General features: G+C 44.2%; 12 protein-coding genes and 3 long non-coding RNA genes across 24 annotated transcripts in view; 8 read left to right on the top strand and 7 right to left on the bottom strand.

The window, feature by feature from the left end:
* Window positions 1-15,598: 15,598 nt before the first annotated feature.
* On the bottom strand, window positions 15,599-20,266 carry LOC109643749 (protein NLRC3-like). 2 transcript variants are annotated; one of them, XM_069519585.1, is made up of 7 exons: window positions 19,866-20,266; window positions 19,683-19,754; window positions 17,566-19,423; window positions 17,312-17,485; window positions 16,952-17,125; window positions 16,795-16,841; window positions 15,599-16,662 (listed from the first exon to the last, which is right to left on the bottom strand). In XM_069519585.1, exons 1-7 carry the CDS (start codon window positions 20,140-20,142, stop codon window positions 16,079-16,081), a joined length of 3,186 nt encoding a protein of 1,061 aa, XP_069375686.1. In that variant the 5' UTR covers window positions 20,143-20,266; the 3' UTR covers window positions 15,599-16,078. The 2 variants fall into 2 exon arrangements, with proteins under 2 accessions (XP_069375686.1, XP_069375685.1); XM_069519584.1 differs by having other exon boundaries at window positions 15,612-16,662; window positions 19,641-19,754; window positions 19,866-20,263.
* Window positions 20,267-25,687: 5,421 nt separating this feature from the next.
* Window positions 25,688-38,071, top strand: cpm (carboxypeptidase M). Its single transcript, XM_069519589.1, has 10 exons — window positions 25,688-25,901; window positions 27,273-27,449; window positions 29,242-29,339; window positions 33,186-33,358; window positions 34,460-34,559; window positions 34,839-34,944; window positions 35,144-35,311; window positions 35,678-35,830; window positions 36,370-36,518; window positions 36,633-38,071. The coding sequence occupies exons 2-10, from the start codon at window positions 27,287-27,289 to the stop codon at window positions 36,894-36,896; spliced, it is 1,374 nt and encodes a 457-aa protein (XP_069375690.1). The 5' UTR covers window positions 25,688-25,901; window positions 27,273-27,286; the 3' UTR covers window positions 36,897-38,071.
* A 1,196-nt stretch (window positions 38,072-39,267) lies between these two features.
* On the top strand, window positions 39,268-42,247 carry LOC138406751 (uncharacterized). The gene is made up of 6 exons (XR_011240114.1): window positions 39,268-39,400; window positions 40,200-40,224; window positions 40,405-40,437; window positions 40,540-40,616; window positions 41,303-41,369; window positions 42,088-42,247. It is a non-coding gene; the product is annotated as an uncharacterized lncRNA (long non-coding RNA).
* Window positions 41,715-47,426, bottom strand: dclre1c (DNA cross-link repair 1C, PSO2 homolog (S. cerevisiae)). The gene is made up of 15 exons (XM_069519587.1): window positions 47,203-47,426; window positions 46,775-46,826; window positions 46,571-46,655; window positions 46,426-46,485; window positions 46,227-46,282; window positions 46,038-46,139; window positions 45,662-45,734; window positions 45,380-45,520; window positions 45,161-45,262; window positions 44,921-45,057; window positions 44,740-44,794; window positions 44,527-44,615; window positions 44,268-44,365; window positions 43,916-44,002; window positions 41,715-43,683 (listed from the first exon to the last, which is right to left on the bottom strand). Exons 1-15 carry the CDS (start codon window positions 47,309-47,311, stop codon window positions 42,953-42,955), a joined length of 1,977 nt encoding a protein of 658 aa, XP_069375688.1. The 5' UTR covers window positions 47,312-47,426; the 3' UTR covers window positions 41,715-42,952.
* A 162-nt stretch (window positions 47,427-47,588) lies between these two features.
* Window positions 47,589-48,856, top strand: meig1 (meiosis/spermiogenesis associated 1). The gene is made up of 3 exons (XM_020110750.2): window positions 47,589-47,729; window positions 48,132-48,283; window positions 48,530-48,856. The coding sequence occupies exons 2-3, from the start codon at window positions 48,137-48,139 to the stop codon at window positions 48,656-48,658; spliced, it is 276 nt and encodes a 91-aa protein (XP_019966309.1). The 5' UTR covers window positions 47,589-47,729; window positions 48,132-48,136; the 3' UTR covers window positions 48,659-48,856.
* Window positions 48,857-50,537: 1,681 nt separating this feature from the next.
* tmem243b (transmembrane protein 243, mitochondrial b) lies at window positions 50,538-57,291 on the top strand. 6 transcript variants are annotated; one of them, XM_020110753.2, is made up of 6 exons: window positions 50,542-50,679; window positions 53,705-53,852; window positions 53,944-54,233; window positions 54,487-54,537; window positions 54,705-54,809; window positions 54,951-57,291. In XM_020110753.2, the coding sequence occupies exons 3-6, from the start codon at window positions 54,156-54,158 to the stop codon at window positions 55,068-55,070; spliced, it is 354 nt and encodes a 117-aa protein (XP_019966312.1). In that variant the 5' UTR covers window positions 50,542-50,679; window positions 53,705-53,852; window positions 53,944-54,155; the 3' UTR covers window positions 55,071-57,291. The 6 variants fall into 6 exon arrangements, with proteins under 6 accessions (XP_019966316.1, XP_019966312.1, XP_019966314.1 ...); XM_020110755.2 differs by having other exon boundaries at window positions 50,543-50,679; window positions 53,708-53,852; XM_020110756.2 differs by having other exon boundaries at window positions 50,659-51,071; window positions 53,708-53,852.
* Window positions 57,292-57,435: 144 nt separating this feature from the next.
* On the bottom strand, window positions 57,436-65,024 carry dmtf1 (cyclin D binding myb-like transcription factor 1). Its single transcript, XM_020111189.2, has 17 exons — window positions 64,296-65,024; window positions 62,514-62,623; window positions 62,265-62,360; window positions 62,069-62,154; window positions 60,820-60,931; window positions 60,591-60,667; window positions 60,359-60,516; window positions 60,247-60,279; window positions 60,031-60,140; window positions 59,608-59,836; window positions 59,377-59,528; window positions 59,045-59,239; window positions 58,794-58,876; window positions 58,415-58,603; window positions 58,103-58,312; window positions 57,913-58,018; window positions 57,436-57,833 (listed from the first exon to the last, which is right to left on the bottom strand). Exons 1-17 carry the CDS (start codon window positions 64,394-64,396, stop codon window positions 57,799-57,801), a joined length of 2,082 nt encoding a protein of 693 aa, XP_019966748.2. The 5' UTR covers window positions 64,397-65,024; the 3' UTR covers window positions 57,436-57,798.
* On the top strand, window positions 64,839-70,838 carry cwf19l1 (CWF19 like cell cycle control factor 1). Its single transcript, XM_069519588.1, has 14 exons — window positions 64,839-65,262; window positions 65,377-65,461; window positions 66,009-66,093; window positions 66,452-66,553; window positions 66,701-66,915; window positions 67,079-67,194; window positions 67,651-67,735; window positions 67,845-67,997; window positions 68,173-68,329; window positions 68,538-68,617; window positions 68,705-68,914; window positions 69,640-69,759; window positions 69,847-69,944; window positions 70,075-70,838. Exons 1-14 carry the CDS (start codon window positions 65,240-65,242, stop codon window positions 70,217-70,219), a joined length of 1,674 nt encoding a protein of 557 aa, XP_069375689.1. The 5' UTR covers window positions 64,839-65,239; the 3' UTR covers window positions 70,220-70,838.
* A 107-nt stretch (window positions 70,839-70,945) lies between these two features.
* LOC109644010 (CD9 antigen-like) lies at window positions 70,946-76,566 on the bottom strand. 2 transcript variants are annotated; one of them, XM_020109288.2, is made up of 8 exons: window positions 76,348-76,566; window positions 73,625-73,727; window positions 72,613-72,710; window positions 72,397-72,471; window positions 72,220-72,321; window positions 71,957-72,037; window positions 71,764-71,847; window positions 70,946-71,517 (listed from the first exon to the last, which is right to left on the bottom strand). In XM_020109288.2, exons 1-8 carry the CDS (start codon window positions 76,414-76,416, stop codon window positions 71,452-71,454), a joined length of 678 nt encoding a protein of 225 aa, XP_019964847.1. In that variant the 5' UTR covers window positions 76,417-76,566; the 3' UTR covers window positions 70,946-71,451. The 2 variants fall into 2 exon arrangements, with proteins under 2 accessions (XP_019964847.1, XP_069375699.1); XM_069519598.1 differs by lacking the exon at window positions 76,348-76,566 and adding an exon at window positions 75,023-75,181 and having other exon boundaries at window positions 71,314-71,517.
* Window positions 76,567-77,353: 787 nt separating this feature from the next.
* On the bottom strand, window positions 77,354-79,308 carry LOC138406752 (uncharacterized). The gene is made up of 3 exons (XR_011240116.1): window positions 79,167-79,308; window positions 78,863-78,990; window positions 77,354-77,470 (listed from the first exon to the last, which is right to left on the bottom strand). It is a non-coding gene; the product is annotated as an uncharacterized lncRNA (long non-coding RNA).
* On the top strand, window positions 79,024-87,029 carry c23h12orf56 (chromosome 23 C12orf56 homolog). The gene is made up of 14 exons (XM_020109284.2): window positions 79,024-79,502; window positions 80,729-80,924; window positions 81,135-81,153; window positions 82,438-82,618; window positions 82,896-83,051; window positions 83,228-83,304; window positions 83,437-83,581; window positions 83,812-83,906; window positions 83,983-84,072; window positions 84,164-84,245; window positions 84,338-84,448; window positions 84,532-84,609; window positions 84,685-84,866; window positions 85,873-87,029. Exons 1-14 carry the CDS (start codon window positions 79,251-79,253, stop codon window positions 85,976-85,978), a joined length of 1,770 nt encoding a protein of 589 aa, XP_019964843.2. The 5' UTR covers window positions 79,024-79,250; the 3' UTR covers window positions 85,979-87,029.
* LOC109644008 (bile acid-CoA:amino acid N-acyltransferase-like) lies at window positions 85,486-95,397 on the bottom strand. 2 transcript variants are annotated; one of them, XM_069519595.1, is made up of 12 exons: window positions 95,345-95,397; window positions 92,754-92,844; window positions 89,051-89,256; window positions 88,851-88,950; window positions 88,315-88,496; window positions 88,052-88,215; window positions 87,846-87,965; window positions 87,476-87,552; window positions 87,300-87,393; window positions 86,896-86,976; window positions 86,678-86,819; window positions 85,486-86,233 (listed from the first exon to the last, which is right to left on the bottom strand). In XM_069519595.1, the coding sequence occupies exons 3-12, from the start codon at window positions 89,241-89,243 to the stop codon at window positions 86,109-86,111; spliced, it is 1,278 nt and encodes a 425-aa protein (XP_069375696.1). In that variant the 5' UTR covers window positions 89,244-89,256; window positions 92,754-92,844; window positions 95,345-95,397; the 3' UTR covers window positions 85,486-86,108. The 2 variants fall into 2 exon arrangements, with proteins under 2 accessions (XP_069375696.1, XP_069375695.1); XM_069519594.1 differs by lacking the exon at window positions 95,345-95,397 and adding an exon at window positions 93,414-93,531.
* Window positions 89,160-90,789, top strand: LOC109644011 (uncharacterized). The gene is made up of 4 exons (XR_011240115.1): window positions 89,160-89,299; window positions 89,615-89,690; window positions 89,894-90,021; window positions 90,649-90,789. It is a non-coding gene; the product is annotated as an uncharacterized lncRNA (long non-coding RNA).
* A 5,085-nt stretch (window positions 95,398-100,482) lies between the features above and the next one.
* Window positions 100,483-104,250, bottom strand: LOC109643050 (arg8-vasotocin receptor-like). The gene is made up of 2 exons (XM_020108051.2): window positions 103,137-104,250; window positions 100,483-100,918 (listed from the first exon to the last, which is right to left on the bottom strand). The coding sequence occupies exons 1-2, from the start codon at window positions 104,104-104,106 to the stop codon at window positions 100,632-100,634; spliced, it is 1,257 nt and encodes a 418-aa protein (XP_019963610.1). The 5' UTR covers window positions 104,107-104,250; the 3' UTR covers window positions 100,483-100,631.
* Window positions 104,251-126,412: 22,162 nt separating this feature from the next.
* LOC109643607 (SLIT-ROBO Rho GTPase-activating protein 1-like) overlaps window positions 126,413-137,566 on the top strand; it is a 16,318-nt gene continuing 5,164 nt past the window's right edge. For both annotated transcript variants that reach the window (XM_069519582.1, XM_069519583.1), the window contains exons 1-14: window positions 126,413-126,612; window positions 133,002-133,197; window positions 133,294-133,348; window positions 133,427-133,534; window positions 134,468-134,530; window positions 134,746-134,943; window positions 135,031-135,159; window positions 135,256-135,477; window positions 135,740-135,841; window positions 136,738-136,935; window positions 137,018-137,102; window positions 137,205-137,232; window positions 137,355-137,388; window positions 137,477-137,537. In XM_069519582.1, coding sequence (XP_069375683.1) covers window positions 126,546-126,612; window positions 133,002-133,197; window positions 133,294-133,348; window positions 133,427-133,534; window positions 134,468-134,530; window positions 134,746-134,943; window positions 135,031-135,159; window positions 135,256-135,477; window positions 135,740-135,841; window positions 136,738-136,935; window positions 137,018-137,102; window positions 137,205-137,232; window positions 137,355-137,388; window positions 137,477-137,537 — 1,546 coding nt within the window. In that variant the 5' untranslated portion in view covers window positions 126,413-126,545. The remainder of the gene's footprint in view (window positions 126,613-133,001; window positions 133,198-133,293; window positions 133,349-133,426; window positions 133,535-134,467; window positions 134,531-134,745; window positions 134,944-135,030; window positions 135,160-135,255; window positions 135,478-135,739; window positions 135,842-136,737; window positions 136,936-137,017; window positions 137,103-137,204; window positions 137,233-137,354; window positions 137,389-137,476; window positions 137,538-137,566) is intronic.

The raw sequence follows: 137,566 nt of genomic DNA on the forward strand, positions 1-137,566 counted from the left end.
TAATTTGAATCTGGATCTTTGGGGCCGACACCAACATCAAGTACAGAAAACCTTCGCTCGTGTTCTCCGTTGGCTGTTTTCCGATATTTCAACAGGTGCGTGCAGAAGTTAAAGCGATGCATCCTTTTCTTTCATCAAGCTCTTCCTGTTCGTTATCTCCTGCGGCTCTCCCTCAGACCTGGAGGCCATTTATTTGATCTCCTCCGTGTGGCAGCTCATTTTTTATGTTTGGACGTTTTTACAGCAGCAAATCTGTGGAAACACTTTGGTTCAGGAGTTTGTTGTTTGTCCTCACACGTCCTGTTTTTATCCTGTAGATTTCATTTCTCCTCGGCCTCCTGGCAATCTGCTACTGGTGTTTTTTTATTCTGCAGTTTCTCAATAAGACAGAGAGAAATAAAGTGTTATCTCTCTGACGGTGCGGGAGCAGACTTCACCTCCGTTAACCTGAGCCCATCACACGCTCTGTTTTCATTTAACATTTCATTTCATCGCAGGCAAACTTCTGCTCAAACTGTTGCAGGAGTGAACTGTGTGTTTCTGCTCACAGTCTGTAAATAAAGATGGACGACAGCTCCGCAAAAAAAAAGAAGCCAAAACGCCTCTGCTGCCCCCTGGTGGCTGAATGTAGGTCATAAGATTCAGATCACTTTGGTTTCATCAGTGACGATGAAGAAACGGGCTGAGACCTGATGATTGACAGCTGAGACGGACTCCTGATTGTCCGATCGTTTGTTTTCATTTGTGATTGACGGCCCGGGGGTCGGACATTTTGAGGACGCCACAAACATTTGTCCCAGACTCTGCGGACTTTACGTTGGTGTTTCTGGGACACACATTGTTTTATGTGACACCTTTTTTTTCTCTTCTTCATTTTGGCAAATAAATATTTTTGTCGGCCGAAGATTCTGGAAACAAAAGTCGATGAAAACAAAGTTTTTTTGTCTGACGTGTTTTTCTTTCCCCATAAACACAAGATCAGCTGAGTTGGTATTTTGAAACTTCTTCCTGTGGTGAGACCGTCGATGGCGTCCCGTTCTAACCGTCGTACATTCTGTACGTAGCTCGACGCTTTGAAAGCAGCTGACGTTTCCTGGGAAACACCTCATCATTATTCTGTTGGTGGAAATGTTTCCAAAGCTGGTTTGACAACTCTCAGTGAACTCGGTGTCGTTTCCTCGGCAGCGGCGTCAGTGTGGAACTGGGACACGCAGTAAAACCTGCGCTCGCCACGCGTCGCAGCGACGTGTCGACGACCTCCCGCACGAGGAAGCGAATGAGAAACCGTGTGTTTTCTAATTCAGAGATTTGTGCTAATGTCAGATTTCAGCTCCGTCATGAAACTTTTCTTCTTCCTGCCTCGTCGGCTCCGCAGCGTTTATCTTCCCTCTCTGACGGAACACTTTGATCTCCTCTCTCGCTGTATAATATATACCGTGAAGCTCCCTGCTACACCCGCCCTGTTTAAATCCTGAAGAGAGCTGCAGGAGGAGGAGGAGGAGGAGGGTGGTGTGAAATAGACAGAGCGAGGAGGAGAGGCGATAAATATGTGGTGAGGAAGTTTAAATAATGAGAAGAAAGAGAAATGAAGAAGGTCAAGAGATGCTGATGATGGAGGGAGGAGAAGAGAAAGGAGGAGGAAGTTATCAGTGGTCACGTCATTGCTTTGATTCCACGGTCTGAGGAGAAGTTTGACCTCTGTGGTTGTTTGGTCGTGTCACGCAGCCGGAGCTCCGACCGACTGTCGGCCGCCTGTAGAGATCGGAGCGATCTCCTCAAAGACCCTCAGAGGAGTTTTAATGAAATGACCCGAGAACGACGACGGCGTCGCTCGAGCTTCTCGTCCTTTTCCTGACGCAGAAATTAACTCTGTGACCTGAGCGTCACAACTGACGGGAGCTAAACAGCCGAGAGAAGAAAAAGTCAAAAAGTGGAGAGAAGGAAAAAGTGTTTCAGGACAGTCAGAGGACGACGGGAGTTTACGTGTCCGTCAGAGTTCTTCTGTAACTCCTGAAGTGATGGATGAAGAAACACAAACACGGATTCTTGTTTTTGACCTTTGACGTGTGTGAAGGTTTTCTGTTTCGTCGATGTTTGAGCCGAGCACTTTGAGTTTGAAGGATCGAGCTGTTTCTCTCTCAGACGTTTTGTAGTTTCTCTGGTGATGCAGGTTTTTTTTTTTTTTCCATTTGTTTGACTTTATGTGTTTTTTAAATAAAAATCTTCTTCTATCGTCATAAATAAAATGTTTTATCTTTGTTGTGTTTGTTTCTATTAAAGCGTCCGACCGAGCAGAACCAATGAGACGGATTTCAAAATGTCACATCGTCGCTCACACACACACACACACACACACACAACTGTGTGTATATACAGTATATATATATATAAATATATACACAGACTAAAATTATAATCATATATTATGAAGACGTTTTCGACCTTTTCAAACTTACCTCTAGTTTTAAACTTTAATGATTTGCTTCTTAACTCACAGAGAAGCTTCAGTTAATAACTTTTGTCTTTTATCTAAAGGAGAAATCTGATTTTCTGTTTTCGAGCCGGAACTTTGTCCGTTAGCTTTTTCCCTCGGGGGGGGTGGAGTTGCAGAAACTTTAATGATGATTGTGTGGGGGGGCAGGTTCTGTACTCCGCGGCGTCGTGTCTGCTTCTTGTCGGGGACACGTTCAGGCTCACGGCCCGCAGCAATAACACCAGGAAATAAAGGTACTTTATTGAGCTGCTGCCGCAGAATAACCCCACTGAGCTTTACAGGTTTTCATAACTCGCAACATTTCATTAGATCTCATGGAAGCAGCCGAAGCAATAAACACCGTTATTTATTAGTATTGGTTTGTGTGGTAATGTGGTGTTTCGTCATGTCTCCGCACCAGCGACGCCCAGTGGACAGAGACATTATGTTTTCTGGTTGTCTGTCCTTTCGTCCCATTCTCGTTCACATGGACTCAAACCTGATTAGATAGTTGCTGGTCAAAGGTCAGATATGTGGAGATGCATGTTGTATGCATGTTGTTTGCGTGTGAACAGTTCATACATGGTCATGCTCAGAACTCCTGTTTGAGCTTCACTCGCAGCCTGAACGTGTCGTTTACCACAAGTTCGGATTCTTCACACTCTGATCATTTATTGACAAATTCCCTGTTTGCTCCTGAATGTGTTGAAGTGCAGCTCAAACTTCTTTAAACCTGATGTGTTTCGTGTTTCAGAAGCGGCGCCTGAACGCACCATTAGTTCAGTTTGCTCAGGTTATATTTGCACAAACACATAATGGCTCCTTCAGACCCATTCTCCCTTCAATCAGGAGGCTCAGATGAGGAGAGACGTTTCTTTCTATCGACGAGGAGGAGATTTTTTTATTTTAACTCCAGGAAGGAAACAATAGAAGTGAAGAAGAAGGAGAAAGTTTTCCCTTCGTCCGAGAGAAATCAATCCACGTGTCCGAGTTAGTCTGTAAACAAAGACGAAGGAAATTGAGTCAAATGCAATATATGAATGTAGGCGTTGCACACACACACACAGACACACACAAACACACACACACACACACACACACACACACACACACACACAGAGTGCATTTGTTGCTCAAAGCGTCTGTGTCTTTTTCTTCTCTTTTCATTTTATCCCCTCCATCCTTCCTCTCTAATCACAGCCTGGCAGACACCGCGCGTGTGTGTGTGTGTGTGTGTGTGTGTGTGTGTGTGTGTGTGTGTGTGTGTGTGTGTGTGTGTGTGTGTGTGTGTGTGTGTGTGGAGGCATGAAGCGTTGAAGGGGAAAAAAACCTGAGGAAATAAATTCGAACCACAAAGGGAGAAGAAGAAGTGAATTCAGGGAGAACGAGGAGTGTGACAGAAGAAAGGAGGGATGGAAACGAGGGAGGAGCAGAGGAAGACAGAGAGATTTTAGTGGCCTGAAGACATGAAAAAGACAGATGCTGCAGAAGGAAAACACACACACACACACACACGTGTGCAGATGTTCTTAATTTGCTTTAATGATATTTCTCCAGTCAGTTTATTCTCTCACACGAAGCCAGGACTCCTCACGCGGCCGCGATGGCCTCGAACGCGTCACGTCACCCACACATCAAAGTGACATTTAGAAACGCCACCTGCTTCACCAGCGTCTGAACGACCTCCGCTCGAGGCCTCCGCTTCTCAAACTCCTGGTTTTGTCTCTGTACTTTGATTTCAACGTGAAACACGACACAGAGCGAACAGAAGGGGGCGGTGTTGTGCATGAACACAAGAGTCGTTAAATAAATGTTTCTGTTGTATCGGACGGTTCTGATCACGCTCGTCTGCGTTCATGTTTTCATTATCGCTCTATGAAGACGAGCTGCTGAAGGTGAGGGACTCTGCAGACGGTGGAACTGGTTCAACGGATAACTTTGACTGAATGACGAGAAAAAAGGAAAAGAAAAAGATTCAGTGAAACAACGAGAATAAAGAGACGACAAAAGATCAGTCGATCGATACAACTGAGCAGATGAATGAAACGCAGGAGGTGAAGTGAGAGAACGAGGCACAGCTGCAGTCGGGAGAGAGACACCTCGACATCTTCACTGTTTGTATCAGGAGAAACAAAGTGATCACATCTGACTTCTCCTCCTCCTCCTCCTCCTCCTCCTCCTCCTCCTCCTGCTGCTTCACCTCTTTCATGAACGATTGATCGATTCTGCTTCTGCTTTCGTCCTCAGTCGTCAGGTTCTGAAAGTTGGTTCAACGGGAAACGAAGCAAAAGTGAGACGGACTCAGTGGAGTCGGGGGGGAACCTTCCTCAGGGACAAGGAACCTTTGGAGGAACCTTCCTCAGGGACAAGGAACCTTTGCTTTGCATTTATTTCGGCGTATGTGTACCTTACACCCTCCTGCCTCCAGGGGGCAGGTTCTGAGTCTTCCACTCTCGTTCACGTGGATTGTGGGTAAAACAATCCGATCATCATTGGACTTGTTTGTGAAGAAGGTTTCTCTCTCGCTCACTGGGATTATTTTAACATTCAGCGTCTCACTCCTTCTCCTCGTCTCCCTCCTTCTCCTCGTCTCCCTCGTCTCCCTCGTCTCGCTCCTCGTCTCGCTCCTCGCTCGTCTCGTGAATATTTAGCAGCTGTTTTCTGAGCGAGCTGCAGATAATTGGTGGACGAGTGAGAGAGAGAGAGGCAGCATTAAAATGTGTTTCACCATTAAGGGAACAATCTCATTCTCGCCCGACACTAACAAGTGTTTGAACAGCGGAATCTCTGAAAGCCCGACGCAGCATTCTGAAGTGTCAGAAGTAAAGTGTGTGTCTGACTCTTCAGCTGTGACGTCGTGTCGTTATCCACAAAGAGAAAGTTTGTGTTTTTAAAATCAAAGTTCTGTCGGGATTCTTTTTTAACAAACTCCACCGAGAACACGATCGAGTTCATTTGCATTTTCCCCCTTGTTTGAATTTCACCCTCAACTTGAACCGATCGCGTTCCCACTTCCCCCTCAGCCGATCGGTTCCGCTGTCCGAGCCTTAGTCGGGTGAATAACGAGCTGTCGGCCAATCACATGCAGCCCTGGAGGCAGCGGCGCTGGATTGGATACAGCAACCGACAGGTTTTCATTTCACAATACCTGCTCAGCCAATCAGATGCTTGCTCCGCTGCATTCAGGGATAATATAGAACTGATGAACCAACAATAAACGGGACCTCCTGCTCACAAACACACCAACGAAACATGGCGTCCTAATCGGAGCGCAAAGCTAACTGTCAAGTTGCCTGATGAGCTCCCCCTTGTGGCTGCTGGGGGAAAGACGCCCACCACCGCTGCTCGATGATTCTTCTCATGCCTCGTATTAGAAACGCCTCGGAGACAACTTCATCTCATCTGGAGCAAACGTCCACTCGGGCTCAAGGACGATCTGATGAGGATTTAAAAGTCGTCCGTCCACAAAGTTCTGTTGAAGTAGTTTTTGTGGAAAGTGGATTCCTCCAAGTTAAAACATAATCTAAGAATGAAACCGAACATCATATATAACACAGGTTCTTTAATGTGGACGAGTGACATTCTTGAATTAAAGCGATGCGTTGGTATGAATAAGTAAAGAACAGGGAGCTCTGCCCTGGTTTACAAACTGTAATCGTAGAAATCATCAGCGGAGCCGAGGGAATCTGATGTAACTCTGCTTACTTTCAAATATCCTCTTCCTCCCTCGTCTTCAGGAAATCATTCACTTGTGCGAGTAAATTAAATTCTGCCTGAAAACAGTCCGTCTGACTCGGGCCAGAAATGAAAAGTCAATAAAATGTCTTGCTCGGTTCCCCGGAGATGATTTCAGTTCCTCACATGCATACTGAGCATCTTCATATTCACACGTTTACAGTCCGCTTCATCTAAAGCTCCAGCTTCATGACACCAGAGGAACCTGGGAGGTCACCGAGAGGTCAGAGGTTATTCAGAAGGAAGTGACATCATCACTTTTAGACCCAAACCTTCATCTTCTCATTTCTATCACTTATAATAATCCCTTACTTCCTGTTTCCCTCTCTGTCTCACTGCCCTTCTCCTCCTGTCTCTCTCTTCTCCTTCAACGATGGACGGATGAAGGAGGTGGCGGACGGATGAAGGAGGTGGCGGACGGATGAGTTGACGTGAGCTGACGGACGACTACGACCGGATCTCCGTCGCTCTGGAAACAATCCGGTCAGATTCTGTTTGTTTGTTTGATTCACAAACTGAAACAGAAACTTAAAAATAGAAAGTGATGAAGAATCTTCCATTAGCACGGTTGCCCTGGCAACGACCAACTTTTATGCTAATATTACTGCACACACACACACACACACACACACACACACACACACACACACACACACACACACACACACACACACACACACTGTCTTCAGCTGATGGTTATGAATGACCCAGATATGAATCATAATTATAAGGAGTATTTCCCAAAATTATCTTCCTGTAACAAGGAGAAGTGTGTGTGTGTGTGTGTGTGTGTGTGTGTGTGTGTGTGTGTGTGTGTGTGTGTGTGTGTGTGTGTGTGTGTGTGTGTGTGTGTGTATGTGTGTGTGTGTGTGTTTATCCTTGAGTCCAGGCGGAAAAGATAAATGAGCTGTAATTATGCTGATCCAGAGATAGTGGTGAGGAAAGGAAGAAGAAGAGGAGAAAAATATGAGGAGGAGGAAGTTAAAGAGGAAAAGAAAGATGAGAAGGAAGAGGAAGAGGAGGGGGGTGGGGTGTTGGAGGAAGACGAGGGGAAGGAGGAAGACGAGGGGGAGAAATATTGAGCAGTTTATGAAAGATTGTGATGGTGATTTAAAACTTTCTCAGGATTTCAGATGAATCTGAACGTGAAGGTTTCACTTGTTAAATGATATTTTCCTTCGCTGAAGACGTCTGGTTTTTATCTGGAATAATTTATTTGATTAATCTGAGGGGATTTTTTAAACGAGGCAGAAGTTTCCTGACTTTACTTCTTTAGGTTTAGTTGGTGAGATTTGTTTTTGTATTTTAGCTTCTGAGACTCAAACTATGTTTTTCAGTTCAGTCAGTGGATTTATTTCCTCCAGTTTATTTCCAAACTTCAGCTCCTAACTTTAGTTCCTGTCGTTATTTTATCAAAAGGTTGTAGTGCATTTAAAATAGTAAGAAATAAGAATAAAAACATCTCGACTCTTTCAGCAGGACTCACAGTCACACAGTTTGTGATGTGGCGTCAGCTGAGTTTGCTCTGATTGGTCGGTTTCCCGTGGCGCCGGCTCTTTGTGGCCGATCCGTGTGCTCGTGTCCGTCCTCAGCAGGACGGTCTCAGGCCGAGTGATAAAACACACACAGAGAAGAGAAAGGATCGTCCAATCTGGCCGAGTCAGAGGAGGATCAAAAAGAAACTGCTGCTGCGGTTACCACCGAGCGAAGTGGGCGATGCACCTCCTGCGAGGAGGAGGAGAAGTGACCTGCAGGCGGCCATGACGGAGGGTCCATTGTAATTCAGCTCAGACGAGCAGAGACTGAACAGCAGCTCACTGTAACTCAAATATGATCAGACTCTGAGCAGCAGCAGGACTCACAGTCTGCATCTATATAATACAACTGGAGGCTCAGTCCTCAAACATATCACTTTTACACTGCAGTTTCATTTACAAAGTTATATTCTGTTGATATACACATACATATACATATATATATATATACATACATATACATATACATATAAATATATATTGTTTCCAGTTCTTCAGCAGGTGTGTGTTTTTCTTGCTTCTCAGAAATTCGATGTGAAGATCTAAACATGGAGGTGGGAGCTCAGCCTCGTGATGAAAGCCCAATTAACAGGAGGCCTGCGGAGCGGCGGCTGGTTCCCTGTGGACGAGCTTCACGCTCCTGGATGTGAAGGTGTGATGAAACAGACACACACTGACACACACTGACACACACTGACACGTCTTCACCTCACAAACAAGAACAGTGAACGTGATGTTAATGCGACGACTCGGGTGAGAACAACACACCGTCAATGAAGGCGTCCGCACCGCATCTTAACACGGCAAACACACGTGATGGAGAACGGGTTTATAGACAGAGATTCATTTTTTAAAAATGTCCGACAGATATAAAGTTTGTAATTTCTTCATCTTGTTTATTATTTAACTTTAAAATATGTTCAACAACAAAAAAACGTACCACCTTCAAACTGCACGAAACTACTTTACGAACACTACATTTTAAAAATGAATCCAAATATATTTATATGATCATGATTATTTTCATTTTATTTACGATTTTTATTTTTGTCCCATCTGCCGACATGGAGGAGGTGGGGTTTATGACCAGTACTGCAGCCAGCCACCAGGAGGCGATGGAGATGTTTAGATTGTAGTCTGTGATCACAGGTCTCTAAAGGCTCATCACACATTCAAATACTGCAGCAAGGTTTATGATGTGTGTGTGTGTGTGTGTGTGTGTGTGTGTGTGTGTGTGTGTGTGTGTGTGTGTGTGTGTGTGTGTGTGTGTGTCAGACTGACAGCTGGATTTTCTCCAGCAGCAGATGGTTTAACGAGAGAAGGTCGAAGCTTCACACCCACAGCACTGATTAACACACAGTGAGCTGTGTGTGTGTGTGTGTGTGTGTGTGTGTGTGTGTGTGTGTGTGAGCGATGCCCTCACCTTTTGAATTTCCCATCATCCTGTGCTTAAGAAAGCACACACACACACTCATAGTGCAGAAACACAGACCGTGTATTTACAACCAGTTGAACCTGTTGAAGTTGGCCAAAAGTTTGCGGACCCTCCCGTCTATTTAAAAATGCTTCACACACACACACACACACACACACACACACACACACACACACACACACACACACACACACACAAACACACACACACACACACAGATATTTTGATGATGACACATGTTGGATTTCTCTCAATGATTTGAATGAATATCAGTGGTGATTCATTTAAAGTCTTGAAGTCGTTGATTTGATTCGTTTTGTTTCTACACTCGACGTTCGCAGTAGATTTTGTTACGTGTTGGTGACGTGTCGCGTGTCATGTGCTGTGTTTTCCTGCGGTCTCGTGGCTCGGAGCTGAGTGTGAATCATCAGCACATCAAACCTGTTAATGATTCATTTGATCTGATTTGTTCTTCAGCTCTCTGTGATCACAGTCGAACCCCGGTCTCCTCCAGGAGCTGACTCCTCTACGACCACGCCCCCGGAACCAGAGAAGCCACAGACTCAAACACTTCAGGTGACTGTGTTCAGGATTTTTAGTTTATTAATGTTCCTCAAACACGCTGAGTTTAAATGTTGCAGCTGAAACATGACAACATGAGAAACGTGTGATTGTTTGTCTGTGGTTTGGTTCAGATGTAAAACTGAGAGCAGCAGACGTGTGACTGAACCCGATTCAAACCGGATTCAAACCCTGAAATTGAAAATTTGACTCTGACTCATTAGTTTCTTTTACAGCTGTGACATTACACTGAGGAATTCTGGGTAACTTCTTTGAGCAATGCAATTTCATCACCGCACGAGAAGTTGGTGAAGCAGCGACGAGTTCTCGCTTTAACTGAAATAACATCTGAAAGTGTTCGTCTGCGGACAGGAAGCACGTCCAGCTGAGAGTCTCCGTCCTCCTCCTCCTCCTCCTCCTCCTCCTCCTCCTCATTCTGTTTTATAGAGACTGATGGACGGACGATGGTTTATTGATTGAGGGACGGATGGATCGATAGAAGGAGGAGAGAGGCTGAAACTAGGCCACCCATCTCCTCAGAGTCATCCATTCATCTGTGGGAAATCTGATTTCTAATCTGGACTGAGAGAGAGGGAGGAGGAAGAGGAGGAGGAAGAGGAGGAGGAGGAAGAAGGTCTGAGAAATGACATTAATGTAAAAGAAACTCTGTGAGTAATGAGGAAGGGATGAGATGAAGGAGGAGAGGAGGAGAGAAGGAATCATGAAAGTATGGAGACTGTGAAACAAGAGGTTATGGAAGGAAAGAAGGAGAAGTGTAAAAAAATAAGAATAAAAAGGAAGAAGGTGTGAATCAAAGAATGAGAAAGGAAAGGAGAGAGGGTGGAAGAGGAAAGGAGAAGGAGAAGGAAGGATAAAAGGAGGCAGCTGCCAATCAAACAAGATGGACAGAAACAGTTTTATGTTGATGGACAGATTTACAGCTCCCCCTAGTGGCTGCTGAGAAATCTGCACACACACACACACACACACACACACATTTCATTATAAACTTTATATAAAAGCTCCACATCATTACACTGATGGAGTTAATACACAATCTCCTGTTTCCCTCTCGCTCTCCTGATGAGAATAAATGAGTCTCTCGCCCCAAATGAGAAGGTAATGGAATATTGAATAAATGATGGTGTGTGTGTGTGTGTGTGTGTGTGTGTGTGTGTGTGTGTGTGTGTGTGTGTGTGTGCGTGTGTGTGTGTGTGTTTGACGTATTTCTTTCGACAATCAAACAGATTTTTGTTTGTGAGGCAGAAAAAGTAAAAATCCTTTGACTGAACAATGAAACGTGAAGAATCAGAAACACGGACTTTATTGGTTTTTTGGTCCAAACTTCGTCCCGTTGATTAGTGAGAGCTGCTGTTTGACGTGATCGATGTCTCGGCCGTCAGACCGATGTCGCCTCAGTGTTTAAAAGATCATAAACATCATCAAACCAGATCTTTACTCACTGTTTGGATCGATGAGGTCGTGTAATTAAAGTTTTATTCACACTGATTGAATCCACGTGACGAATGTAAAAACAGTCGATTGACAAACTGTGCGTTTTCCCTTTGTTGTGTGAAAACACAGCAGAGACCTCGAGTAACGAGGATCTGACGAAATGACAAAATGAAAAGTTCAGTGAACTTGATAAAAACTGTTTAAAGTTTAAAGTCAACAACATATGTGACATTTAGACGTTTTAATGAAGTATAATCACATATCGGATCTTGTCCTGGTTGTTGTAAGTGTGACATATGAAGCTCCAGTGTTAAGATGAAATCGAGGCGACCTCACGCCCCCCCCCCCCCCCCCCCCCCTACGCTCGCCCGCGGTGCTCATTACGATGACGGATCTTCTCTGTGATTGGTGGCGACGTTCTAATGTGAGGAGAGACTCTGATTGGCCGAGAGAACAAGTCACAAGTCAGAAAACCAGACGTTGACGGATCGAACCGGTTTCTCTTCCCGTGTTATTCACGGCTCCTCGTTACCGTTTGACCTCCCTAATTGGACTGATGTTAACGCAGCTAACGAGCTCTCGTTAGACCGACCACGTGGCCCAGATAACAAGAGGGGGTGGGGCTACTTTATATGTATTTACAGGACAGCCCACTAATGACGAAGGAAACTTTAACCTCTGGTTCTTATTCAGTGTGTTACCCTATAATTAGAAGGAGAGTGTGTTTGTGTCACATGTTCGATTCCATAACGAGCTCAGCTGGTGTGAAATGTGCTGATTGGAGGAAAAGCTTCAGCTGCAGTGTGACTGGTCGGTTTCTGCTGCTGCTCCGAGCTTTCTGCAAAGTTGTGAAACTTGCAGATACACAACAATGTGACAAATTCCTACAGGATATAACACACACACACACACACACACACACACACACACACACACACACACACACACACACACACACACACTCCATGTATTCACAGGAGAGACAAGGTGACACAGTGTTGATTTACTTTAACAGCCTGTAACTAACTTGGTTTAAATATTATTCACACGTCACTTTTCCTTCTTCACAGAATGAATGTAAATAAAATGAAACATTTAATAACTAACATTTGTAATTAAAGGTACAAATTAAATATCAGGCTAGAAACAGATGTGAAAAAATGTTGTTGTCATCTAGTTTCATATATTTCACCGACAAAACTTCTGCACCGACACTTTCCCTCCACTCGGGCTCTGCAGTGGCTCCAGTCCAGTAGGTGGCAGTATTGCATCGGCATCACCAAGACACCCACAGGTGAACAGGAAGGAAATAGTGGAAGAAGAGTTTCCTCCTGTGAGTTTTCATCAGGCGTGTTTGACATGTGCTCAGTAACTCGACTTCTTTACTTCCACAGAGAACTAGAGAGAGAGAGAGCGAGCGAGAGCGCCACCTGTGAGTAACCACACAAGTTTTAACGTGTTCCTGAATATTGTGTTCAAGCTCCTGCTCAAACTGACAAATGTGTTTTCAAAACGAACCGCATTTTAAAATTCTACAATTTTATGTTTTACATTTTTACATTTTTACATTTTCATGTAATGATAAAATAAAACACAGTCAGTGAATTCTCTGGATAATAAAACATGAGCTCACACCTTCAGTCTTCATTATCATCTAAATTAAATCATTATGGTCTGTTCATGTAAATACAACGAATGAATGAGTTTTACTTTAACGCAACCATTTTACAAAATCTATAGTATAATATATATAATAATATATAATATAGTCACTCTGATATTTAATATTTTTACAACTAATCTGTTTTATTTGTATTATTTAACTCCTCTGAATGATTGTGTTTACAGATTTATACTTTCTATTTCTGTTACCTCTTTTATTCTGCTCTTTTTAATCCCTTTGATTGAACTTGAACTTTCATTTAAACCGTGTTTCTGATTCTAAATAGTTTTTTATTGTCCCTGTAGCTTGAATCTTCGTCTGTGTGATGAAGTGAAATGTGATTGAGTTAAACTGGCTGAGCTTTGCATTTAAATGACAAAATATTCAACAACAACTCATTTAGTGTGAGACGTGAACCCAGACAAGTCTTTACAGTTCAAATACTGAAGGCACAGGTACCAGCAATCACGTGATCGGCCCTCAGCCAATCACATCAGCTCTACTCCTTTCACCTGTATTTCAAAATAAGAGCGTACTGCCAAGGTAACCCCTTAAATAAACACTGAATTAGAAGAAGGTGGTATCATTAGGATTATTTGAGCCTGAATCAGTTGAACCCTTTCTGAAGAACGGGATTACTGAGCCTGTGTTTCGTTCGTTTTCTCGTTGGTGTTGCAGCTGCAGTGTCTCATTCAAACACAGGAACATTAGAGAAGCTGTTGAAATCACTTTGACAGCAGAATAATTCGGCTTCAGGAGAAAATAACCTGCGCTTCAGGTTTCCTCTGATGGTTTCCCAAAATGTTTTGTCAGCTGCAGCGTGAGCCCACACTCACATTCAGAAACGCATCTTCACGTCTCCGTTGTTTTTCTTCCTCATCCACAAATGGAGCTTTTTTATTATGTAAATTATTTCCACGGTGAAAATATAGAAACAGCAGCTCGGTGTTTTAAAGTGTCCAGAGAAACGTGAGTTCACAGGAGGATTCTCTCTCTGACCTCAAACCTTCTGTGTTTTCTCACATGAACATTTGATCCAGACTTTCTCTGGAGTTTCACACGTGAACAACATGTGGACGGAGACGGTCCGGAGCCTCTGACTTCAGGCCAAGAAAACATTTAGTTGTTTTCTCTGACGGAGATTCAGGGTCATATCGAAGGAGAGCAATCTTTAGACCAAAGGAACTTTGTAATATTAGGAGAATTAAGACAAATCTTTTGTTAAATTTCAACTTCCAGGACGTTTTATCGTCGACCAGCTCTTTAGTTTTAATGAACTTCATTTCAAAGTTGTTGTTTTCTAAAGGTAAAATGTGTGTGTGTGTGTGTGTGTGTGTGTGTGTGTGTGTGTGTGTGTGTGTTCCTCTGATAATTAGCTGTAATTAACATCTCAGCAGAAGAAGAAGTGGGTGGAAGCTTTCAGGACCATTGATATGTTAATATGTAACAGACACACACACACACACACACACACACACACACACACACACACACACACACTGAGGCGTCGTTTTCATTTTCTGTCTCAAACCTTTTATTACGACGTGAAAGTGAAACTGATCATTAGAGACAAACTGTCGAGCTTCTGAATCGTATCTGTTGTTGTTGATCTTCTCTCATTTCTTTTCTTTAAATAAAAACTCTTCTCTCTGTTCATTTGACGGTTTCTGATTAACTTTAGATTTTTCAGTTTGATTTTGTTCTGATGGAGTCAAACAACAGAGAAACTGAAAACAGGATGAAGTTAGATTAGAGTTTGATGGTCAAATGTCACGGTGACGTCACAAAACATGTTTTCACGTCTCTTTAACTCTTTGACTGGTTCTGTCTTTATTTTATTTTGTGTGTTTTCAAGTCTTTAATTTAATATTCAGGTTTTCAAGTTTGATATTTTTTGTCTCATTTTATTCTTTCCTCATTTCAATGTCTTTTCAAAAGACCCTTTTTTTTTCTTCTGTCCTTTCTCGAAGCTGCGTATGTTTTAATTTACCCCTCGAGACTTTGCTTTGCTCAAGGGCACCGAGGCAGACGGCTTCCAACCCGCAGCCATGGCAACAGAGGCAGGCCCGTTACCATGGTTACCCCCAGAGAAAGAGGGGGAGAGGGGCAGAGCGAGTCTGTCGTTCATTCCTCCCCTCTTGTTCACGTCAGTTCAGGTTTCTGAGGCTGACAGGATTATAACCTGACATGAAACACACACACACACACACACACACACACACACACACACACACACACACTGAGTCTGTGACATTGAGAGAAAATGGAACTGAAGGCTGCAGAGTCACAGTAGAAATCAGACGCTATTTACCCTGGAGCGCACACACACATTCAAACACACACTCTGACTGACTGAGATCCACTATAGGAACACACACACACACACACACACACACTGCAGCTCTCTGTCCTGTGGATTTCAGGCACAGGATGAAAGTGTGTCTGAATCTGGGGATTCAACAGCAGAGTAAACGTGGACGAGTCTTTCACACACTTAATAAAGGTCTTTTTAACCCTGGTTAAAAGTTCACTCGCCCGAATAATCAGGTTCTCCTGCTGAAATCCAGCTGTAATATCCTGCGCCGCCGTCATGGATACCCCCCCCCCCCCCCGGCTCGGACTCATCCCTCCAATAAATTTGCCCAAGTTTTAAATCACTCACAACTTGCTGGTGGATTCAGCGCTCGGGTGGGAGCGACCTGATGAGACATGAAATGAACTGAAATCACATCCCATCATAAAGTCAGTGAGTTACTTAGTAAGTTAAGCTTCATTTATTCATAAGGACCTGAGGGCAAATTACTTTTTTATGTCATTACAACACAATTCAGTCATACAAAGCAAAAAATTATCATTACTCTTAACTCAGTGCTGGCGGCAATTTACTGGATTTATTCCATTCATTAAAATTCTTGTTCACGATATGAAAGTCGAGTTCTTAACGTCACCAGCTGCAGTTTACATGAGTTTAACAGGACGGACTGTTGTTGTTGGGAGTCGCAGCACAAGTCTCCAGACTTTTCATTATTCCACACTTCGTCTTTGTGTGTTGTCGTCTGAGCTTCTCAGTTTTTCGTGGCTGAGTTGATGTCGGTGCACGTGAGTCGCTCCCTGTGAAACCGTTCGATGGCTGCAGCTCCGACTGGAAGTGACGTGAACACGACGTCCTCGGTGAGGGCAACGACACCGGAGACAGATCTGTCCTGAGTGAACCCGGCGTGTCAGCAGCGAGAGAAGTAGATGACTTCTTTCATTTCACACAAAGACACCGATGACCCAAAGTCCTGAAATCGATGCCTGAACCCAAACCCGAACGCGGGGTACAGAGGCTCAGTGAACGTGGATTTGAACGTGTGGAGGTGGATCAGTGCGACAGAGGACACTTTGTAGAAGGACAGAATGCCGGCCTGAAAGTCCAGGAAGACTGCCACTCTGTCCGAGGCTGGAGAGAACCGAGGCCGGACGTGTGAAACTTTGTTTCCGTGCCTGACGGAGAAGTTAACGTCACTGTGACACAGCAGCATCCAGGAGTGGTCGTTCGCACCGAGACAGCTGTCGGCACCCTCTCCTTTGCGGATGATTCTTTTGTACGTCACCGCAATATAAGCCAGGCCATTCCACTTGACCTCCCAGTAACAGCGGCCAGTCAGTCCAGTGCTCCCCAGCACCTGCAGCCAGCAGTCGAATCTGTCCGGGTGGTGACCGTACGGCTGCTTCTCTTCCACGGTGGTCACCGTCCGGCAGCCGTCGGACAGTTTGAGGTTTTTCTGTGCTGAGTTTTCATCCAGGACGAGTTCACAAACATCTGAAGGTTTAAACAAGACGAGAAACTGCAGCAGTTAATCAACACGTCTACTGCGGATAACTTAATGTAAGAGTTCACACAAAGAGGAAAACAGCCTGACTCTGGCCGAAAGTAAATAAAAGTTAAACTTACATTTCTTCAGACCAGGACTCAGTCTTTGCTCTCCACAATAGTCGAAGCTTGAGGAAGAAACATAAAGTCATAATCAACCATCAACTCCTTTTCAGTGAGGCGTCGTCCGTTTCTTCATTTACACGTCTGTTCAGTAACTGTGAGTGTGAGTTCATACTTGAGAGTTTCCAGTGGATGGTTTGGATCCTGCAGGAGAGCGGACAGCACTTTCACTCCAGAGTCTCCGGGATGATTGAAGCTCAGGTCCAACTCTTTCAGGTTGGAGTGTTCGGACCTCAGGGCCGAGGCCAGGGCAGCGCAGCCTTTCTCTGAGATCACGCAGCCTGACAGTCTACACACACATTTATATGAAGAATTCTTTTAAAATCGTTAAAGCAGTGAATTTCCCGCCGAAACAGTTTTCTCGGAGAATATCTGGAGGAACAGGTCCAGACATTGTCCGCGGTTGAACTTAACCTTCGGCGGATGTCAACCAGCTTGTAACGGTCACCAGATGATCAAACGAACGAGCTCTTACCTGAGAGTTTGCAGGACACAGTTTGGACTCTCCAGTCCAACACAAAGAAGCTTCACTCCTGAATCCTGCAGGTTGTTGTCACTCAGGTCCAGCTCTCTCAGCATAGAGGACTCAGAGCTGAGCACTGAAGCCAGAGCCTCACAGATGTTGTCCGATAGATTGCAGCTACTCAGCCTGAGAAGGTATTGGTCGGATAAAACTGTTTAAATAAAGTGATACAATCCCGTAAGGATTTAGGTTGTTTGTCTACTTACAGTGATTTGTTGGAGGCCTTGACCACTGGTATCAGTCTGAGGAGACCCTCCTCTGAAGGACAGTATTTCTTCAAGTCAAACACCTCCAGCGTGTCTTCCGATGACAGCAGGATGAAGACCAGTGCCGACCAGTGAGCCGGAGAGAGATCGCTTGTGGACAGACTTCCTGAACTCAAGTTCTGCTGGATCTCCTTCACTAAGAAATCATCTCTGAGCTCATTAAGACAGTGGAATAGATTGATGCTCCTCTCTGGGGATATGTTCTCCCTTATCCTTTTCTTGATGGACTGGATCGTGTGTTGATGGTTGGTCTGAGGGAACCCCTTTGACGTATTCAGCAGACACATAAGGAGATCCTGATTGGTCTGCAGAGAAAGGCCCAGAAGGAAGCGCAGGAACAAGTCCAGCTGCCCATTTGAACTCAGCGCTTTCTGAATTGCAATCTCGTGGACCTCTGTCATGGTTTTTCTCCTGCAGAGCGTACACAGATCCTCCAGTTTTAGCTTTTGCTCCAACAGTACGTTCTTGTTGTCGTTAATGAGTGACATCACAACATGAAGGGCAGCCAGATACTCCTGAAGGGTCAAATGGACGAAGCGGAACATCCGCCCCTTATCGGTGTCCTTCCACTTGCGCACCTCTTTAAAGACCTCTGTGAACACTCCAATGTTCTGCGACACTTTGCGGAAATTAACGCCACTGTCCCTCAGATCTTTCTCATAGAAGAGGTTGCCTTTCTCCAAATGGTCGAATGCTAGTTTTGCCAAGGACTTGATGTACCGGATGCTCTTTTTTTTGCCACATCGCTCTCCTGTCAGCGTGATTTGATACATCAGGAATTCTGTGTACATCTCCGTCAACGTTGTGGGCAGATCTATGTTCGTTTTGGTTTTCAAAACATCCTGCAAGACTGTAGAGGTGATCCAGCAGAAAACTGGGATGTGACACATGATGAATAGGCTTCGTGATGCCTTGATGTGGGCGATGATTCTGCCGCATTGTTCCTTATCGGGGAACTTCTTCTTGAAGTACTCCTCCTTCTGTGGATCAGTGAATCCTCTCACCACTGTCACTCTTTTGATAAAATCTCGATGGATCTGACCGGCTGCTGCAGGTCGTGTGGTTATCCAGACCCGAGCGGAGGGAAGCAGATTCCCACTGATGAGCGCAGTCAGCAGGACCTCCAACGAGGACGACTGTGTCACATCAAAATCAACCGGCTGAGGCTCAGCTCGCATCAAATCCATCTGAATGCGGCTTTCATCCAATCCGTCCAACACAAACAGGAGTTTATATTGACTATTGTTAAAGTCGCGGCTTCCGGATGCCTGTAGTTTTGCAAAGATAACGTTAAGATCTTCCTCGGTGATGGCTTTGGTTTCCCAGATACTTCGATGAATCAGCTCGGCCAGACTCAACCTTTTTCCCTTCAGTAAATTCAGTTCGCTGAAGCTAAAGGGAAATATCAGATGCACGTCTTGATTCTTTCTTCCCTCGGCCCAGTCCAACACAAACTTTTTCACAAGGAATGTTTTGCCAATTCCTGCAACTCCAGTCGTCAGCACTGTTCTTAAGGGTTTACCAATGGGGCTCTTGAAGATGTCACTGGGGTCGATGGGTTTCACTGCTGCCGTCCTTGAGTTCCTGATCAGCATGATCTCATGCTGTTCGTTGATGTGTATTTCCCCCCCGTCTGTAATGTACAGCTCTATGAAGATGTCTTCCAGGCACTGCTCCTCTGTACTCTCGGCCATGCCCTCTTGAACACACATAAACTTGCTCTGGAAATTAGTCTGTATCGTGCGTTGAAACTGTTGGATCTGTTCTTCTAGAGGCTGTAGCACGTGCATCTCCACATCTGCAAGAAACAAAACGAACAAATTCGACCGATGCTTGTGAGACAGTTTCATTTTTCAAATAAATAAGCTGCAAACATTGAAGGTAAGAACGGCCTTGTAACCCCAGTCGGTGAATTTTTACGAGCCAGACATTTGCTTTTATTAATACATAACATTAAATTCCTGGATGGTCGGGTCTGGCCCCCTGTGATCGTTACGAAGCTCTCACGAACTTACTTCCTCTTCTCATCATGTTGGCCTCACAAAGAACATCTTTACCTTCAGCTCTGCTGTCGGCTGGAGGGTGAGGAAGAGGAGCAGCCTGCGGTGCAATGGACGAAGCTCCTGTGTCTTATTCCAAAAAAGAAGATGAAGATTTTTTTACATTCGCAGAAACATTATTCCACTTTTTTTCTTCAGAATGTGTTTTGAAGAATTTCTCTTTGTGTTTCCACAGCTTACCTTTTAGTTCTGACCTTCTGTCTGACAGATACTGCACCAGCTCAATCATGCTCATCTTCCCCAAAACCGTCTCAGCCATCTCCACAACGTGATGGTTGTATTTCTGCACCATCACTGTCACAGTTTCCAGCCTGTCTGCCGTCTCCAGTTTGTACTTCGGGATCGGGGCGAAGCTGCTGTAGATCTCCGGCAGCTGCAGGTACCACTTGAAAGTCTTAAAATCGTCATGTCCCAACTGTTCCAGGGTTTCCAGAAGCAGCTCCTCCACGGTCACCATCGCTGCGTCACTTACTGAAGCTTCTGTTTCCAGCAGCTCGACCTGTTTCAAATGAAACTATTCTTTCCAGTCAAATGTTAGACTTTTCTTCTTCCTCCTCCTTTGTCAAACCTCTTCTAACAGTGTTATCAGCGTTCATAAAAACCGGTGCGTCACGCTGCCAGTAAAGAGTCAAAGTCCTCACTGAAGCTATATAACGCCCAGGTGGGAAATTCACACAGTCACAAGCCATGGAGCAGTCAAAGGTTACATCTATCACAGATTTTCTCTACAGGACTTAAACTAGGCTGTAGATTTCCTCCCTCAAATGTCTTCGTTCATTCCCCTCTGGTGGTGTCTCTGCGTAACGCTGCAGGAAACTTCATCCTGCTACTTTTTACCGGCTTTTTTATTACTTCAAATTTTTCATCACGGTGGAAATTAGCTTCTGAGGCCCACCGCCCACAGAGATCGTGCATCCACTGCACCTCTGTCCATCCCGGGCGAGGGATCCTTCACATGTGGCTCTCTCTGAGGTTACAGAGGATGTTACACCTTGCTGAGGCAAATTTTGATTTGTGAATAAAGCGTTACACAAATAACATTTTATTGATCGACCTCAGATGAGCAGAAGATGAAGCAGATAGACTTTCTGCCTGATTCTGAAAATCTCAGCCGTTTCCCGAACATGGCCTCTGAATCTCTGCAGAGTCGACGTTTGGATTGTTGTGTCTTGTTGCTCGTGTGTGTGGTGTTTATCTCCCTCCGCTCCATGTATCTGCTGATTGCTGCTGACACACACACACACACAGTCTTGACACTACAATAATTATTACACACAGGCACACTCACAGAGAGCAGGGGTGTCAGATTAATAGGTGCCTCAGGCTGCAGATAAAACTGTAATCATCCATCAGCTCTGACTGCTGATATTCTCCATTAATAATCACACACACTTCGTCTGTCGTCTGTGTTTCTTCTTCTCTGAGGAAGAACCAATTTGCTCTGAACATTTCCATTGAACGCTGTCGTCAGCTGATTGGCTGAGAAAAGGCTGAACGACGAACCATCAAAGTGCCGCAGAGCGTTTTAAAACTCCAGTTTGTTTGCTACAAAACATTTTTAATTTAATGATGTGATTAAATACAAAGTGGATCTTTGAAGGAAAAGTTTAAAGATACAGTTATTAGTGTTGGATAAAATGCCACTGTGACCTGGACAGCAGCCGCTTAGCTTAGCTTAGCACAAAGACTGGAAACAAAGGGAAACATGAGCCCAACCTCGTCTGAATCATCAATAGTTTAATAAATAACTGATAATGATAATAACTTTATCTGAAGTTTTTTAAAACAGCAGTTGTTCCTGACGGTCAGTTCAGCCCTGAGGTCAATATAATTCTGACGTATTTATACTTTACTGTTTTTATCTGACTTTAAATCATCAGTGCACAATATCAAACTTTATGACAGAGTGGTTTTAGTAAGTAGCACAGTAACATATGTAATGAATAATCATCACGACGAGAGAATGAATTCTGTCTTAAAGTTATATTATTTTATAACACAACACATTGTGCGTTGTTCACAGTTGAGTAGACGAGAGAACAGGAAAGTCTGAAGTCATGCTAGCACCCTCTAAAGGCCACTTTACTCATTACACCCTAGAGCAGCAGTATTTAGATCCTTCACTGAGGTCAAAGTAATGATACCACATTTCACAATACTCCATTACAAGTAAAAGTATTTCAAGATTATAATCAAGTAAATGCATTTGAACAAATACTGAATACAAGACTGTTTGACTGTTATACTTCTATATACTGTTAAAGTATTACCTTTCTGAACGATTTAATTATTTCAAATATCTTACATTGTGCGATACTTCATGATGAGAACAAACATATATCAGGACTCATGAGAGCAGACATTCTCAGAAGAAGATGCGAGCGGTGGAAAGTGAACCTGCGGCTGCAGAACGCCCCTCACCATCAGAGGATAGAGAAAGTGTAAATCTGCTTAACAGACTTTGGCTTCGTGCAACTTTAATGTGAGGAGCTGCAGTGGAAACTCTGCTGACATTACAGAGAGCTGCAGAGCCGTGTGACTGACAGGCTGTGTGACTGGTGCTGGATTTACTTGAAGTTTGTAGTTAACCTGCCGCAGGGTTCGTTCTACATTTCTAGTATCAGTGCAGGTACAAGACCAACGAGTCTGACAGCGTTTTACTGGAACTGCATTTATTTCATATTAAGAGTGTGCAGACATGCTGGTGGATCTATTACGTCAACACGTTGTCATACTCACAAACAACGTCACGATTTACTCAAAAACATAAAAAGAAAAAAAACCTTTGGATTAGAACAAGTAGGAGGAATCGACATGAGCAAAATGTGAAGTAAAAAAACTTTAACAACCTTAAAATGGCCAAATGAAATGTTTCATGAGACATATCGATTAAAATGACTGAAACCAAACCTGCAAAATAAAGATCATATATGTTGAATAAAACAGCAACAAGTGGACGATGGCAGATTTAAGATCGTGTTTGGAAATGTAGAAGTGAACTGTTGCAGCCAACAGCACATTAATGAGACGTGGACAGATTCTCTGGTTGACTTGTTCCCAGTGAAATAACTGAGAGAGCTGAGTTCCTCTGTGTTCTGCTCGTGGAGATGATTCCATCATAATGTAATGAAAGCTGTAATTAATCAACCTCTGGTTCGTTGAAGTGAGATGAATGTACTTTTAAATGTCTGTACTCTCTGCATCCTCCCAAAACTACATCTCAAAGTCTGTACAGGCTTGATGGATTATGGTAATGAGGCCAGGTGCATGATGGGAGAGGAGATGAGTGTGTTAGGGGGCTGGTTGTTAGGATATGAGGCAGATTATGGAAATGTGATGGTCTGGAATTCAGATTTCTTCTGCCGCTCAAAGACTTAGAGTCTTATCTCAAACAGATTAACTCTGATCTGTCTCTCTTCTACCTGTCTGTCCTCTTTCTGTCTGTCTGTCTTCCACGGTGTCTCTCCCTCCGTCTCTCTCTCTCTGTCTCTGCTCAACAGTTTCCTTCTCGACAAGGGAATCAGAGAAACGTACTTTTTCACTTTGGTCCCGTGATCTCAATAAAAACCTCTTCAATGCTTCTTTTGAAAATCCTCTCACCTCTTGACCATCGAAATCCAGCTGAGGCCGATTCTTTTTATAAACTCCGCTAATTTCTGTCTCAAAGTTTAAACAGACTCTTTGTTTTCAGGTAAATGGAAGATTTTTTTTTGGGCTCCAGAGAAAACGGGTGAATCAGCGTTGCCATGTTTTACAAAATGAGATTTCAATTACAGGGAGACAGATGAGTGTATCAGTGATGTTGTACCTGTCCATCTTCCCTGCAGCTTCATTAACTTCCTGTTTCTGAACCTCGCCTCTCATCTCCTTGACCGTGTCTTCTTAAATGAGCTGTCAATCAGCCAGCCGCCCCCCCGAGGCACAATTACTCCGACGTTATTACCTCAACGTACAAGACGGAGGATTAAAAACACTTTCTGTGCTGAAACCGCAGAAGACTGCACCTGACGCAGAGCGAGGGAAACCACAGAATACTGATTCAACTTTGATACAACTGAGAGAGGAGAAGACAGACGCCTCTGAAGACAGTCATTGTTCATGTGTTTTCACAGTTTAGATATGAAAAGGGGATGATCTGTGGTTTAATACCAACAAAATATGATCATAGATTTACACCAACAAAAGCCAAACTGAGACTTTGCTCTTCAGACTTCTTAAACTCCTTCCAGGACTCAGACGACCTCCTCAAGGTCAGTTCTAGTCTCCTCGATCCAGTTAAAGAACCCTGACAATCCCCTGCACCTTCTTCAAACACTTCCTCAAGGACCCTGAAATCTCTACAGACACAAACAAGTTCTCTGACAAACCAGTCAAAGACTCGATGCTGCTTACAACCTCTGGAGATCCTTCCAAAACCACTCCCTACTCAAGGCCTCCTGCAGCCTCCCTTTAGAACCCAACCCTTTGTGCTGACATCCTTCAAGGACCCTTAACCTGTTTAAAGACCCCGCGTCCTTGTCAGAGGCACCTCCGGCCTCCTCAAGATCTTCCACAATCACTTCTAGAGCTTCTTCACTGAGCCCACAACCTCTTCACTGACGCAACGTTTCAACCTCCAAGGACTCAAATGTCCTCATGGACTCCTACAACGTATTCAAGGACTCAAAGACCCCAGAGCCTCTATTTATATACTCATGTATTTACTACCAGTACTTAAGTGCAGCCTCTAAATACAGTGCCACTAAGTAGAAGTGAATATTTAAGATTGTGCCTTAAAAATATCATTTTATTTTGGGTTGTGATGAAATTTGATGTGTTGTAGTTTAGAGCTGCAGCCAGGAGATGGCGCCGAAATGCTACGTGGAGTCAGAGTCTGAAGTTTCACAAACACTTTCTGTCACAATCTGTCTTTCTGTTTTTATTCTTACAAAATACATGAACCCCCGTATCTGTCAATGGACATTTAAAGTTGAACACAGGATGAGAATCAAGCAGCTTTGTTTAGATTCAATAACAATTCTTTAATTTACTATTTTATTTAAAAATCATCCAAAATACGGTTTGTATGAAAACCTCAAAGTAAAATTCAATCAATATATTAAGAATATGATGTGACTGTCAGACTCTGATGTGATGAATAAGTGTCATTCTATCTGTCACTGTCTTTTTATACTGAGCAACAAAGTTCAGTATTTAAAAGTCCATAAAAAACTTGATTGAAATCTGCTGATTTTAGCTGTAAATGCCACAAAACTCTATTATAAGTATATTAACAAGTTTTAAACATTTTAAATTAGGATTAAAAAACAGTACATTTACATAAAACCTCCTGAAGGACAGTTTCTCAAGACCCAAGCACCTCCTCTGCGTCTCTAACTCCCTGAAGGACAGAGACCCTCACTGTTCAACCTCCTCCAGGACGCTCTCATTCTCCTCAAGGACCCTGAACCTCAGTGTGTACTTCTACAACCTCCTCAGAGATTCCTACTACATCTTCAGTGAACACAGCCATGCAACTTTTCTCAATTAGTCCCACATTCTCTTTAAGGATCCTTAAAACCTTCCTACAACCTCCTGAAGGACCAAACATCCGACACCCTACAAGGTCTGCAACCTTTGCAAAGAGCCCACCCTCCTCCTCCTCCTCCTCCTCCTCCTCCTCCTCCTCCACCTCTGGAGGGGTTGAAGTTATATTTGTGCTCTTGAAAGTTCAACGTTGAAGGAAAAGGTTAGCGTCCATTTTGGTTTTTTACTACGAATCAAAACTTCTCCTGCAGAAATTCTACATCTTTAATGATCATGTTTATTTTTAATTAAATCGTTTCTGTTGATCAGAAGTTAGAAGTTTAATGTGAAGGAGGTAAAACACACACACACACACACACACACTCACACACACACACACAGACACACACTCACACACAGACACACACACATGCACGCACATGCACGCACGCACGCGCACACACACAGTAAGCTCCGCCCCTCACAGACCGGCAGAGCCGCTGATGTAAAACTAACATTCATTGAAAGAAGCGACGCGGACTCGTCTCGTGCTTCGGTTTGTTCCGCTCGGTTCGGTTCGGTTTTGTTCGGTTCCGCTCGATGATCCACCGACAGGTTCGACGTGTGACGGTTGCTGTCGATCAGAAATCGACCGAATCGATCGAACAGCTTCTTCAGGAACGTTCGTCTGTAAGAAGTCACGTGCTGGAGGTGAGAGACACTGATAACTTTACGAGTTATTTTATTCTAATCAATAATCTTCTATATTATACACTCACCTGTGATATTAATAGTATTTCACTGAATGACCTGTTGTTCTCTGCAGCATCTGTAACATTAACATTCCTGCGCTGGGTTGATCTGCTTTATTATCCTTATATCATAAGATGAACAAAGTCAAACTAAAAGTGTGTAGATGATTAAAAACTGTTCTCTAGGAGAAGAAGGAACATCCACGTTAAACATTAAACTAGAAGAAACTAAAAATACTTTTTTCAGTGCTTTGTAAAACTTTAAATAATGTAACTTAAACAACTCTAGTTAAACATTTACCTGTAAAAGCAAAATAAAGCAAAGTTCAGTCACGGTCACATATTTGATGTGGATCATTTTATACTGACTCATTTTCAGACGTTCAGACAATAACTGAACAACGAACTCAAGTTCCAATGAGAAGTTGATATAACCGAAGTCGATGAGCTCAGAAATAAAAGTGAATTAATCAGGTGAAGTAAATAAATCAACTTGAACACACTCAAACTAAAGCAGCAGCTGAAGCTCTCACAGCGTTTCAGCGAGTCGTCCGCAGCTCCTCTGACAGTGACGCTGACGAGTTAGTGAAGTGAACAAACTCTGAGAAAGTTGGTCGAGGGACCTTCAGACGCCACAAACTGCTGCTCACACCTTCAATTACTGTCTCACATCACAACAGTTGAATTCCTCAGAGGCTGAACAGGAGGCCGCAGCACGAAGAGGTTCAGCCGCTGTGATGGATTATGTTCATGTTCCATTCCTTCAATACCTCGTTCACTATCATCATCGTGTAAAACAGGAAAAACTTCTTTATATCTGATCTGAGGCTGGAAACTGGTTCAACAATCAACCATCAAAATACTGCAGATCGCTGATGAACAGATTCATGTGGAGGAATTACGAGAAAAAAACATTTTCTCTGTAAATTAGAAAATGTTTGAAACTTTGGAAACAAAAAAAAAACATATTTTGCCTGATTTACTGTTTGATAATTAATAAAAACAAAGATCTAACAAACTGATTAAACCATCCTACAAATAAATAAATCATAAATGTGTTTATTCTTAGAGAAACTGCTCAGGCAGTGTTTTTATTTAAAAAACTCATGAAATCCTCAGAAAAGAGAAAAACGTTTGTTCACACATTTGGTTTCGCATTAAAAAAGTAATTGTGACTAAATGAGCAACAATCAGATTCGAGATCCGACAATAAATCTAATATTTAATATACATTCGTCTTTATAAGAACGAGTTTCCCACGTTAACCTGACGAACATTCAGTTGTTATTCTTGTCGTTTTTTTCACACTCTTTGTTTTCTCCTCCTACAGGCCACGCTGCAGTGATGTCATCGCTCCTCTTCCTCCTCCCCTTCCTCATCCTCTCCCCCGCCTCGTCGCTGGAGTTCCGTTACCACAACAACAACGAGGTCGAGCAGTACCTCCTCCAGATCGTTGCCTCCAACCCCGACATCACACACTTGTACAGCATCGGCCAGTCCGTCAGAGGTGCTGCTACTCAACATCACTTTACTCGTTAATGATTATTAGTATTATTATTAATCAGTTCATTTAATGCTAGAAAGAAATGGAAATATTCTCTGCTCGCTTACGTAAAATATAAAAATCTCTCTCCAGGTATGAGGGAACAATCAAAGTTTCTTGGAATCACCGGTCGGTGAACTTTCCTCCGGTCCGCAGCATGAACATGAATTATTTTAATTCAGACCCCGACCTCTTGCTGAACCCGACCTGGTCGTTTTGTCCTCACACGTAACCGAACCACGTCCGTCCCGTACGCTTTACTGCATATTTAATATTGTAACCATGACAACCACGCTTCTGTACGCCTGCCACCATCAGCTCAGGACGTTTTCAGAAAGTGTCCAGAGAAGTACGAGCTCTGCTGCGGAAAGATCATTGTGTCGTTGGCGTCGGCCCTCATCACCAAAAGATCTGGAGCCTCCTCGTCTTTCCAAGTGGACGTCTTCGTCTTCTACGTGCTCGGCTCCTCTTCTTCGTCCTGAGAGATTTGCGTTCTTCCAGTTTCACGTCCGACACGTGTTAGAAACCTCAGAGACACGTCCGCTCGCTCACTGAGAAGGTTCCAGATGTTCTCAGTAATAATGTGACTCACACTGACGACAACATGTGATTTGCAACACAAATGGTTTTTGTCCTGCAAATTTAAAGGAAACATATAGAGAGAGGAAGTTTAATTTACACACACACACACACACACACACACACACACACACACACACACACACACACACACACACACACACACACAAGATGACTGACTGATAAAGTATCAGGTGTCAGTGACAATAGCAACCATGACTGTGCCCGAGTGTGTGGCTGTTGGTGTTGGGATCATATAACAGGACCACAAATTGAGGTTAATTTAATCTGGGACGACTTAATCTGGCTAATCACACACACACACACACACTGAGCTAATCTGAGCTAATCTAGGACACCAGCTGGCCTGCGTCCAGACCTGTGTGTGTGTGTGTGTGTGTGTTTGTGAGTGTGTGTGAGTGTGTGTGAGTGTGTGTGTGTGTGTGTGTGTGTGTCTCAGACGTGCTGAGGCCTGCACTCCTTCATTCATTCATCTGCTGCTCTGACACATGTGTTCATGCATGGAAACTTTTGCTTCTCTGAAAAACCAACACCAAACATGGTGTGTGTGTGTGTGTGTGTGTGTGTGTGTGTGTGTGTGTGTGATGATCCTGTTGCTAAGTGACTGACAATAACGCACCATCATCAGCAGAGTTTTAATTGTTTTTGTGCTTTGAGGTTAAAAACCTGCAGAACTAATGACACTAAAACTAAAACACGTCATGAAATTCCAAACGTAGCCAAACCTCGACTGTAGCAACAGAACGTTTGTCATCAGTATTACGCAAAATCAGATTTCCACAAAATGTGTTGGATGAAGACCTAACACAGTCAGCGTCTGCCGAGCGAACGCCGGTTAGCCTCCGATCTCGAGGTTTCGTTGGCGACTTCCAAAATGTGTTGACGAGCGTAAAATCAATGTAAAGATCCTGTGTCGTGAACGAAGCTTCAGCTCTAAGGCTTGAGGGACACTGTGGGACACTGTAGTCCAACAGGTTGAGGACATTAAACCTGGAGCTCTGTGTGATCAACAACGTTACTGCAGTTAATTTAGTGTCACACAGAGTCACAGCTTGAGAGAATATTATTCTCAGGAGAAACAAACCAGATGTACACAGTGTCACATGTCACATGTCACATGTATGAACGTTGACACTGAGTTCCTCTCGTCTCTCAGGTCAGAAGCTGTGGGTGTTGGTTCTGGGTCTAAGTCCTCGGAGTCACACCCTCGGAATCCCAGAGTTCAAATATGTGGCCAACATGCATGGAAACGAGGTGAGACACACACACACACACACACACACACAGACACAGACACACACACACACACACACAGACACACAACAGGGCCCCTCCCTGTCGACAGGAAGCTGGAATAAAAAGAGACTAAAGAGATCAACAAAAGCCATTGAAAGTCAGACTCTCTCACTTTTGTATTCAGACGACAGACTGCGTGTGTGTGTGCGTGTGTGTGTGCGTGTGTGTGTGCGTGTGTGTGTGTGTGTGCGTGTGTGTGTTATCCTGATGCAAACGGACAGTGCGCTGAGTCAACATTAGAAAACAAATGTATTGATTCATGTATTCAGCAGGAAAGTAAACGACAGGAAAGATTCTCAGCTGCTGCAGAAACTCAGGTAAACGTCTGTTCCTGTTCACTTTACTTCAGATTCAGTGAAACCAAGTGAACAACATTATTATATCGAACAATCGTCCACGTGTACGACTCCTCTTCTTCGACCGCACATATTTAAATTCTTCCAGTTTCTCGTCCGTCACGTGTTAGAAACTTCAACACTGTGAGTGTTCCGTCTGTTTCTACCAGGAGAGTTCAGGAGTTCCTCTCCGACGTTCTCACATCCAGACTCTCCAGATCGTTTCAGGAAGAGTTGAGCAGCTTGTGAGTTTGTGCAGCTGATGTTTGGTGTCATCACTTCCTGTATCTCTGACGAAGACGGACCGTGATTGTTTGAGCTGCTCCAGATTCACAACCTGACACCAGCTCCGTTAACGTGGTGACTTTGAGGAAACAGGGAGGAAACTTATCACGGTGGGAAAAATCAGAGACGAAACTTTAGAACCGCCGCCTTCGATAATTCAATGACATCACAACCATCGGTTCTTAGTTCAGCAAATTTATAATCTAATCTTTTTTCTTTTTTTTTTTTCTGATGAAACTAAACTAATGTGAAGTAAAAAATAGAATGAATGTGATCAAATCTCTGTTAAGAGCAGTGTCAGGGAAACTCTGAGACCACCGACCAGCATCTGGTTACCGTGGTAACAGGCAACGGCTGATCGCACTGCGTGTGAGAGTGTGAGTGTGTGTGTGTGAGTGTGTGAGTGTGAAAGTCAGTGGAAATGTCCTTAAATAGACGAAGTAACGCCTGGACACACAGACACACACAGTCAGCGGAGTGTGTCGGTTCAGAGGAAAACTTCCAGAAAGAGGCCTTTTCACTGCGTCCACACACACACACACACACACACACACACACACACACACACACACACACACACACTTAACAGCAGGAATGTAGCCTCGGTGGAAAAGCTGAAAAAGGTGTCGTGCAGAGATCGTTGTCTGTTGTGTGTGTTTACGTGAGCAGTTCCCACAAAAATGACTTTGAGTTTATTTCCTGCGACGCTGGCGACCAAACTTAATGACCTCGTTTACACCGAGACGTGTCATCGGGCCTGAGACGTGTCGACAGTGACGGAGATAGATTACGTTATATTTTAATCTTTTTATTTCGGGCCGAAGCCGTCGTTACCAACAAGGCTCGTTTGTACTCGGAGAGGTTTCCTGCAGTTTGTGAGGACGGAGTGCGTGTGGACAGATTTTGAAGTAGCTCGTCTCATATTCAAGAGGAAAAAAAGAGAAGTTATGAAATGTTAGCTTGAAGTGCGACGTCTCGTTAAAGGAAAACGAGAATTCCTCCAGACGTGTCCTTCCAGCTCCAACGTATCCCATGATTCATTGCACTTCAGTGACAAACAGGTTTTTCAGAGGTTTCTGAATGTTGCTGCTCAGCCGAACACGAAAATCATGTTTTCAACATCTTTAATCCACCCAAGAATATTTTCGTTCGTAGTTTTGTTGCTAGGCGACGACTGCAACAGCGAACAAGCTAATTTCAGTCGGTCCAACACGGTGAACAACGTCGGCTGCCAGGACCCGGTCACATCTTCTCTGTAGTTGTTTATATATATATGTGTGTGTGTTGGTTTGGTTGTAGTTGCTTAGTTACAGAAGATTCTATGATGGTGAAAAGTACGATTTAGCGAGTTGTCCTCCACCTGTCGACACTGTGTGTGTGTGTGTGTGTGTGTGTGTGTGTGTGTGTGTGTGTGTGTGTGTGTGTCCGACAGGAAATGAGGGCGAGCCAGGTTTCCTGTATTTTCCCAAAGACCTCACTCTGTTAGTGTCTCTGCGGCGCTTCTATCGTCCCCCCCCCCCCCCCCCCCGCCCCCACCAGCCCTGCACTCACTCTAATGCACGGAGACGTAAACAACGCTGTTCCGTCCTGTCGTCTAAACTCCTCCCACCACTGATGTCACTGTTGATTCATTGATTCTGATACCAAGTTAAAAACGAACTCACTCTGTATTGAGTTCTGTCAGCTGGCATCGGTTTGTTCTAAAGTTTTATAGAAGTGAAGTCCATTAACTTTCATTTATTAACACTACGACAAGTTTGAACTAAACTGGAGAGGCGACTGTTTTATTTCTACCATTGTCGCCTAGCAACAAAGCTGCAGTCTTTTGTCTTGTGCATCATCATCCGCTGTTTCACTGAGCTGAAGCTGATTCTTGTGTTTTAAAGTGCAAACATCGGATATTCTGGTTTCGTCAGTTGCCGCCACCGTCATCTCGTTCTCTTCCGTTTGTCTCGAAGCACAATGAATCCTGGGATACGTCGACACATCACGTGTGGAACAAACACACACGACCTGTTCGTCACAGGAACAAGTTGGTTTGAATGATTTATTGAAGATAATAAATTCCTCTGAAGGTCCCGAGCGAAGGAAAACAAACGGGCGTGTTGTTTGAGTGACGGCAGCAGAGAGAGAAAAGGGAGAGACCGTTCAGACGAGTGATGGAGGAAAACAAAATGATGGCCGGAGGCAGAGCGAGTCCAAACGTGTGTGTGTGTGTGTGTGTGTGTGTGTGTGTACATTTCCCACCCTTCTCTCTTTCTCCCTCCTGAGGTTTTCATTCATTCACAGAGTTTTTCTTCTTCCTTGAGGAAAACAGTGTCTGATTCATCTCTCGATTCCTCGCTGACTCACCACATCACCTCCTCCCCCGCTCGCTCTCTCTCTCTCTCTCTCTCTCTCTCTCTCTCTCTCTCTCTCTGTGTGTAAATACAGACGAGAGACATCCTGTCACGTCTGTGTTAGTTTGTGTAGATTTTAAAAGACTCAAGTTTTAATCAAATTAACCAGAGAAAACTTCACTGCACTTTTAAGTAGATTTATCTTTGTACAAATATAAACAGAGTTAATTCTATTTACAATAAACTCTCAGTTTGATGTTCAGATATTTTAACCGCTTGCACTTGAAACTCACTCAGTCCCTGCTTGTGTTTAGACTCACTCAGCTTGTCAAACTGTGCACTTGAGCTCAGATGTTTTGTCTCTTGCGCTCAGATTTCCTGTGCCTGTAATGTCCGCTCTTACTCTCTAATCACATGTATATAGTGAGTTTGCCACAACGAGGGCGAGGCAGTGTCAGTCGTGATCGCCGCACCTCAAAACATCTTGGTCGAGCAATTTGGACAGACGTGTTCAAGTCCAAGACCGGAATCTGACAGCAGAGGTTTCACACGAACACAGAAGCAGTGTTAGCAAGAGGAGAAGAGCTGAAGCAACAAAACATCTGCAGAGTTTGAGCACAAGCAGAGCAAATCTAAACACAAGCAGGATTGTGATTAATAGCAGTGTTTCGAGTGAGAGCATAAAAAAAGTTTGAGTCCGGCTCAAACTGAGAGACTCTCGAAATGGTCTTGAATAAAAAGAAGGAAAAACTAATTACAGGGTGAAGACTTGGTTGAGTTCAGGCTGAGTCTCCAGGAAATAAACCCGAGTGTGTGTGTGTGTGTGTGTGTGTGTGTTTGTGCAGGTTCTCGGCCGAGTGCTGCTGCTCCAGCTCATCGACGACCTGGTGCGTGGTTACCGCAGCAATGAATCATGGTCGCTGCAGCTGCTGAACAGCACTCGCATCCACATCCTCCCAACGATGAACCCTGACGGCTTCAACGAGGCTGGCACTCACTGCCAGTACAACCAGGGCAGGTACACACACACACACACACACACACACACACACACACACACACACACACACACACACACACACACGCACACACGCACACACACACACACACACACACACACACACAGAGTCCAGTGGAACAGCAGGTAAAAGCTGTTCCTGAAATGTAAAGAATGTCTGAGAACCTCAGAGACTTTGAGCTTCCTCATGACGTCACCGTGGTTTTACTGAACTCTTATCAACCTGCAGTCGAAGTCGTCCTGTGTGTTTACGTTGGTTGTTTGTTTGTGTTTAACTCCGAGCGATGACATCACTCTGCCTCCCGTTTAAATGTTTCCGGCTCCAAGTGTCGCACGAGTCGTCGAGTTTTTAAAGGAGGACAGGAGACAGATGTTTAAAATGAAGATGATGGAAAATTATTTTTACTTCATAAACCAACAGATGGGAACTCGGAAAATTCATGTGTCATATGTGTACTTGTATATATGTATATACTTGTACTTCTATCTGTGGGACAGTTGCAGCGTCAGGTTTGTTTCCTGAGAAACTTCCAGAGAGCTGCTTCAAGGTTTTAACACAATACATCATGTCAGTCTGTGTGTGTGTGTGTCCACATGTCAACATAAGACTTTAAATACTTAAAGACGAGACATCCGACGCTCCAACGCCCACAACGCATTGATGAGCAGGAAACACACACACACACACGCACACACACACACGCACTGTAGATCAGTATCTCACACAGATTGAAGTCTTAAGTAAAAACATCTTAAGTGTCTCATTAAAAGTGTTTTGACTTTTTCTAATGTACTGTAAACTCTGTGTATTTGTATTTGCTCACTTCCCATGAAAAAAAAAAACAGGTCCCTGACTCACATGCTGTAAATATTGTGTGTGTGTGTGTGTGTGTGTGTGTGTGTGTGTGTGTGTGTGTGTGTGTGTGTGGTCTGAGACTCAGTATATTGTGATTTATTAATATTGAAATAAAACCGATTTGAATTCTCGGCTCCGCTACAGATTTACTTCGGGATATAAAGTGTAAAACTCCTCCAGCAGGAGGCGATGAAGAGTCCCTGTGTGTGTGAACAGTAAACGTTCACGTGTCTCGTCTGTTTCAGGTTCAACCATAACGGCGTCGATCTGAACAGGAACTTCCCCGACGCCTTTGCTGGTCTCCAACGGCAACAGCAGCCTGATGACGAGAAGAGCGAGGCCGAGGTCGGTGATGAGTCACAAAAACTAATTCTATATTATTAGAATGAACTTGTTAAAACAGAAGCGTCAGACAAATCCGATCAAAGAGGAAAACTACATGTTGTGACTAACTTGGATTCATCTCTGTATTAATTGTTATTTGTACTTTGCCCAAACATTCCATGAAATAAGATTATAAAAGATTCAGCAACACGTGTTGGGATCAGCTCATGTCAGCTGAGGTTGTTTTTAATTGAACGTCACGTCTGGAGTAAAATGTTCCGTGGCTGTGATGCGTCACAGGTCCGGGCTGTGATTGGCTGGTTGGAGACTGAGACTTTCGTTCTCTCTGCAAATCTTCATGGAGGAGCTCTGGTGGCCAGTTACCCCTACGACAGCAGTGACGGGGGTAAACACACACTCACTCACACACACACACACACACACTCACACACACACACACACACACACACATTTTTCTAAGATGAGTTTTTGGCTTTTTCTTTAAACCAAGATGGCGCTGAAGGAAAAGTCAAACTGAGGCTTCAGAGCAGCAGCTCACAAACCAACGGGCGACGTCACGTTTGATAAACGTCTGTGTTTTTCAGGCAGCGAGCAGGTGGGCGGGGCCAGCATCGCCCCTGACGACGACGTGTTTGTCTACCTGGCCAAGGTGTACTCCCACAACCACGGCTCCATGCACCGGGGGGACAGCTGCGACGGAGCATCATTCGTGGACGGCATCACCAACGGATACCAGTGGTATCCTCTGAAAGGTCATTCTCTGCCCCCGAGGGTTTTTCGATCAAAACAGAAACAAAAGATGGAATTTGATGACGTTGTCTTCCGTTGAGGAGCCGGAGCGACGGATTCAATCCGTAAAAACGACAGAATAAAGCAGCTGAATGATAAATATGGTCCTGGAGGGGCCGCGAGCCCAGCTGCTGCTCACGTTTGTTACTCTTAACACTTGAGATCCAGATGTTCAGGAGGTTTTTACCAGGAGCTGAATTATCTTCAGAGGTTCTTCAAAACAAAGTGACCTGCAGATGAAATCCAGGAGAAACTAAGAGAACAGCAACGTGTGGTTAAAGTTGTGTTTCTCTGTCTGGTGTTGACGTTGTGACTGTGTGTGTTGTCAGGTGGGATGCAGGACTACAACTATGTGTGGGCTCAGTGTCTGGAGTTGACTCTGGAAGTTTCCTGCTGTAAGTTTCCTCCAGTCGGAGAACTTCCTGCTCTGTGGGCGGAGAACAGGAAGTCGCTGCTGGCCTTCATCCAGCAGGTCCACCTGGGTCAGTACCTGTCTGTCTCCACACCTGTCCGTCTGTCTCTGTCTGTCTGTCTCTGTCTGTCTGTCTCCACACCTGTCCGACTGTCTCTGTCTGTCTGTCTCTGTCCGTCTGTCTCTGTCTGTCTGTCTCTGTCTGTCTCTGTCTGTCTGTCTCTGTCTGTCTGTCTCTGTCCGTCTGTCTCTGTCTGTCTCTGTCTGACTGTCTCTGTCTGTCTGTCTCTGTCCGTCTGTCTCTGTCTGTCTCTGTCTGTCTGTCTCTGTCCGTCTGTCTCTGTCTGTCTCTGTCTGACTGTCTCTGTCTGTCTGTCTCTGTCCGTCTGTCTCTGTCTGTCTGTCTCTGTCCGTCTGTCTCTGTCTGTCTCTGTCTGTCTGTCTCTGTCCGTCTCTGTCCGTCTGTCTCTGTCTGTCTCTGTCTGTCTGTCTCTGTCTGTCTGTCTCTGTCCGTCTGTCTCTGTCTGTCTCTGTCTGTCTGTCTCTGTCCGACTGTCTCTGTCCGTCTTTCTCTGTCTGACTGCACACCTGTCATCTGTTTGTGTTCAGGGGTCAAAGGTCGCGTGTTCGACGGCTCTGGGGTGCCGGTCCAGAATGCACTTGTGGAGGTCAAAGGTCGTAAGAACAAGTGTCCGTTCAGAACCAACCGACACGGAGAATACTTCAGGCTGCTGCTGCCTGGAAACTACAGCTTCACAGTAAAACACACACACACACACACACACACACACACACACAGTGACCTCTAGTGGTAGAACTCTGCTCATTACAGTTACACACTCATGTGACACTCTGGTCTCTTTGATTGACAGGTGACGTACCCGGGTCACAAGGTTCTGACGGAGACTCTTAACGTCCCGTACGGTCCCGACCTCTACTCCGCCATGAAACACGACTTCCTGCTACAACGCGCCCAGGCTAATTCCACCCAGGCTAACCTCACCACAGTCACCCCCACCCCCACCTGCAACTACACGTTAAACCTGGAGGGAAGCGGCGCCATCACCAGGCCCACATGGACGGGGCTGAGTGCGGGGCTCGTGTTTGTGGCGGCGCTCAGATCCGTGACTGACTGAAGAGAATCGAACAACAAGAACACGTTGGTCAGGTTTTCCTCTCACCCCCTCAGCTTTGTCACCAGGGTGAGCGAGGCTGGATCAAAAAGCAAAGGTCACGACAGGAAGTGGCGAAGGTCGCGTCCCCCGCGTCCTCACGAAGCGGTCGCCGCTGGACGCTGAGGAACAAATTGGGGAAAAAGCACACGTGTACATTTGAAAGAGAACATTGGCCAGAAAAGGTTTAAACCCAGAGATGAGGACGTGAAGTCGTCAGAAAGGATCCTGGTGACCGACACGCGTCTGAACTCCTCTGAGGTGCGTTAGATTTTTACGACGGCCGAGCTCCTGGTGTCTGAGTCATCAGACGAGTTCACACAAGAGTCTCCTGCTTGTTTCATCACAGTCACTCCTCCGGTGGTTTTTACGTCTGACGGATGCTGAGATGCAGATTCATCCAAACTTTACAACTTGTGTTTCTCTGAGTTTAAAAAGTTTCTCACTTTAAAGCACAACGACAGATTCTGTTGCTCACATTGATTCTAACGTGCTTTTTTTATATTGATAAAATCACACTGAAACTAAATTCACTTTAAATTCACAAGGAAACACAATTATGTCCATTGAATAAATCATATAACCAAAAAGATATAATAATGATAATGAATATTTAACTGATATGAACATGAATAAAAAGAATTTATTTGAAAATATGAGAAGTAAGATTAAAAGTAACTCAAAGGCTCCACCTGGTGGCAGAAGCTTTGCAGCACATCAGGAAAATACACAGTTATGAACATTTAAAACAAACGTTACTTGAGTAAATGATGAAAAACAAATGTTTCCTGAATATCAAGGAATTAGCTTGATCACGAATAAACTGTCAACTTATAGAAACATAACTTTAAATATAATTATCCGACAAAACAAAGTACTTGTACACATTGAAAAATGAGAGTAAAAGTAGTTTGAATAAGTCTGAAGCTTCTTTTTGAAGCAGACTCACAGATGTGAACTGAGACGACTGTACACAGTACGTGCAGTATTTATACACAGAATATATATTTCAGACAGCAGCTGTCATTCCTGTTTATAACGGGGGGTCAGAGGTCAGCGTGCGTCCTCGGCTCAGAAACTCAGCGGCCTTCAGGTTTTTATACTTTTCTACTGTTTGATATTAAATTGTGTTCGATGTTGTGGCGTCTGAAAGTCCATGTGTTGATTTTATCTCTGACGGGAGTTGATTATGTGTCGAGGTCCACAGGCCGTGATAACCTGGAGGTCCATGTGCCTTTAGGTTCCTAAGTGTGAGCATCAGGTCTATAGGTCAAGATCTAATTTGAGCTGACGCCAAGTATCTGTTTCGAATTCAGAGGAAATGGGAGATCGGGTGAACCAGATGTGTTTTTTCAAGATTACGACGACAACTCTCCCGACATAAACGAGGAGTCGGAGCTGTGAGCGGCTCTGGATCTCTCTCCAGGCAGACTGCAGTGTTTGTGTTGATGCTGAACTTCTTGTAATAAACTTTTTATTCAAGCGAGACGGCGTCAGCGGAGATTCCTTCATCGTCTTCACATCATCGCCGCTCAACATACAGCAATGTTTAGAGATGAAATAAAGATCCTTGGTGTTGAACGTGGAGCGACTGCAGGTCACGGAGAAAACCTCAGACCTTCTTGAGTCTGATGTTTGGTGCATGAAGCTCATCACTCTGACAACATGTCATTTTATTTTGAAGAACTCATTTCAGCCCATTTTAGGAAAGTGTGTTCGTATTTAGGACAAAAAACGTCCTGTGTCCTTTGGTCTCGTTTGAGTTAAAGAACTTTGTGTTTTAATCTGGACGAACGGAAACGGAGACTTTTGTAAACGACGACTCCCACGTTCTCTCACTTCCTGTCAGTGACAGCTCCACCTCGTTGTTTCCGAGAAAATAAATCCCTGCTCTGACTTTTCACCATCGCTCGTTCGTTGTGTTTTCTGTAATTGACAGTGTCAGTGAAGCGGAAACACCTCTATCGCCCCCTGGTGGCTGGCTGCAGTACACCCACGATAACGTTTGTTCTTGTTTCTGATCTCTTTGATTTCAATGATGCAAAAATGCACCAATCAAATCGATTCTCTCCGACTTTGATGTTCGTCCTTCAAACTGAGATTTGAAACCACGAGACTCTGAGAAAACCACAGAGGAGAGACTCCCTCAGCAGCAGGAGTGAACTCCCTGCTTCTCTCTCTCCTCCAGTTTCCTCCGTCTCCCCCCCCCCCTCTCTCTCCTCCTCCCCCCCTCTCTTGACGTCTTTTTAATCCTCCCTCCACGCTGAGAGCTCCAGGAGACAGAAACTGAGTGAAGGAAGGAAAAACCCTCTCCTGTCTCCTCGTCCTCTTTCTGTCTCTTTTGTTTCTTTCTTTTCTTCACCTCCGAGGTTTTTTCAGAGTCGGAGGAGAGATGGGTTGTGGGAACTCCTCCCCGACGACCACCAGCACCAGCACCAACGACGACAGCAGCAGGTTCAGCACAGCAGGTGAGAGACACGAGTTTCTTCAAAACAAAGTTCCTGAAGACGAGAGAAGAGACTTTTAATCTGTTGATGTTCCTCCGGTTTTTTAAATCATTTTACGGAAGTGCTTTTATTTTCATACACGTACCTTCAGGTTAGTACAGAGTCATGCTCCCAGGAAGATGAACCCTTCTCAGTTTCTGCATTTTGTGATCTTCTCTCTACTGCCCCCTTCAGGCAAAACCTTCAAAATGTCAAGAAGACTCTAGAAAGAACTCGTAAACGTTTGGTGTGGATCCACAGTTTTTATCTCTTTCTTTAACATTGTGAGATGAGATGTTTTTTTATATTCTCATAGAATAATATATATATAATATAATTATAATAATAATAATTAATGGATCTAGATGAATATAATGAGTCAAGTTTAGGGACCTGAGGTTTAAACTCATCAATCTTTTACAGAATCATCTCAGAGGATTAAACCAAACCATGAAGAACAATTAAAGTAATTCAAATCTTAAATCAAAGCTAAATCTTTAATTGTTGTTCATGGTTTTTTTTGCTGTGTATCTTGTGAAGCACTTTATAACCTTGTTTAGATAAATGCTTACAAATGAAGTTATGAAACCCATTTCTAAGGCTCAGTGTTCCCATGGTAACAACATCAACATCAAGTGACTGTTTTGATTCTTTCATTTCTTTATTGTGTTTTTTTGTTTCTTGGTTTGAGGCTGTTTCATAAGAAACTGACTTTGAATCAAAGTCAATTCAAGGATTTAACTCACGATTGATTCTCGTTCATCTGTTTGTTTGTGATCAGGTCGAGCTGAGTCTCCAACCAAAGCGTGAGTGCATCACACACACACACAAACACACACACACACACACACACACACATTTTCAAACACATTTAATGTTAAATCATGTCACTGTCATTTGACCTTTCTCTGATGTTTGCTGTACTTAGATGTTCTGACTTCAGAGTGTGTGTGTGTGTGTGTGTGTTTGTGTGTGTGTGTGGACAGATCAAATGAGTTGCCTGAAGACGACAAACGAAAGTGAGTCTTTCATTCTTTTAAATTTCAGGCTACATTTGTGTTTTATACTTAATTATTGTGAAAAATAACGTGTGTGTGTGTGTGTGTGTGTGTGTGTGTCAGAAACTATGGAGGTGTGTATGTGGGTTTACCGACAGACCTGAGCAACATTCCTCAAGTACAGATTGGAGCGCTAAGAGGTAACTCACACACACACACACATTTATATGCATTTATTATTTATGGGATGTGGCCTAAATGTTCGGAAAACTGAAGACGTGTTAGATTTATTTTTTATTTCAGTTCTGGTCATCGAGTATATTTGTAAAGTTTAAAATACAACGTGACCTTTTTTTCTTGTATTAGATGTAAATAATCATTTTAGCATTCATTGTCCACCACCTCACTACTGCCCCCTAGGTGAATTCTAGTAGAGATGGGAGGTGGACAGGGCCCCTGCGGACGTGTTCTGGTTCCTGGTCTTTGTTCGACTCTTTTGACAAAACTGTTTATTTAAGTTTGTTTGTGGTTTTGTTGCTTTAGTTACCGTCTCTGCATGAGGCAGCGTGTGCACACGAGAGAACAGTACTGGATATCCAACATCCTGCACACACACACAAACACACACACAGAGACACACACACAAACACACACAGAGACACACAGAGACACACACACAAACACACACAGAGACACACACAGAGACACACACACAGCCTCAGCTTCCTGTTGAATCTCCAGGGTCATAAGAGCATGGGAACTGTACAAGTGTTTGTGTGTGTTGGTGTTTTCTATCTAACACGTGTATCAATACTGTGTGTATGTATTATTATATTTTATTATTCTAATTCATCACATGTATGTTAATGAGATTATCGTCCCCCAGAGACGGAGGGAGATCTGTCGTCCCTCAGGAAACCGCTGTGGGGGAACGGTTTCTAATGAACAGCCAGGTCTGTGCATGCTGTGTGCATGCTGTGTGTGTGTGTGTGTGTGTGTGTGTGTGTTTCATTAATTAGACCTGTGATGTCTTGTCAGCAGTTAAAGACTCATGCCCAATATTTTTTACAAACAAGGTATATTTACTCAACTACTGCAAAAGAACAATATTGTGGTGTGAGTACTTTTGAGAATTTCCCTTTTGTACATAATTCATTGGTAAACATTATTAGTTGCAGATTATTTATACGTTAAGTTTAATTGACACAAATTGTTGTTATCTATATTATAAATTATATTATGGAGTAAATGTACAAGCTTTTGGGGGGGGGGGGGCAGTAGAGAGAAAGGTCACAGGATGAAGAATATGAGGTTTATTTTAGGATCCGTGAATCATTCAGAGAAATCAAGAACAGTTTTCAAGAAAGAGAAAAACAAAACTCCTGCATCTCTGCACCAACATGAGAATCACTCTTCATCTCTCCGTCACTAAATTTCATGGAAATCGATTCAGTAGTTTTATCGTAATCCTGCAAACTAAAAACCAGACGAGTGAAAACGTAACGAGGTGATTACATCACGTGTTTTTAAAGCAGCTCCGACAAACACCATAACATTGTCTTTGAGTAAAGTGCATCGTTTTCTTCGTCACAACAAATGAAATCAGTTTTAAAGAATGACTTTGTCTTGGAAATGAACTTGTCGTCTTCTCTCTCTTCACGTGAACTGCAGCGTGCGACACATCGGCGATGGAGGGATGACGTCTGTCGATGGAGAGGAAGGAGCAGATGAATCCCTGCAGGCGTCTTTCACACCCTCGGTCTCATCAGGAGTTTCAAATGTGACCCGGCAGCAGTGGAGGACGTCGTCTCCCTGCGTCCTCTGTAAGAGACTGTCATGGCCGCCCTGACGACCCGCTCACAGACTTGTGTGTTTTCAAGGACGTGGAAACAAACCCGAGACGGTTTGTTGTGAAGCTCCAGGAGGCGGCACGGTGCTGACGCCTCCTCTGGGAGGTTTCTGCTGGCGTGCTCTGCTGCATGCTGTGCAGCCGTTCCACTGAATCTCACTCGGATGATTATCACCAACATGGCGGAGGCTGCGGTCGCTCATTAGTGGAGCTGTTGGTCCTTCGACAGGAAACTAATCAGCATTTACCTCCAACGAGGAGGTTTTGTTTTCATCCCTGTTGGTTTGCAAGATTACGTCAGAACTACAGGACGGATCAACATGAAACTCGGTGGAAGGACGTCGGGGAACATTTATTTCATTTTGGGGCGAATCTGGATCAGGGGGTGGAACCAGGAGTTTAGTTTTTCAACAGTTTCTTTAGGAACAACCTCCCTGAGGAGATCCGCACCAGACTGTAATGAATTCTTTCCGGAGCAGTACCACATCCTGCCACCGAGTTTCGTGGTGAAATGTCCAGTACTTTGTGAGTCATCTCGTGTACAAACAGACAAACAGGGACGAAAACCTGATTAACAAAAAAAAAGAAATTTAACGAAAGCTTTAGTCCCTGAGAAAAGTTTTTTGTTCTTTTTTTTTTGGTTTGGTTCATGTCCCATCCACATACATGGAGGAATCTTCATCTCAGTCAAGCAAAGCCCTTACTTCCGTATCTGATGACGTCTTCGTCTCCTGAAGCCAGCGTCTGGTACAGCTGTGACAGCTCGTCTGGTCGTGGCGGCTTCGACTCTGGCGTGCAGGGAATGTCAAAGTCTGACGACGCCTGAGACTGTGACAGCTCCTCCGGCTCTGATTGGAGGATCAGACCGTCCTCCTCTTGCTTCTGAGATCCTGCGTTGGTCCCGGCGTCTCCTCGTTCTCGCTGGAGGATCAAGGTGTCGGAGAAACACGAGTCCATGTTCTGGGAGGAATGATTGGATAAGGAGGCGGACAGGGTCAGGCTGAAGGCTTCGTGGTTTTCAGGAGTTTCTTCTTCTTCATCGTCACTGAACAGTTCGGGCGTCTGTGAGCTGGTCACCTTGGCGGGGGAGGCGGTGGCGTTGGAGCAGCAGGATTGTGAGTGGCTGTTCTGGCTGTCGGTCGGCATCTCAGCAGTGAAGAAGTCTTCCCATTTCGGCGTCTCTTTGTTTTCTCCCTCCATCTTGTTCTCTTCTTCCACTGGGGGTTGTGTCACCTCCTCCTTCATCAGTTTAATGTCCCCCTGGTCCTCGTGCTCCTCCTCATCATCTTCCTCTTCACCATTGGACTCGGTGCAGTCGATGTAGTTGCGTGCTATAGGCTGTGTGTCGGCGACCGACAGAGGTAACGACTCATCCACAGATACAGGGGGCGCTGCTCCCTGCTGACTCTTAATCGTCTCTAAAATCAAATGAAGAAAATTACAGTTTAGTAAAAACAAATCAAATCTATGATTATTCAGGTTTTTCATGTGAACAACTGGAAACACTGTGGAGCTTCAACCCCGTCTTTAAATATTATCTCTCGTCCTCTGGTCAGACAGCATGTGGAGTTACAGAGGACGTCAGCTGGAGGGTAACGTGGCCCTGTGGGGGTGGGGGGGGGGGGGCTGAGTAAATGAGTTTATTTGCACCATTTTTTACTTGTGGGTCCGGCCCCGTCTTCTTCCTCACTGGTGCCAGGTCCAGTCCGTCAAACAGGTCGTCATCGCTGCCAGAATCTGAACAGACAAAATTCTTTAGTCCCTAAATTACAACGTGAAACCAAAACGAACAGATCACATGAAGCTGGATTCAGACTGAGCTCGTGATCAACACAATTCAAACTGTGCACGGAACAAGTAACATCTGGTGACCTGGAAAGTATCACCTGGGGGGTGTGTGTGGGTTGTGTGGTGTGTGTGGTGTGGTGTGTGTGTGTGTGTGTGTGTGTGTGTGTGTGTGTGTGTGTGTGTGTGTGTGTGTGTGTGTGTGTGTGTGTCACACCGTAGGTAGGTCGCTCCATCCGGCTGCGTTTCAGGACTCCCAGAGGTTTGTAAACAAACGCTGGCTGATCAGATTGGTTCCTGCACATCAGCTTCAACCTGATCAAACACAGAATCAACGGTAAACTATTGATTCTTCAGTTTATTATCTTACACATCTGAGTGTGTATCTGAATTTAGATTTTTTTTTTTTTTAAACTTACAGAGGAAAGATTTTTATTTTTTTTTTAAACTATGGTGTGGCTGTAAAACTCACTCACATCTGTGTGACCTCAGCCAGTGTCCGATTAACAGGGATCACGCTGGGATAGATGTTGACGGGCTGAAGATACGTCAGAAAGTCTTTCAGCTGGAAATGAAGAAGAGCGTCACTGGAAATGTGAACATGTGGACAAAGGAAAAAAAGGGAGCGGGTATACGATGTTTATTTGTAAAGTGAAATTCTGTTTGTCACAGTGACTTTTCAAATGTACCTCACAGTAGGAGGAGTGGAAACTGAAACAGGCTCTGTAGGAAAAGGCTCCTGTTCTGAAAAAATAAATAAAAGATATAATCAATTCTTTAAATCATTGTTAATCTGTCACATTATAAAACTCAGGAAGACAAAATTCAGATATATGTCCACAAACTGAGACGTGTGAAAACTGCTCTTACTTTATTACAACGTTGGTTTTCTTGGTTCTCTCCCCGAACCACATGGTCGACGGTTTGATGCTGATGATTTGAAGACGAGTCCCGTCGCCGGCTGTGCAACCACACGGCAGCCTGTTGCCTTGTAAGTACTCCTCATCCTACACACACACACATTAAAGATCCTTGATAAGACGACAGGAGGCAGGAGAGGACAACGTGTTGACTTTATGGATGTTTTGACGTGCGTGTTTAAAATGGGACCTTTGGGTGTCGACAGGCGTGAATCTGAGTCCTGCGGTCAGTCGTCACGTAGCTCAGGATCTCTGGCATCTTCTTGAACATCCCCAGGTTGTTGACATGGATCTGAATGAAACAATAACACAACAAATCACGTAACACATCGAGTGATGAACGGATGATTATAACGTGAACGTTTCAAACCCCCGCTCCGCTGCGATGTCTGATGTTTGAACACGTCACCTGTGTGTTGAACGTTTCTCCCAGGTTGGTGAACAAGTATTCGTATCCATACGCAGCTTTACAGTTGAGCCACACGACATGATATGAACTCTGACTGATCCAGTTACCGATGAGCTCTGAGATGCCCTTCAGACACACCTCCTACACACACACACACACAATCCATTTAATGTGATTCGTATTAATGATCTATTAACACTTCTGAACGTCCTCCCCGTCGTGAAGGAAGGTTAAATTAAGTGTACCTAATAAACTGATCCCACAGTAGATTTAGAAACTTACTCGAGTGGGTATTTGATAGAAGCGCGGGTCGTAGAAAGTTGAGTCCAGATAAACACTCTGAATATCTTTAACCCTGTGAAGCATCGAACAATGATGTGAACATTAAGAATCATCAGGTCGTTCCTTCCTGCTGACGTCAGACTGTAAAAACAAAAATCATTTCATCAACTGCCGCCATGATTTCATTTGGCAAACAGTCGCCTGCTTCTCCTGTTTCCACTTCTGTTCAACATCACTGGTGATTTTCTCTGAGCTGTTGGTTTCTAGTTTGCTTCATCATCTTTGTTTTTTAATGTTTAACATCTGAAGTAAACATTTCTCCTTTTTACCCACGATTACGTCTAATCTGAGGAACAGAAGTTCACGAGCGACCGACCTGCTGCCGGAGTGCAGATGTTCCATTCTGGACGCGTCTCCAGCAGCGAACCTGAAGTCTCCTGTGTACAACACGTTTCCCTGAGAACCCTCGAACAGGAACCTGCACACAGACACACACAGACACAAACCTGGTCATGCTTTGGCCTTTAAAAGATTTGAGAGTGAGATTGAGAATGATTTCACTCACATCACGGAGCCGGGACAATGACCTGCAGGAAGCAGCGTCACCACGATCTCTTCTTTCTGTCACACAAACAACAGACAAGACGGTTAAAGCAAAAATGAACATGCAGCAACATCTGGAGGACATTCTACATCTGTCTGACCGAAGGCTTTAAACAAGACAGAATAAAAGACAGAGACAGATATGATGCAACAAGTCTTACCTCTCCTGAGGCCTCGTCCACTAAAGAAATCTGAGTCGGACTCTCCAGCTCCAATGGAGCCTGAACGCATCATTGATTCAAACAGTTAATGACAGAAATCCACAGCAACAGAAAAATATATTCTTGAATCAAAGAGGACCCTCACAATGTAGTCAGTCCAGAAATGGTACTTTGGATTACTCAGCAGAAGCTCTTTGGTCACAAAGGAGCAGTAGAGTCTGACTGTCCGACTGTAAAGAGAAACATGAGGCCACATTCAGACTGAAGATAATTATAAGAAACACAGAATAAAGAGTTCGAACATGATCCGATCATTTGAATCTGGGGCAGAACCAGAAACAGTGTTTACCTGAAGTGAAGCTTCCTCTTCAGCAGAGGTCCCTTCAGTCCCTTCATGTGATCTGAGCCAGAGGAGACAGTGCAGGACAGACTGAGAACCACAGACTGGACCACTGACAGAACCACAGACTGGACCACTGACAGAACAATAGACTGAAGAACAGACTGAAGAACAGACTGGACCTCTGACAGAACCACAGACTGGACCACTGACAGAACAATAGACTGAAGAACAGACAGAACCACAGACTGGACCACTGACAGAACAATAGACTGAAGAACAGACAGAACCACAGACTGGACCACTGACAGAACCACAGGCAGAACAATAGACTGGACCACAGACAGAGCCACAGACAGAGCCACAGACAGATTCACAGACAGAATGAACCTGGTGCTAAGTGATGCTAGCAGCCTTGCTAGCCGGCAGCAGCTAACCTTTGTGGCAGTGGGACAGGAAGTAGGCCCTGGAGAAGAGGTTTTCCTGGTCGAACCGGTCCAGAGACAGCGCGGGATATTCCTTCATCCGTCCTGCGAACGAGCTCATGGTTACAACGAACTGTTACGTCATTTCCGCTCAGATTAGAGACAGAAACGTTGTTTTGATAACATCTCAACTGAAGGTCCCGCCCTCTGAGTTGAGCTTCTTCTTCGTCACCTTCTCCTCCCTGCAGCTCAGACAACCGGCGCCCTCTAGCGTCGGCTCATGCTGCGCGGCTCCTCGCTCCGTGTTAATCACAGACTCTTTACAAAAACACGTTTCTCATTTATTTTACATTTGACGAGATAAAAAACAAACCAAACTTTTTTAATTTCACCACAAACACCACATCTGCAGGAATCTCGTCCTCCAGCGTCGAAGAAGAAAGTCCACGGTAACCAGGCAACCGGCAGAAGCGACAGGACGTAACCGCCAACAACAGGAAATCATTTTATTGTCTTAAAAAACCACGGAAGAAGAAACTGTGAGTGAAGCTTAATGCTGAGTTTTGTGTCAAATACTTTTGTGTAACTGTAAATGTTTCGTGTTTACTTCTTAATTTTAGACAAAGTATTATTTTGTGAAATATATAGTTACTAAACTGCATACAGATAAATACACAAACAGAAAAACATTTTGGTTTTCAAATCATTTCAATTGAATGTGTCTTTATTTCAGTTTGGCTCATTTAACAAAGTTAACAGTGGGAAAATGTCACCAAACTACACTGTGACTCTTAATACTATTAATACTCCCTCGTGAAAACCTTATTTGTCAGAACATCTTCATGTGTTTGAACCTGTTGCATCGCTCCAGTAAACGTCTGCTGTCTTTTGACTCTGGAAGGTTTGAAATTAAAGCACCTGTAACAAACATGTCTTCCCAGACGACATGTCCTGTGCTGCTGAAGACGCCTCCGAGCCCAAGTCCATGAGCAGAGCCAGAGAATGGACAGCGGAGGTGGAGAACCTGTTCAGATTCCAGCTGGCAGGATACAGAGATGAAGTGGAGTATTCACACGTCAAACAAGGGGCTGCGGTAAATGTGGTTCTCTGAATGTGTCAGACTGGTGTAGTTATTGTTTTACAACACAGGAATATTGTGGGACAGGAAATATTTAGTGCTGTTGGTCAATATATGAATGCACAAATCAAAATGAATTGGCAATTATTTGCGTCTGTGCTTTTTTCTTTAAGATTTAAGATCTGTAGCAAAAAGAAAAACTATTGTCTATTAAAGTTGTTTCAATATGTAGTATTAACAAACCTCTCGTCTGTGTTTCAGGTCGACAAATGGCCGCAGTCCGGCTTCGTGAAGAAGCTCCAGCGCCGAGACGACACGTTTTATTACTACAGCAGGAAACGTGAATGTCAGGACCGAGAAGTCCGTAAAGTCAAAGTCTTCACATATTAATTCCATCCTCTGAGGATCTATCATCTGCATACGTAAAGATGGACGTCATAGCGGCTCCCAAAAGTGAAGCCAAAACATCTTGGTCGCCCCCTGGTGGCAGCCTGCAGAACCGGTCTGTTAAATGAACTTTTCTCAGAGATGGTGTCGGTCATTTCATCGCACTGATCGCAGAATAAAAAGGTTTCACATGCACCAACATTTAATGAGTTGTTTCCTGACCAATTCCACATCCTTCCACAAAGTTCCGTGGTAATCTGTCCAGTGGTGTCGGTGTTTCTCAAAACTTAAACAACAACGTAGAGTCGGGTGAAACCACAACTTCCTTGGCAGAGGAATGAACGACTTGTGTTTGTGACTTTTAAGAACTGTGGAGGGAAACAAGTAAAGATATTCTATTCAGGATATTTACCGAAAGAGGTCAATATTAACCAAACAAACTTGGGGAACCTGTTCAGGCGGCCAGGGTCCATAGATCATTGTAGCCCCAGGGTCCGGAATGAATGTATTTGTATTTTTTGTTTTTTCAGTCTTTAAATTTTCAACAAGTATTTTTCACTTTAGTTTCAGTCGCTGGAGAAGGTTTCATTAGTTTGGACTTCACCAGGTTTAAGGGTAGTTTTCATTTTTCAGTGTGAAACTTTACCTCAGTAAACACATTTGTATTTATCCAGCTAAACAAACTGTGTTTATGTTCTTTGGACAAATGTCCCAGACTTACTTTCCATCACGGCTGCGACTAGAATGTGTTGTTTGGAGTCATGACGTGTGTTGTGTTGGATTAATCTGAGCCTGTCACACTCTCCTCATGTGACGATAACATGAGCATGAACACTTTCCCTCCGTCTTCAACTGCCTCAGACAGACCGGGCTCATGAACGTGTCATTACAATCACTTATATAGAATAATATCTAGATTTAGCTGAGACATCCATAATCTGAATCCTCTACATGAACAAGTCAGGTGAGTCCTTCAACATCTGTTCTTCATTCTGGTGATCATCGCTCCACTTTTTCTGTTTGTCTCATTTTCATTATGACAAAACATTTGTTAAGTCTCGATTTAAATATTCAATGTAGTCGGACATTAGAAATATGGATTTAAATTCTTATTCTGGGGGTTCACTAGATTCAGCTTCTTCAGACCAGACGGTGAAGAGGCAGTGAAGTGTGATGTAGTTAAGTGGTGATGTAGTAAAGTGGTGAAGTGGTGATGTAGTAAAGTGGTGATGTAGTAAAGTGGTGGTGTAGTAAAGTGGTAAAGTGGTGATGTAGTAAAGTGGTGAAGTGGTGATGTAGTAAAGTGGTGGTGTAGTAAAGTGGTAAAGTGGTGATGTAGTAAAGTGGTGATGTAGTAAAGTGGTGAAGTGGTGATGTAGTAAAGTGGTGAAGTGGTGATGTAGTAAAGTGGTGAAGTGGTGATGTAGTAAAGTGGTGATGTAGTAAAGTGGTGAAGTGGTGATGTAGTAAAGTGGTGAAGTGGTGATGTAGTAAAGTGGTGATGTAGTAAAGCGGTGAAGTGGTGATGTAGTAAAGTGGTGAAGTGGTGATGTAGTAAAGTGGTGAAGTGGTGATGTAGTAAAGTGGTGATGTAGTAAAGCGGTGACGTAGTAAAGCGGTGATGTAGTGAAGTGGTGAAGTGGTGATGTAGTAAAGTGGTGATGTAGTAAAGTGGTGGTGTAGTAAAGTGGTGAAGTGGTGATGTAGTAAAGTGGTGATGTAGTAAAGTGGTGATGTAGTAAAGCGGTGACGTAGTAAAGTGGTGGTGTAGTAAAGTGGTGATGTAGTAAAGTGGTGGTGTAGTAAAGTGGTGGTGTTGCCCACTGTAGTGATGTGGTGCGGTAATGACGCAGTTGACACGGGTGACGCGGGGCGGGGCAGTGACGCGGGGCGGTGACGCGGTGACGCGGTCGTCCCTCTGTCGGCTCAGTGTCTGTGAACTCTCCTTTAACAGCCTGAACTGAAGCTGTTCCCTTTAACGGTCAGTCTCCTGCTGCTGCTCCGGACTCTGGTTCCTCTGTGAGGTCAGTGACTGTGTGTGTGTGTGTGTGTGGGGGGGGGGGGGGGTTGGTTAAGTTAACCAACCAGCTTTAGTTGATTCCTCTGCAGCGGCGGAGGAGCTAGCTTAGCTCCGTTAGCTCCTCAGTTGGCCTGGTAACGGTGCAGCTCCGGTTAGCTAACGTTGAGCCTGGTGATGGGACTTTATCCGGACGTGTGTTGTTGTCGTGTTGGAACAACAACATGGCGGGTGAGGCAGCGACCTGAGGGTGGAGAGGTGGAGGTAACCCGCAGGTGACGAGCTGTGTGGCTCAGGTGCTACCTGTTAGCATGATAATCTACTGACTAAGCTAACTGTTGATGTGGTGACTGTGAAGCTTCAGGAGCCAAAAGCTCACGCTCTCTCTTTCAAACTGAGGTAACGTGTACTTTTTACTTTTTACTTTGTTCACGTGTATTTGTGTTGACAGTAAAACTCAACACAGTCAGTGACGTCATGTTCGAAGTGTTGTGAGCTGAGGAACCAGTTTGACAGATCCTGAGTCAGCTGAGGATGAGATGAATACTCTTTATTCAAACAGTTCAAAGTTCATTTCTATTGTGGTTTCTCCAGTTCTCTGCAAATAAATCTTATTATTATGATTAGTTCATTAGTACTATAATTAAACTATAACAGTAAAATAATTAAACAGACAACACGTGCACGAGGATTAATGAAGTGCTGTTTTAATTAGTGATTTAAAAGATGTCACTGATAGATGATGTATAATAATATTAAGGTTTGGGTTATTATATATATATATATTTAAACTGCAAAGGTATATACAATAGAAAAACTAAGAATCTTAATGGTTTAGAAGCTGAAATCAATGGACTCATCAATAATAAAATGGTTTTGGTTCAGCCTTTAGTTTTCTACACCATTTGTTAGAAATTGATTTTTCCTGCTTTCTGCAAATGAATCATGATTTCAGTGAAGTACCACGGTAATCACGTTTACATGGATATTCAGATGTCAGCCAGATTAAGAGTCAGTAACAACAGACTGACACTCTACATATACATTGGTTTATCTGCTGATTCAGTTGTTTGTTGGCGTGACAATGGACGTATTTAAAGGCTACGAGGTTCACTCACGCTGCTCGTGCACGGGGTTCAGATATTTGCGGTTCACCACTGGTGCTCGGTACCGACCGTCACTGCACCTCGTGGGTGTGGGGGAGGAAAAGTGAACTTTGCGTGCTGATATCTGTAGATACAAGAAGGTGAATCTCATGTTAAATACACATTAACTGGATTTATCTGTGGTGCAGCTGTATTTTAATAATCAAAGACAAAAATGGTAAATATGTGAATTTCTTGGTCAGACAAACTGAGGAAGTTTCAAATAAATTCAATGAAAATGTTAAGCTCTAGAAGTTATTAAATCAGCTTCATTTTAATCTGTTTGAAACAGAGAAAGTCCTGTTGCTCTTTTTGGCAGAATTTGAGTTGAAACTTAATTTGTGACTCTCAAACCAAAGATAAATCTTCCACGGTTTAAATAAGCTTCATTTAATAGAAATATCCATTTAATTAAAACAGTGATCAGCTCAACAAAGAGCCAAACATTCTCTGTTTCTAGGCTCTGAAATGTGAATGTTGGTTTTGTTTCTCAGTCATCGGGGATTTTTCTCTTACTCACACAAAACAAGACGTTTCTCAGATCTTGTGATGATCATTTTTTATTTCTTTGAACTAAAATTTTAATCGATTAATCTACAAATTAATTGCTCTGTTCATTTGATGATGGGAATCATCATGCGTTGCAGCCTGAGGTCAAATGATTTCTTTTCCTGAGCAGCAGATCATATAACACATCAAATATTCTTTTACCAGCTACGTTTACCTGCTGGTTAAGAACTGACTTTAACCAGATTAGTTTAGTTTATAAACGAGTCCGTTCAGCTCACATGTGAACCAAATGTTTTCCATCTCAGCGCGGTTAAATCGCGGGGTCTCTTCTTAAGAGGCCTAGTGAATCACAAGGCTGTGGAGGAATGTCGCTTTAGGCCAGGTTCACTCTCGTTCATAATGAACCTCTTGTTTTCCACCCTGTGTGTTTTCTGCTGAGAAAGCTCAGTGACGGTTTTATTTCCTCTGCCGCTGCCTCCTCACCCAGAAAGGAAGGAACGGCTGCAGCTGGCGTCTTTGTGAAAACGGTTGTTTTCACTCTGCGTGAAGATGTCGGCTGAATCTGGTGTGAGAGAAGCTTTTTTTTTTTAAATCTTTTGTAGAGATGTTGTGAACCTGATCTCCTGTAAGCATCATCCTCTCTGAAAAGATTAAGATGAAGCGACTTAAGTTTTGTTGTTAACCTTGCTCTGAATACTCCTGAGTCCAAACGGAAAATGGAAGTGAGCAGGTTTCATTAAAAAAAACTCAACTCAACAAACTTCAACCCTCCCCTCTGTGCTCTGCTGTGAGCTGATGATGCTTCTCTTCTTCTGTCTTAAGATAAGAAGTCCTTCATCAGTCCCACAATGGGGACATTTGTGTTCGTCCCTGAAATATTGGAAATTTAAAATTGAGTTTGAGACTTTGTGAAATTCAAAAACTGTGACAGGATGGTACTTTTGTATTTAACAGGCACTGTAACGTCTGTGCTGCGGTGGAAATATTGGTTTACTGCTTTCATCTCAGTTAAATTCAGAAATAATAATATTCATTTTTTTATGGCTTTGTTTGAGATCGTCACATTAAAAAAAAAATTCTGGATCTGGATGTTTAACTCACAAGAAACCCTTTGGACTGTTTAACTTTCAATAAAATAATAACAGGATTAATAACGGCTGCAAACAAATCCTCTTTCAACGCTCGAGTGGTCACATGACGTGAAAAATAGTGAACTTAACCTTTTTAAAAGATTTTAGCTCGAGCTGTTTCTTAAATCACAGGTTCCTCATCTTTCTGAGGCGTTAAAAGAAACTCTCTCATGCGGCTGAGTCAGAGTGAAGAAAGCTCAGTTTGTTCTGATTGTTCCTCTTTTTGTTATTTATCTGTCGTCATCAGCAGCATCTGCTCAGAGACGGAAGTGACCGCGGTTTGTTATCGCACCTGAAAAAAGAGGAAGTGAAGCAGGAAGAACGCCAATAAAATCAGTTTTCTGTTGATTCTGGGTTTTCGTTTCTGCGGGGGAAGGAAAGCGGCTCCCTCCTCGGTCAGAAAAACCTTTATGTTTCTAAATTGTTGGCAAGTTTTATCGCTGTAGTTACAAGCTGATGATAGTTTCTGTCCGTCCCGTCACACAGGTGAAGTTAGAAGTGTACCGGTCCAGCAGAGTCCACCAGAACCCACAATGTCTCCATCAGGCTGTTGACACTGACATCTTCCCCCGACGCTGAGCAGAGGGAGGCAGCTGGAGGGAGACCAGCGAGCATGCGGCGCCGGCCCGGTGTGTCCAGGAGGTGGCGCTGCTGAGAGGCAAACGGTCGGTGCTGAGTGTGTGCCTGCCGAACCGGGCATGGACGACTTCAACAGCAGGACGTACGGAACCAGCGGCCCCGACAACAGACCTCTGTTCGGGGAGACGTCCGCTCGGGTAGGAACCTGCTGGAAGAGAGCGTTTCTCTCTCTCTCTCTCTGTGTGTGTGTGTGTGTGTGTGTGTGTGTGTGTGCGTGTGCGTGTGTGTGTGAGTGTGAGTGTCTGAAACTAGAGGCTGTTTCACCTCTAACATCTTTACAGTCAACCTTCATTGGTTGAATTCGGTTCTGCTGTGTGTGTTTTGTTCACTTGTGTGTTAAAGATGTTTGAATATGAACTGATGAATTAAACTCTTCGTCTTTTCTCACAGGATCGAATAATCAACCTGGCAGTGGGAGGATTCACTTCTCTGGTTGTTCTAGTAAGTTTATGTGGAAAAATGTTCTGGAGCAACTGACTCAGAACCTCCAGAACATTTCAGGACCAAATCGAGACTGAAGCAGCGTCGGGAGGTTTTAGAAACACATAAGAATTCTGGAAAGGTGTTTTTGTTGTTTCATAACGAACGTGTCTCTGTTTGTTTTCCAGGTGACTGTGGTCGGGTCCTTCGTGTTCCCCTCGTTGCCTCCGCGACCGTTAAATGTCTTCTTTGCCGTGTGCATCCTGTTAACCTGTGGATCCACCATAGTGCTGGTAACAAACACAGACACGGCAAAATGCAAAAATACAAAATGGCGTATTAGTTTAAATGCAGCAACCCGTCACCTTTCTCTCTCTCTTTAAATTCTTTTAAATGCACGTTGGGTTGAATCCGTGTCTCTCTCCCTCCCTCAGATATTCTGGTACCGACAGGGAGATCTGGAGCCTAAATTCAGGAACCTGATCTATTACATGCTGGCGTCCATCGTGCTGCTGTGTCTATGTGCCAACCTCTACTTCCACGACGTCAGGTAAAGACCGAGACGAGGGGGAAGAAGAAGAAGGGACGACATGGCTCGGACAGACGGACACACACGTGGAAGGGCCAACCTTGAAAGAACCATGCGACCAAAAAAAGAACTCACTCACTTACTTGAATGAATTACCCGCAAAGACTCTCGGACCAAAACGAGAGACTGGATGATTCCAGTGGGACTGAAACTGTCTCGTTGGTGCCGACAGACGCAGACACACGAGTTCACGGTGTGGAAATCATGACGTTCGTGTCAGAGGCTATAAATCTGCCTGGAGGACAAAGTTTAAGATGAAAAGGTGTTTACATCCTCAGAGTCATCATCCTTCACATCTACAGTCAGATCCTGAAGCACGGGGGTGGAAATACCACAGGTTTGATATGATGGACAAACAATTATGCAACTGTTAAAGGAAAAATCCACCCTTTCTTATGTTTTCTTCTGAATTCAGTGTCTTTTACATGTTCAAGTGGCCGGTGAACTGTATTTATAACTGAAAAAACAACCCAGGGACGTAAGAAGACGTTGTGTTCTCAAGGTGCTCATTTAAAGTTTGGATGATGTCATTCCAGACGCTGCCAGAAACTCAACAAAGCATCTAAAGCCACATTCAGATGGGATCAAGGTCAAAGAATTCAAATATCTACTGTGCTCTTTGCTAAATTTACTTTGCCCAGAGGAGGAGGCAAAGAAACAACAGGACTCTGAGTCAAACGTTCCATGTCCTGAGGAAGTCATTATCTCCGTCAAGGTTATCTTTCTGTCCGCTTGTCCATTTGTCCATGAGACAGACGGTGAGAGTTTCCATGAAACTTGGTGGAAGGTTGTGATGTGACTCAGGGAAGAATCTGGATCAGGAGGCAGATCCAGGATTTATTTGTTTCAAATTCTTTGACATTGTGAGATGTTTCCTTGATTCCTCAAAGAATAATTCCTGGATCTATTTAAAAGCAGTTTCATAAGGAGACTTTTGGGCCTCGGCTCAGTTCTACTGAGTGAATTCTAAATATGTCATTATTCCAGTTCCCAAATCGATGAGACGCAAAACCCACAAAGGCAAAAGGCCAAATTTATGACTGTTCAGATTTGATCAGGGTGGATTTTTCCTTTAAACCAGGATGAACGTCACTGAGCCTGTAAACACAGAAGGAGGATCCTGCTCTTCCTGTCCTACAAACATCAGTCAGTATGTTTTTCTTTTTTCTTTCTGTCTCTGCTTCTTTTCTGCTTTTCTCTTTATCTGATTTTCACGGTTGGATTTAATTAATTTTCCAAATCACGTCTCGCTAAGAGGATTTTTGTTTTTTAAATTAGATTTAAATGCCGAATTACTCCGACTGCCAATTCTTGCACTAAGTCCGGCTGAATTATACTTTTGTCTAAGCCACAAGCACATGAACACACATGAACACACATGAACACACACACACACACACACACTCTCTCTCTCAGGCCAGCTGTAGCACCAATGAAGATGAATGGAGGCTTTCTATGCAGCACTGAAGCTGCACACAGATCTGTAATAGATTCTATATCATATTGATGTGTCTGCCATCTAACGTTTGCACTGTTAATCCTGCGTTTTACATATCTGAGCTCGGCCTCTGGGCGTCTCTCGCACTTCAGTAGCTTTAAGTCACAATTTTGACATCAGCAATAATAATAATAATGATCATGAAAACATTTTGTATTTTAGCTCGACACGTTCAACATGTTAGAAAATCACTTTAGCGAAGGAAACTGAACACAACACGCCGGTAGTTGTCGTGACCTCGTTATTGTTTCTCCATGATGTGGTCACAGTCGCTCGTTGTCAAACACTTTGTACTGAAGCACTTAAAGTTTCTTTTGGAGTTAGTCAGTTAAAGAAAAGAACAAACTATCTAAACAAGGATGTGTCGATATGTTCAGTCTTTGTAAAATGTGGACGTTTCTGTTTCTCGTCGCTCGTCTGATCAGTTCATGGTTTCTGAGTTTTCATGAGATTTGTTGACAATAAGAAAAAGTCTAAAAATAACCCGGAGCTTGTTTCTTCTCTTTAAACTGTAAACAGCTTTTTTTTCTCCGCTGATCTGCAACAAAGCTTCAAACTCTGTCTGAACTGACGTCACAGAGACATGAAGCCGACCTCGCCACGACTTTAGGATTGTTACAGCCACGTGTTTCTCTTTTCTTCTTTTTTATTTAATTATTTTATGGAATAAATAATTATGTAACCTGAAGGACTCTTTCACATTTTCTCTCAACTTCACAAGATTCTACAGAGAAACATTTTTAACTCTACTTCGTTTATCTATCAGATAAAGTTCATTAAATTTCACAGAGTTCACTAAAATGAGTAGAAGCAGAAAAACCCGGAGATCCTCTTTAAAAAACAAGCAAATTGCTCTGGACAGGATTTATTTTTCATTCGATTCAGAATATTTCCTCTTCCTTCTTTTAAAAAAGGTTGTCCTGATGAAAACGCCCATATTTCCATCACAGCCTTTAGAGTCTCTTTGGCACTGTAGAAGCTGAGAGGACGTCGCTGACGGCCGAGGGCGAGAGGAGCGTTCACATTTCTTCCAGGGGGTTTCAAACCAAAGCTTCAAACACATGAAGCTTCAGACAGATTCAGAAGTCTGTTTCTTTTAATGTTCACATCCTGGATTAAACCAGGGACGAGCGTCAGACTTCAACTCACAGTTCAACTCAGAGCGCTGCTGTCGTCGTGGAGATGAAGGTTCAGCTCAGTCTGAACCTTCCTGGTTCTCTAAGATTGGATCTGAGGAAAACAATGTCTGGTTGTTAGCTGTTAAGATGCAATGGCTTTGTGTGTGTGTGCATGTGTGTGTGTGCGTTACCTGTCAGTGTGCTGCTGATGTTGGGGGGTGACACAATCAGCACAGAGCTGCCAGATGTTATCCCAGAATGCACCACTTGATCCTCAACAGAGGGGGAGCTCATCTCCTGACACACGAACACAGTGAAACAGTGACTTCATGTTCTGAGCTTTTTCTAGAAACACGTAAATAATGGATCTAGAGTTTAAACCTTGTCGGTGAAGCCGTCTGTCATTGGCTCCTGTGTTTCCGTGACAACGCTCTCTGAACTCTCCAGGAGACTTGTGGCGTCGAGGTGGTTTTCCTGGCCCTGCCCCTCCGTCTCCACCACCAGCTGTGATTGGCTAAGAGGGTCGGAGGAGGCGGGGTCAGAGGTGACCGTCTGGATGATGACACCGTCGCTGGAGCAGAGGCCGTCCGTCTGAGGAGGGAAAATCCAAATCAAATAAACTGGACCCATGAACAGACCCGGGGGCCCGAGGAGTCAGGGGCCCGGGTGGGAACAGAACTTTTTCAAACTGACCGACAGGCTGTGAAGGATGATGTGTTCGTGTGGCGACGGGGACGAGCCTGTCGTCAAGGTAACAGTGCTGTTACCAGACAAACTGAGAGGGAGGCCCTGACCGGTGGAGAGGCTGAGCGGCAGGCCCTGATTGGACGTCGTCTGGAGGTAGTAGGTCCCTGGGGTGCCGGTGGGCTGCAGGTGGAACGACTAAAGGGAAAGATGAAGAGAACGAAGGAGTGAAGACGAAGAAACGTTAGAAAGTTCTAGATGCTGTTACCGAAATATAACAACACAAGATTTATAACAACTATTCGATAGAATCAGGTCTCAGTTAAGAATCAAACCCAGCTGATGTGTAAAGTCCAGAGTCTACAGGGACAAAGAAAAAAGAACGTACAGGCAGAATCTCGAAGGTCTGCAGAGCTCCTGTGTTCAGAGTGATGGTTTCACTGTCGCTGGCGGCTGCTGAGGAATCTGCAGCTGAGAGATTAACAAACAGGAAACAGAGCTGAACAACGCAGATCTGCAGATTGGACTGTTATTATTGTTAATATTATTATTATACAAGAGCAGCGGACATCGTCACGATGTCTCTGAAACCAGTTTACTGTTAAATCAAAACAAGACAGATGTTGCGGTGAGTCTCACCCAGATGTGTGATCTGCAGCGGGATCTGGACGGGAATCTGCAGCGCCGCCACAGAGCTGGGGGCGGGGCTGCTGCCGCTCTCCTCCAGTCGGGCGAGACGGATCTGGAGCGAGGAGGAAGAGGAGGAGGGACTCCCCGGGCCGGATCCAGTCTGTTGTGATGACTCCATCACCTCCTGTAGGCCCTTCAGTAGGACTGACACATTCACACACGTCGACTGTTGTTCATAATAACGTGTGTGTGTGTGTGTGTGTGTGTGTGTGTGTGTGTGTGTGTGTGTGTGTGTGTGTGTGTGTGTGTGTGTGTGTGTGTGTGTGTGTGTGTGTGTGTACCTATGAAGGGGATGTCCTTGTGATTGGCTACTTGTCTCTTGATGCTCCACCACTTCGATCGCAGCCACTGAGGCGACCGCACGCTGCTCCACCCGCCTGCGAGATCCTCCCACTTGATTTCGTTCTCGTCCTCCACCTCCACCTCCAATATCCTGCCACACGTCATTTCACGTTAACAGACGTGTCGTTTACACTCAGGTGAGTTCACGCTTCAACTCGACCACGACGTACCTGCGCACAAGGTTCAGGTCGTCCTCCTTCGTCCACTCCGTTCCTCCACTGTGTTTCCAGTTCAGGTAGTTCAGCCATTTCGACCTGCACTGCTTCTCGGAGCGTGTGCGGACTTGATCGGCGACTGACGCCCAGGAGACGCCCCCTGTGACCGCCGACCCCGGCGTCATGCCCGCCATCTCGTACACAACCTCGGCTAGACGTCGTTCCTCCTCCTCACTCCACTTACCTGTTTGAAAAAGATATAAATATATAAAGTGTTTCTGCAGATTCACACAATGAATGAATCATAGACTGTAATTAAACGGACCAACAGGGACTTTTTGTTTAAAACCACACACACACACACACACACACACACACACACACACACACACACACACACACACACACACACACACACACACACACACACACACACACCTGTGTTGCATGTGTCCTTCATCAGTCGGCAGCGGTCTTTAACAGAAGATGCGCTGCGACCCAGAGCTGCTCCGATTGTCGCCCAGTCGTTCCCGTGTTTCTGCCTCAACCTGAACACGTCAAACACACATCAAATAAACACACACACAAAACTTAACATGCGATTATTTTATTACTTTATTTAAATGTTAAAATAAACACAAAGAGTTCACTCACGATTTCAGCTTCTCTATCTCATCAGGATTATACCTTTAAAAAAAACATGAAAATTAAAAGTCAGAAAATCTTAAAAGTTAGCATGTTTTGGTTTTTTTCCTGGAACACTCACTTGCCGACGTGGTTGCGGTTGTCGTACATCCGCAGAACTCGCCTGTAGACGGCGAACAGCGGCCTGTTTAACCCCAACGCCACCGAGCGGTAGAAATCCTTCCTCTCCTCTTTGGACATCTCGAAAATGATCTCTGCCGGGTCTTCGATGCCTCGGTCCTGAAACACACAAACACACGCTCACACAAACACGTACAGAACAAAACATAACACAAAGACAGGAAGTAGCGTACCTTCACATATCGGTCGATGTTGCTCATCAGGAGGTCGATCTCCTCTTTGGACCACATGCCCTGCTTCCACTTATGACCTGAGGAGGAGAGGAAGTTAAGAACTAGAACCCAGGATCTCACATTTTCATAAAGACATAATGAAAGAAACGTTTCCTACATGTTCTCGTCTGTGGAGAAGAATCTGTAGAACTGATATTTTAGTTCGTCTCTGATCATTGGTGGAATGTACCTTTGTTGGCCAACGTGTCTTTGTCTTCTTTTGTTGTGAACCAGGCTTGACTGACAGGGGACACCTCTGCCTTCTGACTGGACGACAGAGCGTCATCGTCCTCCTGCAAAATCTGAGCAAACGGAGAAATGTTTCAAAACCAGACTTTGAATGAAGCGTCTGCCTCCTCCATGTCAGCAGACGGGACATGGTCCAAATAGAAAAGTCAGAGTTAGACTTTCTCAACCCCCCCCCCCCCCCCCCCCGTCCATTTTAGGCCGTGAGCGCCCTCTAGTGGGCCGTGAAATGTTTTCAATTTGATTCAAACTGATGACGTAGTTGGCCGCGACGGCCGCGTACGTCATCAGCTTGAGACGCCCAGTTGACAGGTGAGCTAATGCTAACCGCTACACTGTGTGGAGCGATGGGAAAGTTCGTCCAGCGGAAAAACAACGACAGTAACTCTGCTAACCCACCGGAGTACGGTAAAACCCCGATTTCATTTCATGTGGTTTTGTTGACGGAGGAGACGATGGAGAGCAGAGGCCCGGGGCAGAGAGCCGAGAGCCCGGAGCAGAGAGCCCGGAGCAGGGAGCCCGGAGCAGGGAGCCCGGAGCCCGGGGTCCAGGGTGTGGAGTGCGGCTTGACGCCTCCAAACTGAAGACGACTCCCACAGAAAGGAAAACGGACTGAAAACACAGGACAGGTCTGTGCTTTGATTTGAAACTCTAAATGTGCACTGAGAGCCAGCTGCTGCTGCTGCTGCTGGTTTAACTACTTCCTTGTTTGTATTCTACTGAATTATTAGTTCTTGTGTTGATGAACCAGACTCCAGCTTTTTACTGCTGCAGCAGTTTGAACATGAAGAAGTCTGTTGGGTTGAACTTCATATGAATGGAGGATGTTGCATGTGCAGCTCCACAGAATCTTTCATATTATAAATCCCTCTGGACAGAGACTTCGTTTTTTCTTGTCACTCTCATATCATTTTTAAAGAACCTCATAGTTTTTTATGTAAACTTTGTATTTGATGGATGTAAAACAGGGAGGGGCTTTGTTGTAGATATTTAATACAATTAAGATATGACAAAGACTAGAATCAATTAGCCAAATGTAATTAGGGATATATGTGTTAATGGGCCCTGGACCACTACATGTGTTAATAGGGCCTCGAAGTAAAAACAGTGCGAGGTTTCTATTCTGCTGATTAAACGTCCTCTCATGCCTGAAAGACGTAGAAGCAAAGGAAGGGAAAAAGTTTGAACTCTACCTGGATCTGAGCGACGCCCTCCTCTGTGAGGTCACTGTCTGCTGTGGCCGTCATCGTCACCTCGAAGCCTTCGTCGTTCTCTGACACTGTGGAGACGACAGAAAAAAATAAACGATAAATCGATCAGGATCTGCTGGTTTAGTTCAGACGTTACATCAGTGATAATGTAAAAATAACAAAACAGTGTTGGTCTCACTCGGTAACGTGACGACAGAAAACTGAGGTGCTCCTGTGTTGTCCTGTTCTTCTGTCGAGAGGCGCAGCTTCTTCTCAAGGGGCTCCGACTCTTCATCTACACACACACACACACAAACAGCAAACACAAAAGTAAATTTACTTTTTCTTCACTATCAGAAGTTCCCAGTGAATAAAATAGTAACAATAAACTTCTATCATGATTAAACACCAATCGTATTGTCGTGTGTGTGTGTGTGTGTGGACCCACCATTGGGAGGACAGTGCAGTATGATGCTTCCATCACTGTCCTGAGTGAGCGTGACGGACTTGACGGTTTCTAACGTTGCACCGTCGTCGGCAGCCGAACTCATCCTGCAGCTGCTCACAAATAAAACACACACTGATTAAACTCACACACACACACACTGCTCTGTCCCAGTCTCAGGTTTGTGTTGTTACTGTCTCACCACTTCATAATATTCAAAGTGTTATTACGGAAGACTGAATTGATTATAAAAATTAGTTTTAGAACAGACCAAAGTGTGAAATACAAATGCTGTAATTTTTAATAAATAATGATCAAGATTGTGTTAACTGTGATTACGGCTGCAAATAACTAATTGTTTATTAATGATAAAACAATCATATATTTGGTTGTTCTTGTGTTTTCTTTTTATTTGTAGTTATTTATAATCAAGTTTGTGATTAAACTGTAAAATGTCAAGACTCAATTACATTTGTTTGTCACAAAGGTTTGATAACATCTTCATTATGGACATTTTATACACATCAGAATGCGTCCGGCTCTGGAAGTGATTAAATCAGACAAGTCTTTGAATGAATAATTCAAACTGATATGAGTCAGCAGGCGACACACTAACCTGGAGACATAAGAAATAAATCATCACTCTGAAATATCAAGATGACTGTGAAGATGTTTATTTTTCCACTTTTACAAAATACACATGATTATATTTCAGTGAGCATCAGTGGCCAAAGAGAAGAAACTATTTTAACGCATGTTGTGCTTGTTGGACAGTTGGAGCCAAAGATTCTGTGATGACGTATCAGTGGATTTGATTAATTTAAAACTGATTTGATCAAAACAATTGTAATATTGAAATCACGTTTCATCACAAGTGAGTTCAGCTTTATTTCAGACTCATTGGTCCTTATCATTATAAGAGATTAGAATAAAGATGAATGGACAGACTTTGGTTCCAGTGTTTTCAAGATAAGGATTTATTGTCACTAACTGTTTTAAATCAAATCAGCTTAAAACTATTAAAATCACTTGATAACTCATTCAGTTCACATTCATTCACTAATGTCCACTTGAATTAAACTTGAGCTGGAAGTGGTTCAGACTAAAGGTTGTCTCACAAATCACACTTTTAATTATGTGCAAACAGAATCTCAATATTCAGGATGAACGTTTATGAGAATTAAAATGAGCCTCTGTCATTTCTTTATGTGACGAATGAAAACAGATAAAATGAATAAACTAGAATCCACTGTCGCCACATCCACACATGAATGTTGAACCTGCTCCACATCACAAACACTCAGAGACCTCAGCCCTCCTCCATGTTTGCTTCTTCTCTCATCCTTAAATTCACCATTTTTTGAACGGGGTTTGGTTTGAGCTCCCATGTTTGTGTGTGTGAACCGGACACAAACCGCGAGGATGCGGCTCAGACTCCTCGGCGGAGTTTGTGTTTCTGATTCACAGTTTTTTAATGTTTCCTTCTGATCGTCGCTGGAAATAAAACCGCGCGTTTTCGTGTTAAAATCAGTCCGAAGGAAACAAACAGACGCTGAGCGGCGGTGCTAGCTGTTAGCACGCAGCTAGCCGCGCCGCTAAATGAAGAAAACTCTCCGGCGCCATGTTTAACTCGACCCGCTGGAGCTTGTCGCGTCCGTTGCGGGGTTTTCACGCACTTCTGCCGCTTTTTCGCTGCGTTTTTGCGGCGGTTTCTCTGCGGCCGGAGCTCCGGCGGCTCCCTCCGCCGAACACGAGCGGAATTTAACTTTAGATTCTCGTACTTACTTCCTGCTTTGGGTCCGGGGACTTGAGTGATGAACAAAGTACCAGGATGGAGGCTGAGCGGCCCAGGGCCCGGAGCGAGGCGGCCAGGTCCGGCCGAACATCCGTAAATCTGCTTCCACATTTAATCTTTATCTCCTGCCCTTTATATTGACTCTGGGAATCTAAAGTGTTTATTATTTCATTATTATTACAAACTGCTTCTTCTAATTCTTCTGATGTAACCTTTCTAACATCAGACCATGTTCATATGAAGCAAAGACAAGCATCACGCTGTCAAACGTAAGAAGCTGGAACTTTTCAACAGAACGAACAATGAATGAACATTAAATCAATAATTATTCACGTTAACAATTTGATTGATTGTTTTATTTCAGTCAATCGTGTTGGTTGAATATTTTTTATCGATATTTTAACCCTAAAACTTTCCCCATCTTTATTTGTAACGTCAATTTCACAGAAGATGAGAATGTGGTTGAAAGTCCCGTAAAGTATCAGTAGGAGACCTTGAGTTATGAATTATATATTTGTTTTCCTTCTAGAACTTTTTTTTAACTTTCATTATTTCTATTATTCATTTTTATTTGATGCTTTTGTGAAGAAAACTACATTTTATAAAGCTGCTTATTCGGTTTGCGTGAAAGAGTCAAACCTGGCAACCGCTTTGTGCGCTCTAAAACTCCGTCCGGGCAACAATTTAAATAATTTAAGCATTTATTCATTTCATGGAATTTAAAAACGTAAAGTTTGACTTTTTAAAGTAAATTTTAAATTTGATCAATGAAACAAAGTTTGAACAAAACTTTGGCGCAACAACGCCTCCCGCTTTCTAATGGCAACATTAGTTCCGCCGTGGTTTTCCGCCGGACCCTTCTTGCTGACGTACGGAGCAGTGGAGCTGCTAAAATCCAAACATCTGAAACGTTCGTGTGAAGCTTCTGTGAAACATGGAGGAGCCGCCGACCAGAGTGTGAGTCCGACTCATTCACACATGAAACCCTCGGTGCTCATGAGCAGAGGGACCGTGTCGTTGTTTGTGTCTCGTTGTGTTGATGTGAAATGTGCGTTAAACGTGTGTTTGCAGTTTGGCCTGTGGAGACGTGGAGGGGAGACTCAGCGCAGTTTTCAGTCGAGTGCAGAACATCCAGAAGAAAACGGGACAGTTCGACGTGAGGCTCCGCTTTTATTCTGAAACGTCTCGATATTCACACAGTGGAGAGGAAGATTCATTGTTTTAATGTTTTATTGTGAAGGTGTGAAGGCTGCTGCTTGGATTTTACTTTTAAAACTAACTTCATGAAACATATGAACATTTTGTCTTTTTAGCTGGGATGTAAATTTACTCCAGTATTTATTTATCTTCAATCCACATTCAACTTTATTCATTTGACTCCTTTAGTGACTTTAAAGGGTTAAAAGTTTTTTGAACATCACAGTTTCACATCCTTTTATCACATATATTTGGATTTGCTGTTTTTCATTTTAACATTTTTAAAGCAGGATGAAAATGTGACTTTTCTCTATTTCCTGTACTTAACAAAACTAAATCATCAACCAATGAATCAAGAAAACAAATCTACGGGTGAATAAAATAGTTCTTAGTTGCAGCTCTACAGAAAAACAGAAAATAAAAAAACAGGCTCCACCTGAAGCCACAACAGTAAAATGAGTAAAACAGATTATTATTTAAATTCTGAATTTCGTTTGTTTGTTTAGTTGTTGTTGTGCGTCGGAGAGTTTTTCGGGACGACACCAGAGGCCGAGGCCGAGTGGCAGCTTTACAAAACTGGAGCCAAGAAAGGTACGAACATCTGGATCAAACAGCTGTTTCACCACTGGCAGGTTTGGTCCCACGAGCTGTGGCCACATGGGGGCGCTGTTGTATGGATTTTAGATTATAGGTGACACACAAACTGTGGAGAAAGACTATAACACATAATAAAAGAGTATTTCATGTAATCTCTGTGTATTAAAGGTATTGTTGAGGTACCATGGAGGCCTGAGACACGTGAGCACAGGGTTAAATACACACATGAATAAATAAACACAAAGAAAACTCAGTAAAACGTGATAAACAGGCTGAAGTTTAGATTCCACTCTTGATTTGTCTGATGTTCAGTTTTCAGTTTCTTTATTGTCTGCGTCTCGTTCGTCCTCAGCTCCCATCCACACCTACGTCCTGGGAGCAGCGAGTCAGGAGACGGCGAAGAAGTTCCCCGGAGCTGACGGCTGTGAGCTGGCTGAAAACATCACGTATCTGGGTGAGACTCTGTGACGACCAATCACCAAACAATCAAACTCCTGATTTATTAAAACATGAGAGAAGTTTTAATCCGACAAAAAGTTACTTAAAGTTTTCTTATATAAAGTTTCCGTGTTCAAACATCGTTCATGGCCGTGTGTCTCAGGTCGGCGTGGCGTGTTCACGGGCGTGTCCGGACTACAGATCGCCTACGTCAGCGGTCGGGAGGCCCCCCAGGAACCGGCCCCGGCTCACTGCTTCACCGCCAAAGATCTGTCGGCTCTCGTGGCTCCGCTGACCAGCAGCTCCAAGTTCAGAGGCGTCGACATCCTGCTGACGTCACAGTGGCCGCGGGGGGTGTGGCACTTTGCAAACAACCCGGTAACGAGGATTTTTTTTTTACGAAACTTTAGTTTTTTTACTGAACTTCAAACGTCTACACTGTGTGATGTGCACGAAAGCTCCAGAGCAGCTGTTCCAACGTCAAACGTCTTGTTTCCTTCAGAGATTGAACTCTTCGTTGTCTTCGTTGTCTCTGTTGCAGGAAGTGAACACAAAGTTCTGTGGAAGCAACTCCGTCGCCAACCTCGCAGACAAGCTGAAGCCGCGATACCACTTCGCTGCACTAGAGGGCGCTCACTATGAGAGACTCCCGTACAGGTGAACTAGAAGAACGTCACAGAATATTTATTTTGCTCCTCAGGTTTTTTTTTTAACTCAAAGTTCGACATTTAATCGAATAATGACGATGATGGTCGGTGACAAACATCTGTGGTTGACACATCCTGACTGATCGTCCCTGTGTGTCTCCTGTGTGTCTCCTGTGTGTCTCTTGTGTGTCTCTTGTGTGTCTCTTGTGTATCTCCTGTGTGTCTCCTGTGTGTCTCTTGTGTGTCTCCTGTGTGTCTCTTGTGTGTCTCCTGTGTGTCTCTTGTGTATCTCCTGTGTGTCTCCTGTGTGTCTCTTGTGTGTCTCCTGTGTGTCTCCTGTGTGTCTCTTGTGTGTCTCCTGTGTGTCTCTTGTGTATCTCCTGTGTGTCTCCTGTGTGTCTCTTGTGTGTCTCCTGTGTGTCTGTTGTGTGTCTCCTGTGTGTCTCTTGTGTGTCTGTTTCCTCAGAAATCACGTCGTTCTCCAGGAAAACGCTCAACACGTCAGCCGCTTCATCGCCCTGGCAACTGTCAACAACCCTGCCAAAAAGAAGGTGTGTGTTAAACACAGTGATACGAGCTCTTAATCTTGTTGCACCGTTAATATGTTTGTGTGTCAGACTTTAAAAGTGTGTGTGTGTGTCTGTGTGTGTGTCTCCGCAGTATCTTTACGCCTTCAACATTGTCCCCATGAAGACCATGGATCCATCAGAGCTTGTGAAGCAGCCGCAGGACGTGACAGAAAACCCGTACAGACGCTCCACGAAAGACAAGACGGACACGTTGAAGACGGGCTTCAGCGCCGCCGAGGAGGAGGTAGAGTTGCTAAAAAGCACTGGAGCTTCTTTTTTCAACACGTTTCAACCAGATTGTTGTAAAGTTTAAAGAATTCCTCGTTTCAAAGATCTTAAAACTGCACGGCAGCTCTTTGATGTGGTCATTTTATTCTGAAAACTCAACCCTGTTCCTGTACTTCCTGTCGTGTGTCCAGGAGCCGGCCCACCAGTTCTTCTTTGACCTGAGCAAGAACCAGGGGGGGCCTCACCGGGGCCGCGGCAGGAAACGACATCCAGACGGAGACGGACGAGGACGAGACCAGCAGCACGATGGAGACGGGCATCATGGACACAAACAGCCGCGCCGACACCGTGAGTCCGACCAGCCGACGCCGCCAGCGTCTGTTCTTCTCTGAAAACAAGTTTTAAATGATTTCTCTTCCACTTGCATCAAAATCATCGACATTATTCAGTTTGACGTCATCATCAAACACGTTTATTATCTTGGACTTGTCGATACATTATTCGTCTTATCGACCAGTGAATCATGAAAATGTCTCCTTGGTGTTGTCGTGTGCAGCTCAGCCCACTGGTCCGTGCTGGTTCTGTTTGGCGAGTCCTCAGGTGGAGAAACATCTGGTCATCAGCATCGGATCACATGTGAGTTTCTATGCGAGGTGGAGACCAGTTGCTGTGAAGCTTCTAGTTGAATAAGTTCTACACTTTGTATTTTGTGTGTGTTTGCAGTGTTACTTGGCTCTGGCCAAAGGCGGCCTGACCCCCCACCACGTCCTGATCCTGCCCATCGGCCACTACCAGTCTGTGGTGGAGCTGAGCTCTGAGGTGGTGGAGGAGATGGAGAAGTACAAGTCGGCCCTGAGGAGTTTCTACAAGAGCAAAGGCGAGCGCTGCGTCGTGTTCGAGAGGAATTACAGGAGCCAGCACCTGCAGCTGCAGGTAGAGACGAAAACACACAACGATTCACGTTCAGTCAAACAACGCAAACAGTGTTTCAGTCAGAGGTGACGTCATCTTTTACATCTGAAGAGGCCGTTCGTGTTCATTTGTCTTAAAGTCACAGAACAATGATGTTAGACACAATTCAACACAGCGGAATGACCACAAAGAGACACAATGAGACACACAAAGAGACACACAAAGACCAGAGAGATAGAAAACAACAGTTGAGAGACACAAGGGACTCAAAGCAACACAAATCGACTAAAGAGAGTAAGATGAGGACAAATTAGAAATGATGCAAAACGATGATTAAGAGACAGACCCACAAAGTGAAATGATGATAAACAGAAACACAACGACCACGAAAAGATGTCAAACAACAATAAAGACACACAAAATGACTGAAGAGAGAAAAGTAGAATGACCACAGATGGACTCAGGAGGGAGAACAGTGACAGTGAGAGAAGCTAAATAACTGGACACACAACGACAAGTAAGACACACAACAACCACAAAGAGATTCAAGAGGTAAAGAGACAAAACAATCAAAGAGAGAAGTGAAATCACCACAAATGGACGAAGGGAACAGACACACAAAGCTGAATAACTACACACAGCACGACCACAGAGATGCAGAATGAAAACAGAAGCACACAACAAAGATTAAGACACACAAAACACACGACGTGACCATGACGTGTTTGTGCTTTGTTGCCGTTGAGGTGGTCCCGGTGCCGCTGGACCGCTGCACCACCGATGACATCAAGGAGGCGTTCACGGTCCAGGCTCAGGAGCAGCAGATGGAGCTGATGGAGATTCCTCAACATACGGAGCTCAAACAGGTACACGTGAGAACACACACAACTACACACAGTACACATACTGCAGCGTGTGTGTGACTCTGTGTGTGTGTGTGTGTGTGTGTGCAGATTGCTCCCCCAGGGACGCCGTACTTCTACGTGGAGTTGGACTCGGGGGAGAAACTCTTCTATCGCATCAAGACAAAATTCCCTCTGCAGTTTGGAAGGTGAACCATCAAACTCTTCTTCTCTCAAGCTTCATATTTTCAAACCAGTGGATCACGAGCACCAGAGTTCATACAAACAACTACACAACTCGTTCTCTCTCTCTCTCTCTCTCTCTCTCTCCGAACACAGGGAGGTTCTGGCGAGCGAGGCGCTGCTGAACATCCCGACCCGAGCCGACTGGAAGGAATGTAAACAGAGTCGAGAGGAGGAGGAGGAGAGCTGCCAACGGCTGAGAGACGACTTCCAACCGTACGACTTTGCCTGGGAGGACTAACACACACACACACACACACACACACACGTTGAGCTTCAGATGGAAACCACTGGACAACCTTCAACCCGACACTGAGACGTTGGTCAGATTGAGTTTCAGCCGTTTCAAGTCTTGATGCTAAGCTAAGAGCGGCTAAGTCCATTCACACATGAAAGTCTGTTTGAACTTCTCGTCTTATTTTTCGAACACTGTCTTTGAATTTTGTTCTGTTTCAAACCAGTGGTTCATTTTTTAATAATCCTCCTGGACGAGGAGTTTTGAGTTTTATGAGTAAATCTCAGTTCAAAGTTTCTTACATTGGTTTTTTCAGACGCAACAAATGATTTAAACGAAGAATTAGTTTTTTTTCAGTCTTTTGTTTATGGACGTGAAGATGAAATGGAAAAGTTACGATAAACACAGAAACTCAAACAGAATTTTTTTTACGTCTTGTTCAAAAAGTGAATCCGGAGAGTTTCAGAGTTTATGAAACTCGCTGGATTCACTGGAGTATAAACAATAAACGTTAAACTCAGTAAACTTTTCTATGACTTTAGAGTCTGGTTTTAATTCAGTCTGGTGAAACTGGTTTTTAAATGTTTTGTAAATGAGCCTCAATCATTAAACTCTTATTTTGGGATTCTGGTGTCGTGTCGGTCAGTTCTATCTTGAGGTCACGACCTTTTAAACGTTCAGGCTCAAATAATCGTCTGAACTTCACACAACAACAAAAAAACATTTACTCAGTTTAACACATTAATTCATTTATTTGTCATCTTATATATATTTAAAGTGTTTTCAGTAACATTTGGTTATAAAACTCCTCGGTTCGGCTTTTATTAAAAAAATAAATCAAAGCTTCAAACGTGTCAAAATAAAACACGTCACAGTAAAATTCCGTTAGCTGCAGACAAAGTCGGTTTCGATCAAAGCTCTTCACAAATTTCAGACTCCGACGAAACCAAAGTGATTAAAGAACAACAGGAGTGATCCTCGGCGTCCTCCAGGGGGCAGCAGAGTCTGATGTCTTCTCTGTCAGTTCGTCGATGTTAAATTTATCAAATAGAATAAAAACACGTTTTTACTTTGGGTACAAATATAAAGTAAAATTAAAGATCGGTGTCTCAGGCTCCGCACGGTCACAGCTGGTCATCCTGTACGGATCCAGGCAGGAAACTAACAGATGTGATTATTACATCAAACTGATATTAACTCTGAAGCAGCGGGCGAGTTAAAGACGGAGGGTTCGGTTTTCAGACAAAGTCTCTGGACCTCTTGATGGCGCAGCAGAGCATCATGCTGAAGATCATCCCGAAGATCTGCAGACAGACGGAGGAGCGTCGAGCTGGTTAGTTCGACTGACACGATAAACAGAAGAACAGAGTTTCTACATTTTAAATGAAAAGAAGATTATCACATGTTTAAAGAGCTGGAGACGAGAGTTCAGGTGAGTTTGATGCTTCACTCGTGACTCTGAGGTTATAAATAAATAAATGAAAGTAGAACGTCTCTCAGTGGAACTCAGATTCTAACTTCTGCTGATCTGTTCTCGTCCACAGACTCACCATGATGACTCCGATGCCGATGCCCACTCCACCGATGATGTGCAGTTTGTTGTTGAACATCTCGTCGATGGCGGTAGGGCAACTCTGACGGGAGAGCAGAGGAGCGACAGACGTGAGTTCAGCGACAGTCGAAGTTTCTCTGAATATCTGAAGGTTCTGTGACCAACAATAAACCGTGCTGATGTGGCGTTACCGTGACGATGAGGCCTTCCCGGTCAGGGCAGGTGTCTTTGGCCGCATCGATCACCGTCCCGGTCGGACCGCAGCAGTTCAACTGTGACGAGGACACGAGGAGAAATACTTCAGATCTCGTTACACACACGTGAACATGAAGAGTTCTGATGCAGAGCAAAGACACTCGAGGTTTTTGTTTTAAAACAACAACATGTCAGTGTGGACGAAGCACAACTGAGTCTTCAGCCGGTTAATAAGACGAGCTGAGGTTCGTGTTCTCACGCCGAAGTGGATGAGACGCAGCGTCTCCTTCAGGGCTTCTTGTTTGGTTTGTCTGTAGTTGGAATACGTCTGTTTATAAAACTCTGTCACGTCCTCCACCACCTGAAAACAGAGACGACCATGAATACAAACACATTCACCACCAACACTGAAGTGTGTGTGTGTGTGTGTGTGTACCCTGTCTTTGTTGGAGAGGCCCCAGGTCCCAGCAGCCACCTCCACGGCGAAGATGACGAGCAGGAAGAGGAAGAACTGAGGAAGAAAACGAGAGATTCTAACATGTTCAGATTATTTCTTTAACCGTTTCCATTTTCAACCAAAACATTTTTTCTTCTGACCCGAGGAGTCCCCCCCCCATCTAGTTCCCTCTACAGCAGAGACACCGTGACTCACCAGTCCCAGCATGCACGGCGACTCTTTGATGGCTCCGCAGCATCCGAGGAAGCCGACGACCATCATCAGAGCCCCGGCTGCGATCAGGATGTACACACCTGCGGCATCGACAAACTTTCATCAGTAACGACAATAATCTAACATTCAAATTCTAATAATTGAAATATGACAAAACTCGGACGCGAACACACGAAGACAAAGACTCGATGTGGATTTCTGGTGAGAAGAGATTTAAAGTCGTCAGTTTTTATTGAGGCCTCGTGAGCGTGAATCATAAACTAAACACGAACAACAACCACTGGAGTCACGAGGAAATCAGCCCGAAAAAAACTAAACAAAGAAAATCCTCCTCCGCTGGTCTCAGAGCTGTTATTAAGATGTTTGTCATTTCAGACCGCTCCTTTGTCGCCTCGCTGCCCACTTCACTTCTCAGTTTGATGGAAGAGCAGCACAAAGAGACAGAGGAGGGAGCCGCTCTGTCTTTCTGTGACAGCGCTGAGACAAAGACGTCCCTGTCCTGCAGAGAAGAAAGACGTCTGTGTGTGTGTGTGTGTGTGTGTGTGTGTGTGTGTGTGTGTGTGTGTGTGGACGAGCTCAGTGGCCTCAGATGACCTCTGTCCACCCTGCGGTCGGAGGCAGGTTGCTGCTGGAGCTCGGCCCCGCAACATGAGGTGACAACCACATCCTTTAATACTTTATCTTCAACACAGGACCCAAAGAGTATTTGTACACAGTATCCGAGTTCTTCCTCTAATGAAGCCACACGTTTCCGCCTCACACCAGTAACAGCATCATGAAGCATTGATGCTCTGACAGGCTCTTAACGCCACACTGCTCGCACAGGCCTGAAACTTTAATGATGTCAGAGTGAAGCAGCACTTCCTGTCGACTGCTCGGCCTTTAACCATCAAGTTCTTTTTAAAAGCTGCTCCACACACTTCCTGATCTCTGACATATTGAACATGAGGGCTGTCTCGTGTTGACTCTTCTGTGTTTGAACGTCAGAACTCACCAGTGAAGAAGACGGTGGGCGAGTCCTCTCCTTCAAACAGTCCTGCCGTCCTGGAGTCGAACCGCAGCCAGAGACCCACGGCCAGAACTCCAGAACCTGCCAACTACAGGAGAACACCGACGCAGGAGGTCACGTCCTGTTAATATCGTTCTGATCACACAGTTAATATCAGAAAGATTTAATACTTCCACTACATGAAAGGGTTTATCTCGGTGTTCATACTCAACATGAATCTAGGAAAGAATCTGAATTTTTCATATCGTCGTATAAACAAAGTTCACAGCAACCTTGACCTTTGACCTCTGATCAGATCCTGAGATATCGAGCTCAGCGGAAAAACTTTCATCTGCACTGAAGAAGGAAACTCAAAGTTTAGAGGTGAATGTTTTTGTGTGTGTGTAACAGGATTTGAAGTATTGTCCCTTGTGTCCTCATCACAGTTGAACTGCTGCTGCGGATTCCGACTGGGACGGTGATGGATGCGGCCAAAGACAGGGAAGAACTCATCGTCATGGTAACGCCACATAAAGATGCAGTAACACGGTTTTATTGTCGGTCACTTGTTAAAATAACTTCAGGTGCTGCCGTCAAACCGCTGCTCTAGAAAATGAAATGATTTAATGGATTTTTTCGGTTGACGTCTGGCCTTGTAGTTACAGCCACTTGCTGATGGGGGGCGCTGCAGCACCCTGAGTATGTCTACATTGTCTTTTCATCATCTGGTGTCCAACAAACAATACAGAGTAGGACTGAGTGGTGGACGGTGACGTGTTGCTGCAGTGAATCGCTCTCTGCAGGCTCGAGTGTTTGTGCAGACGCAGCACTGAGTCGCTCGCTCTCATTAACCTCAGACTCAAAAACAACCATTAGCTGCTCGACCACCACAAACATCAATCATCTGAGGTTCTGCAGCTTCTCACTCTGAAACACGAAGCTGAGCCTCTCGGACTCACATGGAGGAAAACATTCATTAGAGCAGAAGCAGCTGTAAACAGATGACGTCAGTAAACACAAAGGAGGCAGCGAGGACAACGACTCACTCACATCCTTAAATATTCTGTGTCCAACAAGTGTCTCTTGAAGGGACATTCTTTAACATGCAGTTTGTTTTTTTTGACTCCAGCCTGATGTGTCGCTCCACCAGTTTGGATCTGACGTCACTTCCTGATGAGACACCGCAGCAGCTCAACAGGTGATTTCACTTGAATCCTTCTCAGTGTATCAGAGAACTCTGTCCCGCAGCAACATCAAGCTGGACACGCTTTTCTTTTTTCATTAGTTAATTAAAGTCACGACAGAAGTTCAGACTCAACGTGAGAGATTAAAAACTCTTTTGTCAAACTTCAGACTCTTGTGTGGTGAAATCACCGAGAGCTCGTCAGTGAGGCGAGTACGTACCCAGAAGAGGAAGTTGAAGACAAACAGCAGGTATTTGATGCACTGAAGTCCCCCCATGACTCTGAGCTCAGGACTCAAACAAACGAACTCCTGAACAACACTCAACACAACCAGCTGCAGCTTCTCTTCTCTTTTTGAGTGTGAGCCACACCTCACCTGGCAATGTGAGCAGGTGAGGGGGGGAGGGGCGGAGAGAACAGCTGGAGGGAGGAGGAGGAGGAGGTGAGGAGTGATGAGACGCAGCTGAATGTGATTAAACACAACTGATCAACGTGTCGATCGGTTTATTTATCAAAGTGTAAAACTGTTCATCATGAATCAGACTGATGATGAAATGATCTACTGACACGTTTATTAATATTTAAATATCAAACGAAGGAAAGAAGAGAAATCACAGCATCGTTTGTTTCAGTTCTTCATTCACATCATGTTTGTCTCTGAGCTGCTGATGCCTCATCTTTCACTTCCTCCATCCCTCTCTCTTCGTCCCTCTCTTCGTCCTTCTCTCCATCCCATCCCTCCATCCCAGTCCACACCCAGACCCTTAGAAATCATTTAAAAACCCGGGACATGAGTGGAGCTGGAGACTGAAGAGAATATTTAAGGGAAAAGATAGAAAATTATTTTATTTTTTTAAAAAGAAGAGAGAAACAGGACGAAGATAGAACCACTTGAGCCGAATAACGCCACCTGCTGGTAGTTTTCTGAACCTCTGCTGACAGATTCAGTTCAACTTCAATTAAACAAAGTACAGAATCAGATATTTAACTCAGAGAGGTTTATATTACTACGTTATTTAAATATGATTACTATATCAATCTATTCTAACGTTTCCTTCCACAGCTTCATATTAGAGATAAGATCTGATTTCAACGGGTTTTTAAAAAGTATTTCATATTTGTGTCTCATTTTTATAGTTTTGTTTCGTGTTGTTTTATTCTTATGTATTTCACAAAGCGCTCTGGGAACTTTTTTTTTTAAAGTAAAATAAAATAAAGTTTTATCATCATTTATCAGTAGAATTCAAACTCAAACAGCTTCCGTTACCAAACTTCGTTAAAAAATCTCTGGATTTAACGTTTGTGTCGTTACAGCCCGAAACACTCTCAACAAAAAACACATCTTAAGTGTTCACGACACTAAAATCAAGCTGTTCTGTAACTCGGCAGAGAAGACAGGTCCATATTAAATAAATCACGCTCATTTAATGGAAATGTCAACTTCAAGTTCGTGCTCATTTGGTCCCGTTAGCGTGCTAAGCTAACCGCCGTGTAAATAAAGTGTAAATCAATATAAAGAGTTTTTTTTTAAATGTCGTCACTCACCCAGAAGACGAAGTTAAAGATGAACAGAGCGTATTTAACACACATTTCCCAGCTGGTCAGAGCCGCCATCTTCTTCTCTGCGTCTGTTCTTCAACTAACAAACTGTTTTCTGAAGAATTCACTTTAAATGGAAACGAGCGGATCCGGAGTCACTCTGGTGCCGCTGCCTCCGTCTGTTCTGCTCGGTCGGTTCCTTCACAGTCAGCTGCTGGGAGGAAACTGATGATGATGAGGATGATGAGGATGATGAGGATGAACACCCACAGACACAAAAGAGAAACTCATTCATCTCTTCTTCTCTTCTTCTCTTTCTTTTCTCTCTTTTCTTTCTTTTGTTTTTTAACCTTTGGACGATTTACAAAAAATCTTCTTCTTCTTCTTGTTATTATTATTAGCAGTATTTGTAGTTGTATTACTAGTGAACAGACAGATAGAGAAAAAGATAGACTCTATGTGCAATAAGAGTGAAGAAGCAATAAAACAAATATGAGGAATTAGAATAGCTTAAAAAAAAAACTGCACATTCTCCCTAAGTAAGTGATTCACGATAAAATACTAGAATTATTAAGTAAAGTACTAAATATAATAGAACTACGAATAAGAAGAGATGACAAACTGTGAATAAGAGACACGAGTGCTAAGCTGCAGTAGTTGTTTGCATGTAAAGACAAAGTGATGAGGGAATATAACTCAAACAACACATAAGACGTGTGTCTCTGCTGACTCGGATAATTCTTTACATTTTACAACCACAGAGTCAGAAGTGTTAAGATCAACTTAACACGTAAAAAACTTTGATTTTTCCTGAATTTAAAATGACTCATCAGTAAAAACAAGCTGATGAAGTAATAATAATAATAATAATAATAATAATTCAGTATTTTCCAATAATACACATTTTCAGTTTGGGTTAAATTTTGGATCAGTTGAAAGTTTTCGACTCAAAATGTTTGATTGTCTCTTTTTTTAGAGTCTGAACTTTGAACCTCATTAACATAGTGTTGTGTGTGTGTGTGTGTGTGTGTGTGTGTGTGTGTGTGTGTGTGTGTGTGTGTGTGTGTGTGTGTTTCTTCTGCAGAACAAAGACGGTCAGTGTCAGTCGACCCACAACTGCTGCTCACAGCTGCACAAAAACACACACAGTGATGATGATGATGATGATGATGAAGGAGCACAGTGCACGTAAGTAAAATATCCCAGTGACCACAGCGAGACGATAGAGACAACACACAACAGCTACAAACAGACGCACAATGACCACAAAGATGCACGAGCACCAGGAATAGACAGAAAGTGATGACACAGAGACAGAAGCTGCTACACAAACTGTCAGTGTGGGCTCGTGTTCCTGTGTAGGAGGTGTGAGGGGCCTTTTCTCATCATGAGTCCATCCGGTTATCGTGACTCTGTGTCGGAGCCGAGAGTGAAGTTATAAAATACACACAACAGTCGACAGAGCTGAACATCTGGAGTCCAGAGTTTTTACTGAGCTGCATTAGAGACGTTGGTGTGTCAGCAACACAAATCACACTGTGTTTGTGTTTGTGTGAGACGGCCTTCATCGCTTTTACAAAGCTCCCCTTCAAATCTGTGTGTGTGTCTGTGTGTGTCTGTGTGTGTGTGTGTGGGGGGGGGAGGATGAAGCATCAAATTTTCAACATTTTTCCAGGTTTACATCGACCACGACTAATTCAAACAGTGATTCATTTATTTGTTGATTCTGCAGAGATTCAAATAAAAGTGTGTAAATATTTTAGATTGTATTTGTTATTGCGACGCGAGGTTCGTTCAAATCTTCTTTTACATTTTAAAAAGGGGTCGTGGGATCATTTACACTCATACTGCTCTCTAGTGGTGAGACGTGGGTCGTGCAACAACACTGATCTTAATGTTATTCAACCGTGAATATATTTTTATGATAAAATAAAAACAAGGGTTCACACATGTTAATGAAGTTTATCTCTCAGAAAACAACTAATGTGTTGTGTAACTGACGGAATGAAATATAACATAATAATGTATTTACACTCCTGTGCGTTTACTTTTACCACATTTTGCCAAAAAGGTGAGATTTGCAGTAAACAGACCTGAGTGAAGTGTATTTTTTACTCTGTGGTGTTTTCACAGGTCATTTATTTTACTGAGATAAGTGAATAATGGAAATAATGAATCTGTGACACTGGAACCAGTTCATTTCTAATTATCTGTCATTCAGTCTGATTGATGAGAGGTGAGGTGACTGCTGACATTTCAAAACTACCACAGTGCTACACAAAGATACGACAATAACGCACAAAATGACCCTTAAAAAATCTAATCAAACACACGTGGACACACAAGATGAAGTTTTCCCTCAAGAAGTGTCTCTGGAAAGTGTCTTCAGTGAATCTGTGAGACATGGACACGAAGAGGACGTTTCTACGTGTCCTTGTTTTACAAACTGTCTGCGTCATAATGGAGATTTAAAGGTGGCCCATCGTCAGCCCCCGCCCCCCCCCCCCCCCCCCCCGGTCACCTGTCACCTGGACCCGGCCCTGCTCAGTGGAGAGGTTGGATCTTCTGGCCAATCACAGGCGTCCCTGCTCCTCATCAACCAATCAGAGAGCAGCGTGAGTTTATATATGTGGGACAGCAGCTGCTCACCTGCTCAGAGAGGAGAGGAGGAGGAGAAGAAGAAGAGGAGAAGAAAGAGGAGAAGAAGAAGAAGAAGAGGAGGAGGAGGAGAGGAGAAGAAGTTAGTCATTGAGAGAAGTTACACAAGTTATAAAACAAGGAGAACTTCTGGTGTCATGTCCGGTTGTTGATGAACTGTCACTGACCGGATGGAGGCGGACAGCGGCGGAGCCTGACCTCCCTCCGTCGGTGCCGGTGTCGGTTCCTCGGTGGCTCCCCGGGGCCTCGTCATGTCTCTTTCCGGCTCCGGGAGCCTCCTCTCCCGCAGGAACATCAAGCTGGACTCGTTCCTGAAGCGGAGCATGGGGCGCGCCGTGCACGAGCGGGTGCGCGCCTCGGAGCCGTGCGTGGTGGTGTCGGACGCCTTCAACAAGGTGTACATGCACGCGGTGCTCAGCGACGAGCGCGTGTACCTCACCGAGCACGCGCCGCGCACTCTCACCGTGGCCGTCAGCTTCGGGCGCGTGCTCGGCATCGAACTGGTGAGTTTGACCTGAAATGATTTTAAATCAGCTGCTGATTCATAACATACATGATCTGAAGGATCTTTACTGAGGAGGTGAAGAGCTTAAAACCAGGAGCAGAGAACAAGGGGGGAGGAGAGGAGAGAGAGGGATAGTGTGGGGGGGGAGAGGAGAGAGAGGGGGATAGTGTGGGGGGGGGGAGATAGTGTGGGGGGGGGTGTATGGGAGAGAGAGGGAGGCAGAGACACCTGAGCATCATCAGATCTGACTGGTTAATGTGTAAACAGTGTAAAGACTTTTAATTATTATTGATCACAGGAACAATTCATGTCCTAATGAATTACTGAGATCTTTAATTAATAAAAGTGATCGTGGTGAAAGTTGTTGTCCTGAGGTTTCCGGGGTGAGAGACATCTGAAATGAGAGAGAGAGAGAGAGAGAGACTATGGGAGGACACAGGATTTTTAGGTCGACTTCAGTTTGACAGAGAAAGAGAAACAGAGACGCTCGACTTAATCATTCATCAAATAAACAGTTTTTACTCTTCTCTCATTTCATTCACTTTCCTCTGGATCTGCGAGGACGTGACTCAATGAAGCGTTCATTTCTCTTCGGTTCACTAAATAAAAAGAAAAGACTCCGAACCTGCTGCAGAGAACGTGACAGTTTATCTGTGGACGACAGAATCCACCGGCTGAAAACAGACGTCAGAGGCTTTGGAGCCATTTTGACATAACGCTACATAACCAGCGTCTGCTCGGGAGCATTAGCCTCTAATTCCCACTCCTCATCTTGTTATGTCAGAGGTCGAAGGTTTAACGTCGTCCTCAGAGTCAATCTTGTCTCCGGCCACTCGTCAGATTACAGAGTTGAACTGTGATGACCTCACTGTCGTTGTTTTTTTATAGGACTGAATATTCTCAAACTCTGAAGCTGAGCAGACGAGAGAATTCTTTGTGATATGTTTTTTTATTTAGAGCTGCAAGTGTAGACTGTCGATAGAAGATGTCGCTGATCTAACAAATGAAAACCAAACTAATCAGAAGAATAAGGCGGGTTTATGAGGTATACTGCAGCCAACCACCAGGGGGCGATTGACACACCTTTGGCTTCACCTTTGTGTCCTGTCGTCCATCTTTGTTCACAGTCTGTGGCTACAACCAATGATGATGTTGGTTTCCGTTTGGATGCTGTCTCCAGATCAGTTTATAATATGTTGTCTCTCTCCTTTTCCTCCCCCACAGGTCAATGACCTCCCAGAATTCCTCAGTGGGAGGGACCGGGAACACTGCCAGCACATTCGAATCCTCTACGTCAGCGACCAGCCGGCCACCAGGGCATTTGATTGGTTGAGGAGAGACAAGTGGGTGGGACTTCCTCTCGCAGCCTCGCCGTCTCGCAGATCCAGTCACTGCCCGTCGATAACACGCACCTCAGAAGGTACGACGTGTTTTTAAACGGTGGAGTAGTGTCCTGATAAAAATGTTTTGTTATGAATGACTGATTTGCTCATCGGTGGACAGACACAGAGACACTTTTAGAAAAGTCGACTAAATCCTCAAGTTTCAGTCGAACGATGAAACAAGTGAAGCTCACGTGTCGCTTTATTTTTGTAACTTTAACCATCCGGTGTCTTGTGTCTTCTCACAGGAGGACATCCTGCGGAGAGGTGAGCGTTACACACACACACACACACACGCACGCACACACACACACACACACACACACACACACACACACTCTGGTTTGTCACATGATCCTGGGATGGAACTTGAGGCGTCTGTGGTCGCTCTCACTTTTTACAGGAACATTCCACTTAAGCTCTTTTATCACCGATCTCTCAACATCTGCAGGTTTCGTTTGATCGTCTGAAGTTTTCACCTCTGGAGCGTCACAGTTTGTCTTTGGAGACACTCGTCCTCCTCACCTCCAGCTGCTCTTCACAGTGAGACTTTGTTGTGTAACTCTGCATCCACACTCTTCCCGGTGGGAGTCAGACAAACTGTGTGAGCAGTAAAAACTTTACGGCTGCGGGACGTGGACACTCAGACAGAAGGACGTTTACAAGTGAACATACCGGTGACATTAGAGAGGCCTCTTGTCTCCTGGAAACACTTCAGAGACACTTGACGTTCATTGTTCACGTACACGTCAAACTGCGGTTCAGTTCACCTCAGCGCCGACGAGAGGACGTCCGATCTGTCTGTGTCCAATCACTGTGTCGTGAGCCTCTTCAGTGTGTCAGGTAGCTCATGACTTATTCACTCCAGAGAGACGAGGTTCACCTCAGTTCACCGGCGGCTCATTAACGTCCATCGCTGAGCCGCGGAACACAAGACGGATGAGATTTCTCTTAACGTCCGAACAGAAACGTTTGAGTCTCTGCAGCTTCTTCTATTTGTTTATTCAAGTGTCGACGGGAACTAACTACATGTGAACGTCAAACTAACTGTAGAGTTGACGACTTCTCTCAGGTCGAACGGAGTCACAGTCAAGTCCTGTTCATCCGAGTCGCGTGTTTGAAAACGTCCCGTGTGCATCGGTGTGAGGAGACTGCTGTTGCCAGGCAACGGGTTCCGTTCACACCTCAGTGACAAAGTGCTGTAAAACTGATGTAAACGACGCCTCCTGCAGATGTGGCGCTGCTCCGAGTGTAGTTCACCCTGGGAGGTCATTACACACACACACACACACACACACACACAGAAGTAATGACTGATCCTGAGGGACAGATCTGTTTTGCAGTTTTGCAGCTTCACTCTCAGTAACAGTTCAAGTCTCCAGCTGCGACGCGTCATCATTATTCACACGTCCACAACAGAAAGTGATAATATGTCAGCGTCGTGCTTCTGGTCTCCACAGACAGAAAATATCTGACACGAAGCATCGATGTTTGTCGTTCAGTCGATATAATCACACACACATATATTCTACTTCCGTTTGTGTCTGTCAGGAACCACTGGAGGACAGAGGAGGTCCGGGTGTTGAAGCCCAGCCGCTCTGCTTCCTGTCCGAACCCCGAGACTCTGGGGCTCCTCAGGGTCCCGCATCCCCCCACCCAGCCCCCTCTGTACCCCCCCACCAGCTCCTCGTCTCCCTCAGAGCGAAGCCTGAAGCCCCTCCAGAGCGATCAGGTACTTACGAACTGCTGGAGGCTCATAGAACTGAAGACACGAACATCATCGGCTTTTGACCAGCGATGAGTTTGTAAATCAATTAGTTGATTGATAGAAAAATGTACAGCCCCCTGGTGGCTGGCTGCAGTATAGCTCATAAACAAGTATTGGCTTAATTCGTTCTGTCCATCTTTACATAAAGTGTTTATCAACAGAACGATGTACAAATAATAATTACGAGTTTAATTCAGATATGCACGTGTGAGCTTCTGACCGTGTTGCCGTGGTGACTCAGGTTCCGAGGAGGATCGGCTCGGTTCTGTCTCGTCTGCTGAGAAGAGACTTGGTGGAGGGCGGAGAGCGGAGGGAGGCGGAGCTGCACCTTTACGCCGTCTCTCAGACGTCCAGACTTTACCTGCACCTCCAGAGCGCGTGGAGCGGTTTCATCATCGTGAGTCAAACTTTCACTCTAATGGAATATCAGAGAGGATGATGACTGAAGGTCTGCACACGTGGTTTCTTTTGAAAGGGAACTTCCTGGGGACGATTTTCAGAAGCGGAATAATCCTGATTTGGTGTTTTAGTTTGTGTCCTTTTCAAAATGTGTGTGTGTGTGTGTGTGTTCAGAGGTCGACTCTATTGTTGGATCCGCTCTACAGAAGAAAGTGCAGCTCGTCATCTGACTCACAACGTCCTGTCATCAGGTGACAAACTGTGACGCTGAAGAGACTCACAACCATGTGGTGATTTGGTCCAAACATTAGGATGAACTGATTAGAGTGTGTGTGTGTGTGTGTGTGTGTGTGTGTGTGTGTGTGTGTGTGTGTGTGTTGCAGCTGGGAGCGGACGGCTCACCTGTTCGCTCAGCTGACGTCTGAGCTGCTGCAGGACGGGATCAACGAGGAGAGTTTGTATCTGCTGCTGCAGGAGCTGAACGTCGCCGCCCACCGCAACGTCGCTCTACGCCGACTCTTCTGGAGGGTGAGAGGTTTATTGTGTTATTGTGTCGTGAGAGCGTGGTCGCAGGAGACTGCCCCGGTCAGATGTTCTTCAAGTGTCACGTCCGTCACGTGTTAGAAACCTCATCGACACACCCACTCAGGGATTAAATACGTGTCGCCGTTCTGTGAATAAAATGAAATCTTGTAAACAGAAGAATTGTTTTTACTCAGGTCTCAATGTTCTCGTGTTTGTGTGTTTGTGTGTTTCAGTCCGGTGAGTTGTGTGTTTTCCTGGTTCAGACTCTGGAGGAGTGTCTTCACGGCCGTCAGAGCCTCAGTGGCGTCTACTCAGCAGATCAGCTCCTGTAAGCTTCACTGTTCCGTTAACGAGCTGCCGTGGTTCTGTGATCAGAGCCTCTGACGCTGTGTGTCTCTCCTCAGTCTGAGCATCGTGGTCGTGGAGACGCTCGCCGTCATGTTCAGGGAGACGCAGGCCGAAGCTTCCAGACTAAACCTGCTCTCTGCCAGAAAGTAAAGTCCTCGTCTGTCAGTGAATGAAACAACTCAAACAAAGTGACGTGAGCTCAGTGATCTGATCAAATCAAATGTCTTCTCGCTGCAGAGGCGCCCTGACCTCCAGGATCCTGCTCGCCCTGATCTGTGATCCGCTGACGCAGAGCAGAGACTTTCTGATGGACTCTGAGGTGAGCGGCTCTCAGCTGAAGTCCACCGGATTCTTTGAACTCTTATTTCAAATGATGGATTCATTTACCGTGGTCGTCTCTGTCTCGGTCAGACTCAGGTCTTGCTGTCGGAGTACCTGGACGCCGCCTGCTCGCTGCTCTTCGAGCTGCTGCTCCTCGGCCACGAGGCGACTTCAGGGCCTGTCTTCACCGAGTGTCTCAGGGTGAGACGCCACTGGATCAAACCTCTTCCAAGATGATTGAAACACTGAAGGACGTGTGACTGAACCTTGTGTTTGTGTTTCAGAGCAGCAGATGTTTCTCTGCAGACGACCTCCTCTCTGTCGATTGGCTCCTGCGAGTCGTGCAGCCTCATCCTCACCTGGTAAAGACGGAGACGCGGCTCCTGACCTCAGATCTCCGCGTGACCCTCTGACCTTCATCTGTTCTCCGTCTGCAGCTCTCCTTCATCACCCACCAGGCCCAGCAGGTGGTGCTGGTTCTGTCCGACCTGCAGGAGTCGGTCCTCTGTCCCGTCCAGGCCGTGCTGTTGTTCCAGCGCTGTCGCCTCCTGCTGGCCTGTCTGCAGCACAGCAGCCTGCTGGCTCAGCACCTCCGCTCCGACATGAGGGAAGAGTTCAGGTTCGTTCTGCTGCTCGAGGTTCGAGTCCGGTTCACGGCTTGATGGAAGTAGACCCACGTGAACATGTTCAACATATTCAAGCCTTTTTAAATCCAGAGACTTAAACAGAAACTCTGTATTAATGCATCATTTTCTTCATTTACTTAAAGCTCCAGTAAGATTCAGGTGAAAGGATCTATTGGCAGAAACTTAATGTAGAATAATCCTCATGATGTTTTCACTCGTTCATTTCATCTAAATTATATGAATTATAGTTTTCTTACCCCAGAAAAGGCTCTTTATATTGAAATACTTTATATTGAAATACTTTTTATTGAAATACTTTATATTTACATGGAGGGGGTCCTCTCTACGGAGGCCGCCATGTTTTAAAGGCTGCCACAGGTTCTTCTTCATGTTTGGAATGAGAGGGGGGGGGGGGTAAGGGTGTTCAGCTGCAACATGACACTTCACCACTAGATGTCACTAAAGCCTACACACTGGACCTTTAAATAAATTTCACCAGGACATCATAAATACATTTTACCACGTGAGGCAGATTTAACAGCTAATGCAGCGTCGTCTCCCTCCATCCTGACATCCTGTCAAAATGACGATAACATAAAGGTTCTGCAATGCTTCTTTTTAATTACGTATTTATTTAAGTTTCCAAACAGACATGAAGACGTTGAACAGAAAATAAATAAAACACACAGATGGTCCATTCAAAACCTATAAATCTTTATGTAAAATTGGAATCAGTAACATTTTAATACGCAACATGTTGATTGAAAATAATCAGCACTGATTATTGTGTCGGAGCTTTATTATAAATAATTACTCCGTCATTAAGATAAATATTAAACAATCACCATAATATTAAGGCCGTGACAGAAAATCAGATTATAATCACCAGGTTCAGTTAATCAGAAAATGCTGTTCACAGGTCAGCATCGTTTTCACATTATTGTCTTCATCGGGTTAATATTAGAATATTTCAGTCCAGTGACTGTTTCGTCCCTGCAGGTATTTGGTGAAGACGTCGTGTGCTGCGGAGAAGCTGCCGCCTCGTTACCCAATCAGTGGACAGACGGTGCGAGAGGTGGAGCTCCTGCTGACGCTGCTCAGATGATTTTCATGCAGAGAAGGCGGACGTACAGTTTGTGCCTTTAATTATATATTATTATTTATTATATAAAAGATCACGTCACTGCGGTCAATCACAACCTCGTCACACAGCCGTCTTTCCCAGCAGTCTTTGCTCACAGCTTGGCTTTGGGACTTGCGTCGCCGCAGAGATGCAGCCGCAGAAAAGTCAACATCTTCCTCCAGGAGTCCTCCTGAGCGTCAGAGTGGGGTTTGGTTTGCCCCCCCCACAACAAGATCTCTGCAACACAGCAGATTATTGCACCACGTGAACAATGATTCCCGCACTGAGCAGCTGTTAACTTGTGAACATCATAACATCTGTAGGATCTCATCGGACATTTGAAGCTGAAATAAGTCGCTGGATGAGACCGAACTCCTGAGTCCTGAAACACTGTCAGTCAGAATTAAACGATTGTCGTCTCGTACACAAGATGTGAACTAAAAAAAGAACGTGTGACGATTTACACAAATACTGTTTTCAGAGATAAAAACTAATGGGACAATAAACACACATTGTATTTAGGCTCCTGTATAAACTGTATTTGTTCTGCCAGAGCTCCAAAATGTTGATGCGAGAAAGTTGCACTCGAGACGTCAGTGGTCTAATTAGTTTGTTTGTTTTTTGGTGGAAAACAAAGTTCAACTAATTTCCATCTTTACATAATGCTGTCTGTGAACTCACTTTTTTCTCCTTTGCCGTGGACTATAAAGTTGGTGGCTCTGAAGTGGGGGGAGAACGGCGGCTCGATCAGATGACCGGCGTCCGGATAATCCAGTCTGGTCAGCAGGTGCTCGTTACCGGCCGCACGCATCATCTGAGAGATCTGAGGGACGAAAAACGTCCGATCACAGACTGAACTCACGTCCGCATGCGAACACAAGAGGCGTTTTAATACTCACATCCTCAGCCACCTCCACCGCCGGAGTGTTCTGATCATCCACTCCACTGACCAGCATCAAGGGACACTTTACTTTACCCATCTAGCTCAAGAGAACAAATGTGAAAATATAATAAAATATATATAGTTAAAGAACGGAACGGTTTCAAAGCGCTCATGTACTGCAGCCAGCCACCAGGGGGCGATGAGCTTACATTTGGGAGCTGTCATGTCGTGCATCTTTATCTATAGTCGACTCACACAAGGTCAACAGACTGAATTAGCTTCTTTGGTGTGTTTGCATCATAGACAGTAAATAAAGACGGACCACATGACTGCTCCAGGAAGTGAAGCCAAATCATCTTGATCGCCCCCTGGTGGCGGTTTCACTTTAATCTTTGTGTTGTTTGTGCAGCTTTTACTTACGTCGAGTTTTAAGGAGGAATCATTCAGTATTTGGAGAACAACGTCTCGCCATATCGAAGCGTTGTTCTCATCCACACGGGCCTTGTGTAAAGTCCTGTCAACACATGATCGTCTGCGTCAGTCCAACTGGAAATAAACATGTTGCCTGTTCATGATCCTGACAAAGTGATACCTACTTTTCCATCTGGATATAACCTTCCCTGACGGAAATCCCAAAACCGTGGTTGCCGTTGACACAAACACAACAACGAGGCTGGAACACAAAGAAACAGAGTGCGGACAGATTACTGATCCTCAGGTTCACATCGTAGAGAAATGAAAAAACTAAAATGAAAAACAACAAATCCTCCAACTCTGAGCCCGACGTCATTCACAGCCACTTATTCTACGCTGAGCTGCTTTCAGACCAAACAAGCATTCATCCCCTCGAGCAAAAAACTAATTCAAACAAACAGTAAAATACGTCTCCACCAATGGTGGAATAAGAGTAAATGCTGAGTTTCTAAAGAAGAAACTACTTGGAGCTAATTTGTGTCTGATACTTACTTCGACAACTTTGCTCTCAGCTGCTAAATACATGGTCACACTGGAGCCGAGGGAAAGACCGAACAGCCCGACTTTGTCCGGCATCACTTTCGGATGATCCTTGACGATGTTAAACCCCTTCTGTTCGGAGGTGGATGGAAATTTAGTTCAGCCAAGTTCTTTAAAACTCACGTTTATATCATCGGAAAAAATAAAACAACACAAACCTCAAAATACTTGAACTCCAGGTCCACTGACGACAGCTCGCCAGGTTTGAAATACTCCAGCGCCAGACAAGCGAAACCTCGGGACGCTAACAAGGCCGCGCGATACTCCAGCAGCCCGCCGCCGCCCCCCCACATGTCCATCAGCCCGGGGAAGGGTCCTGGACCTGAGGGGAGGAGATTCAGATGTTTCTTATAACAACCATTTACACATAAATCACTCACACAGGTACTTGACGAGCTGTACTGCTGACGGTGCGTCTCACCTGGAGGAATGAACAACGTCCCCCGCACGCCGTCCTCATTGATTTCAATCCTCTGGACGCCAGGAGCCATGTACCACCTCTCTGTGAGCACCGACGCCAGAGGAGTCTGGTCCCTGAAGTCGTGTCCCCTGTAGACGGAGATTTGCACCAGCATGGGGGTGGAGACGTTCATCTTTCTCAGCCTGACGAGAAAAGAACACGAGACTGTTTCACATTTTCAGATTTGACCGAGTTATGAAAGGAAGAGAGAGAACGCTCTTTGCTGAACCTTTTGTCTTTTATACATTTCCAGATGTTTAAGACTTTGTCTCCACTTCCCTTTGTGGTTTAATCCTGTAAGTTTAATGCTTACAGCTGTTTCTTTACATTTATAAAAGTTCAGTTTGCTGCTTCATGGAGCCTCAAACTAATTTAGAATAACTAGATCTTGCTTTAAATGACTAACAGTCGTCTGGCTGAGCGCTGATGCAGGTGAATTAAAGTCTAATCTACTCATCTCCGTCTTTTAGATTTTGTGAAGCTGCAGATTTTATTACCTGAGGCCTGTGCGGCTGCCGGGGACGGGACGCATGCTCCACAACAAACCCATGGCTTCTTTTCCTGTGTACGTGCCCCCGAAACTCATGTCGTCTGAAACTGCAGAAACAAGAAAGTGTCAACGACACGGAAACAGGCGACTGCTATTTTAACATTTGACCCGTTTAACGCGGCGAGTTTCAGGACGACCAGAACCCACCAGACACCCTTCCCCTGTGGTCGCTGATGTAGTGTCCATACGCCTCCCAGTAGTCCTGGTCCTCAGAGTGGTGCAGGGCGTGGACTGTCACCGGAGAACCAGGGGACAGATTGTCCACCAGCACCTTGAACGTCTCATCTACCAGAGCCCGAATGGGGGCGACGGAGAGGATCGGGGGGACAATCTGAGACATGGTGGACAATCGTCTGTGGAGAAACACAAAGGCACATATACATGACAAGAAGAAGAGTAGGTGGAATATTGTAAAGTGCGTATAAAGTAAAACACAGTAAAACCTAACTGAGCTTTATAAAAATCATAGAGACACTTTCAGTTTATTTTAGATTCTTGCAGTGTGTATTAAGTTGTATAGTTGTGTACTCTGTGTTTTGTTCTGTGTAGAGACACTTTTCAAATTAATTCAATTAATTAATTTGCAGCATGGAGGAAACATACACAACTCAGTTTACGACGCTGCTTTCTTCTTTACGGCAGCAAAACCCCTTCTGTAGTTTTGTCATGAGGTTTTTTTTTTTTTTTTTTCCCAAAATCTGATTTCTGCAGGAAACTCGTGTAAACGCTTCACATCGGTTCTTCTCGCTGTTTGGAAACGAAGCAGAAGCTGAAACATCGTGTGAAGGTGAGTTTATGTCAGTTCATCTACAAATGTACAAGTTTCTGTTTGTACGTGAACACACCACACCACCGAACTCACCAGCAGCCCCGCGGCCGCGCTGCGTTCACGGTCCCCAGTAAAATACTGAACTTTCACGTTTTCAAGAGGAAACGAAATAAAAGTTTTCGTAGAGGTTTGAACGTGTCCGCTAAATGTTTCGATCACAGGTCTAAGAAAAACTTCCGGACCAGCTGTGACGTCTTCTCCTTGTGTTCAGCGGTATGACCACCTTATAGGCGCATTACCGCCACCTACTGGACTGGAGTGTGCAGCAGTCGATTGGCAGCAAACTGAAGTAAAGTGAATTTACTTTTTTACTTTTAAGACTTTTACCACAAGTACTGATTAAAAGTAGTATAAGTAAATGTTAAAAGCAATATTAGAAATAGGAATCCTAAGTATTAAAAGTAGCATTGGTTTTAAAAGCAATGATGTAAAGTACTAAACAGTAGTTAGTATAAAAGATAATGATTAGAAATAATAATAAACAAGTAGTATCAGCAGGTATTAAACGTGATATTCAAATTAGTAACAGAAAGTTTTAAAGTAATATGTAATGTAGTATTACCAAGTATTAAAAGTAATGTTTACAAGTTGTGGAAGTGGTATTAGTAGGTTTAAAACATCACAGTCAAAAAGTAGTAAACGTAGTAGTAAAGGTACTGCTTCAAGTAGTAGTAGTATTGATGACTTTTTATGTTATCATGTTTTAAAAGACTTGGATGATGTCAGTTTAATGTCACACAGACAGAAACACACTTTAGTTTGGGTTTAGTTTATAATTTACACTTCTGGTTTTCATTCTCACGCTCTGCAGCAAAAACCTGTTTACATGCAAACAAATACAAACTCCAGCTGAGAGTAAACAGAAAGAGAGAAAGAAAATACTTTCCAGGACCCACACTCACGCTTGTCGTCACAGGTTCACGGCGGCTCAGAGCAGAAAACTGAACGTGAGCTCAGAGCTGGACTTTATTCTGAGGAAGGACTGTGAGGGAAAAAAAGCTGCTGGAGGCCGAGCTTCACAGAGATGAATTTAAATATCACACTGACTGAATCCTGGACTGAATCCTCACAGGATTGTTTTTAATGATTTATAATTCATCAGATGTGTGTTAGATGTAACCTTAATAACTTTATATGTAACCTTAATAAGTTTATTGTTCCCTAATGTTTATGTTTTATATTTTATTTAAAAAGAGTTTAAGATGTGACTGTATCCTGACATTTAAAATATCATATTTTTCTCTATACATTAAATGAATCTCTTCTACAGTCAGTGTTGTTTGCTCATATGTTCATATCAACTAAACGTGTGTGGACATTGGAAGTGGGTCAGAGGTGCAGGGGTAAAGTCCTCCTGCAAGAAAATCACCTTTTAGCAAACGTGTGACTGTTAAGTGCTGCAGTTGCACCATTTGACCATTGGAGGACGTCGTGAACCACATCATCATCGTGAGCATTAAGTTTCCTCCTGAGCTTTTCACAGGTTTTTTTAAATCAGACGTTCTGTCGAATGTTCCTTTAAATTAATTGTATTTATTTTGAAATTCTTCCACGAGGTGTGTTTTTACATTTAGCTGATTCTGAACAGTTTTAATTATTATTCTCTATTTTCATCTCAAAGAGAAGAGGAGAGAATAGAGTTGGTTTGGATCTGAACTCGACGGTCATCTATCTTTTTTCTTGCGGTTTAGTGTTTTGATATAATGAAACTTAACTCTGAGTAGTAAAGTAGTTGAGTACAGTTCCTCTACAGTATTTCCACTTTCATTTTACTGCATTTATTTTACAGCGTTAGTGCTATTAAGTTAAAGATCTTACAGATTGGATGTAATTACACTTAGACTTATGTTTCGTTGCTTCTTATACTTTTACTAATTTAAAGGATCTAAGTAATGAACATTCCATTCTTTCCCTCGTGTCACACATATTCTAATGTATCTGAAGTCCTTGATGGATTTTCTTCATTTGGTCTAATCTCAGTGTCAGAGAATCAGTGATCACGTCAGTTATCAGTAGTGAATTCCTCAAAAGAACATTCACTCACATGAACGTCAGCACATACACATTCATACTGTACTTCCTCTTTAGCTCATTCATCTCAGAGGCATCTGTAAAAATCATTGTTCATTTTATCATCGTTTGATTTTGGAACGTTTGTCCAGTAATTCATCAGCATTTAACAGGAACATTTTATCCCTGGTGTTTGTGGCACTTTTGTAAATCTGGGATCATTTGGCTTCATCTGCTGCTTTAACTTCCTCTGATTTGACTTTATCAGTCCGTGTTTAAGTTTCTGGGGAAAATGATCCATTGACCATCAGTCCACTCACACATGAGCACAGTAAAAGACACAACGCGCTGTAAATCTGTCTTTCTATCTGCCTTTGACTCCAGCTGACATCCTGCAGGAGAACTTTTCTTTAAACAAATTGTTCACAGATTAGTTTTAACCTCTAAAAAGAAGTTGCTGCAGCATCAGAGCTCCCACAGTTACACTTTGCTTCAGCAGAGGCAAACTGTTTCAAGGATTTTCAACCTATTAGTTGATGTGTTTGTTGGATGTAACGTCTCTAATCTCTGGACACAGCCTACACTGCAGATTACACCGAGGTCAGGGTGTAACCAGGGGGCAGATATGGCCTCTGCCGGGTGCAACCTGAAGTCGCCCCCGGAAACCATCCAACCACTGGTAAACACATTTAGTACAGACTTAGTACGCAGAGTAGAACTGAGCATTATGTCATCATAAATACACAAAATCCAATTGTCACTACAGCTCAGTTCACTTCTTCTATTTCTGCTCATTCAGTTTTGATTCAGATTGATCAATTTGGAATTGACCCTCGTTGGGAGACCTGGCGACTCCCCCCACACACACACACACACACACACACACACACACACACACACACACACACACACACCTTTGCTTGTTCAATGTTCCATGTTTTCTCCATGATCTCGTGAAGCTCTGACACCAGAAGAAGAAACCAAAGAATAACTTTTAAATGTACAACTTACCGTGTCTCTGCTGTGTTTGAGATCCTGTTTGCGACGCTGGCTTGTGATGGAGGTTTTCTGGAAGCTGGTGGAAGGAGACCTCAGGCAGCAACTGAAGAGCAGAAGAGTTGAATGTAGAATCAGTGCATCGAGGAGACCAGAATATAACAAACCAAGTCTGAAGATCCGTTTATATCTCCCTCGCCCTGCGTCACCCATTCCGACAGCACATCCATGAAAGGCCAGACCTGCTGTCACTCTCTATGTTACATGGAGGTGTTGACATCCTATTGGACGGTTCAACCTAAAGTATGGATTCCTTCATCACATCATGTTCTTACATCTTGTTGCTGATGTGATTCAGAAAAGAGTTGGCGCCTCTTCCTGAGCGTAGACACCACAATGTACAGCTGCTCGGTCCTTTATCTATAACCTGACCTTGGCTACTGCTTGGGGAGAAATAAGTACGTGTTGAGACAGGCTCAATTCACTCATACACTATATTAATATATATTTATATTATATACAGTATATATTTATACTAAACATGTGTTTAAAGTGTGTCACATGCAAAAGTAAAGCCAAATACACTTGTTTTTGTGTCCGAAGTTAAGCCGCGTTCTATATCTGAGGCCTCACCGCCCACGCAAGAAAAACATTTTAATGGAAACACTCGGGTACCTTTTAATATCCTGGAATGTTTTCAGATCAAACTTGTGGAAATGAAAGGAACTCGACAGAGGCACCGGAGTGTCCAGTGACAGCTTCTTATCAGCTCTCTCAGTCCAGAGCTAAACCTCCTGCAAACACACGCGGAGCAGAATTCATGTAAAATCTTTGTGATGTTGTTCAGCGTGATACGAGACGACTTCCTGCCCTCATGCCGCTGGTTCTGATTATCCTCCTGCCAGTCACGCTTCAGGGGAACATGTCAACTCACTGTGACACGCGAAACGCCTCAAAACACGTTAAATCTGGACGTCAATCAGAAAATAGTCTCTTACATACATGATTTATTTCTTCAACATAAAACTTACTGCAAACTTTTCAATGACCATCTCAAATATCTTCATGTAAATCAAATTATGAATTATTTTCCATCTAAAGACAGTGATTACTTTTCCTATTTGCTGGACGATCCATATTATTCAGGCATGTGGAAATGTAAATATTAGAGTATCTGCTAAATCAGACGAGAAAAAACATTGTGTTGAGTTTATAAACAGAACCTGGAACTTCCTGTTTCACGTTCTATCAGAGGAAGAAGAAATAACGTAGGTCATTTGTTTAAAAAAAAAGAGGAAGAGTGAGGAGGTCACTGGTGGTTTGCGGAGATGGTCTGGGCCCGACAGACTCAAATGCAAATAAAGGAAAGGTTGATGGAGTGATACATGGAAAGATAGAGGCCACTTAAATGCCTGGCACAGGATGGGACTCCACCCGAGGTAGTTTCTGATGAAAGTCGCTTGGTTGTTTGAGACGCCGGCCTCGCTTCTGCCACATTTATCTGCACTTCCTGTCGTTAACAATGCCCTTCCTCTTCCTGATTTCCTGCCTTCAGCTCTCTGATGAAAAGCTTCCCTGTGGACAATGAGATTGATTCTGCAGTAAAGTGAACGTCCTTCTGAGTGGACGTGGAAAACAAAGGTTTAACCCTGCGGATAAACCTTCATTCAATCACAATAGCTCGGATCTAAATTACCTAAAATTCCTCAAACGTGGTTTCTGTCGTTTTAGCTACTTCCGATCACACCAGTGTTCGTGTTTCTGATAAGTTTGGTTTCATATTCATTAGTTGATGGTTGAGTCCCGATTGGTCGAGAGGTTATTAATGAATGATGCGATAAGAAAATCTTTGTTTCGTGATCTCGGTGCAGTTTAATTAAAAATGGCTGCACGTGTTTTTAATTTAAATCTGTTCACTGAAAGCTGTGACGATGGTTCCGCTCAGTGGAACACGAGTCAAACAGAAAGACGTTCAAACCATGTAAATAGAAATATGTATATAAAGATTTAAAGCTTCAAACTCCAGCAGCTAAATTACTTCCGACATTTTCCACCTGTGCGCTTCAATCCGTGACGTTTCAAAATGGCCGCCGTTAAGTTACACATCGCCATCGAGCTCGTGTTTTAACCAATTGTTTCTCCGGAAGTTGGCGCCGTGGCACCGTGTGAACGACGCCGAATTACCCGTTAATATCCCGTTTACTGAGAACTCGCGAACACACAGACAACTGTCCCTGGATCTATTGTGACACCGAAGGAAAACCTTAAATTGACGTTTTTCTCAGGGAAGTTCTGAAGCGTCTTTTTTTCTTTCTGCTTGTATGTATGGAGGTTTTCTGCGACGCCCAGAGGATTGAGTTCAGTTCGTTTCACTAAATATTCAGATTTTAAACTGTGATATTTCGAAGAACACTCTTTAGCTCCACTCAGTCTCTGACAGCTCAGCCCGGCTCTGTCCAGGTGTCCACGCCGCGTTGACGCTTCTTTCCACGGACGCTTCTTTCGACTCAATCGTCAAACTACTTGAAACTACCAGGAATCTACTTCTGGACCAGCTCGATCCCTGAATTACAAACACAACATTTGCAGCCGGACTTTGAACTCACTGATCGGACCTCTGGACCTGGACCGTCCCCTGCTGCGGCGGCTCTGTCCGGAGCCCCGAGGCCCTGGAACTACCTGTGGGAGGAGATCCGACTCTCAGACTCAATAACGATCTTCACTTCTCAAAGCTCATGTTGACAGGAAAGCTTTTCCAACATGCCACCTGTGATTACTTCCACTACAACAATGAGACCTATAGAGTTCAGTGTGAGGTTCTTGAGGGCCCCTGACCCCACCACCCCATCTCTCCCTCTATTCTACTCCCTCATGGCCACCCACCTCCTCTCCATCATTTGCCTCCGCTCACCCCAGCCGGTGGAGGCAGCTCCTCTGACAGAGGTTTCTCCCAGTTAAAGAGTTTCTCCTCTCCGCGGTCCCCTCAGGGCTCGCTCTTTGTGCTGAGCTGTTGGGTTTAATATGACAGCCTCTGACTCTGCCACCTAGGAGAGAAGGCATTGAGTTAAATCTAGCTGAAATAAATAAATAGATTAAAAAAAGGCACAGAGGTAATGACGTCTGATCTACTGAGCAGGCCACATGGCTTTCATAGCACGACAGGCCAGTAGCCAGTCAGATTTACCTTTAGCCTCTCTCAACGTTATTGTGATTAATAAGTTGAAACACTCGATGACACCAACGTACAATTGAAGATATTATTTTCATTACAACAACCAGTCTTACAGAGCTCAGCGATGGTTAAACTTCCAAACCAAAACATTGAACTGAATTGAAAACCTTGTTATAATTTATTCTTCTTTATTATTTTTCTTGTGAAGCACTTTGTAACTTTGTATAGATACGTGCTATACAAATACAGTTATTATTATTTATTTCCTCTACAGGTGAGGGAGACAACCAGAGACTCCAGGTGATACACGGGTCCCGAGCCAAGAGGTAAGAACATGTTTTTATTACAACGTACTTATTGTTAAAGAGATTTATTTTGTCTTGAGTATTAAAACCTCACAATGCTGCTACTTTAAAATCTTATTTTATTACATGCAGTGATTATTTTCACTTGTTTCACTCTGAAATGTAGAAAATATTAAATTTTTAAGTTCAGAAATATTCAAAGATAAAAACTTAAAATATCAAGTTATGCAGAAAACAACGTGTGTTGTTATTACATGCGTCCGTGTGTGTGATATAAATGTTTTAAAATGATTCCAATTTTAAAGATTACAACATAATTTATTGTTTATGATTTTGAGCAGAAACTTTAGTTTATTATGTTTTAAATAGTGTCGATGATTCAATTCATCTTTAAACAGTGTGTTTTGTGTAAAATCCTAACATGTGACCACATCTCTCAGATAAAAGTATGGAAAGTACAATATGTCAAAGTATTGAATGGAAATCCTCAAGTAAAGTACTTCAGTGCAGTATCTGAGTAAAAGTACTTCGTTACTTCCCACCACTGAGAATGTGGTAACTGTAGAAGGCTCCGCTTTCTGAGCCGCTCCAACAACAACAGACTCTGGTTTGAGTTATGTTGTGGAAGATAAACGTTTTTCTGTTTCTCTGCCTCCTCAGCTGTTTCACATCAACTCCTGACTTACCTGGGTCAGCCTGGATTTCCCCCGAGGTCCACGTCCTGCGTGATCTGCGAAGTGTCAACGTGAGTCATGTGTTTTTCTGCTCACACCATGAAGATCAGACACGAGACATGTCCAGAGACCCGATGAGTCTGTTCTGACACGTTCCTCATAAAACAAGAGTTAAAGAAGCTTCACTAAACACTGGAAACACAAATCAGGCTCAACACACCAGTGAACATTTAAACAAACCTGCCTTAAAACACCAGAACCCACTGGAACAAACCAGAACTAAAACACCACATTAATTTAAAACAGGTAGAACGCCTCTAAACATTGGAATCAAATCAGGCTCAAAACACAATTCAATATTGTGCCAATGAGACTAAAACACCAGAACATATTAGACCAAACGCAGATTAGGGATCATTCCATTTTGGATCAAACCGGTTCAAACCCATCTAAACACAGGACACACTATGACTAAACACCAGTGAATATTAAACCAAACCCTGAGTGAAAACACGTCAGACACTGGAGTGAATCAGACCTTTAACCATCAGTGACTCTGTTGTGATGTGATCCTGCAGTGACGAGGTCAAACGAGGCCACGGGGAACTTGTTGAACCTCAGTTTTGTTCCCGGAGGCAGTTTGAAACTAATCAAGTTAACTCACAGAGGAAATTATAGCTGGTTTTATCACCAGCTCTCTGGCTCAGCACGGGGTCCCAATTTCTATTCAGCCTCCAGCGTCTCAGTTTTCCGGTAAAGAACTCAATCACCTGTCACAAGATGAAACGTGTTTGATAATGTCTCCCACCCACAACAACCTTCTCCTGTGCAGCATCAATACAATTAAAATTCCTGTCTCTGCTCAGTCCTGTGCATCATTTGCCCTTTTCATTTCAGACCAATCAAGGCCAGACGGTCCAGGTCGTCGGCTCCTCAGTCGGAGATGAGACAGAGGAATCATCGATCCACCTGCATCCTGTTCTGTCGCTCTGCATCCAGATGGAAAGCAACTCAGCCACTCCTGTTTTCCATGGTAAGTAAAGACAAGCATCATATGGGAGAGAAGAAGTTTCATTTAAAAAGTGCGACTGATACTGAAGTTTGATATGTGAAGGTTTAAAGAATGTGATCACGATGCATTGACCTTTTCAAGAATTCTACAAATTAAACATATATAACATATTATATATAATATGTTATATAATATAATATAATATGTTATAATATAATATAACAATCTTACATCATCACTGAAGTGTTCTGAGTGAGACTGAAACGGAACAATTATTCTAATAAACAATTAAAACAAAATTTGAATGACAGAAAAAGTATATTTATCTTGTGATATAAAGTTTTACTGTTATTATTGATAGTAATCAGTTCATAGAAAAAACTAAATACAGGTTCAGGGTTAAATCTTTTTGATAATTTTATTATATATATATATATACAGTTTTATCCATTTGACATTTTCACCTTCATGACAAAAACACAAGATGAAATCTGCTGATTCCCTTTCATATAAATGACGGGTAATTAAACATCTTTGTGTTACTATGTGACTTTGGTCATGCACTAAAAATATTTGACAGATTACATATTTGACCTGATGGTGGCGCTAGAGGTGGAGTCAGAACTTCAATTAATTGCAAAGGTTGAAAGTATCAGAAAAACCTGACGTGAAAAACAGGTCACATGTGTTTCTGTACATGCTGAGCAGAAAACATTCAGACACCGTATGAAGATACGAAGGAATAACTTTTATTTACATGTGCAATATATATATATATTTATATATACAGTATATATGTGTGTGTGTGTATAATAGAACATTTTACAGAGGGACAGAAAACGTTACTTTACTAAAAAACATCTTTACAACAACGACACGGAGAATGAAGCTGAGCTGTTATAAACTCTATCACACACCCCAATGTAAAGCAGAACGTGTGTGTGTGTGTGTGTGTGTGTGTGTGTGTGTGTGTGTGTGTGTGTGTGTGTGTGTGTGTGTGTGTGTGTGTGTGTGTGTGTGTGTGTGTGTGTGTGTGTGTGTAAATTATAAACAAATCAACTTACACGTGTATATTCACAAGTTAATATTGTTTATATTTAAAGAAAAGTGCAGTTTAAATTCTCATTAACAAACTGTATATTGATTAAAACATTTATCTTTTCTATCTAATGGCCAAAGTGACGGACAGGACATTGAAAACATATAGGATGGTTGTGATGGTGATTAATCGGCAAGAGGACGAACAGGAAATGAATCTGCAGTAAGAGATTTATAGTCTTTTATAGTGAACTAACTGGCTGTAAAATTAATGTATTGCAGTATAAAAAAAGCTCAAGTGAAGAACTCTGACGTACTTGAAGTACGTCTACTCGGTAAATGTACCTCATTACTTTCCACCACTGCTCCTTTGACAGACACTTTATATCTCGGAAAAAGATTTGAATATATTAACTTTGACTTTCTATTTCTCGGTGTCTTTACTTGATAGAGACAAAACAAAAAGTATTACAAAGATGACGGCAGCCTGTAGTACCTTTCAGAAGTGCAGTGTTGGGAACATTTAAAGACGTATTTATAGTTTGACAAATGCTGGTTTCTGACAGTCAGTGATGTTGACACAAGTGGAGAGTCCCGCCAGACCAGCATGAACCACGTACAGCAGTAAACTGGAGGCATCAGCCTGTAAAGCTGCAGGAATTGTTGCGGGTGAGGACGTGGGAACTGAAGTTTTGTGACTTTATAAGGTTGTTGAGCTGATTCTGAACTTGATTTGTTCGTGACGACTGATGGGACCAACATGGACTTCTCCAGTCTGGGTCAACTCGGTGTTTACAGTCGGCTGATAAAACGATTGAGCGTGTGACACATAAACACTCTAACCTCAGAGACCCTGTAGATAACGAGTGATGACAACTCATCTCACCATCCAGCAGGTGAACAAACTGGAGCATTTAGCAGCTCCACAGCCTGAAACCAACTCCACATGAGTTATTGTGTCGTCGCTGTTTTCTCACGAGTTCATCATACAAACACAGAAACTGATCGTATGTCAGATATGTGTCCATAACTCGTTTCTGCTGAAGACGAGACGCCAAAAAAATCAGTAATTTGCTCTTTTCAAGAAGACGTTTCCTGTAATGTAGAGATGCAGTTTTCATTTGAGTCATGTTGGGCATAGATCATCGTGATTTCAGGAGGATGCTGTGAAAGGGTGAACATTGTTGGTTTTGGTCTTTTGAAAATAATAATCAAAATGTGGAGAAACACCAGTGTGATCCTTTAAATCTCTTAAAAAATAAGCTTGTAAACATTAAAAACCAAACCAGATCTCCAAGTAAATACAACCAGGTGCAGTGATTTCCATTTTATACAGTGTCACATTTGATGCTTTTCCGAGTTTATTCTCGCTTCACGTTTATAGTCCGGTTTGAAGTCGACCTCTGGTCTAACAGCTGATCAGTCTGTCTCCACTTTAATCTCAAATTCAACAGGAAACGACTCCATTAAGACGCGTGTTGACGTATGAACGCCAGTAGTTTCCTCTCGCGTCTGAGTGTGGACAGATGGTCACATTCAGCCATATTTCATATATCGGACACAATCACAACAACGAGCACAGACTAGAACAGTGTAAGTAGCTTAAGTTAAAGTGACTGGAGTTGTTTAAATCTCCAAAAAGCCCCGATGTGGCAGAGTGAGAATGTGACCATGAGTGGCGTTTGTCGGTGGTCAGGATGTGGACGAGACCTGTGGACAGTGTTTTCCAGGGTTGGAATTTAAGTCTCTGAACGGCTCTGAAAGGCGCGGGCCCTGCAGGCGGGACAGCAGCGTGGTCCGGCGGCTGCTGCTGTCCGAATCCTGGTGGCTGAACTTGTTCCTCAGCCGACGACAGCATGGCAGGCTGCCGGCGAAGTCCGAGAGGAGGTGTCCGCTGAAGATCATGTAGATCCAGGGGTTGCAGCAGCTGTTGAGGCTGGCCAGCAGGGCGGACAGCGTCACGATGGTGTTCTCAGAGTCTGCAGGGAAACACAAAGACTCAGATTTATGATGCACACGTGGAGACGTCAGCAGCTCCTCTGAGGTGTTTACTCTGGAGAGAGTCACTGAAGCTCTGAGTCGCTGAACGGCCTTTTTAAACTTTTAGTCTCAGCTCCAGTTTGAGCCTCTCGTGTCATCAGTGGTTTCAGATTTTAAAGTTTAACTCCTGTGGTTGGAAACTACTATTACTATGAACACATCACTCTGCAGGGAGTTGATAACAGAGAGAAGAGGCTGTTAAACTGATTGCAGATCAGTAATCACTGCTCAGGCTCTTCAACACCTGAAAGCAGCTCAAGGAGCCTTTAACAACAGAGAGCAGTTGTCACATGCACCCGTCACAGTCCGGCAGCGATTCTGAGCCACTCACATGCATTTAAATATAGCGACGACAGGAAATGAGATTTGAATTAGAATTTTAATGAGGCGTTTATCGTTTATTGCAGCAGCTGATTTGGGGGAAGGCTCAGCCTCGACTCCGGCTCTTCAGTGGACGAGCCTAAACGATCTGTGAGCCCAGTGTCGAGCAGTCACTGGTGGTGGAGCGAGTGATGGGGCTGTGATTGGTTTTCCAGCTGTGGAAACAACTGTCATTGAGCACTACTTTATGTAGGTGGGAATTTAGACCCTTGAACTAATTCAACTTTATATTTAAACTTTTGTTTGGTTAAGTTTGTGCATTTAAAGTTGTGTGGGTCAACGATCAGGAATCCACTGTGAGAAACCGGTTTCATTTGGATTTCTCAGCACGCACAGTAAAAACCTTTGTGACCTGTGCTGTTCAGTTTCTGGATTGAAGCTCCTGGTGATCCAGTTTTTTCATTTTCACGTTAGGACGAGACTCTGTGTTCCTCTGAAATCACCTCGGTTCAGGAACACCTCTGAAAGCAGCACTGTTGAGACCGAGGCTTTGATCGCTATAATGAAATTCCTCTGGCTGACTGAGGCCGGTTTTTCAATTTCCACACGTTGAGGCCTCAAAGTCAAACCTGTATCCTCACCTCCATCTTATGAGACTCACACTCCACTGGCTGCACCTCTACCTGAGCCAGATGAGATGAATTCTGTGACTGATGAAGATGAAATATTTCCACTTCCGTTTCCAAAGAGGAATTTTAAGGAACTCGGATTGCGATGACACATTCTTAGTTGGCACGATGATTATTCTGCACCTGCTTTTTGACTAATTAACTTTGAAAAAGTAGAAATGCTATAGTCAGACGTCCCCATGAGCCACTTAACTCATGAATGATGCTAATTAATAAATGTTAGCTGCAGGGTTCAATTAAATTAAATACGGTTGGGGTGAAATTCAATACATTTTGATGACAAATACAGTGCAAATTTAATTTATCTGTTTCATGCAATAAGTGCAGAATTTATTACCATATTTATCTTTAGTTCCCGGAGGTTTATACCAATAAATCTGAATAATATTGTTAATTATTGATTTAACACAAGCAGCAGAGGATGCACAGAGAGAATGACCGATGAGCTCCACACCAATATTATAAAGAACTCTTCCCCGACTCATTTTTCCACCAAGTTTTGTGGAAATTTATCCAGTTGTTTTTACATAATCCTGCTAACTAACAAAGAGACTCAACCTCCTCTGCAGAGGGAATTAACTATTTAACACAAGCAAGGATGTAAAACAGATGGATGAGCTAATTAAAATGATGTGAGTGATTAAAGGTTCATGTGTAAACTTTACAAAAGGTTGTCAGTGAAATGCTGACTGCTCAAAAATACAATATAAGGCTTTTTAATACAGAAATACACATGGAATGGAATGTCTGTGGCTCTGTGGGGGAAAAGTCAGAGGATCGGATTCATCCTCTGGGGACCATGAAACATTTCAGTCTGGGCCAAAGTGTCATGATTATGTTTCCCTCCTGATTGGAGTGACATCGTCTTTTACTTTCTAAAGATTTTCACCTGCAGGTAAATTAAAAGACCAACATCTTCCCTCGGTTGCAATAGAAAAATAAATTTTCTCTAACTGGATAATTTCCTCCAGAATCAAATGAAACAACTGGAGGGTGAATTTAAATTTGACAGCTCAGAGGTTTCACATGTTTTTCAAAAAAAAAGTTTGATGCTTCATGTTTCAGTGTCTGTGCGTAACTGGCTGCAGCACAAAGAGTCTCATGGCCTCAGTGAATGATCCACACTGAGAGATGAACGGAAACTCACCGTCCCAGGAGAAGGTCTGATCCCACACTGACCACATCTGCACGGTGAAGAAAGGCGCCCAGCACACCACGTAGGCCACCACGATCACGAAAGTCATCTTCACCGTGCGTAATTTGGCACGGGAGATGGTGCTGACGCTGCTGACCGAGCTCCGGCCCAGGATCCCGTTCTTCGTGGCCTCCGCCACCGCACCCACGCTCTTCCTGCGGGTCTTGTACTTCAGGTTCTGCCAGATCGTGCGGCAGATGAATCCGTAGCAGAGCACGAGCACGACCACTGGCACGAGGAAGATCCCGGCTGTGATCCAGGTGATGTAGGCGCGCGCACCCCACGGCTGTATGAAGTGACCCCAGCAGTCGTAGACGGCCGAGCCGGGGTGCACCTCGCTCAGGGAGAAGACGAAGTACTGCGGGCTGCTGAGCACCAGGCTGCACGCCCAGGTGGAGCCGATCATGAGGTACGCGCGCTGCGTGGGCTTCTGGAGCGTCTGCAGCGGGTGGCAGATGGCGATGTAGCGGTCCAGGGTCATCATCACCATCATGTAGGTGGAGGCGAACATGCCCAGCACCTGCAGGTGCTTCACGATGCGGCACAGAAAGTCGGGGCCGTAGAAGCGGAAGGTGATCTCCCAGCAGAGCTGCGGCAGCACCTGGAAGAACGCCACCACCAGGTCCGCCAGGCTCAGGTGCTTCATGAACAGGTGCATGCGCGACGGTTTCCTCCGGGTCCTGTACATGGCCAGCAGGACGCTCAGGTTCCCCACCACCGCGGCGATGAACGACAGGATCAGGACGGTGATCTCGATCTTGGCCACCTCCTCGTTCCGTCCGAACGGGTCAGTGGCGTTCCTCTTCCCGCTGAGGTTCCCGGCAGCTGCGGTGGCACCGGTGTCCAGCTGCTGCGTTAGGTTGAAGCCTCGGGTGCAGTTTCCTCCCGTGATGTTGCAGGAGCTCTCCGCGGGGAAGAGCATGGTGACCGGGGGTTCCCTCCGGGCGCACGGAGATGGGCTGCCCTCCCGTGCGTAACCGTCACCACCGGAGACTGTGGCTGTTAAACTCCTCGGTTACTCCAACATGCGCAGGGTGAGCACCGGGGGGGGGGGACGCTCCAACAGTGAACCAGCAAAAGTGATGATGAAGAAAGATTCAAATCAATGAGTTCTCCACCTGTGGCGCGCAGAGTCTCCAGGTTTGGATCCTCTGCTGCTGCTCCTGCCGCTTTTAAGCTCCTGCTCCCCGCGACCAGAACAAGACCAGCCCCCTCCCCTACACACACACACACACACACACACTTCCCTCCCACCATCCAAACCATTAACAATAAAGTGGAGCCTGCTGGGAGGAGGCTCTGGATCCCCTGCATGTATGAAAATCAATAAATCCTTGATTTTATTTTTGATATTTTTCGTGGATGTAAAAGATTTTGGTAACAAACTCTCCCTCCAGGATGATCCGTGTAATTTAGTTCTTGACTTCCCCATCAGTCTCAGTGGGACTTTGTTTGTACTAATGAATGTCAGGCAGTAATGAGATTTAATTTTAATGATCTGTGACATGACTTTTGTCAGCCAAGTACCCACAGGGTTACATGTGGGGCCCCTCTGGAGCCCCCTGCATTCTTTTTAAGTGAATCTGCCCTTTGTGTTTTGTGCCTCTTCACAGATCACTGATTAATATTGTTCACAGTGGAACTGATGCACAGTAGTTAGAAGCCTTCAGCGATCCATTGCGGTTTGTTTACACAAATGAGTTCAACCGTCACTCTGATCTTCGGCCTCTGAAATCCAATCTGTTCATCTTTGAGCCCGACTGATCAAAAGTAAAATCCCCTTGAGACCGACTTGAGAGGTTATGTTCACGGCCACTTTGACCTCTGACCTTTAAACACTAGTCTAAGTGACCACTTGTACTTAATAGAAGAATAAAGGGTTCTCTCGAGGTTTTCTCTAGACAGTCCGTTCACAAGGTTGAAGCGTTTTGTGAGGTCACTGTGACCTTGACCTTTGACCAGGGGAAAGTTGGTGACAGATTTGAAGATATTCTTTCGAGGCCTTCTTGAGATATCGTGTTCACAAGAACGGGACAGACAACCTAGAAGCTGTCTACTGGGTGTCCCCAGTGTGGAGAGACAAAAGAAAGCATTCTCATTCCTGTGTCACATTACTACAACACTCACATTCAGAAAATCTCTCCACCTGCTCTAGAGACGTAAAGCGGAGTTTGAACGTGGACTGTGTCTTCCTGCAAATGTCATCGATGTCGGCGAAAAAACTAAAAAAGCCCTGTGCAGTGGAACTGTTCTTTCCATTCCTCGCAGGCGTCGTGACATTTACTAAAAGCTGAATTGTAATTACACAGCGTAGCTTCGTCCACCGTCAGGAGAGCTCCAGCTGTCGTCTCTTAACGTCCCATTTTCTACGACCAAGAGTCGAAAAAAAGACAAAGATCCTCATGTTTGACTGGAACCACAAAATACCTCATAGTTTAAATTGGGACAAATTCTTTATTGCCACCTGATGATTTATACCTAGAATACGAATTTAACCTTGTGCTGAGTCTGACCCTGACGTGTGTGTAAGCAAGTCTGTGCTGCATCAGTGTGTTTGCGTGGCGATAACCCAATGACCTCAGGGACAGCGTTTGTTTTCTCAGCCACGGACGAGAAAACAATCAGCTGCCTCGTCGAGACGCGAAGCTTCTCTCAGACAAATCCCCACAAAGGGTTAATCACTTTAAATGATCGAGCTGCTGTGTTCTTGTGAATGGAGTCTGAATTAACAATGAGGCACAGAAACCATTCACAGTTCTGACAGTAAAGCTCCATTCAGCCTGGATCCATGTCTCCAGAGGACGAGGAAGACATCCGTCCCTTTCTGGAGCATGTTTGTGGTTCATCCTCCTCCTTTACAGAGCAAGCAATTTAAAGTGGATCTCTGAATTGTCTGAAGACGTTTCTCCTAATGTGGTGAACAATGTACAGTGTGGACGCCTCTTTAGGAGCCAACACATTGAATTACTGTAATAACGACAAACTCTTCAAAACTCTTCTTTTTTTCTTCTATGATTTTAAAGCATATTTATAGTTTGAGTATTAGTGATGTCAGAGGACGTCATATCCCCGTGGAGTTCATGTCACAGAGATTTTTGTCGCTTATTCTACTCGCGTCGTCTCTTTGCCTCCGCTTTAACTCTCCAGCGCCCCCTGGGAAAACTTCCGTCTTCGCCTTTTGTTATTATTGGGCAGCACATGAATGATTAATTCCTTTCCTCGGCCTGTCCTGTTAACCACGTGTGAATTGCGTCTCCGAGCTAAGAAAACAGTCTTTGTTCCCCTCTGCAGTCCCCGGTTTCCTAAACTTGTAAAACTAAAGTTGCACATTCAGGTTCGGCTTTGTTTTCAGACTGTCCGGGGCTCAGAGGAGAGAGAGAGAGTGAGAGAGTGAGGTAGAGAGAGAGAGAGCAGGGGTTGTGAAAATAACAGGAAGGTAGTTTTTGTAGTTTCCCGTCTTATCAACACGATCAACAGTCGCAGCACCGGCAGAGATGCTCGGCTCATGGGGGCATTTAAAAGCAGAACCCAGAGCACCAGGTCGCTGCAATCTGTCTCGTAACTCTGTCAAATCCGAACACACAGACGTGATGCCCTTATTTTTAGATTCAGTGTGACCTTCCCTTTCTGAGAATATCATTATCTCCAGCATCCACTGCAAATAAACATCCATCAATCCAGTCAGGACGTTTTCTGATCGGAGAGTCTGAACCGAGCTTCACGTGTTTGTGTCGTCGTTTCATCTGATCCGTTACTTTTGGTTTCACATTGTAATTAAGGCACAAAAGAAGTTTGCATTGAGATAATGTATGTTATGATTTGGTGCTTTACAAATCGACTTCATTCTATTATATTCATCATATGGTCGGAGGTGAAGACTGCAGGAACCAAGAACTCTGCAAAAGAACCAAACCATGGTTCAGTTTGATCCAGACCCAGAACTCGTCTGTTGGTCTGATGGTCTGTTGGTCTGTTGGTCTGTTGGTCTGTGAAACATCACAACCCACTGAATCCATGGCCACATCTAAAAGTTTGCATTCATTCTCAATATCATTTAATGTACGCTTATTTCAAAGAGAAAATATAATTCTAATTCTGTGAATATATTGAACGTATTACCTACAAGATTGTTTTTAATGTTCTTTCAATAAAATATCGGACTTTTCCAGGGATTCATTTAAAATCCCCTGAACTTCAACTCCCTGATTTCAACAATTCTTCTTTAATTTTCTTCAATTGTTCATGACGTGTTTTAATATCTTGAATACTACTAATAAAAGTGGAACGCTATGACTGTCGGCACCACTTCCCAGTGAGTGTGAGAACTGGAATGTTTGTCGCATTTTCACGAGACCTCTCCTCCTCCTCCTCCTCCTCTGTGGCAGAATTTCATCCTCTGACACTGGAGTGAAGCACCATCATTGTAGCACTCGCTGCCTTACAAGGCTTCGACTTAGTATCTTAATGTTCAATCTATATGCAAGCAGCCCGAGCAGAGAGAGAGGGATTTGGAAGTCACAGAGGCCGACATGTTCTTCATGTCAAGCTGTTTGTGCAGCGGCAGAGCCGGCTGCTGATGCAGACCATTACATAATGCTGCGGTTAACAAATGGCGAGTAATAGTCAGAGGCTGTCAGGAGATCTAGATTTATTACAGTGTGATTATGAAACCTGTCAGACTCACGTAATAGTGATACATAACCCAGGCTGGTGCTCACAGTGTGTGATAAGACTCAGGTACTGGTCCCACTCGGGACAGACACATGTTAGATACGGCTGCTTAATCACAAACCACCGCTCGCTTTCTGTTTTCTTAAGTTCTCTGTCACTGACGCTCGAGAAAATATTTTATTCTGTCATAAAAAGAACGAAAACACGAGACACTCCATCAAATAATCACCAAATATTCTGTTGTGAACATTATTGTGTATTTCCAATGACTTCTTCTAATTATCACGAGGTCAGATCTTCACAAAACGATTATCACAATTGTCAATTTCATCTTAAACATTGTTAATTGTGTGTTTTATCCATAGACAGGATCCAGAGGATTTCACTTTTAGAAGCTGTCATATCGTCCCTCTTTATTTACTGTCTATGGTTTCATCTGATTATTGGTGTGTTGTTAACAAACAGCAGCTCAGACCTGCTGCTGATATTTAACATTCAGACCATTTCTGAATTATTACAACAGATCAACTTGTCCACCCTACGTCAACGTTTTGCTGAAGCTGAGTCATGTTCGTACGATCACAGATGTCTGCGGCTAATGCTGAACTTAATCTCCATTAGGTGCAGAGGTTTGGTTCTAAAATGGATTACGAGGGTTTCCCTCAGTCAGAAGTATCAGCATCTGCTCCAGGTGGATCATTGTTATTGATCTACAGCCTCATCAGGACCATTTTCCCTCCAGCGGGACTAAATAAATTCCCCTTATTGGCCCTCTGAGTTTAGATTCCACTATTAGCTGCATGATCCCAAACAGTGCTGGGCTTCTATATTATCTCCCTGGGTCCAGTTTGGGTGCTGCTGTAATTCTGAACTAAATCAGTAACGGTCCTTGGGGCAAAATAAGAAGCTAGAGGGCGCAGAGAACGAGGAAATAAACAGAAATGACCTGAGACGCCAGTGATGGACTCGAAAACTGAACATAAGTTAAAGCAGCGCCAGCAAAACAGAAAACAAACGTTTCTTCTCTCGTGACACTTTAATCACTTGTTGTTGGAGCTCGTCACATTCAGTCACTCCCGAGTCGGACAGAAGACTTGGAGCTTGTTAGCCTGTGAGAAAGATAATAGTTCTAATGGGCGATAAAGTGACGATATGAAAACAACGTGAACGCAGTCTCTAAATTCTTTTCCTATTGTTGTTGCTTTTTTAAAAATAAGGAATCTGGTTAAATAGCTTAAAATTAGTGTCACAGAGCTGAGCAAGAAATAACTGCTGTCAATTAAGTGTAGCACAAAACATTAGAATGTCAGAAACGTCAGAATGGTTTCCTACTCCGAACGTGCAGGACTTGTCTCCGGGTTCTTGTCTCTTGGTGGAGAAACAAATCCCTCGGTGAGAAAAGACGACTGTCAAAACAATTAGCGTCTCTGGGCTTGAGAGGGTTCAGCCACAGAAACTTCCAGGCCTATATTTGGTGTCAATCTGCTGCAGCAGATATTATTTCTGTATGTGTGGGAGCTGAGGCCGTAGAAAAGTCTATTTACAGACCTGACGTCCTTTTCTTAAAGTAGATTAAATGTCTTCAAAGCCGTCGCAATCACAGGGAAACTTTTAAAAGCTCATTTTGTGCTTTGGTGGTTGTTTTTTTAAATCTATGGATCTGTTTTAAACCTTTGATATTAGTTAATTATCAATAAAAGTACAGAACGATTAATTTTTTAAATTTCCGTTGAAAAAAGGGATAAAAATGTTTATTTTACAATAATAAGGAATATTTTCAGCACCTTATTTCGCACAAATACTTCCTGGGTAATCGGATTTTCCATTCTGTACTAATATTGTAATCATTCACAGATATGTATATGCTGAAGCAGTTTACAATCTGGATTATTTCCCCTGTATGTTTATTATTAGGCTGAAAAATGATCTTATATAAGTTTGGTCGAGACATTTATATTTATGTTCATGTATCAGAAGTATCAGGTTTTTCTTTTTCCTTTATTTCAACTGCACCACATTAAATCATTAAAGTTTCAGTTTCAATACAGAAGCTACAGAAGCTCCTGTTTCACTTTTTTCAAACATTACATTCGTGTTTGCAGTCACATTGATTTCTAAGGAAGTTTCCATGGTTACTTCCCCTGATAATACTGCTGGTGGTGGGGTTTTTTTCATCGCAGAGCAAATTGCAGGTAGAAAGCAGAGAACACATTTTTTATATGAGCACCAAGAGAAAAATGAAACCTCACTCAGCTGAGAATAAACCAAACCTGAATATCAATAGTCGATGGAGCCGTGGACGTTCACCTGAAACGTTTTATTGAACGTGAAATAATAACAAGAAAACTATAGAGGTACCGATACAGATATTAAAAAAGAAAAAAGAAAATGCTGCTCTAATAGAATCATAGATATTAAAATCAGCGACAGGGAGAAACAATGAAGACCTTTTACTCCTCATTATTTAGTCCGAGTTTATTTTTTACTTCTTCCACCTCTGAATGTGCAGATACAGAATAAAACATATTGAGATGGATTAAAGTTAAAGTTGGAACAAATAAGATAAAAGAAGGCTAGAAGGAGCACACACACACACACACACACACACACACACACACACGCACACACACCTGATAAACGATAACAAGCTGAGAGGCAGGTAACACAACGGGTTAGTCGGCACACGAGGGAACAAAATAGACGAACCGATGAGTAGCTGCTGACAGTATTGTTTAAATACTGGACTGGCTGATGAGATAACTGGGAACCGGTGGGTGGGGAAGCACAGGTGATGGAGGATAAGAAACAGATGCGAGTGGAGTCCAGAGACATCCGGCGGGTAGATGGTTAATGGCCGTAGCAGACGCTGGAGACCAGCCGCGCTCTCAATGTATGTGAGGGGTCAAGGGTGACAAATGAGTCGGCGGGGACGCTGAGTAAACAGAAAGGGATGCAAACACAAATCCTGAGCTCAGCTGCTGTGTCGGGTCACTGCCTGCACACGGTGTAAACTCCATGGACGCACAGTACATCTGCGAATGAATGATTGCGTAAAGTCTTTAGTTCACCTGCCTCGACACTTCCTGTGCCGTACGTACGACGCTCTGAGTCACGGAGCAGCTGGATCTCATGCTCGTCCTCTTTGCATTGACGATATTGAATTCATCACACGTCTTTGACTTTCTGGTCTCGTCTGTTGTTTCTTCTGTCGTCCATTAACTCTGAGCACAAACCTTTTTAATTAACACCTCAGATGCATCAGAGTGAAGCTGATTTAACGTTTCCTGCCGTTTTAAAAATGCTTGAAAGAGAGAGAGACTCCAGGTTTATGTTTTAGTCTGAGAACACAGCTGATCAAAATAGATATCGATGTTTTGTTCTGTTGCCTTTTTTATTTATTTTTTCATCACTCCCATCGGAGGTTTGGAATTTTTAAACCTGTGACAGAATTTATCTTTACGTTAAAATAAACTGTTCCTGACAGATTTCAGTTCAGCTCCGTGTGTTGCTGCAACACTGTAAAGATCTCAGACACCTCCTGTGTGTAGCTTCACTCCATGCCCTCGTGATGTTTTGGAAACAGCACACACACACACACACACACACACACACACACACACACACACACGATTTTGTGAGTCGAGCGTTGCTTTGTTTATAGATGACAGGAAGAAGTCCTGGACTGTGTGGGCCGGTGACGCAGGACTTGCACGTATGCGTTGCGTTAAAACTTGACTTCATAACAACAATCACAAATCATGCAGCTCTCCTGCTAACGTGTCGTGCTAGCTATCAATGCAATGCAGGCGACGTACACAAGAAATACAATTTAAAAAAAAACACGCTCTGAGCAACGTGACGCCACCGAACCACTTTGACACATTTTCTTAAATTCCTTTAGGAAATAATTTTACCCTCAATAATCAGACAGATATTTCTATTGCCCATCGGGTTTGTACACAAACCTGAGGGTAGTCGGCGGCTGACGAGAGAGAAATGAGGTTTGACAGTTTTATCTGAGTCTGACAGCTTTTTAATTAAAGTGGAGAAACAGTCAATGTGCTGCAAAACACTGAATGAGTCTCCACATCATTCAATTGAATTACCTGTTTGGTTTGGAATCTGCTCAGCCCCAAACATTTCAATCACTTTACCTTGAGATATTTCATCCTTTTAAGCAGCAAGTGATAAATGGAAAGAGTCTGAAAACACGTCCTCACTCTCAAGGTTTGACCCTGAACAAAGACAGAAACACGATGGTTCAGACTGAGCCCTCTGAAAAACATTCAGGATAAGGTTGGAGCATTTCTTTAGCTGAGGATTAGTTTAATGACCAATCTCAGAATAATATTTCTGTATAAGTAAAAACAGTTGATATTGTTTCAAGAACAATATCAACTGCAGATAAAGAACTTTTAAACACAATTGTTAGAAAAACTTTCCCAATACAATCTTACAATCACCAACAAAAGCTGCCAGCAAATCCATTTTATTTCTATAGTTCACGTCTTCTTACAGAGAAACTGGAGCAGTGGTAGAGTTCAGCTCATGTTATTTTCTAACCCCAACCCTTTTATTTAACATCTCTGAATTTATAAGAATCACAAAACTCAAGTGATGACCAATTTTCACAATATGACTCGTTTCATTTTATGAATAAACTCTCGCTCCAGATGTTCCTCTGGTTTTGAATCACGTGTATAATACAGCTGGTAGCACTGAGCACTTCTGTACTGTAGTATTATTAGTAGTAGTATGTGGTTCTCTGTATAATACTCCACATATTACATCTACATATCCAACTTCATCTGTATATTTTTGCCCGCTCTTTATTTTCACGAGCAGCAGACCGAGTTAATTCACTCACAGCTGGGATGTGTGTTATCTCTGGAAGACACGGAGGGATACATTTACACAACTTTAATTCACACCAGCAGCTGCGAGGTTGTAACGTGACTGTGTGTGTGTTCACATATACAGTCGGAGCTCCGGTTGTGTGTCTGGGCTCGGCCCTGTGCTGTGTTTGACTGTCGGACATGAACGTACATTATACTGTGTGTGCAGCTGGCCTACGCAGACGGGATGATAGGGAGTTAGCCCGATCAGCTGTTCCACTGTGAAAATCTGTCCAAACTCATCTGCTCCCGTCGCTGCCAAGCACTAATCCACTTAATGGCTTCACTTGATGGAGACGAAGACGGACAGAAAGTTTTTTTCAACAGTTCAGTCCAACGTCTGATGAAAGTGATCGGACCTATTAAGAAGCACGCACGCCAAGGAAACGTGTTCCGTGGTGTCGTCAGCCGGTTATTTTGGCTTCACTTTTGTGAACTGTATTTACAGTCTATGATTTAAACCACGACAGGCTGGTGAAAATGTCAGTTACAGTTTATTTATCGGACATTTGCCTTCACACATGGAAGCAGTGTGTGTGCGTGTGCGCGTGTGTCCTCGTCTCAGTCTGTCCCTGTCTCATTTAGACACGGAAAATGCTATTTAAATCAAATGAATGCAGGTGTGGAGGACAAGCCGTGGAGTTAATTAACACAGGGACAGTTATATTTGAAGGGGCAGGAGATGAGGAGAGAGGGCACCGAGCGAGGGAGACGTGTTTTGTCTGCGTGAAGCGAGAAGAGAGCTTCTGAACGTCCTCGTGAAGGAGACGTGAGAGTCAAACGCTTCCGTAACGGCAGGTTAAAGAGGAGCAGCTGAAGTGATGTTGTTATTTTGGACATACTTGTGTTATCTGCATTATGAATCATATGCTTCCTGCCAGCTTGTCTTCCACCTGATGTTTAACATAACCTGCTCAGTGATTTTAATCCTGTCTGGGCCGGCCTGACAGATTACTCACATCAGCTCCTCAGACATAATTAATTTTTTCATTTGAACTCACTGACCCTCCTGTAAATTAAATCCCTACAGCCTCCACAGCTTCACCCTCATATTTCAAAGTTGATTTTTCCTCCCACAGAAAGTGTGAGGTTGGACTCTTGTATAAAAAAACGGAGGGAGCCAAGAACATGTAGAAGAGTTTGGTTCGGGGCCCGTTAAGTTTATAGTTGTTTATAGTTGTAGGTTGGACTGAATGATATCATGTGTTTGTGTTCGAGGAGGGTTTCTGGCTCGTCCACCTCTGTTTCAGAAGATATCCTGTAATTCTCCACTGAGTTTAAAAGGTCAGGTGTCAGGTCGCGTATTGAAACGTTCCACCTGATGGTGGCGCTGGAGGAAACAGTCAGAGGTTTAACCAAGAGTCACCGCGGTTAATCCCGAGGGGAGCTCGAACGTCTGCACCAAATTTCATGGTTATCGTTGTTAAGATATTCTGCTGAAGAACCACAAGCTGCCGCTGCACATGCACAGCAGGAATTTTAATCAGTCTGTCAGATGTGTATTATCACAGAGAGAATGTTTATTTTGTTCCTGAAGTGACCTGACTTCTCTAAACCTGACCTGGAAACCTGTGAGAGCGGCCGGGGCTGTGGTTCGGTCTCTCGGAGATTTCACACTCACATGCCCGAGCTGCCCTCCGTGTAATCCCTGCAGAGGGAATACTGGAATGTGGGAGACGGGCTGTTTATTGAATTTTCAACAAGTGCGGCAGCGAGAGGAGGAGGCACGGTCACACATCCTATAGTTTATCACAGTGATGGAGGAAACTTTTGAAAAAAAAAATCCATGCCAGGCTCCAGACTGCAGGTAAACAGATGGATGGATAAAAACAATGTGCTGCACGTTAACCGCCAGAACTTTAACCGCTCCAGCTTGTAATTTCAGTTCCCCTCAACAAACCTAATCACATTATTTCTCCTAAAGCAGAGAGGAGCCTGTGTTTTCAGAGATAATTGACTTCTTTAAAACTGTTTTATAGCAGCGACGCCTGAACACAACATATCGAGGAGCACTACTGAAAAAACACACAGTTAATAAACAGAGACACAGACTGTTCCCCACATCAAGCCAAGGTTTTAATTATTGGTGGAACAGCATTCAGGAACAAATGAAAACCTCTTTACGGTCATTTTAAATCACTTATCACTTGATGGTGGGTTTTTTTTCTTTTGTGGACTTTTTCTGTCTCTGCTCTTTTTCTGCATCTTCGTTGTTGCAGCTCTATTTTCTCCTTTTTCATCTGTTTTCATGATGTTTGTTTTCTCTACAGTTGTTTTGCAGTCTCATGTGGTAGTTTTGTGTCTCAACGTTGTTATTTTTAGTCTCTTTGTCGTCCTCGTGTGTCTCTTATTAGTCGTTTTATCTCTTTATGGTAATTCTGCGTCTCTCCGTGGTCGTTTAGAATCTTATCTTTGTAGTTTTGCATCTCTCCGGTCATTTCTGCCTCTTTGTGGTGGTGTTGTGTGTTTTCCATTATATCTCTCTGTTGCCTTGTCTTCTGATAGAGAAGCTCCATGGCCCTGGAGGTCAGGGGGCCCCTGAGCTGGGGCCCGTCCAGTATAATCCATCCACGGCCACGACATGATTTACCACTGACTTTCTTCGACACCTGTAAATCACCGGCTCTGCAGAAGCTGTGAGATCAATGAGGTTCGAGGAAACGTAAAGTCTGTGATGCTCAAATACCTGGAGCTTTGTTTGCAGACTGCTGTTGATCCATATCTTTCACTTTCAGCACATTTCTCCAGCTTGTCTCTGATTCCGTCCCGTGTTTCTCCGTCTGAAGCCTCTTAGCATGTGTTTATTACGTGTGTGTGTGAGATCTGTTTTCCTTACGATGTAGAAACCACTGCATTAGAACGGGACCGTACCACGGGATGTTTACATCTGGAACATCACTGGGCTGAAGGGGGTCGGAGGTCACGTGGTCACATCCTGTTCTTCATATGTCAAAGTCCTCTCCCACCCTTTCACTATAAGTCTGTCACGCTCCGATTCATGTTCACTACACTTTTTTGTCAGCTGATCCCACCTGGTTCGCGCCCGAGTTCACACACGTGCAGAAGGTGAAAGTCGTTTTAAAGATGGAAGACGCGATCGTGACGCGTGGTGTTTTCCTCCCTGTGGTCGTGTAGAGATTTAGTGACGCGTGTTGAACCCAGAGGGCACGTGATGGAGCGTTTCTTGTGTCTGTGGCTCATGAGAAACGTTCAATTCCCTGGGAACTGACAGAGTTTCTAAAATCATACCGCAGCTCCGTCTAAACATCCATTCAGACTAATATCACTCAGCTCATTGTTCCAGACACTGAGAAATTACAGGATACGGTCAGTGGCAGATGTGCACATTCGGCAGAACAAAGCCGACAAAGGAAGCAATAAATTAATAAATATCCAGAACTGAGGTTTTCTTCAGCTTCGACTTTAACCAGTGGTCGATGTCTGTGGGTACGCTGCAAACAAAAACTGCTCAAAGTTAATCTGGCATTATTCTTAATTCACAACGATGAGCTCTCTCAGCGTCTCGTCCTCCTAATGGCTCTAATTCTCTCTTTATTGGTTCAGCTGAATGTTGGTGTTGGCATCTTCCCGTCAATCAGATCAGCAAAAAAACATAATTGACTCAGCGTCTCTTTGTGTCTCTTCAGAAAAAGAACTGTCTGCTGCGCCACGATCGATCCACCCCCTTACTCCACTGCAGAGACATCACAACAAATAGTTCTGCACACGATGTGATGTGAAATGATTGAAGCTGCGGGGTCTGTTCTTCAGCTGCTGCTCGATTAATTTTTTTAAATGGCCTCTAAAGATGAGAATGAAGAAGTAAACAAAAAGAAATAATGGATTTGGGTTTGGTTGGAAGAGATTCAGTTTTTAAAAGACAAATGACTGTGTGAGATGTCTCCTCCTCGTTCCTCACAGGCTGGAGCCCATCTGCTGCCCCGAGGGGCCAAACACAACAGGAGGATTTCAATTTATAAAAAAAAGAAGCTAATTACTGCAAGAACGTGACAAAAACAGAACAAATCAAAATAAAAAAATCATTATCTTTTCAGTTGTCTTTATCTTTTAATGATTAATGAAATCTATGTTATGTCACTGCTGAGTCTACAATGATTAATCTGTAGACTGGCACACAAACTTTATATCTCTACTTTGGGGAGTTTCTTCAAATGTTCACCAGTTGTCACTCAAAGATGAACTGAACAGATTTCCGTGGTCAAAGGTCACGGTGACCTCACAGAGTAAAAAGAATTCTGACTGAGCGTGCACCAAATCCGCGGGTTCCGTACTTCGAGTTCTAAATGTAGAGGAAATCATTTCTTTTCAAGACGACTTGGCCGGAGATGACGGACTCTTCATCAGCTTATTTTGAAAAGCTTTTAAATCTCCACAAAAACACACACAGCACATCCGCTGTGCAACTTTGAGGTTCTGTGTTGACGATAAATGATTCTAATTGGGCATTTAGATAACGAGCCGGCAGTGTATTAACTCCAAATAAGACAATATACCACCCACACGTAAAACAACAGTCGTGGCCGGCCTTGAACCTTTGTGCCGACTGTCTTCGTGTGTGCCTGTGTGGTGCAGGAAGCTCTCGCCGTGGGGCCAATCCACTCAGCTGTTTGTGTTTGTTTGAGCTGCATGTAATCGCTCACAGCCTGGGTCTGTTTGTGCAGCGAGTGTGATGCATAAAACACAATGGTTAGCGCTGAGAGTCGGAAACACAAAGTCAGAACTCATCCAACAAAAGAGTTACAGACACAAAAAAGCAGAGGTAGATTCTGCACCTCCGACTCCAACACATTATCCCGAAGCATCAAGGAGCCACAGAGAACAGTTAGAGCAAGATGCCAGGGAGGTGAAGTAAAACAGGAAATGCAAAAGCACGTCAGTGGAAAAAGACGAGACTGAAAAGAAAACTTTCCAGAAAAACTCTAAAATGACAATATTAACTTATCATTCAAGGAAAAATTAAAATGTTTCCAGACAACTACTGAAGATTTCAGGAAATTGAAGAGGCCTTCAGATATTTCTGGTTCCCTTCTTCTTTGTATGCCAAGTTATTTATTTACCATAGACAGAGTGTGCTATCACTCTATTTATAATAAGTTGTTTTACTTCATCTTGTCCTGGTTAACAAATTGTGTAATGAGTTGGTGCTTTTTTTATCCCTGAGTGGTAACAGCAGGTTCTTTTCAGACCCAACAACCTTCACCTATTAGATAATTCAGCCTTTCACTCAGACAAAGACTCGACACAAAACTCGCAGGTTCTCGTAACCATGAGAATAAATAACAAGCGAAGCCGTCTGAAGATGAGCTTATGAACATTTTTATCTTCCCATATCCTCTTGTCTTCTGGACTTCAGCTGCCGAACAGACAGACGAGAAACATTCAGACAGACTTTAGAAATAAAATCCATCTGAGTCGAGACATAAGTGACGGCGACAGTGTTTGGTTTTTATTGGATTTCTTTAATTCATCTTAGTTACGTGAGTCTGAGCTGAGCAGATGAATTCAAACGGGTGAATTATGTGAGTCATTACTGATGCAGTAATACATGTCAGGCAATAATGGAGGCATGTAAACACATCATTATCTTAATGGATGGACATGTTCTGTATGTCTGCCCATTAACATGGAGTCGGGATGGAGCGGATTACATAAGATGGAGGTGATTGATGGAGGGCACAGAAATAAAGGAGCCGCGAGTTAACTGCGACTTCATGAGCTCACTGCGACAGTAATTATCGTAATGAGAGGGTTATGTAACAGATGCAAATGATTAGATCTGAAGTTAATCAGAGATTCATTGCCACAATTATGACAATAGATGAATCGTTATCATGGGTTTCATGGAAATAATAGAACAAAAGCCTGATCACGGCTTCTTTAATGTGAATCTCTCAGCTTTATGTCGTCGTTAATCGTGTTTTTGGATTCTTCATCAGACAAATCGATTTCTGAAGATGTGGCAGTTGGATTGAGTCACATTTGGTGATGGCAGAATCGTGCTGAGGCGTTAGTCTGAGAATACACTGGAAGCTGACCGTCAGATGGTCGGATGAAATTCTGACGTCAGAAACTTTTGGTTGTTTTCATGCTCTCGACGATTGAAGCACAGTCCGACGTACAGCACATACCTCTCTGGACATTTCCTCCATTTTCCCAGAGAATAATTCAACGATCTTCATCTCACATGTAAGGAACTGACATCTATGAGCGTGTGAAGTTTGATGCAACTTGACTGGATTGAAGGAGACTCGTTGGCATGCGGTACACAGAGTCCGCAGAAAACCCACCCCACCCCCACCCCACCCCCCCACCCTGAGGCTGCTGCTGTCTGCCCGCCAACACAGAGCCACTGTAATAAAACAGGGATCAACCACTAATCATTTCCGATCAGGTAATCCGGGAGCGCGAGTGTCGGGGTTATGAGCATTTGTGCTGATCCATCACTGAAATCCTGCAGTTCCTCCAAAGCGGACATTAAACACTTAATCATGATCAGAAACCCAAGAGCCAGGCGCTGTGTGTGTGTCTGTGTGTGTGTGTGTGTGTGTGTGTGTCTGTGTCTCTGTGTGTGTCTGTGTGTGTGTGTGTCTGTGTGTCTGTGTGTCTGTGTGTGTCTGTGTCTCTGTGTGTGTCTGTGTGTGTCTGTGTCTGTGCATATTTAGCCACTTTAGCTGTAAATTCCAGCGCCGCCTGCTGAGATAATGATTGCAAAGAACTCACAGAAAGTACAAAGTGAGAGAGAGAGAGAAAGAAGATGTGACGTGTCGCACAGTGGACTTTGCTTTAAAATGGTTTCAAAACAAAAGGTTAGGTAACTTTAGTTTAGTTCCTTAATTCAGGCCTCGAGCGAGCTAGCGTCGACATTTCACATTAAAGTTGATCTGTGAAACATGTGAGCCGACGGTAGCTGGAATACACATGTTTTAACATGTGTCTGGAGTTACAGAGCAACGTGATCGCACCTCCTGAATGTCTCGGGTCTAATATTTTCTCTGTTTCAGCTCAGGTTCTGGTCTCACTGGGGGAATTATCAGGGTTTTAGTTGCTAAATGCACCGTCCTGTGCTCCAGCTGCTCCCTGCCACTGTTTGCTGCAGAGCAGGTCATTTTTCTCAGGAAGCAGCTTCCTTCAGAGCGGCGAGGGTGAACTAGAACAGTAAATCTGCGCTGCGGACACGCACACACAACGAGCGGAGACTCCCTGGAGAGCTCAGTGAAGCCGAGGGGAGCTGCAGATTCAGCAGATGAGTCTCTGTCAGCTCTTCGCCACAAACGTCTTCCGCTGTCGTGGCTGTAACTTTGTTTTGAGCCCCTCAGAGACCGGACACTGTCTGAGCACCAAGCTGCGACCAGTTCAACACTTAATTTATTCATTGAGAGGCCAGGAGGAATCAAATCATCAATTATCAAAACCTCAGAGGAACAAAAACAATAAGCTTGAATGTTTTTTTTATCCTGTTAATCATCTTGTGACTCTCTCAGATTTACTGAGGCCTGTTGATAACCACCACTTTATTCCCCTAATGTCTGAAACCGAGAGAGGAGCTCTGTCTTCTTCCCTCCAGGACGATATTTGGAAACTTCAGAAAATACAGGAACGTTTGGGAAATGAGGAAAAAAAAAAAAAAAGTGGCCTTTTAAAGTTTCTCTTGCAATAATAAACTCCACATTATTAATAACACCACTGTTATGGAACAATATCAATAAATAGCTGCTGTGTTTGTAACTTCCAGTTTCATTCAGCCATGGACGGATTAGAAGCCTTCACATAGGAAAAGCCCCCCCCCCACCCCCACCCCTCCCTCCTACTTCTTCACAGATGGATGCATCATATATCATGTTCCCCTTCAAATAATGAGCTTCCTCTTGTTTTTGTGGACATTGTGCATCTTATTGTGTATTTTTGTGTTTTTGTGTGTTTCCTTGCAGTCAGTTTGAGTTTCTTCGTGGTATTTTGTGTGTGTTTCGTCTCGTTGTGGTCGTTTCGTGTAACTTTCTGTTGCTCACTCTTCCGTTGGGGGTTTCATGCACCTCTGAGGGTGGTTTGTCTCGGGGGGGGGGGGGGGGTTCTGCCACCCCTGGCCCCCACTGGCCCCGCTCCTGTACGCTGTCACTCACACAGTCAATCTGTTTCATCTGTTTCTCCGTCCTCTCCAAAGCTTCTGTAAAACCCTGCTGTTGTTTTATTCTCTCCTGATCTCTGCCAGACACCAGCTATCACACAATCCCAGCGTCTGTTTTTAAATGTGAATCGAATGTGTTTTTACAGACGTGAAACACCGGAACGTCTCAGATGTAATTTGAAGGGAAAGGATTTAATCACAGCTGTTTTATTTTTCTATTAATAAGATAAGAATGATCTCTCTTTCTCTGGGTCTTTCTTTCCTCCTGCTTTTACCATTTATGGAGGAATCTGACTTTTGAGGTCGGCCGGAGGAATGTATAATAATCTTATAGCCTTGTGCAGGTGGAAATGATATGCACTGTATGGTTGAGCTTTAGCTATGTTGTTAGGAAAATTGCCAGCAGCAAATTTACAGCTGGAGTGGGATTTTGTTTTGTTAACATACTGCTCATCTTGTACGTGGAGGTTCTGACATGAACATTACTCTCCATTAGGCAGTTTTTATTGCTCTTATTCTGAAATGCACAAGAGTGTTAAACGGAAACTTTCCTGCTGAGACTGCAGAGTGAACGCTGAGCTGCTGAACCAAGCGGGGAAATGCTTGACGTGATGACGACGTGATGTCGAGGTCACCGGGTCCTCTACAAGCCTCACATAGACACCCAGTATGAAATCCAAACATCTCAGAAAACGTATGGAGTTGGAAAAAGAAGAGATCAGGAACGTCCTGAACGTTTTAATGTTGGGATGGTTGATATCAGTTGAACTACGCACGAGATGGTGGCGACCAAAAAAACATAGAGAAGACGAAACAGGAAAGTTTTTTGGATTCAAGGAGTCAGATTATTCTTTAATCTGTTCAAAAGCTGAAACATAAAAAGACTATTCACAAGTTTTGATACGTCGTGAAAAGGTTGATGATGATACGATCAAAACATAAAGGTTACGTCTCTGTCAGCTGGTGACACGTGTGATGTAATAAACACGTCGTTGTACGTGACAGTGATGGTTTATAGTCGTGTACGGTATCAAACACTGAGGCTGAAGAGATTCTGGTGCATTGAAAGAAATTTGCCGGCGATCGTTTTCTTACAACGACGACTGAACAATAGATCGTGACCCTGAGCTCCGACCGTACCAGCAACATCATCATGCCTGAAAAGCTTTTTGTAAAGGTCGTTCAAACATGTTCTCAGCGAAAACAGAAAGAGTCTGTGGAGACGCGTGTGAGGGCAGAGACTTTACTCACTGTAGAAATCATTAAGCTCGCTCCTTCTTCGTCCTTGTTACGCCTCCAAAGATTTCTTTCTGCACTTTGCATGGTTTGTAGGTGTGAGTGAAGGTCGAGCCTCAGACGTACTGAGAATAGTGATGAAATAGGAACCAGTGCAGATTTCTCAGTATTCTCTCTCCTGGCTGGAAATTGTTTTTAAAAAAAACAAACCCCGTTATCTCAGAAGTTGTGGATGTTAAAGAACTTTCAATGCTCCGAGATAAGAGCTGGGATGATGAGTCACCGGGTCAAAGGTCGTGTACGGGAACTGTGCTGGAGTTCAATAGGTGACGGGGGACGAGAGACATCGACAGGTTGAGGAGAAGATAACGTGTGAAGTGAGAATGAGTCTGTGACTCCGGCTCCATTAAAACCCACTTCTCACACTGTCGATGGAACAAACTGATGAGTCTGCCCACATTTACACTGGAGGTGACATTACCTGCTCCGGTCATTGTTGAAACTCACTGAAGAGTGAGAGCGTGTGTAATTATTCACCACTGGAATCACAATTATCGTGTTTCTGTGAACTCGCCGCTGCTGAAATTTCAGAAGCAGTTATAAAAGTATAATCATGTGAGAAGCTTTTTTCATTTTTGCTCTCACCACTGGCTCATACATTTATTTTTAAATCCTTAATTCACCACCTCAGAGTCGCACTGCGACAATAACAGGACAATCTGATGTAGAATTTCAAAGTAAAAGCCCTTGAGAATATCATATTTTCACTGTTTCGGTTGAAGAGGAGGAGATTCTCTCTGAGAAGATGTTAGAGGTCGGTGAGTTACTAGCCTGGTAACATTACATCAACAAGAAAGGTTAGCCTATACACTAGTGATAAATGTGACATGTGACGAGTTCTGTGTTATCTTTGATTCCTGCCCTGTTGTAATGCCACTGACGTTGTTTTGTCTCGTAACGTGTGGATCTGCTTCCTGTCCGTTCCACAGCAGCAACAGCAGAAGGGACATAAAAGCAGAAAGTTGTGTTAAAGTCGACGTCTCCTCGTAAACATTTAGAAAACCTGCATGTTTCTATTTCAGCCCTCGGGACGCTGGTTTCTGTTTTTCTGCTCGGCACAGATAAGCCTGAGCGGCAGGAAGCTCCATAATAAACAGGACCATTAAGTCTCTGGCCCTTAATGGGATTCTATAGAGAACTGTATGTAATGCACCATGACTTCTAAATCACATCCCATACATTATCACCACAGACGGCAGCTGATACAATCTGCTGCTCCGCTCCGGGCTCAGGTTCTCAGGGTGCGGAGGGTTCCACCCACGTCCTCCTGGAGGTTCTGCAGCTCAAGACGAGGAACCTGTTCGATATGTTAGGAAACATGTTTATCAGTTGAGGGGCCAGAGACGGGGCCACATGGGCCCCTCAGACCCCAGCGCTCGCCCCGACCAGATCCACCTGCTGCTTCCGGCCCTGGACAAACACAGTAACATGTTTATTTAAATGTAAACAGATGCGTTGTGATCTGTGGCGACTGTGGCAGCTGAGAAGGTCATTTTGCTTTTCTTCTGGGAGCTCGTTCCAGATGTGCGGAGCATTAAAACTGAACGCTGCCTCTCTGTGTTTTAGTTTTGACTCTGGGGACAGAAAGCAGAGACGTCCCAGACGAACTGAGGACGTCTGGACGGTTCAACCGTGACCACAAAGAGACAAAACAAAGACACCGAGAGACTCACAAGACTTTTAGTGACATGAAGACTTTAACACATTTTTATAAACGTGCTCGCTCTGGATTTCTCACCTTCATTATTTTTATCTGTTACTGACTCACACTTAATGTTCTACTCTTGTTTTTAATGAATCTTCAGTCGTTGTTTATTTGCATTCATCTAACTAACATTTTGCAGATTAACTATGTTAAACACTGGACGTCTTCAGGTCTTGTTCTTTATTAACAGACAACGTGAGTTTAACTGAGTTTGTGTTCTTGTGCTCCTCAGCAGTCAGTCGGTCACTTGTTGGACGAGCTCGGTCTCGGTGTGTTACTGCGTCAGACAGTCTGAGCTCCTGCTGATCACCGTGAAGAACGAGTCTCAGCCTGATGATCTGCTCAGTGCCAGCACGGCCTCCTGAAGGCTTCAGAGGAGGAGCTCTGCTGTCCCCTTGTGGTGAGAAACACAACAGAACCTGCAGAAGTTAAACCAAGCTGCAGCCTCCCTGCTAAACATATTATTTCCTCTTCTTCATTCTGCTTCTCCTGCAGACTTCAGATCAGCATGCCGCTGCTGAAGGTGTCAGGAAGCTGCTGGAGGATCACTGAGTGTCAGAAGAGGAGAACTCTCGCTCCTCCAAGGACACAAATCCACAGGTGAGACTGAAACTGAATCCAAACCTCACTGAGCATCGAGCTGGAAATAAAGTAGATTCCAGATGTTTTTATTTGTTAACACATCGGTCTTCATCTCCAAGCCCCAGATTCTAAAGAACTTCTGTTTACATCATTTGATTGGTAGAAGTTTGTTCCACTGAATTCCAGAATCTAGTAGAACATCAGTCACTGAGGTTTTTATTTGAATCTGCACCAAGTTACACTCCGACATCAGTCCTCTGATTGTTTTCATCAAGAACACGAAGTATTCTCTGAGGAATCAGAGTAAATGTTGTAAAAGGTTCGATCTCACGTCAAAGAACAAGTTCTTTATTATTTTCTGTCAAACAAAACCTCAGAAACAATGATGATTCAGAATACAACTGAAAATGATTCATATTATTAATACAACTGTTAATGATTTTTAACAATCAACCGATTATTTTATTTATAAAATGTCAGAAAAGATTAAAAAAAAACATTTTCATCATTTCACCCTGAACTGTTGGATTTAACATAGAAAACTGTGAAACTATTGAATATTTATTTAATCTAAGTATCTATCACTTTCAGTAGTACTATTATTATTATTATTATTATTACTACTAATAATTACTATGAAGTTTTCATCAGAGTAGAATCCATCAGGTGATGTTAGATTCACATTGAACCAGTAGATGGAGACAAATCACCTGAATATATATATATATATATATATATATATATATATATATATATATATTCAGGTGATTTGTCTTTTTATTATTTTTTAATATTTTATTCTGTTTATCAATGTTCTGTTATTAACCTTCATCTTCTTGTTCTGCTGTTTGAGTCTCTGTGTCTTTGAGGTTGTTCAGGTGAGTAGTTTTCATATAAGGTGTTTAAACCTGGGGCCTCATGCTGGAGTGAGGAGGCCTCTGCCTTAGTGCCTATGAGCAGGTGTACAGGTCCTGAAGATTAGTGCGACAGGTTGCTGTGTTGTTTCCACTTTGTGTGTTTGTGTTTGTTTGTGTGTTTGTGAACCTCTAACTTTGTGTAGTTTCTCTGCTGAACAGATTCTGATGATTGATAAACTGAGTCAATGATCAATCATCAGACATTCATCTCTCTCTCTCTCTCTCTCTCTCTCTCTCTCTCTCTCTCTCTCTCACCCTCTCTCTCTCTCCTCTCTCTCTCACCCTCTCTCTCTCTCTCTCCTATCTCTCCTCTCTCTCTCTCACCCTCTCTCTCTCTCCTCTCTCTCTCTCTCTCCTCTCTCTCTCTCTCCTCTCTCTCTCTCTCTCTCCTCTCTCTCTCTCTCTCTCCTCTCTCTCTCCTCTCTCTCTCTCCTCCCTCTCTCACCCTCTCTCTCTCTCTCTCTCTCTCTCTCTCTCTCTCTTCATTCATTTCCATTCACGCTCTTCCGTCACTGGTCAACGCAGCTGTCAATCGCGTCTGTCTCTAAGTCCCGCCTCCAGCGCGGACACACCCATTTCCTCACCGGCGGTTTTTTGCGTGTTAATTATCTCCGCGTGCACGAAGGTGAGGCTGCTCCGCTTGTGCACGTGCGTGTTAAAGGTGGAATACCGACTCTCACGGAGGTGTGCGTTTGCATGCGCGTGCGTGCGTGGTCCGTTGCATTTCCACCTAGTGGGCGTGTGCCCGGTGCTCCCTCCCTGCAGCCCGGTGCATGTGCGTGCGTGCATGCGCGCTGCAGCAGATCCTCCTGCTCCTCATTCATTCACCTCCTCTTTTCTTTTCCTCCCACAGGATGATGAGGTGTGCACGTGTGCGCGGGTCTGCAGCAGCAGCCGTCACGGTCGCGAGTGGGTAATTTCTCAGTGAGCGTGCGTGATTTTGCAAGCGCCTCCCCTCTCTCTCCTCCCTCCCTCCCTCCCTCCCTCCCGGCTCCTCCTCAGCGTGGAGGTGCGCGGCCGCTGTGGCTGTGTCGCTGCGGCACTGGATGGATCCAAACGGGCATGTTCGCCGGTGAAGCCTGGGGCCGTGCACGCGGAGGGAAATAAACATTTGCTGTCTACCTGTCGATCGGTCACGCGCGCTGCGGAGACATGTCCAACTCAAACAAAAGCAAGAAGGACAAAGAAATCCTGGCGGAGTACGAGAGTCAGGTCAAAGGTAAGAGCTGCAGCCAGTGTCACACCCACCCTCTCTCACCTACACACACACACACACACACACACCTGACTGCCTGCATGTTCAGCACTCATGCACACGATCCAGCCCTGTGTGTGTGTGTGTGTGTGCGTGTGTGTGAGCTGACACCTCACCATGAGACGTCAGGATTTCTGGGTTCATCCTGAGTGCTGCATGGCGCCTGAGGGGGGAGGATGGGTTTTGTAGGTGTGTGTGTGTGTGTGTGTGTGTGTGTGTGTGTGTGTGTGTGTGTGTGTGTGTGTGTGTGTTCTGCAGAACCTCTTAATCTATTTCACCCAAGTGTGTGTGTGTGTGTGTGTTTTAGCAGGTTTTACTCTCAGACCTGGGGCGAGTGTGTCCTCTTCCAGTCTTTCTATTGGTATTCCTCTGTGGCTGTGACTGCAGCAGTGTGTGTGTGTGTGTCTGTGTGTCTGTGTGTGTGTGTGTGTGTGTGTGTGGGTGTGTGTGTGTGTGTGTGTGTGTGTGTGGTCCCTATGGATCACCTGCTGCTAAACTGGTGACATGTTTAGGTGATGATGATGAAGATGATGATGACAACATCAGTCCTGAAATAGTGGTTGCCATGACCGTGGGACAACCCTCTCTCCTCCTCCTCCCCTCACCATGGTTACCATCAGCCCTGTTTGACGGACCAGTGAAATGACCTTTCGTGAAAACTCTAACGGCCTCGTTCTCTCTGAACCAGAGGCGGAGATGCAGGGTTTTGTTGAGCGCCCGCTTCTTCACCTGCTGTTCGGCTGACACAGTTCAAAATGTCCGACCTTTAGCTGCGGACACCTGCAGCTGCCATCGGGACTCAACCTTCTCTCTTTTTGTTCCACCTCACATCCATCCCCCGTCTATATTTATTCAGCTCTTCCTCGTGCCGCCCTCAGCTCGCTCTCACCACATGGCTCTTCACACTATTCACTTGTCACCTACGCCCACGACATCACCACCACGGCGGCGGCGGCGGCGGCCATCGCTTTCAGCCTCTAAAAGGAGCCTTTAAATCCACTGTCTCCTCTGAGTGACTGGGAGGAAACGTGCGTTCTCTCCCCTCTTCCTCTCGTTCGTCTCCTCCTCTCATTCCTCTTTTTCCCCGTCGGTGTGACACAAACACACTTGAACGCACAATGAATCAACACAGACTTTGAGTGATTAAATTTAATGGAGAGTAGAGGAGAGCATTACAGCCCCCAAATGAGGAGTGTGTTGTTTGTGTTTGTGTGTGTTTGTGAGAGTGTGTGTGTGGCCCTTGCTCTGGCTTCCTGCCAAAACACACTCGGGGATGCCCTGCGTTGTAATGACCACTCAAGATAAAGCCCCCACGCCCCCCCTCTCGGCCGCCCCGGCGCTCTCTGCGTCCCTGTCGCCTCCTGCCCAGAGCCAAACGTATAGATCCACTCTTGTAACTATGTGCTTTCCAAGTCTGCCTCCCTGCTCTGGCTCCTGATTGGTCGATGCAGGGAGGTGGTGTGTAATGTACACACAGGAAGGAGCCGCCGCTCTCTCACGAGGAGGTGGGGTCTGCTCGCTGAGGTGAGGGGAGCCTTTTGGAAAGGTGGCGTTATCATTAAGCTCAGTGCTGACGGCACATATTTGTGTGCTTGATAACGCTCTGGTTTAAGTTGCAGTGTGCGTGCGCTGCTCCCTCCTGGTGTGGCGGACTGTCACCTCGCCAGCGTGTGACACCTCCTCTTCCTCAGAGAGATGAGAATCGTCTTAATGAGAAAATGCAAATGATGAGGGGAGAAGGAGAGAGAGCTGCAGGAGCAGAGGAGAGACAGACGCCAGGCAGAGATGAAGTGTTTCCTCCTCCTGCTGCTGCTGCTGCTGCTGCGGCGGTGGTGGTGGTGGTGGTGGCGTCTGCAGCTCCTGTGTTTTTGCCTGCGTGTGCATGCAGGTGATTAGTGACCTCACATCTGAATACCTGCAGGACGGAGAGGCAGATGAACAGGGAGGGAGGGAGGGATGGAGGGAGGGATGGAGGGATGGAGGGAGGGATGGAGGAGCAGGAAAATGAAGTGACTCTTCGCTGAGTAAATGTTCTGGAGCTCCGACTCAAAGGCCGTGAACAGTGTGTGCGTGTGTGTGCATGTGTGTGCGTGTCTCCATTTGTTAATGATGATCCAGCAGTACTTTACCCCTGTGTCCTTGAACCTGGTCGGTATGGCAACGGCCAGCTGCCTAATCTTGTGACATCACAGCAACATACAGGACGTACATCAGTGAGTCAGTGAAAAGATGATGTCATGTTTTACATTCACAAACGTCCCTCTTGAGTTTTTTTATTCTGATGTTTAAACTAAAGAATTAAAGCAAAAGACTCGAGTCCAGATACAAAACCACAGATTTATTTACAATCTGTGAAACAAACATAAAACTTCTCCTCATTATGGGGGGGGGGGCGGGGCACAGTCGAGGTTTAAACATTAGCGGAGGATAATTAATGAGTCGGTCACATGATCAATCACCAGCAGGAGGTGAACGCTCCCTCAGCAGGATCCTCACAGGATGGATGGAAGTCGACCCTCTGACGTTAGGTTCAATTAATTTGACTCTTTACTTTCTTGACCTAATTGATAAACGGTCTCTGAAATGTCGTTAAGTGAAAACAGTGGATTACAAGTCCAAGGTCACGTCTTCAAATCGTCTTCTGTCTGATGAGCAGTCCAAACGGTTTCATCTGGAACTAACAACCAAGGAACCAACGACGAGTCACTCACCACAATCATTCTCTGTCTGTGAAGCTGCAGCTCAGAGTCGATTCTCAACATTTCACATCTTCTGCAGCGCAGAACATTTTCAGGGCGGAGCTCCACGTATCAAGATTTCATTAAATTCATGTTAATCAATGTAGCTACGACTGGAAATAAATAAATGTTGACTTTAACGTTACCTGATGACGGCCCTGAACCACAGGCTCTAAATGAAGATGGCCGACGTGACAACTCCCCCATAGTGAAGCCAAAGCGTGTCGATCGCCACCTGCTGGCTGGCTGCGGTATAGGTCATATGATAGGTCCGATCCTCAACTTTGCCGTTATCGTCCCTCGCCGCTCTCATAGTGTTGAGCACCTCCGCCATAATGCTGAGGAGATGGAGGCCGAATGAAGAACCTGTGATGTTTGTTGAATATGTAAATGAAGGACAGATTTGCAGGTGGTCTTTACTTCCTGCATTTTAATTAAAAGATAAATCACGATTTGAAAAAGATCAAACTTGAAGAGGCCGTTTTCATTTGAAATGAAATCTTCAGTCGGAGCTCTGACGGACACAGTAATGATTTGATGGTTTCGCATTAATGCACCTTTTTCTACCTTGAAGGGTTTTCTGGTATAAACCGCCTCAGACCAGAGCTGTGTGCACAAAACAACCATGAATCTCATTTACACGATGAATATCCAGATTTAAATCTGCGTTGCTGACGTTGAAAGCCCCGAATGTAAAAGATTCCGTGTGTTAACTTCAGGATGTTTGTTTGCGTCGTCCTCTTCCCTGGTTTCATGCTTTGACCTTCAGTGGTGCGTGACCTGAGCGCTTCGTCTCCTCCTCCAGAAGCTTTTCAGCTGGAGTCAGTCCAGAGATTCTCACCAGACAAACTCTTTTACGCTCGGTGAGTTCTTTCTCTGCGTTTCCGTTTCCCCGTGTCAGAGTGTTTTCGGCTCATTGTGACTGTAGCTGGGATCAAACGTGGGCCGAGTCTCCTCGTCGTGGGTGTTACGAGGACGCACGAGGAGGTTTCTGAGGAGGAGAGGCGTTTCAGACTTCAAAAGGTGAAAACGAAGCGGATTTCCTCCTTTCACTTTCAATTGACTCTGATCCAAGCAGAGGAGTTCCATTGATGTTATCTCAGCCGCTCCGTGGATCTGCTGGAATCCTCGTCCTGCTCCGCAGAATAAAACCTGCTTCTGTTTCTCCTTCACACTCTGAGCTGCTGCCAACCGTTATTCTCATTAGCAGTTAATCAGATTCTCTTCTTGACTGATGGATTTGTTGTGGTTTATACTTTGACTTACTTTGAAACTGGAGAGATTTTTTATTTACTCACAAAATCAGAAAGTTTGGACGATTGAACAAACAACACTTACTCCTCATCTTTACGGGTTAGCCATCTTTAAATCTTCTTCCTACAAACCTCAAAAATACTATTTTCCCATGACGCTTAAACTCACCTTTACGTTGTTGAAGTTTATTTTAAAGTAGTGATCCCATTACGTGAAGTTGTGATGGGAGATCAATCAATATTAGTTTCTGTTTTTAGAAGAAACCATCCGGCTTCTTAAACGTGACATAGTATGAACTGGTTGTCTTGTGACGTAAGACGTGGAGACGATGACACAACCTCACACTTTGTGTTTATGTTTTTCTATTTTCTGAAATCATATCGACAAAATGTTTCACACAGAAAAATAAGAGGCAGGTTAATTTATAACAGAAACAAGATTCTGCAGCTGTGATTACTCCCGGATTCTTGTTTTCTTCTCCACTGAGGATTTTAGCCGAACAAATGATTTAATCTGCGTCTCGGCAGCAGCTCGGTCTCTGCTGAACATTTATGTAAAGAGGAAGTGAAGTTTAAACATTTACCGTCTTTGATGCAGAGTCTGAAATCCCCACAGAGCCCACGAAGAGATTCACAAGAAAAAGACTCAAAGAGTTCACACACAGAGCATCACTGCTTCAGCTGCACTGCATCACTGATGCACTGCTGAGACTATCTGGTCTGTGAGTTTTACTGTTCGCCGAAATACTTCATCGCAACAATCACGAGGTGCGTTCGATGTTCGCTTAGATAAACGTCAAGAACACGTCAGACGGAGAAGTTGAACCGGTGGAAACGTGTTGAGCGTTAATCGGACAAACGTCAACGATGATGTCGTCTGAAACAAAAAGAACCTGCTGGGATTCTTGGCCTTTTTCACAGATGCCGCTCGTTTCTATGACGACTCAGCTGCTCACGATGGAGAAGCTGATCTGAGGCAAAAGAAAGTGTTTCAAATCAGAGACGTGAGATGGCAGCCATTTTAAATTAGTAAGATATCGACAGCAAAACGACACCAGAAGACACACACACACACACAGACACACACACACACACACACACACACAATAATGGAGTTTCATAGAATTGTGGGTACCAATGGCCATGCTGTAGAAATCTATGAAGCATGTCCGGCAAACTGTGTGTGTCTGTGTGTGTGTGTGTGTGTGTGTCTCAGTGTGTGTGTCTGTGTGTGTGTGTGTGTGTGTGTGATATCGATGCAGCAGATTCAAGCTCTTCACCTTCCTCATCACATGGTTCACACACAGTGTGTGGTTGCCAAGACAACAGGTAGTGGAGTGGATAGAGCCCCCGAGGGGATTGGTGTGTCTGTCTTTGTGTGTGTGTGTCTGAGAGAGAGAGAGAGAGAGAGAGAGAGAGAGAGAGAGAGCTGGAGTTATCATTGTGTATTCTGTGCTCGCTCTCCTCTCTCTCCCTCCTGCTGCAGATAGATTCGACTCTGAAACAGCACAAGCGCAGCCAGGCATTACCATGCTGACTGTGTGTGTGTGTGTGTGTGTGTGTGTGTGTGTGTGTGTGTGTGTGTGTGTGTGTGGTCAGAAGATGTCGTCCAAGGTGACTCCTCAGTGAAAAATTGTCAGTTTGTCTTCATCAGCAATTTTTAAAGGAATGGAGAGACGGTGAAAGTGAAGTGAGGAAGAAGAAGAAGAAGAATAAGAGCGATTCAATGACAGAAAATAAAAACATTCACCATTTCCAGCTTTTTACATGTGATGATCTTTTTATATTGACGTGGATCATCCTTAATATCTCAGTATCATCTTCCACTATCTCAGTCCTGGTCCCTTCATGATGAATCCACTTTTCTCACATTTAGTTCGCTCTCGTCGGTGAAATCACCAGGAAGTTGGCGACAGACATAATTTCCACCGAAGCACCAACAATGTGCCTCACGCCTCCGCCTCACTTAGACGAACCTCCCACCGGCACCTGTGCAAAGTGCCTCCTGTGCTGGTGCCACACACACGGGCAGAGCAGATCTCAAGGTCAGGACGATGCCAAAAGGTCAGAGCGCTGGTCGTTGGTGCACCGCCACAAAAAATGGGGCCTGTGATCTTTTCTTTTTTTCACTGCACGACAACAAGAAGATGATGGAACCAAATAAAAGCAACGACGGATAATCTGATGTCTCTGTTTGGGAGAAATGAAAAATCAATACATGTCATGCATCACGAGACGGAAATACGACGGCACAATAAGCACAGACGCCTTCGAAAGCGTGTTCTAGTAATTCTGCTGCAGTGGATCAAACGAACAACATCCGTGTGTTTGTTTGTGTGTGTGTCTGTCTGTGTGTGTGTAGATGTGCGGACGCAGTTGGTGGAGCAGCAGCGTTGTCTGGAGCAGCAGACGGAGATGCGGGTCCAGCTGCTTCAGGACCTGCAGGACTTCTTCAGGAAAAAGGCCGAGATCGAGACGGAATATTCCCGAAACCTGGAGAAGCTCGCCGAGAGGTTCATGGCGAAGACACGCAGCACGAAAGATCATCAGCAATACAAGTAGGACTGTGTGTGTGTGTGTGTGTGTGTGTGTGTGTGTGTGTGTGTGTGTCTGTGTGTTCTTGCTCTGTTTTAAACGATCCGTCTCTCTTTCAGAAAAGATCAGAATCTGCTCTCTCCGGTCAACTGCTGGTACCTGCTGCTGAACCAGGTTTGTTTCTGCCTCCGACTCTTTCGCGACAAGAAGCCGAGATGTTCCTCACTTCTGTTTTTTTCTTCTTCTTCCCAGGTGAGGAGGGAGAGTAAGGACCACGCGACGCTCAGCGACCTCTACCTGAACAACGTCATCACGCGCCTCACACACATCAGCGAGGACTCGGCACGCCTGCTGAAGAGGGTGAGACTGTTTTCATTTTGTTTCCCTGTGAAGGACCCGAGCACCATCTGTGTCAGAGTGGAGAAACACTGGTGCTCCATCAGGACGGCCCGACAGCTCCACATAAATAAGAGGACCTGACCACACACACCAACAAATGAATTCATAAGTGAAACGAGGGAAATGAAGCAGCGCTCCGCCGCCTGCGCTCAGAGCGAATTTCACTCTCATGCATTTAACAGCCGACCGGTCTGGAGGAAGGAGTTATGTGGCGGCCCGGTGCCACATTAATATTACATTAAGCCAAAATGACTGAGGAATTCCAGGATGAATGAATCCCACAGCGCCCGCGGAGGAAACATCAGCTGAGCCTGTCGCCATGGCCACGCAGCGGTCCGCCCCTTTTCTCCAGCTTTCTGAGAGGATGCTTGAAGACGGGGAAGCGACGGGGTCGTACTGTTTGGAGCTGCCGGCAGCCGCTGCACTTTAGTCAACATGAATAAAAGACGAGCCGGAAGATGAATAATGAACACGCGGAGCTAAAGTTGGAGGAGGTGCCGCCGCGCGTGCACGTGTGTTTAATTTGCTAAACTGTGAGGAGGCGCAGGGAGGCCCAGGGGAGCACAGACTTTACTTTGCATTAGAATCAACTCTTCTACTTAAAGACGCTGTTTGAAGATGCAGAGCGTGCAGTGGTGGAAGTACTTCACTCTAGCGTTATACTTTGATTTATACTCCGATTCTTCCTTTAACCAGACGTAATAAATATCTTCACGATAGAGATGAACCTGCAGAGCTCAGCGTTTATCTGAGCGACTGTAAATAAGTAATGGACGACATTCAAATCGTTAGAATAATCTCCCCTGATCTTTAGAACGTGACGCAGACGCTGGTGAATCATTTTACCTCGTGCGTGTATTCACCGGATGTTTCCCTCCTGCTTGTGTCTTTCAGAGTAAAGAGATCATCTTCCAGCTTCAGGAAGATCTCATGAAGCTCCTGAACGAGCTTTACACCGTAAGTGGAGCAGAGGGACAGAGAGCCCTGAAAACTTTTAACGTCTGGTGATGTGCAACTTTTTTTTCATGTCTGTAAAAAATCCTTGCAGGAGAATATGTGTCTTTTCAAAGCTTCTCGTCCAAACTCTGGAATCAGATTAGTTTGGACCTCGACGAATAAAAGCCGTCGTCCCTGACTGAGCGTTTGTGTTAATGAGGGCTTCTGTTACCCAGGTGATGAAGACATATCACATGTACCACTCGGAGACGGTCAACGCGGAGACCAAGCTGCGTGAGGCGGAGCGTCAGGAGGGCCGCGTGAAGGGCGTGTCGGGGACGGGCGGAGGGGTGGAGCCTGTGTTCGGCCTGCGGATAGAGGAGCGCCACCAGAGACGCAACGCCGCACGCAAGATGGAGAAGATGAGAGAGAAGGTACGAGGTCACGTCCATTCACCACATGAACCTCTGCAGATGTGATTGATAGCGTCATGTTGTCATGTCTGTTTCTGTCTCTGCCAGCGGAAGGCAAAGTACTCGGAGAACAAACTGAAGGCTCTTAAAGCGAGGAACGAGTACCTGCTGACGCTGGAGGCCACTAACGCCTCCGTGTTCAAATATTACATCCACGACCTGCCGGACATCATAGACGTGAGTAGACGTTCACTGAAGATCTCAAATCGTCCTCTGTCATCTCTACTGTATATGTTTATATTACACATGTACTCCTACTGTCCCTCCACCCAGTGTTGTGACCTAGGGTACCACTCCAGTCTGAGTCGGGCTCTGAAGACCTACCTATCAGCCGAACTGAGCCTTGAGGCCTCCAGGAGGGCGGGGCTGGAGGTGCTGGAGGGCGCCGTCGAGGGCCTGGACCCCGCCCGCGACAGGCAGCGTCTGCTGGGCCTCTACCCCACCGCCTTCTGCCCCCCGCAGCGCTTCAGCTTCCAGGCCCACATGGGCGACGCAGTCAGTACATCGAGTTTGTAAAAACATCTGGAAGTTGAAGTTTGATTTATTTCAGGAGGCAGAAGAAAGAGAGAGAGTCGAGAGATTGTTTTTCAAACATCTACGAATAAATATGTTTCAAGAATTAGAGACATTACTCTTCCTCACAAACGTCGACAGTTTCCTCTTCCTCTGCATTTGATTTTCACTCAGACGCTCAGTTTCTCTGAATAGTTTCTGGAGTTTTCTCTGATCGCCTCGTTGTCGTCTCACTTCCTGTCAGGTGACCCAGATCGCCTCCCAGCCTCAGGTCCAGGCCGAGCTCTCCCTCCGTCTCACTCAGCTCCAGACCCGCCTGGCGTCGCTGAAGATCGAGAATGAAGAGGTGAGACGCACAAATGTCCATCGATCCATCTGGAGGACGTCGACCTGGACATGTTGTCAGTCCATCGCACAAAAACACAACAACAATACACTGATCCAGCGTCAGAGCGTCCCGCCTCTGTCCCTCCAGCTTCTGACACTTCGTCCTCTGCTAAAAGCTTCTCATGAGAAATTCAGACGTTATTTTCTGACAGTAACAAACAGTTAAGAGGATTCACACACTTTTAATGAGGTGATCATGTAACAGATGCAGCCTCCAAAAATAAACTGGCACCATCTGAAGGCGACGAGCTGCTGCGGCCGTGGCCTCCTCTGTTGTCAGCAGCCGTCGACTCACCTCGGAGGGCAGAGGAACCAGAAGAGTGTGGATTCATTAAACACACAAACATGAACGCACGTCAACGCGCCCTGGTTATTGCACACAAACACTTTTGCAGCTGATATCTTTGCTGCAAATACAAACGCACTGAGTCTGCGTCGTAGCAGTTGCGCTTGAGCGCTCACACTCTTCATCAAACATTTAGGAAAATGAAACGCCACCGTGAAACAATTACAAATCCATAATTCATATCTCGTGATCCGTGAAGCCGTGTGCACTGAAGGAAATCATTTTTGATTTTTACAAAGTCGAGCTTCTGCACAGAGTCAGCAGAGAGCAGAAGTTGGATTCTGTGGTAAAGTGGGAAAATAGTTTGACGTGCAGCTCAGGACCTGTTTCTATCAAACTTCAGTTTCTCAGTGATGCAAAGTAAAAGCTTTTCTTCTCCTGATGTGATTGATATTCAGGAGATTTATATATTTGAAGTTCAGGCAGAGACATTGATCATAATGATGTTTAAACAAAACTCAAAGGGACAATCGTCCTCTTGTTGTCTCTGTTTTCTTTCCCCTCTCCAGGTGAAGAAGACCTGGGGTGCGACCCTGACGACGCTGCAGGACGTGACGGTTCTGGACAACTACGACGTCTCCCAGAGCTTCACCCACAGCCCGTCCTCCGAGTCGGTCAAGTCCAGCGTGTCGGACGGTTACTTGAACAAACCGAGTCTGGCCAAGAGACGGGCCAATCATCAGGAGACGGAGCTGTTCTACTTCAACGTGAGAACAGCAACACATTAAGAACAAGTCCAAACAGCGGGACGCACACTGAGACCAGTGTTTTTATTTTGTCAATCCTCAGAAGTTCCGCGAGTATCTGGAGGGGAGTAACCTCATTTCCAAACTTCAGGCCAAACACGACATCCTGACGAAAGCTTTAGCAGAAGGTGAGACCGACACAAAGTGTGTCACACAAACACACAACCACCACCATCATCATCATCATCATCATCTCTGACCTTTAAAACTCCTCCTGTCTCTTCCTGCAGGTTATAAAGCTGATCTGCTAACCACGAGGTGAAGCCTCATTTCATGCCTCAGTGCACATTTTCTCCTCACGTTAATGATAACTGTTATTTCCCATCATGCAACTTCACTGTGACAGTGAGACTCTCCCTCTCCTCTTCTGTCTGTTTCAGTCGTGGGCGTAAGAACTCTCACAGCAAACACCAGGTAGACTCTCCCCTCCACCGTCTCACAATCCAAAGAGGTGAATATGAAGTAAAGCATCAACCGTAACTAACACGAGTTGTGTTTCTAGGACTCAACCAAAGCCATACCCCTGCTGGTGGAGAGCTGCATCCGCTACATCAATCTACACGGTGGGTTCTAGTCACTTAGACGTCGATGT

The sequence above is a fragment of the Paralichthys olivaceus genome, chromosome 23 (assembly GCF_024713975.1).
Source record: "Paralichthys olivaceus isolate ysfri-2021 chromosome 23, ASM2471397v2, whole genome shotgun sequence".
Taxonomy (NCBI): Eukaryota; Metazoa; Chordata; class Actinopteri; order Pleuronectiformes; family Paralichthyidae; genus Paralichthys; species Paralichthys olivaceus.

Coding starts and splice junctions, on each gene's coding strand:
- cwf19l1 (XM_069519588.1), top strand. CDS start 65,240: ATGGAGGAGCCGCCGACCAGAGT. Junction 67,736..67,844: donor ACAACCCTGCCAAAAAGAAG/GTGTGTGTTAAA, acceptor GTGTCTCCGCAG/TATCTTTACGCCTTCAACAT. Junction 69,760..69,846: donor AACATACGGAGCTCAAACAG/GTACACGTGAGA, acceptor GTGTGTGTGCAG/ATTGCTCCCCCAGGGACGCC.
- LOC109644010 (XM_020109288.2), bottom strand. CDS start 76,416: ATGGCGGCTCTGACCAGCTGGGAAATGTGTGTTAAATACGCTCTGTTC. Junction 72,472..72,612: donor CGCCGTGCATGCTGGGACTG/GTGAGTCACGGT, acceptor TTTCTTCCTCAG/TTCTTCCTCTTCCTGCTCGT. Junction 71,848..71,956: donor GGGAAGGCCTCATCGTCACG/GTAACGCCACAT, acceptor CTCTCCCGTCAG/AGTTGCCCTACCGCCATCGA.
- c23h12orf56 (XM_020109284.2), top strand. CDS start 79,251: ATGTCTCTTTCCGGCTCCGGGAGCCTCCTCTCCCGCAGGAACATCAAG. Junction 82,619..82,895: donor AGCCCCTCCAGAGCGATCAG/GTACTTACGAAC, acceptor GTGGTGACTCAG/GTTCCGAGGAGGATCGGCTC. Junction 83,305..83,436: donor TCACAACGTCCTGTCATCAG/GTGACAAACTGT, acceptor TGTGTGTTGCAG/CTGGGAGCGGACGGCTCACC.
- LOC109644008 (XM_069519595.1), bottom strand. CDS start 89,243: ATGTCTCAGATTGTCCCCCCGATCCTCTCCGTCGCCCCCATTCGGGCT. Junction 88,497..88,850: donor GGCAGCCGCACAGGCCTCAG/GTAATAAAATCT, acceptor TTTTCTCGTCAG/GCTGAGAAAGATGAACGTCT. Junction 87,966..88,051: donor TGGAGTTCAAGTATTTTGAG/GTTTGTGTTGTT, acceptor ACCTCCGAACAG/AAGGGGTTTAACATCGTCAA.
- cpm (XM_069519589.1), top strand. CDS start 27,287: ATGTCATCGCTCCTCTTCCTCCTCCCCTTCCTCATCCTCTCCCCCGCC. Junction 27,450..29,241: donor CATCGGCCAGTCCGTCAGAG/GTGCTGCTACTC, acceptor CTCGTCTCTCAG/GTCAGAAGCTGTGGGTGTTG. Junction 36,519..36,632: donor CTGGAAACTACAGCTTCACA/GTAAAACACACA, acceptor TTTGATTGACAG/GTGACGTACCCGGGTCACAA.
- tmem243b (XM_020110757.2), top strand. CDS start 54,156: ATGGACGACTTCAACAGCAGGACGTACGGAACCAGCGGCCCCGACAAC. Junction 54,538..54,704: donor TCACTTCTCTGGTTGTTCTA/GTAAGTTTATGT, acceptor TTTGTTTTCCAG/GTGACTGTGGTCGGGTCCTT. Junction 54,810..54,950: donor GTGGATCCACCATAGTGCTG/GTAACAAACACA, acceptor TCCCTCCCTCAG/ATATTCTGGTACCGACAGGG.
- dclre1c (XM_069519587.1), bottom strand. CDS start 47,311: ATGAGCTCGTTCGCAGGACGGATGAAGGAATATCCCGCGCTGTCTCTG. Junction 45,521..45,661: donor TCTATCAAATACCCACTCGA/GTAAGTTTCTAA, acceptor GTGTGTGTGTAG/GAGGTGTGTCTGAAGGGCAT. Junction 43,684..43,915: donor GGACCCACAAGTAAAAAATG/GTGCAAATAAAC, acceptor ATTTGATTTTAG/AGACGATTAAGAGTCAGCAG.
- LOC109643749 (XM_069519584.1), bottom strand. CDS start 20,142: ATGGTGACCGTGGAGGAGCTGCTTCTGGAAACCCTGGAACAGTTGGGA. Junction 19,755..19,865: donor CAGAAGGTCAGAACTAAAAG/GTAAGCTGTGGA, acceptor TTTTGGAATAAG/ACACAGGAGCTTCGTCCATT. Junction 17,126..17,311: donor TGTGTCCTGCAAACTCTCAG/GTAAGAGCTCGT, acceptor ATGTGTGTGTAG/ACTGTCAGGCTGCGTGATCT.
- meig1 (XM_020110750.2), top strand. CDS start 48,137: ATGTCCTGTGCTGCTGAAGACGCCTCCGAGCCCAAGTCCATGAGCAGA. Junction 48,284..48,529: donor ACGTCAAACAAGGGGCTGCG/GTAAATGTGGTT, acceptor TCTGTGTTTCAG/GTCGACAAATGGCCGCAGTC.
- dmtf1 (XM_020111189.2), bottom strand. CDS start 64,396: ATGTTCGGCCGGACCTGGCCGCCTCGCTCCGGGCCCTGGGCCGCTCAG. Junction 62,624..64,295: donor CCCCGGACCCAAAGCAGGAA/GTAAGTACGAGA, acceptor ATTTGTGAGCAG/CTGCAGGATGAGTTCGGCTG. Junction 58,604..58,793: donor AGACCTTCGAGATTCTGCCT/GTACGTTCTTTT, acceptor CTTTCCCTTTAG/TCGTTCCACCTGCAGCCCAC.
- LOC109643050 (XM_020108051.2), bottom strand. CDS start 104,106: ATGCTCTTCCCCGCGGAGAGCTCCTGCAACATCACGGGAGGAAACTGC. Junction 100,919..103,136: donor TCAGACCTTCTCCTGGGACG/GTGAGTTTCCGT, acceptor GTTTCCCTGCAG/ACTCTGAGAACACCATCGTG.